This window comes from Lutjanus erythropterus, chromosome 20 (assembly GCF_056507025.1).
Source record: "Lutjanus erythropterus isolate fLutEry1 chromosome 20, fLutEry1.hap2, whole genome shotgun sequence".
Lineage (NCBI taxonomy): Eukaryota > Metazoa > Chordata > Actinopteri > Lutjaniformes > Lutjanidae > Lutjanus > Lutjanus erythropterus.
The window spans coordinates 32,429,317-32,539,229 of record NC_139336.1 but is presented as its reverse complement, the minus strand read 5'-3'; the positions used below and the strand labels follow the sequence as shown (position 1 = coordinate 32,539,229).

The following is a 109,913-nucleotide window of genomic DNA, read 5'->3' as shown; positions in this document are numbered from 1 at the left end:
AGCGCTAGCATGTTACGGGCCAGCTAGTGTGTTAGCCATTAGCTTGCTAGCCACATTTTTATCAACTAGCCATTTCATAGCCACTGCATCACCAAGCTACTATGTCATGGATTAATTTAGCCACATTCTGGTGTTACTGGGCCGAAGCCCTCGACTCAGATAAGGAAAGAACCCCCTCAAAAAGTACTTCAAAGAGATAATTTGTTGTTGTTTTTTAAATGTGGTTGTATGAGGTATTTATCCAAAGAGAGAGGGTGGCAGTCGACACGCCTCCTAGTTTGGAGAAACAGCAGGAGTACCAGTGTAGGAGGTTATGTAAATGTCCTGCTGTGGACAAACATATTTTACACACCTAAAAAATCAGTATCAAGTGTAGGCTATATTTATAATTTAGATAGCCCTTTCCTGCAGGGATCTGCATTATACATACTCTTCAAAGGCACCAGACTCCTTTGACAAAAACAATAATTTTACCGCTGCCTTGATCAGTTAGTTTTTTTATATTTTTGAGTTACTTTGGTGTTTTAAAAAGTTAGGTTGCAGTATTTTGGGGTTCTGGTGTGCAGGAACTGTGCGGTTAATGCTAACTTGTAATAAAATAAGATTTAAGGACCAAATAACAGGTTAAAATGGAAATAATTGCTAGCAGCATTGCTACTGCCCCCTAGTGCTGTTGTTTTCATATTTAGAAGGGATTATCTGCAATGTCCCTGTCAGCCAGCCTGGAGCTCAGGGTTGGCTTTCAAGGGGCCTCCGTGCTTGATATTGTGTGGGGCCCCAAAATTATGACAGCTGGCCCTATAACCACACATGCGCTATACTGTCTTTTATAATCAAAACTGAGGTTAAATCTGTGCTATCAGCCCTCAGAAAGAAGATCATTGCTCAGTGATTCTTCCCCGCAGTTTAAGTCTTTGCAGGTCTTCCCTCAACTTACTTTTTTACATTCAGCAAGTGTCATTAAGTGCTCTGAACAACTCTCACACTAGTTGTAGCCCAGGTCTAAACCAGCACAGTTATGTAGCCTGTTGATTATAGTACTACAGTCAGTGTTGTCACAATCTGTGCACAATTATTATCTGTGATGAGTTTGTGAATAGCAGCCTACAGTATACGGTATAATATGATTTTTGTTTTCAGTTGAGTGTTGAATAAGTTCAATGTGTTTTTCAATCCAATGTATTTCAAGTAATCACAGTCCTTCTTGACTTTTGTATTAGATATCTTGTGCGTGATAATCTGGAATTCATCCTATAGATCTGAGCCCGTTCGGACACGATTTGCATTACAGGGACAGGTGGGGAATTATTAATTATTATAAATATTCACTGTGCTCCTCTGTAATTTAACATAATCAGTCTGGACGCCGTTTTCATCATAGTGAATTTACGGGATGGACATTCAGCGGGACAAAACCAAAAGAGAAAGATAAAGCCTGCCCAGGGGTGGGTATTGGTACTCAATACAGTACCAAGTAGTATTAAAGGCTCCTGCAGTGAAACAATAGCTTTATTCAATCCTTTTTGTACTATTTGTAGGGTTTTCCTTGCAACCAGTCACCTCAAGCATTCTTCAATTTAATGCTACAGCTAGCACCTACTAGCTGGTATGGTGACGTCTAGTGTGGTATATTTAACCAGTAGTTCAGCGTGTCGAAATGACAACAAAATGTTAAAAAGTATGAAGTTAGAAAGAAGAATCAGATGAAACACTATCGTTATTTTTTTAAACAATGAGCTGGAACGTTAAGCCTCATTTGAAGCAATTAAATACCGAAAGTAGTGAGTCAGATGCCGGTAACTGGTTTTCATGTTGCTTTTTGTGAAAGCTTATAATTCAATGCTAACGTTAGCTTTGCGGCTGCACATAAGTTTCCCAAATAGGTCTTTAGGTTGGTGTTAGCATGTTTCTGTCTATCACAGTTCTTCGTGCGGAAACAAAAACTTTAAAATACAAGGATGACGATCCAGACAAGATTTAAATTACAGGAGGAGAAGTGAGTGATTGCAGCTGTAATTTTTACAGGTGTAGGGTGAAAAATTACCCGCGTGAGCGTTAAAATCACCCCACCTCCCAGAGAGATATGAATCCACTCCGAACGGTGCTTTAGACTCAACATCGTGCTCTAAGAAAGCTTTTAAACAACTCCCAGTCTGGTGTATTACGTCAACTTTACAGTGACTGTTAGCTGTCTAGAGTAGTACTCTAAGTGATAATATAATATGCCAGCACAAGAAGCATTTAGAGTAGACAAGCAGTGGGAGACAATACCACAAATGTGCCATTGCAAAAGCTACCAACTGCCCGGATGACAGGACGCCGTGCACCAGTGTGCAGCGTGCACTACGAGTCCTGCAAAGTCCGCTCTTTTGTCTTGGTGTTAAGTGAGGCTTGTGTTCTCATGCTAGTGAAAAACAATAGAAGATCCAATGCTGAAATTTAAACCAGCTTTTCGAGTACCCTTGTGTGTGTTATTAATGATTACCTCAAGTATCAAACATATTTTTTGTGACTTGTGGTCTTTGTCTGTGCTGTTTTAATCCCATTGTGATGAGGTAATGGGGAAAAGAGGTGAGCAACTTTTATCAGCTTGTATTCATAAAAATGTACATAAAAAGGTGATAAGTGGATTTGAACATGCTGTGGAGATTTAGAGGTATAGTTTGATTTTTTGGGAAATATTCCCGTTCGCTTTCCTTCCAAGAGTTAGATGAGAATAATCAATACCATCCCATGTTTGTATGGAGCTGTGCCTGGAAGTGATTAGCTTAGCCTTAGCACGTAACTTGCTTACGGATTAAGCAAACAAGATACAGTCAGGTAATTGACCCTTCTTTAGGGTCTCCAGGGTGAAAGTCCTCTTATACTAATCCATTTATAATTAGGGGCTAGATTGTGGGTCATATAAACTGCTTGTACAGATGACCTATACTCCCACTTTTCTGGTGAAATGACAGTAGCAGGATTTATCAGATGTAGCTAATACAAGCTAATTACTTTAGTGCCGATAAATACACTGTTGAATTCATTCCTACCATTGTTCTTGTGTTTTGGTTTGTGATAAAAAAAGAAAGTAACGTTCTTTTAAAGTTTGGGACGAGCTGGGCTAGCTGTTTCCCCTTGCTCGTGACCTTTATGCTAAGCTAAGTTGCACAGAGGATGGTATAGATCTTCTCAGCTAACTCTCACCGAGAAAGCAAATATTTCCCACAATGCTGACCTATTCCTTTAAAGAGTTTTTTTGTGTTCTGGCCTTGGAAAGCGAGGCAGAGCAGCAAACAATCTATCATGAGTGGAAGAGATAATTTGTCACCATTGTGTGTTAAATTAATACCCACTTGCATCACAGCTGGCTACTTGGGGACCAATAGATGATCCAGAGGGCCACATAAGACCTCGATATCCCCCGCATCACATAAAAGATACTTTCAAGAGATCCAGGATATTTAAAATTGGCTCTTTTTGTATAATATATGGATTGAAATGTCCTGGATCGACCTGTCAAAAATACTCTATTTTTACATTTTGTGTCAGAAACAGAGACTTCCTTTGCTACAAACCTCTGTTAAATACCACGATGTCCTGGTGCAGAAAAATCTGCCTTTTTTCCAGAAGCTTTCCTGAATCCACTCAGTCAAAACAGAGCAAAAACTTTTCAAATAGGGAACTAGCCGTGGATATTTTCCTCTCTAACCATTACGATCTTTACCTTTGCTGTATTGGATCTGTATGTTTTGTATTTGTGGTTTTACTGTGCCGTGATTGGTCGTCGGTCTTCCTGTTTATAATCTCGTAATATCTTTGTTTTCTTACGGAGACCTTTCTATAGGAAAACTTGAATTCTTTTGAATTTATTTTTGTATCACTCTCTTTGAGGTGCACTGGAGGAGAAACTGGCAAAGGAGATGTTGATGCCTTAATCTGTGTACTTCAACTTGGTTTTTAGTTTTTTGTTTCTGTTTTTATTGTGAATAACACTGAACATTGATAACTTTGTTTTGATAAATTCTGTACCTAATCAGGAATTAAAAAAGAAAATCTCTCAGCACCGTTTACTGTATTTTGTGGTAGATTAGATTGGTTTAAAAAAAAATCAACTTATATATATATATGTGTGTATACACACACACACACACACACGAAGGTAGAGTCAGCAGGATTTGTCTGAGCTGTTCCTGAAAGCATCAGGACGTTCAGTACCAGTGTTTTTGTTCGGCGAAACATCCGGAGCACAGCAAACATGATGACTGAAAGGGATTTGTCATACAAATCTGTACCTTGTTTTCTTTAGGAAAACGTTTCAAATTATACCTCTAAGTAACAGATATGAATAGTACTATGACATGAATATGATAATGGATTTTCCCTGAGTTCAGTTAATGCCCATAGCGACCTGTAAATGACAACAGTGCTAATAAATCAAATGAAACCTTATTAAAGGACTTAATTTTGATCCCACTGACAATAATCAAATCGTAGTATTGTCTTTAATTAACAGAAACACTCAAATACAAAGAAATCTACAAGTTGGGTGTTCTTGAATGAGAAGACGTACACAGAGCAGGCTTTCAAGCTGTTTTATTAACATGATCACCATCATTTTATTCAGATTTTGTTAACAAATGTGGTCCCTAAAGGACAAATCAGAAGGTATAAAGTATTACAGAATACAGTATATGTGAGAGGGTTTGTCTCATTATAGTTGACCACAGTCAGTGATAACAACCTTTGCCGTCGGGTCCCCGCTGTCGTCGCCATAGGTCTCCATTTTCGTGACCACGTTCATGCCCTCCACGACACTTCCAAACACCACGTGCTTCCCGTCCAGCCTGGAGACGAGACGTCCTCATTAGTATGTGAGACAAACGTCTGAAACAAGCTGAAACTGTTGATTGAACCTGAACGCAGCGATCTACGAGTAGAGCTCACCACTCAGTTTTAACTGTGCAGATGAAGAACTGGGACCCGTTGGTGTTTGGTCCAGCGTTGGCCATGGACAGTATACCAGATCCTGTGTGCTTCAACTGGAAGTTCTCATCAGCAAACGTCTCCCCATAGATGGATTTTCCTCCAGTTCCATCATGGTTGGTAAAGTCACCGCCCTAAATAAATCAAAAGGCTCAGTTAAGTCAGCATATGTGACAACTGCAGTAAATATCCAGTCATTACAGGTTAAATCTGAATATGCACAAACAACAAAAACAACAAATCCCATATCTTCACTGTACCTGGCACATAAATTCAGGGATGATCCGGTGAAACGTGGAGCCCTTGAAGCCAATACCTTTCTCTCCGGTACATAAAGCACGGAAGTTTTCTGTAAAATAAAGAAACGCAATTAAATACACTTAAACCAACAAAAATACAAAAATAAATCACAGGTTCACGTCACCAGTAATAAGCACCGTTTATCTCAAACTCAAACCCACAAGAGGTCACCAGCTACACAGCATCAGTGTCTTTTTAAATCTCTGCTGTTGTTTTGCATCTCCTTGCACTATTTTATATTCAAAGTTGTTTTTTTACAGCTGTGTTTGTCTCTTTTGGTTGTAAACACCCTGCCTTGTTTGCATTTCTTTAAACCAATCACAAATGTCCTGGGAGGCTCTAAGGGAACTTGTTTTGGTGGAACATTTGCTCGTCAGGAGGCGGGCTGGTATTAAAGTGACTACATCACTAGTAGCAACTGTTAGCATCTTTATATTTGTACCATTAGCGTCCCAGATGCTAACTGGCTGTTTTCAGCATGTAGGTTGCAAGTAGGAGGTTGGTCTTGTGTCCCAGAGACTCTGAAAACACAGTTAGCGGATACTGTGATACTGCTGCCAATGGCAGGACTTATACCTGCAGTGTACATCCGGTGTGTCAGACTGCACACACAGTGATGTGAATGGGCTGCAAATTAATAATTAATTAATGTTTGTGGCAGCTGCTACAAACCTGCCACAGTAAATGCCACTGATGTCAATGAGCTGGGAGACTAACTGACTGAGTTACACTAATATGTGTATTTGTGTGTGTATCAGCATTAATTATTAATTAATCCTGCAGGCCATTCACATCAATATATTTGTATAAACAAATATTTTGGCATCTCAATAGCAGACAAACATGTATTTGCAATGGTAGATCCATGGCAGCTGCCAGACACAGCGGGCATGATTTATTAAATAGGTTGTTAATTATTGCAATTCTCAATATTTTGTGTTTTGATATTAAGATTTGTTGTAATTTATGTTTTTTCAACACTACACTAACTACTACATCAAGGAAAAAGAAAATAATACTCTCCTATGTACATCATGTATCAGTAATATTACCCAAAACAATACACAGCACGTGTCTGTCTGTTTTTCTGGTTTTACTTTATCAGCATTATTGCTCCACTGCTTATAAAAATGGTAAATGACATATGTCTGTGTGTGTGGAAGCATTAATCATTAATTATTCATGCAGCCCCACTATACATGTAAAAAACAATGTCTGGCATGTCAGCAGCAGACACGGTCACAGGATGGACGCTCATGGCTGCAGCTGCCACAGTTTGAGTCCCATACTGCCATCAGCGGAGTAAATCTTCAGAGGAGGATTAATGGCGACTCATAGTTTCCTAAGCTAAACATAAATCAATTGTGTGTGTGTGTGTGTGTGTGTGTGTGGAAAAAGCCTGAGCTGCAGCTCTGCGTGCAGGAAACTTTCCGTGTTGTCAAAGTTTACATACCTGCAGTCTTTGGGACCACATCAGCCCGGAGCTGCAAAACACGGACACTGATCTTCAGAAAATCGTACAAATCAGTCTAAAAAACATTTGATTATGGCTATGGTGGATATAAACTGGAGGTGACAAGGGTTCAAAGCTTGTTATGTCTTACCTCGATTTTAATCCTGCCAGCCGGCGCGCCATCAATACTGATGTCCAGGTAAACTTGAGGGTTTGCCATCTTGATAAATGCGCCTGCGATGTGGATGGAACTGGAAAAAAAAACACTATTTCAATGAATTCCTGCCAGCGTGTCAGTTACCGTGTATCTAACGGTATCTATCAGTCTGTTTTATATAATTCTATTCACTAGTGATGTCGAGGATACTCACAGCCAATCACAGCCAGGGTTTTCTCAAAAGGCTAAAGAATGGACCAATAGGAGTGAAGATGAGTGGGCCTAAGCTGTCACGTGAGACGTCCGCGCGGGTGGAGCGCTGAGCAGAGCAGGGAGACTCATCAGTCTGAAAACAGACACGTACGATTGTGTTTGACTCCAACTCACACAAAGAATAGATGAGGTCCAGTGGCGGGAAAAAATGTCAGACAGTTAACTTATCTCTCATGGAAATGTCTGTCCAAATGTAGTCTGTCACCGGATATACACTCCTGCCATTGACAACGGGTGGTGTTTGTTTTCTGTGTTTTTAGAGTCCCCGGGAAACAGGAACAACCGCCGAGCTGCAGCTTACACGCTGAAAACGACATATTAGCGCCTGAGACGTTAATGGTACGAACGTTAACAAGCTAACAGCTTTTAGCTTTTCTTTTGTCTTGCTGTAGTCAGTTTAATAACAGAGCTCGCCTCCCGACGTGCAGGTGTTCCACCAAAACAAGTTCCCCGTCGGCACTATTTCGCAGCAGCACCGCCGCTGCATCCTGGGGCTGAGCGCCGCCCAAGACGTTTGTGATTGGTTTAAAGAAATGCAAACAAGGCAGGGTGGTTTTTTCCCCTCCAGAATGTGTCTGTTACTGGAACAAGATGTACGATAATTATCGTATGTTTACCGTAAATTTTAACGCCAGTACAATAAATGATCAATAATTACAAAAAGACCGAATGTACGATAATTTTGACATTTCCATAATGTCTACAGTCACATAGCATTTCTTCACTGAAAAAAATAATAATGAACCCAAAATCCATGACTTTGTGTATTTTAATTACATGTAAATTTTCCATGTAATTTTATTACATACGTTTAATGTAAAGGAATGCATTTAATACAATGTTTTTATTGTGTTGAGTCAGTGTGAATAAATTAAATACCTTAAACTAGATTTGATTAAGTTAATGCAAAGTTTTACATAAACTGTGTGCGTGAAGAGACACACATTGTCTCCTTATATGTGTAATAAATAAAGTTCACTTGATTTGTTTACATTCAGTTTATATTAAGCATATTAACATTATATTTACTTTTTTGCATAAATAAACTCAGATTTTATATATTTCAATCACATTTTACTTAAAAATATTGCATCATCTTTACTAGAGTCAAGAATTTTTTTGAGTGTCTTTACAATGATATATAAATATATATTTTTTGTATCAGGATGCACTTTGTGTACATAATTCTGTATCTCTACTTCTGTTCTGTTACCACTGAACTAGCCTGGTCAGCAGCTAACTGTCGAGATTAATTTAGCTGTGTGTTGAAGAAACACAACCCCAAAAGGACGCTTCTTTTTTGTTTTTTGATGTGACTAAGCACAAATTCACGTCTTTACTTTAGTTTCAAAGAATGCATAATTTAAAAAAAAAAAAAGTTAAGAAAATCAGATCTCAAATTTTTTACTGTCTTCAAAAGCCAACAGCAGCCCTTTATTTAAAATCTTAAAGGGATAGTTCACTTAAAAATGAGATTTCAATCATCATCTACTCATCCTCTTGCCAAATGAACAACGGCGCAAAAGATCTGCACTGTGTGGTGACCAGTTCTGCACAGGCCTTGCTCACTTATTGATTCTGTTTAAAGAGATAAACCGTCGCCGTCTTTTGTAAATGACAGAACCTTCCTGTAATACGGTGCACATGGCATGTTTTACCATTCGGTGTCGCATCCTGGTCCCTTCTCAGGTTGTTTCTGTATGTATGATGATTATTTTTGTTTACCTAAAATAATTTTAAAGTCGCAGTACAATAAAAAAAAATATATAATTTAAAAGTCCAGATCTAGGTGTGAATGAGCCCGGAGAATGTTTTTTTTTTCTTTTTTGATTGAGGAATATCTTGTATTTAATATTTTACCCTTTTTTGCTTTTATTGAATGCATTAAAACAGACTTTACCCAAAGTTCTGTTCAGTCTGGAGCTTTCGAACACGTCACAGCTCCAGATGGATCATACCATCCATTCTGTATTTCTGTTAACTATTGTTCTTTATCATTCCAGATCCAGCCACTCCCTCCTGTCTTGCAGCAACCCCTTTCCCGCCGTTTTCACCACCTGATCTTACCCCGCCCACTCACTCACCTGCTTCCCATTTCCTCCAGTCAGCACAGTAGATATATGCTGGTGTATTTCCACTAGTTCTCCTCTGTCTGCTCTGCAGCCACCCTCGCTTTCACCCGCCTGCCGGAACCCGCCCGCCGGAACCCGCCCGCCGGAACCCGCCTGCCGGAACCCTGATGATCTGTTTGACTGATTAGTTTTTTCTGCTCATTGTGTGTGCTTGTTAGTTTTTCTGAAATTATGTCAGTGTTAGTTTTTGACTATTATTATTGTTTTCATTTGTTTGTTTTTTTCCCCTTGTACCCCTCCTGACACATTAATTATGTTTTTATGTATGCAAATAAAAAATATTAAAAGGGTGTCAGTTTGAGTCGTTATAACAACAACTGGAGAAAATAATCAGCAGATTAATTCATAATTAAAATAATAATTTTTAGTTCAAAATGAGCTCCACCTCCACAACTACAGCAGTAAAATCCTGCTTTTACATTACATTTCTTATAATGGTATAACAGGCACAGGGACATTTTTCTGATGACACTTGATGACCTGATTATATGTGGTACTTTAACTTGTAATAGAGTATTTTTACAGTACTGTAGATCTAAATACGTCTTCTACCACTATACATAACTATGACAAACATGACAAATACTATTTTCTCTGAGTTGAGTTAATGCCCATAATGACCTATAAATGACATCAACAACAATAAAAAACATTTTGGTCACACTGACATTAATAAAATTGTAATAAAAATAAACAGGGTGGATGTTCCTCAGTGAGGAGACGGACACAGAACAGGTTTTCAAGTTGTTTTATTAACATGATCACCATTGTTTTATTCAGATTTTGTTAACAAATGTGGTCCTTAAAGGACAGAGTAGAAGGTACAAAGTATTATATGATTATCAACATACATCTGAGAGGTGAACCGGCTGAACCAAGGGAGTTTTGTCTCATGATAGTTGACCACAGTCGGCGATGACAACCTTGGCTGAGGTCTTGCCGTTCTCTGAGCCATAGCTCTCTATTTTCTTGACAATCTCCATGCCCTCCACGACACTGCCAAACACCACGTGCCTCCCGTCCAGCCTGGAGACGAGACAAGATCGTTAGTATGTGAGAAAAACACCTGAAACAAGCTGAAATGGAGCGATGCACAAGTAGAGCTCACCACTCAGTTTTATTTGTGCAGAGGAAGAACTGGGACCCGTTGGTGTTTGGTCCAGCGTTGGCCATGGACAGAATACCAGGTCCTGTGTGCTTCAACTCGAAGTTCTCATCAGCAAACTTCGTCCCATAGATGGATTTTCCTCCAGTTCCATTGTGGTTGGTAAAGTCACCGCCCTAAATAAATCAAAAGACTTGCTTGAATAAATAAATAAAAATTCTGTCTGCGCAGGTTAAATCTGAACATGTGCAAACAAAAGATGTACCTGGCACATGAAATTAGGGATGACTCGGTGAAACGAGGAGCCCTTGTAGCCAAACCCTTTGTCTCCGGTACATAAAGCACGGAAGTTTTCTGTAAAATAAAGAAACTCAATTAAATATACTTAAACCAACAAAAATACAAAAATAAATTACAGGTTCATGTCATGTGTGTGTCTCTTTGTTGCTTTGAGTCTCTTTATGGTTGTTGTGTGTCTCCTTAAAGTTACTTAGTGGTTCTTTATAGTTGCTGTGTGTCTCTTTGTGGTCATTTTGTCTCTTTTCAGTCACTTTGTGTCTCTTTGTAGTTGTTTGATGCTCTGTGTGGTCATTACGTGTCTTTTTCTCATTTCTTTGCATCTCTTTGTAGTTGCTTTGTGTCTCTTTGTTGTAGTTTTGTGTCTCCCTATGGTCATTTACATTTCTTTGCAGTTGCTTTGTGTCTCTTTTGTGGTGTTCTATGTCTTTGCACTCATGTGCACAGACATGTGAAAGGCCGCCCACCCTTCCTGCACAGCACCAGCATAGTTGTTTGGTCTTTGTGGTTGTCTGAATTTCTTTGAGATGCAGCTGAATATTCACATTTCACAATTCATTTGCAGGTTGAATGAAACGATACTCTAAGCTCGTGGAGGGTTTTATATGATTGTGTTGTGTGTCGTATCTGGCTCTTGGCTGGTAGTTTTAGACTCCAGCTTTAAAGAATATGACAGTTAGGTGCAGCAGATGCAGCATGATGCCACAACAGAAACTACTGTAAGCTGAAATGAAGCTTTCATTCCTTTTTTTCTGCACCCACTGAGTATAAATAAGGTCATATAACTAACAATGGCTATGAGGAACAAAACCACAGTCAGTTAGAAATGCACCCAGAAGATTTTTTTGTTCAAAGTTGCATGCACTGTGGGACAGAGCAGCCGATAGATTACTGTCAACCACTGGCAGCTGGTTAAAAGGTGAAAGTGACAAATATCAGGACATTTCAAGCTAACAAGTGTTCTGCTTCTTCTTCTTCTCCTCCTTATTAATCAGAGCAGCCGTGGCACTCCTTGTTGCAGTGTTTGCACTCACATTTGGCTCTGCAACTGGTAATTCCGGTTCTTACTTCCTGCCTCACCCACAGCCTCATCGTCGCAGTAAATTTTCAGCTGAGGATTAATGGCGACGCATAGCTTCCTCAAACCAAACATAAATCAATTGTGGGTGTGGGGGAAAAAGCCTGAGCTGCAGCTCTGTAGCTCTGCAAGCAGTGAACTTATAAAGTTTTCTCCTTGCTGTCAAAGTTTACATACCTGCAGTCTTTGGGACCACATCAGCCCGGAGCTGCAAAACACAGACATTATCATACAAATGGATATATATATATAAAAAAAATACTTGCAATGACTTTAATCCTTAAAAAACAGCCATAGTTGAAATAAACGGAAGTGACAAAGGTTAATAGTCAGATGTTTGTCTTACCATCATTACAATCCTGCCAGCTGGGGCGCCATTAATAGTGATGTCAAAGAAAACTTTGGGGTTTCCCATGTTGGTAAAGGTGCCTGTGATATGATTATAACGGGAAAATGAATAAATTCCTGACAGCGTTTCAGTCACACTGTATCTGACTCTATCTAAGTCTATTTTTATATGATTCTATGTACCAGTGATGTCGAGGATACCCACAGCCAATCACAACCAGACTTTTCTCAAAGTCTCAAGAATGGACCAACAAGAGTGAAGATGGGCGGGGTTAAGCTGTCACGTGAGACGTCTGCACAGGCGGAGCAATGAGCAGACAGACATGTTTCTGTCATGAAAGTCAGCAGTTTGAAAGCTGTCATGTACAGGCGTGTTAGACTCCAGCTCACACAAAAAAAATCCAAAGGAGTGTCAGTCGGGGGTGGGGGGCGGGGCAAAAGTCAGGTAGTTAACTTATCTCATGTGGAAATTTCTGTTCACATGTGAACGTTGCAGTGCATGCATGATGATTCCTACAAAGTGAAACCCTGCTTCTCTTTAAAGTACATTTATAAAAGTCTACAAGTTGTCCATTCTGATAGATATGGTGACAAAAGTACACACAATCTCCATTCAAGTAGAAGTACAAATACTTGTCTAAAAAAAAGACTCTGGTGTAAGTGGAAGTACAGATTCTACTTCTTTACTTAGGTAAAAGTAAAAAGTACAGGCTCTACATAGTGTACAGAGTATGTAGAGTGAGTAAAAAGCAGCCAAAGGACATTTCTACTGAAACTAGCTGTTTCTGTGCAAAGTTAACTGAACCTCACCTTTTATCTGTGGCTGAGTCTCCGTCTCCGCCTGTTTTGTCTTTTTAAGTCTATTATGTTGTTTTATGTCTTTTATGTCTTTTACAGCCTTTTTGTCAATATGTCTTTTATGACTTTCATCTTGTTTTATTTTTACATAATTTTCTTCTTGTTCTGTCTGTTGTATTGTTTTACTCTGATAGGTTTTGCATCTTTTTTCTCTTGTTACGTTTTTTTTTGTCTTATTAACTAATTAATTGTCTTATTAACACACTAAAAGTGTGTGGTGGTGTGTGTATCTGCATTGACCCTGCCCTCTGTCTCATTAGGAGGTACAAACAGCAAATGACAAATTCTGCATAATTTACCTTTAAAGTTCACATTAAACGGCTAGCAGAAGGCTTACAGAGTGCTGTGGAGACGTATTTTTGCTACCAGAAGATTTTTCCATTGGATTTTGGATTAGTGCAAAAAATAAGTCCTGTGGGGAACAAAAGTTTACAACATTTTACACATCTGGAGTAAAAAAGCCACTATAATGCTAAAATCTATTTATTTCTTCAAGATCAGGAAGTGCTAATATGCTAACTCATTTCCAGGTTTTATGACTCATTCCTGCAGCACTCACTCCTACATATCAGATTTTACAGTGGCCAGTAGTGCTGACTGTGCTTTATGCAGCGCCGCTAAAGCGGTCAATGCATGAAGGAGAGCGGTCATATTAGTTAACTCCTCCTGGACTGAGAGCTTCCAGCGAACAAGGCCGAATCAAAACAGCAACAGCAACCACTAACTGTAACTTAGTTGCTGTTAGCTTGTTAGCACAGTTAGCCATGCAACTAGTGGTGCATTTAGTGGTGAACTGTGTTGACTGGGAGCTGGAACAACTCGGGGAGTGTTCACGTTGACACAGTTAGCAGAGGAGCTGGCAGGAGGATGTTTAATGAAGCTAGTAAACCTTTATTCATTTTAGTTCCTATTTAGTCAGAATTGATATCTTGATTAATAACTTTATTCACTGATTCAGGTGAACCTGGATCATATCTTATGGAGAAAATATTTTCTGGTTTCCTCCTGATGTCCTCCAGCTGCTCAGCTTCAACTCTCTGTGATTTAATTACAGTTTCCTGATGGACAGATAGCTTTAGCGGCTTACTTGTTGCTAAAGTAGCTAACCATGACTGTTAGCTGCCATTCGCAGGCAACAGAACCGGGCTCAGCAGCCAGTGAACATGGCCAGTCACACAGTTCTGAGGTTGTTTATGGACTTTCCTAATGGACAAATAGCTTTACTTGTTACTAAACTAAGCTGGCTAATTGCTAACTGCTGCCCCAGGGGTTGCTTGGAGCCAAACCTAGCAAGAAAAGGACCTCAGTACTCTGGCCTGTTCCCTGGCCTCTGAGGCGGTTTTGGCACCTATGTGCCAACAAAATTACAAAAAAGTAATTTTGTAGGTGTTTTGGGATATTTCACAGTTTGTCTTTTCCTGGAAAACCATTAAAAATGATTAATTAAAACTTTTGATGAGTCATCCTGCGCTCGGGGGTATACACTAATAAATCTGCATCCAATGAAATGCTTTCTGGCTCATGACAACACCAGAGCATGGGAAGACAATACATCCATTCACCAGAGTACACTGCTGCTTATGACTATTAGGTTCCATTTCTGACAGTCTTACAGTAAATCCTTTTAAATTTTACACTTTTAGTCTACATTTTTTACTAGCAAGCATGTACACACCCAGAAGAAAAAAAATGCATCTCACAATCACAAGCTTTTCTTTGTCTTATGAGACATGAACAAGATCCTCATTTTGAGCTCAATGAAGTCTCATCTGTTTCTCCTAAACCCCTCATCCTAAAGGAGCTTAAAAATTCTAAATCCTAAATTAGGCTCAAATTAGTCTCGGGCTGAGACAAGACAAAAGCTCTTTCTCAGGAGCTGAATTTAAGAACTATGAGCAAAAGGTTTAAGTCTCACATTTGTCTCAGAGGTTTCTCCTTGACGAGCACGGAGCAACAAGACTAAAACAATTTGACCACTGAGACAAATTTAAGATCTCATTTTAGACAACCATGTTTTCTGTTAGATCTTATTATTAGCCCAAGAGCTGATTATTTAAGACAAATTTAAGATCGGTGCAGTCAGACAAAAAAAGGGAAGATTTTAAGATCTTAAATTGGGCCCAAATTAGTCTCCGGTTGAGACAAGTGAAGGGTATTTCTAAAGAGCCAAATTTAAGAAGTATGAGGAATTAGTCTTATTGGTCTCATTTATGTCTTGGAGACACAGGCTGGACAAAGACGTTTCCCTCCTGTGATCCACATTGATTATTGTCTGACAAAGATCACAGACCAAAGACCACAGTGAATATCAGAATAGAGAAGCGCCCTCTTGTGGCCACTGAGAGTAAATTCCAGTGTTGGAGATGATGCTAGAACATGACATTCCTCTGTTGCAGGTCCACTGCAAGACACAACCAGTGACTCACACTGTATGTAGCCAAAAGGCACCAACCACAATCAGGTGTGACACGCTTCCACATGCATTTCTCAACCTTTTCTTCTTGCCTTTGAGCTATAAATTCAATTACAACATCAAATTACTCCACATAATTAATACATTACAGCAGCGGTGGAATGGAGCCAATTACATTTATTCTGTACTTAAATACAATTTTGACATATATATTTCCCTTTTACGCAGCTTTGTACTTCTACTCCATTACATCTCAGAGGTAAATATTGTACTTACTCCTCTACATTTGTGTGACAACTTTAGTTACTTTTCAGATCACAGCTTTTTATCCTCTTCCTGTCCCATGAAAAATATGTATTTCCATTTTTTTTTTTTTTTATTATTATTAATTCATTAATTAATTTAATTTTTCTTTTTTTCCCTGGTAAACTAAAGGATAAAGTGTTCTTTTCAGGGTTGAGAAAATTCCTGTACTTCTTATGCTGAATAAACTTTAAAAACCCTCTTGGATCAGCTGGAAAGTGCATCGTCACAAAGCTGAAACAGGCAGTTTTTTTTTTTTTTTTTTGGAGCCGTAACTAAATAGTTTATAGATATTTTAACAAAATGTGCACAAAAATACACTGCCACTTTTTTGCATTAACATTTTTATATGTTTTTTAATTTATACCTGTTTTATTCTCACCATTACAAATAATAATTTAAACTGATGTTTGCGTTTATTTTAAATTTTAATTTAAGTAAATTAAGCTGTTAAGACAAAGATGTATGACTCAGAATGTGTAATGAATGAATGTGTCTTCTGGTGCCTAAAGTGGCAAAAAAATATATATATATATATTTGAAAAATTCAACACCAGTGACTTTCTCTCTATGGTGGAATCGACCAGAACTACTTCCTTTTTTATATTTATTTTATTTATGCGTTTATTTATTATTTATTTAATTATTTTTTTTCTCGTTTTATTATTATTATTATTATTATTATTATTATTATTTGAAAAATACACTGGTCTTGAGTATTCCATTTTGTTTATTTATTTATTTCAATTTAATTTAATTTAATTATTTTGTGTGTGTTTTAAGTGCCATTTAGTCCCATTATATTGGAAAAAGGCAGACATCTCTACAGCTGATATCTCCAAAACTCAAAACCTACTCCAAAATTATCCAGATGGATAAATATCACTACAGGCCATCAATAAAATATGTATGTTTGATTTGAGGTTGAACTGTCCCTTTAAACAGCAATTCTACTTGATTTTCATGATTTTACTTTTATCCCATCAACATAAATACACACACTGTATTTAATAATAAAACACTGACAGGGGAACATTGTTCTGCACAAAGACTACTTTTACTTTACAAACTTTAAGCCTATTTTTATTATAATAATTAGATGTTTTTATTTTGAATACAATAAATGCAGAAATTTTACTTGGACAAATTTAAGAGTGAGTACTTTAACTTAAGTAACAGATCTGAATACTCCTTTCTCTGCTGTACAAAGTTATGACCAACATGAAAAACGGTATTTTCCTGGAGTTAAGGCCTATACTGTCCTCTAGTGGTGAAATCTGTCAACTGCATGTTTGAGTGTTTGTTAATCCACTTGTCTTGATCCTGCTGGCATTGATCAAATTATAATGTGATTAATTAACAGAAACACTCAAATGCAAAGACTGAGAAGATGAACAAAAGATGAAAAGCTGCACACAGAAGGCTTTCAAGTTGTTTTATTTACACGATCACAATCATTTTATTCAGATTTTGTTAACAAATGTGGTTCTTAAAGAACGAGTTAAAAGGTACAAAATATTGCACAACAAATATCAACACAGTAGACAAACATCTTTAGAGGGAAAAGCGGGTTCAGGGTGTGTTTTTCTACTGATGCTGCAGATATAAACCATCTCAGAGATTCACTGGGATGTGGGTGATGAAGGACACGTCTGACAGGTGAAGGAGCTCTGTCGCACTATTTTAGTTCAATGAGAAACGATAACTGGAGCTACTCGGATCTATTTTAGCTCCCCACAGTCGGCGATGACAACCTTGGCTTTAGGGGTGCCGCTCTTTGTTCCTTGCTTCTCTATCGCCTTGACAACATCAATGCCCTCGACGACGCTGCCAAACACCACGTGTTTCCCGTTCAGCCTGCAGAGGACAGCAGCTCATTAGTATGTGAGAGGAACATGTGAAACAAGCTGAAACTGCTGATTGAACCTGAATGCAGCGGTACATTCGGTCAGAGCGGGGCTCACCAGTCAGTTGAGGACGTGCAGATGAAGAACTGGGATCCGTTGGTGTTCGGCCCGGCGTTCGCCATCGACAGCGTGCCCATGCCCTTGTGCTTCAACTGGAAGTTCTCATCGGGAAACTTCTCCCCGTAGATGGATGTTCCTCCGGTTCCATTGTGGTTGGTGAAGTCCCCACCCTGAAATAAGAAAAAAAGAAGTGAACTCAGCGAACGTGGTGACAGAAATCAAATCAAATCTGTAACCTCAGGTGATCTGAACCTCTGAAAACAAGGAAACAGGACACATTCCTTGCCTTCACTGTACCTGGCACATAAATTTAGGGATGACTCGGTGAAACGTGGATCCCTTGTAGCCAAAACCTTTCTCTCCGGTGCACAGAGCACGGAAGTTTTCTGTAAAATAAAGACACAGTCGCTCCATTAAACATACCTGAACCAACTAAAATACCAGTACACTATTTATTACTTTGCATTAATAACTTTGATGTACGTCTGACATGTGAAAAGCCTCCTCGTCCCTCTCCTACACACCACCAAGTCCTTCTGATTCTCTGTGGTCATGTGTGTGTCCTTATAGTAGTATTGCATCTATGTGAAGTTGTTTTGCATCTCTATTGTAGTTTTCAGTCTCTTTTTGGTGGTGTGTGTTTGCATCAGTTCTTCTGTGTCTTTGTAGTCATTTTCAGTCAGTTTGCATCTATTCATTCATTCATTCATTCATTCATTTTCTGTAACCGCTTAGTCCGTAAGGGTCGCGGGGCTGCTGGAGCCTATCCCAGCTCACATTGGGCGAAAGGCAGGGTACACCCTGGACAAGTCGCCAGTTCATCGCAGGGCTGACACATAGACAGACAACCACTCACACTCACATTCATACCTACGGGCAATTTAGAGTCACCAATTAACCTAACGTGCATGTCTTTGGACTGTGGGAGGAAGCCGGAGAACCCGGAGAGAACCCACACAGACACGGGGAGAACATGCAAACTCCACACAGAAAGGCCCTGCCCCAGCCGGGGAGCTGGGGGATCGAACTCAGGACCTTCTTGCTGTGAGGCGGCAGTGCTAACCACTGCACCACCGTGCCGCCCTAGTTTGCATCTATTCGTAGTCATTTTGCATATTTTGTGGTCATATTGTGTCTCTTTGTGGTTGTTTTCTCTTTGTGGTTGTTTTGCGTCTCTTTGTGGTTGTTTTCTCTTTGTGGATGTTTTACATCTCTTTGTGGTTGCTCTGTGTCTTTGTGGTCATGTTCTGTCTCTTTGCATCTCTTTGTGGTCATTTTGCATCTCTTTATGGTTATCATGTGTCTTTGTTGTTTTGTGTCTCTTTGTGGTTGTGTGTGTTTGTAGTTGTTCTGCATGTCTTTGTGGACTTTTGCCTCTGTTTTTGTTTATTTTGTGTCTTTGTGCTTGTTTTGTGTCAGTAGTCATTTGGTGTCTCTATGTCTTCACGTGCATCTTGTTGTTTTGTGTTTGTTTGTAGTTTTTTTGAGTCTTTGTGTTATTAAGTTATGTTCTGTTGCAGTCACTTTCTGTCTCTTTGTAGTCATTTTGTGTATCTTTGTGGTTGTTCTGTGTCTTTATTGTTGCTTTGTCTCTTTGTGTCACGGGTGAAGCTGACCTCTCAGGTGCTGCTGCTGGTTGAAAAACAGCTGAACTTTAATTTTTTTGTTCACGGTGGAGAAAATGAAAGACAGTCTGACTGTCGTCCACAGCTCCCTGCTGCATCAGTCCTCTGCACAGATAATTATACTTAATACAACAGCCGACTGTACAAAATGAGACACGTGGCCCTCAGGCTCATAGTTCGAGATTCCTGCTTTGAAGAATACGGCAATTAAAGTGCAGAAACAGTATAGACACTACAGTAAGCACAAAGGAAGCATATAGGCCTTTTCTCTGCACCCACTGAGAATAATAATGAGGTCATATAACTAACAATAGCTATGTGGGGCAGAATCTCAGTCAGCCAGCGCCAGATTCCTGGTTTTCTTGTCGAGAGTTGCATGAAGACTGCGGGAAAGAGCAACAGATACATTACTGTCAGCCGCTGCCAGCTGTAAACAGATGAAAATCACCATTAAACAACTAAATAAGTGTTTTTTTCTTCTTCTCCTGCTTGTTACTAATCCCAGCTGTTGCAGCCCTCCTTATCCCTGTTTACACTGTTTAGCTCTGCAACTGGACATTCAGGCTCTTTGATCGATGCCTTTGAAGCCTCGACCCATATTCAGAATAAACTCTCAGCTGAGGATTAATGGGGACGCATAGTTTCCTCAACCAAACATAAATCCATTTATGGTGTGTGTGTGTGTGTGTGTGTGTGTGTGTGTGTGTGTGTGTGTGTGTGTTTGTGTGGAGAGAGAACGAGCTGCAGCTCTGCATGCACTGAAGGTACGAGCCTCCCTCTTTACCTACCTGCAGTCTTTGGGACCACATCAGCCCGCAGCTGCACACACACACACACACACACACACACACACACACACACACACACACACACACACACACACACACTTCGATTAGTGACAAAGAAACAGCAAAAGTTTGTGTCAGTTTGACACCAAATGCACAGACGGAAAAGTCGAGACAGACCCTACAGTAATAACTAGAACTGTTACGACACCAGAATTTTAAACTTTGATGGAGTACAAGTATAAAAAAGTGATACTCGATCTTTCTTTCAGTACCACGGCATTTAAAATTAACAACCTGCACTCACAGCTGGTGCAGAAAAAATCACTGAACACCATCTGAATTTGCTGCAAACCAAATTTCAGGCAGGACAATAAAGACTGAGCTGATCTTACATCATCACATCGGTCAGTGGTTCCCAAACTGTTTCTGGCACGTCCCCCCTTTCAGAAGCCAAAAAAATGTTTGCGCCCCTGCAGCCCAAAATGTTGATCAATCACAAACAATCACTGGGGATGGAACTGATAACTGATCTCTTACAGACATCATATAATTTCTCTCTTTATTTTTCTCCTGATCTTCTGTTGAGAAACTTTTGTTAGCAAAACACGCTTCCTAGTGACCTAATGATTGATGCAGATTATCTCGCTAGTCAGCTAGTGTTTTTGCTAACATTAGCTAATTTAAGATGCATTTACAGGTCGTCTGGGAACATCATCAAAACTTTTTTTTTTTTTTTTTTTTTTTTAACATTGATGAACCTTAAAAAAAAAAAAAGCAAATCTAAGTACAGGAAACAGGAAAAGAGAAAATTGGTCTGGTCCCCCAAAAGGGGCGGGACCAGAAGGGTCAATTCTAATTTATTTTTTTAATTGTTCATAAGTTGTTTTATAGTTTATATTAATAATCTGAATCTGCAAAGTAACTAATTAAAATTATTAAAATTTTGAGGCTAAGATTTTAATTTTTACTGCAAGTTATATTGGTTCCAAATATCAGAAAAAAGCCACAAAAAACCCTCCAAAGTGCTCCTTTTAAAAAATATAATGTCATGTTGGATGTTAAAACAAAATATTTGAATTGATTTAAAAGAGAATGCAATGGAAGCACTCCTGCCACAACCTTTCATTTATAACTATAATAATTATTATTATTATTTACTAAGAATCAATATCAGCATTTTGACTGTAAAGTGTCAGAAAATAGTAAACATTTCCATTATAATTCCTTAAATGTAAAAAACTTATCCAAATGTCTTGTTATGTCCAAAAACCAAAGATATTAAAGTTTAATATCATTTTCTGACGAGATAAAGCGAGAAATTCTTGCATTTGAGAAGCTGAAACCAGACATTATTTGGGCCTTTTTTTCTGCTTAAATCACGACCTTTAACGTCGAAAAGAAGAGATTCTATGAATTGACTCATTATTATTATTATTATTATTATTATTATTATTATTATTATTATTGATTATTTGAAGAGTAACTGTGTCACAGAGGAGCTGCAGCCTGAACCTGCAGCTCCATCTGTTGTTAGCAGCAGCTGCTGGGCGTTTCCATCACTTCATCATCTGCGCATGATTTAATTACTCTTATCTCCATTTATGTAATTAACCGAACATATGAGGATATTAATAGGTTATATATACATGCACTGTATGAAATGGACACCAAGATGAAACCTAAAAGCTTCATGAGAGAAGTTGACGCACTGCAACATGTCAGTCAGATACAGGCTTTATCTGAATCAGACACATGCATCTAAAAGATTTTATCACAAACGTTTTAAAAAAGAAATAAAGTGAGAAATGTTCAGTGCATAATGATAATATGTGTTAGTTTTACCTCCATTACAATCCTGCCGGCGTTTGCTCCATCCACAGTGATGTCAAAGAAAACTCGAGGGTTTCCCATGTTGATAAAAGATTCTGAGGGTAAAAAGCACCTGAATCAAATCCTGACAGACGGTATAGGAACTGTTTCTATTTAGGTCTCTATTTATGTGCCTCTGTGCACCGCTGATGTAAAGGCCGCCGACAGCCAATCACAGTCAGGCTCTTCTGAAAGGCTCAAGAATTGACCAATAGGACGGGAGGTGGGCGGGGTTAAATGTGAAGATGCGCCAGCTGGTGGGAAGGAGAGAGAGGTGAGGTAGTCAGAAGATTTCATCTGGAAAAATCTGTCAAGATTTCCTTGAAATAAGAAGATTTTTTGATTATCAAAAGCTTGAAGATTAACTGAATAAATTTATAATACTGCTCGTCTACTCTTTCAACATCATGTGTAACATTACTTATCTGGTACATTTGATAAGATGTTTAATTTCATGTGTAATATCACTTTCAATATCATGTGCAATATTACTTATTCTGTTACATTTAATGTTTTGATATGTACAGTTGTATACATGATAATTTCATGTATACTTCTATATTCATTGCCCTTTTTATCTAATGTGTTGTAACAGCTTATTAATAATTTATTCTAAGTGCAGTTTAAGTTATCGTGTTCATAATCTAATGATATCCATTAATAAAGAATTCATAAAGGTAATTATTGTATTATTGTAAAGTGGTACCAGAGCCACGACGAGGTGCTGTTTTTTGTGAAGGATACCAAGTCAAAAAGTTTGGAAATGACTGATTTAATCTTTAAAGACATTATAATTTATATTTTAATAATGCTAATAATAATAATAATAATAGTAATAATAGATATAAAAAAAACACAGTTTACAGCCAGACAGTGACCAGCTTGTGGAGCTTTTAGCAGCTAAAGCTTTTAGGCAGCAGGAAATACAAGAATACAATGAAGTAAGTAAGTTCTCCACATTCAGAGGGAAATATTATACATTTTACTAAACTGAACTGTTCATTGTGAAACCTGTTGCTCCAGATTTCTCTACTGAAATGTGTTTTCACCCAGGTGAGAGTGGTCACAGGAAGGGCTGAGCAGTTCATCAAAATATCATCCAAATCACAGAACGCTGCAGTGTTTTAGAAAGAAAATATATATGAGAAAACTGCAGAGATGCTCTGGCTGACAAAGTTTGTTCTCCAGATGTAAGAAAACATGTTGCAGACCTTAACAAATGTCACATCATGAGTGAGTAGATAATGACTGACTTTTCATTTTTTTGGGTGAAGTATCCCTTTAATCTGTGCCCAGTGCTCTCGCAGCTCTCTCTCCAGTACGACGGCTGAAAAATGACACACCAGAGCCTCCAGAACAAACTGTTTTTGTCAAATAAAGTGATTTTTAATTCTGATTCTGAGATTCAGGAAAGGGACGAGGAAACTGTCGGTACAATGACGATTATGATTAAAAAATAAATAGAAAATAATGGCAATTACAATGTGTTACAAAATATGTGGAATAGTTTACATATTAAAAAACTTTTTTTTTTCCTTCTAGCAAATTTGCAGTTAAATAGTCCATAATTTTCCAAATATAACATTATTGTGTTGCTCAATTGGCAAAGAACATTATTTCTCGTTGCCTCGTCGGGGCAAATGTCGGACCACAGTCGGAAAAATCACTCATAGAAAAAAACGTCAGCGCTAAAAAGTGGTATTAAGAATAATTTCTGCATGTTTGACTGCATGACTCGATGTCAGCTGACTGTTTTCTGTCACACATGCGTTTGTATGACCTCAGATTTTTTACAATTGCTTTATAATTTTCTAACATACAGTATGTATACAGTGCCAACGATGATCCATAATCCAACTAATAACATTAAAATTACCATGATTAACAATTCATTTGATACACACACGTTCTCTAATGAAAACAGCTGATTATACAGTACATAAACCCGTGTCATGATGGGTTATACAAAAACATACTAAGAGCTTTCAAATGGCAGAAAATGCCATGTGACACACAGCTGTACTCATTTACAGTATGCTTGAAAATCCCTCTGAAAGGAGAGTGAAAACCAACAGAGGGAAAAGATGGGAGTTTATTTTATATATTTCACAGTGCTGAAGGACGTCGGAGAGACGGCGAACCTCAGCGCCTCACCTCCCAGCTTCATGTATTTAAAAAAAAGTCTATTGTACATCTTTATTTTTTTTTTCCTTGTTTAAAAAGTGAGGTCACTCTTTTTCTTTTACTTTCTTCATCTGACCACTTTTAACTGCCCGTATCTTACATCATCACGTATAAAAGAAGAAGTCTGGTGAAATGATTTTGCATCTCTTATTGTCAACAAATCAAAAACAGTGACTGTATCTGCTGACTAACAGCTTCACTCTGGTTTAAATAAACTATTAAAACACATTAGTGAGTCACACTGTTTCACTGACTGACGTGTTCCTTCATTACCATAAACTCACACTGTATTTTATTTTGCCTCACTCCCACACACACCGTCCTGCTGGAGGACCAGAATGTGGATTAATCCGCCGCTGAAAATAGTCCCAAACAAATGCACAAGCTTCCTCCCTTTTGACTGATAAAAATTACACTGAGTTGCTGTTTTAGGGAAGAGATTTTTTTTTTTAAGTAAGAGGCAGTATCCACCAAAGCATTTTTTCCTGAGGCCAGTGTATTTTTCAGCAGTTTGTCTTTGCAGTGCCTGATGTTTACACAAATGCGCTGATCGCTGCATGTTTGGCATTTTTTTCTGGTTGCTAAGAGTTGAAAATGTTCAGTTTTGGGTAAAACTCTGCACTCATCACCATTTTAAATCAAAATTGTTGTGCTGCAGAGATTTTCTACACATCATATTCTACAGACTGAAGAAAACATCTCTGTAGTGCTGCAACAAACTATTATTTTTACTTTTTATTTATGTTAATGTTTATATGCATGTTAGTATGTTACCTACACACTACAGGTGCTTTTGTGTCCATGCAAAATATACAATGTATTAGTTTAAGTTTAATTATTTTAGAATAAAGGAACTTCACTTCGAACATCTATTAGATGAGACAGGTGAGCAGAAGAGGAGCGAGCTGCAGGAGTTGCAGACAAACACTGTCTAACTTGCAATATAACATTTATTTGCAACGTTTCAGTGCTTCATCAAACAAACCTGAAAGTACAGAAACGTTGTAAATAAATATTATATTGCAAATTAGACAGTGTGCAGGAGTCTGTCTGCAACTTTTGCAAGTTTAATGTGCATCTTTTTCTACCAACATGAACTAATTAAAAGTTCACCAAAAATGTTTTTCAATGAAAATCAGAGTAGCAATGTAAAAATTATCATTCCCTTTAATATCGCAAATTATATCGCACTTAAAATAATCACAAATAGATACATTTCCAAAACATTCAGCCCTGATTTTAATAGTTTTATTTTGTTTCAGTCAAAATTAAAACTGTGATGCAAAAATTGTTTCCACTAATCGTACCGTATGTTGCAATTTCAGTTGAAATAATCGCAATTTGACTCTTTTACCAAATCGTGCAGCCCTAATTATTACAGTCAGCGTTTGTTGATAAGACAAACTATCTGCACTAAAGAGCTCCAAGCTGGTGGTTTTCAGAAGGACGCCTGATATTTCAGCTGGAAAAAAGCACTTTAGTGGACACGGCCTCTAAAAAAAGAAACTCTGGACCCATTTTTAAGATTCAAGTCTTCAGTAGGAAGCAGTGGGCTTCAGGCTCAGAGCCACAGACACATTTTTTAAAAAGGTTTTTTGTTTATGGGACTCGTTGACAATAAGAAATATACAGAATATCACAAGTCTTAACCTTCAATGCAGTGGTTCCCAAACTATGAGGTTATTGTACACCGGGGGGGCATAATTTGTTAAAGTAAATTTAAATGCTGAATGAACCAACCCTGACTGCTCCACAATGCCAACATATTATATTATAAGATATTCAGTATCATAAGAAATACATCATACAACTCTGGAACATTAACACAATGATAATAAATATATATTGTGTTGTGACGATCATGAGGTAAACAGCAGGGGTGTAAATCACGATTTTCATCATGATACGATGTTACATCGATGCTTTGGACGACAAAAGTCTTCCACATCGATGAATCATCACCCCCCCAGTAAACAGTAGAAATATGGTATTTGTGCTACTAAGTAGTCTACAAGGAATGTGTGTGTGTGTGTGTGTGTGTGTGTGTGTGTGTGTGTGTGCTTGTTAATGCAGGAGTCGGCAAAAAGGGGCCTGGACAGGAAAAGTTTGGGAACCACTGAATTAAAGGGATAGTTTGGGTTTTTTGAAGTGCATGGTTGGTGTATTACCTGCAGCAGATGGCAGTACACGACATGCTCCCAGTTTGGAGAAGCAGCAGGAGTACTGGTGTAAGAGGCTAAACAATGTGCAGATTAAGTGTACACTATATTTAGAATATTTTCACCACTTTACCTTTCTGTCAGACAGACTTTTCTGACAGAAAACTGTTATATAAGCCAAATATCGCTCTGTCCAAAACTCCACTGACAAAAACAGTAATTTTACCTCACAGAACACGCGAGTTGTTCGTCTGCTGCAGCCTCGATTGTTTAGTTTGTTTGTGTTGTTGTGTGACTTCTGTGACTTCAAAGGACAGTTCGGATTCACAGAAGTCACACAACAACACAAACAAACTAACAGATTGAGGCAAAACACCGGAGTAACAGGTGGACAGCAACTCCTGTGTTATACAAAATAAAATCACTGATTTTTCCAGTGGAGTTTGGTTGCTTTACAGACTTCAAAATATTGTGAAGTTACTAGAATTTTAAACTCTGATACAATATTAGTATAAAATATAATAGTCAATACCTTGTTTGATACCATTAGGATATATTTTTCTTTCTTTATATTTACAAAATATAAAACAGGTATATTAGAGGGAGGTCAGAGTACATATGTATTAAACCTGTGTGAAGACTGAGACATTAATTTTGATATAGCTGGAATTACCGCCTGGCAGCAGCATGCCTCTGCCAATCAAGTTGAAGGCTTTGAAGGAATTTATTTAATAAAAGGTATTAAATATAAATTCTGCCTCTTAAATTAACAACCTGAACATCGTGTCGGCGCAAAGAAAGTCACTGGTTTTGCTGCAAGACAGATTTCAGGCAGGACAACAAAGACTGAAATGAGCTGAGATCTTCTCTTTTGAATATCTTTGGTGCTTTCGACAGCATCTAATGTTAGTATTAAACGTGTTGCATTGAAAAGTATTTCAGTATTAAGACTTTTGACAACCTTAAAGCAAAGTAACGAGAGATAAAACTTTGAAAAGTCTGTCTGGGAGCAAGCAAGGCACTGAGAATATTATAAATACAACGTACATTCAAACTGATCGATTTTTTTAGGCGTCTAAAGTACAGTTGCTTCTCCAAACTGTTCTTCTGTAGGTAGAACCTCATAGAACCCCACGTCAAATAACCCAAACTGTCCCTTTAATGTGTCCATTAACTCGTCATAAACACGTCCCAGCTTTCTTTATCCTCCACGTGAACTAAAGAAATGTCTAAATGAAATAATTGTCGGTGTAAATCCTTCAGCCTGTGCTTTGTGCTATAGTTTAAATGCTGGTCTGCAGAGTCAGTGCCTACGGTTTGTTTTCTTCATGTTAGACAGTGTTCACATGTGACAAGTGTTCCCTCCTGTTCCTGTTTACTGCAGTCAAAGTACAGCAGGACACGTCAAACAAACAAAGATACACAATCATGTACACACTCGCTCTCACACACACACACACACACACACACAGGCACACACACACGCACGAGTAGTGGGAGACGGTGCTGTCTTCGACCAATGAGGGCAGGGCTACAGCAGACAGAGAAGCGAGAGGCTGGACCGGGAAGACGACCGCCGCGACGACGACCAGAGTCGTCAGTTGTTCTCGAACAGAGACAGCAGGTCGTCGCTGCTGTTGTTGGGGAGGTCGGGGGGGCCCAGGTAGGACAGCAGCTCGTCGGGGTTGGTCAGCTCAGGAAGAAGCTGAACGACAGAAACAAAGAGAAAGAAAATTAAACACCAAATTCACAGAATCTGGAAATATAAAACAGGTGAAAAGATAACTTTTAAATATCGTGTCTCCGCTGGTGACGCTGAGGATGAAAATGAGTTGAGTTGTAGAAAGACGCTTATTGAGGAAACTTTTTAAATCAGTATTAGACCACGGAGATCTTTTCTAAATGCACAAATATATACAAATATTAATACAAATATTTACTCAGGAGACATCTGGAGCTCTCTTATGAATTAAAATCTTTTGTTTTAAGAAGTTGGATGAAGTGAAAGATTTTTACTTTTATCTTTTAAATTTCAACTTTAAGTCCATAAGTACAGTCCTGTAAATGTTGTGTGCTTGAATGCAGCTGAACACGTGATCAAGAGGTTTCCACTCACATCGAGTGCGTGATCGGCTCCCTCTCCTCCAGGTGCTCCGGGGCCTCCCAGCCCAAAGGAGCCTTCGCTCTGCAGCCGGGGATTCTGGGTATTGGCGTTCCGCTGTGGCAGAGGACTGCCGGCGTCACCGAGACTCTGATTACCGTGAACGCCCGAACTGTGCTGCTGCTGCTGCTGGAGGATGCTGTGGGCGTGTTCGATTCGTCCAGAGTGAGAAGTCTGACGGAGCAGGAAGAGACACAGAGAGGAGAATCTTTATTTTATGGTCATAAAATCAAAAATTCACGGTGGATAAACACTATGAACCAGGTTTAATCTCTGTGGTTTTTCTTGAGAGGCAGATCACCAGAAGTGTGTGACAGTGGAGGAGAAACACTTTAATCTTTCTCGAAAAACAGCCAAGCAGCTGCCTGCGACAGGTGGAATGAGGTTTAGTGGCCAAACGTGTGACTGAATTCATCCTCAGTCTACTTCAGGTTCAGTTAAAGGCTCTTAACTGAACTCACAAGCCAGAAGGAAACGACAGTCAGTGTCGGGCTGAACCAAAAGATCTGAAGCTGCTACCACTCTGAAAACACACACACAGTTTGAGCTCACGGTCATTTTATGATATATTACAGTAAATACATTACAGATTTCTCCTTAATGTTATTCGGCTAACATTAGTTCCAGATACACAGTTTTAGACATCAAGTATGCATGTGCGAGCGCGAGTGCGAGTGTGGGAAAAGGGAATTGCAGGGACTTGATTAGTGCAGTGGACCTTGAGACAGGTCACCCTGCCAGACCAGCCGGACCGCGATCATGGAGGAGAGCCGGGACGAGAGCGAAGCTAACCTGGTTTAGACCTGAGAGAGATGCAGAGAGTTTGTCTGGAGGTAAAGTTACTGCAGTTAGTGTTAGTTAGCCAGTCATGCTAACGTTTGCCTTCACCACACGTGTGTCTCTCGTGTTTCACGTTTTTGAGAGACGTCAAAAAAGACGCCACCGTCCAGAATATTTCTCTTCTCAGAGCCTCCTGCACAACTTCAACATGGAGAGAAATGCAAAGCTTGACAGGCCTAGTTACGGTTGCTAAGCTATGATTAGACAGTTGTGGTTTGGAGGCGGGGCTTAGCAATAAGTCAATCAGAGCAATAAATATCCTATACTGACCAAGAAAACTATACTGATGAAAAAGACAAAAAACACCTCAAGCGAGCATGAAAACCTTTTTCAAACTTAAGAATTTCCATCAACCTTTTCTAACACTTAAAAATGTGCATGAGAATTCAGTAATGGAGACACGGCTGCTTTCAGGGAAATGTGTGCCTCAGAGTTGCATAACAGACACCTCAGACTCTGGGTCTGTATGTGAAGTAAACTCTATTCATACTCCGGTTTGTCATTGATGCTTACTCAACCATTAAGAAAAACGTCCTGAATGAGCCGAACAGAAAAACACAGATCCTCGTCACCGAGGCCCGAGGCTACGTCAACAAAAGGACACGGATATACGCTCCTGTTATGTAACAGCTGGGGTGGTCTGCGGCTGCCTAACCTGCTCGGACTGGTAGGGGAGCGGAGGAGGAGGAGGCGGCGGTCCAGAGGAGGTGTACTCTCCGAGTGTCGGGGTGCCGGGAGTGTTGGGGAAGTCTGTGAATCCCGGTTGGCTGGAGAATCCCTGGCTCCCTGCGAGACCGAAAAAACAAAACAAATATTACTTCCAGTCAGCAAACAAAAACAGGTCGGTGTAGACGTTTGTTTTTGTGTTGCGTAACGCCAAGCGGTGCGGCGAGGAGAGAAAGAGCTTCCAGCTGTGGAGTGTAAGAGGACAGAAGAGGCGGGGGGGATGGGGACACTCAAGACTGCACTCTGCTGTTCTGGGTCACCTCCCATCTAAGACGAGATCATCTGTTTGACTTCAGAGCTACACAGTGTGTTTATGTACAGTATATGTGCACATCATACACATTACATACAGTACTCCACCAGTCAAAAGTAATTTGTACGAAATTACTTAGTTATTACCATGAAATTATGGCATTTATGTCAATATCACTGTGAGTAGATTCACATAACTTTCTGCACAGTTAAAAGAGAAATTTTCAGTTGCTCTGACAACCCTTCTACACCCCGGTGGTTTTCAGAAGCTTTTATAACATCAGCTTTAATTATTTACAGCTGAACAAGGGAAGCTGTCACCTCAGAAACTACTGAGGGTTGACAGGAGGAGAAGAGTGAGCTTTTAGATGCAATAAAATAATAAAAATCACATTATATTCTCACTTGTTTATTCTATCAAGTCAGCTAAAGTCTTATACTTTTAAAACTCCCTAAAAGTTTGGTTTTAAGTCCAATATTTTCGCCCCTTATGTTAAATATCCACAACTGAATAAACAATCATCTGTAACACTTCACATAAACATTTAATTATTTTCTAATTTCAGGCTTTGTAATGAGACTTTTCACACAGATTATTTTTTGTCTGCGGTTTCTGAACAGCAGGACTTGAATCTCTGCAGTGTGAAGTTCTTGTTTTCACCCTAAAGTGACATTTTTGTGGATGAAACTTTTCTAAACACAGAGACGAGGAGGAGGGTCGCCTTATTTGGTGATTTTAAGTTTTCCTCTGTCACACCTTTTTGTTTTCAGAACAGATCAAGAAGTAACAGTGAGTGAGTGAATCTTCACTGATAAATTATTACTACTGATAAAAAATATATAAATGTTCGCATCGTTTTTGAATGAAACTGAAATCAGGTGGAGAAACGGCTCATAAATCTCCAGTATCCGTGTTCCCTCCTCTGTCTCCTGCACAGTTTCCTGTCTGTACCTGGCCTGTTGTAGTCGGGGGTGTTCCTGCCCCCTGCAGTCAGACCCTGGTAGGGGGACGACGCCGGGCCCAGGGCGGCGATCATTTCCATCACGTTAGGCAGGACCATGTGACTCGGGCTGACCGTTCGGCAGCGCTTCAGGACCGGACCGTCGGGCTCCTCCTTTATGTGCAGGTCCGGTTTGACGGGCACCGGCCTCCAGCCGCACACCGGGTCTATGGTGATCTCCTCGTAGTCCGAACTGAGAGGAAGGAGGACGCAGACGGGGTCAAAGTACTGAACGTAAGAAAGTTACTGGACATCAAACAGAACGGAGGAACATTTCTACCAATGTGACGAAAGAAAAAACATCCAGTCAGTCATTATAATTATAACTTTCTTTACATAATGACTAAATATCTTAAGATAATAACTTAATATCCCTAACACAAAAGGGAATATTAATAACTATACATTTCTTCAAGAATAAAATTACAACAATAAAATGTTTTAAAAAATCTAAAAATAATTCCTTAGAATCTCAGAACAATTTAACTTTCTCAAAATAATTATTTTTTACCTCAAAATACAAGAAACTTTCTCAAAATAATCACTTAGATATGCAAAATAATTAGAAATTTTCTCAAAATATTGACTTTGTATCTCAAATAATGGGAAACTTTTTAAAAATAATGTCTTAATATTTGAAAAGTTTCTCATTATTTTGACTTACAGGCTTTGATAAAAACAGAATAAAAAGTGCCACCATACATTATTTTATTTACATGGTATCCAGATATTAAGACTTACTTCTGGATGTAGACCAGGATCCCGAGCATGTACTGGTCGACCTCGAGCCCCTCCAGCAGAGCTGTTTTACTGTGAACGACAGGAACAAACTGCTGGTTACGTGTCACGCTGAGAACATTCGGTTCTAAAAGGTTAAATGAGACCTGGATACAGAACGTACTTGCACACAGGACATCTCCACGTCCCCCGTTCACAGTTCAGTTGCAGGTAGGACTCCAGGTCGAAACACTGCAAAGATAAAGACATCAGTGTGAGAGAAATCATTTATATTTACAGATCTCTGTGTGTGTGTGTGTGTGTGTGTGTGTGTGAGATCCCACCTGTATGTGTCTGCAGTCGTGACCTCTGGCCGGCAGCTGGATTCGTCTGAACGTGATCGGGCATTTGAGAGAAACTTTGATCGCCGTCTGCTCGACGCCGTCCTCTCCGTTCAGACCGGGGGTCCCGGGGATGGTCCCGCTACTGAAATTTCTCTTTACTGAAACAAAGACGTGACGACAGAATTACTTCACCACTTTTACAGCTTCTGTTTTCCACCACGACGCTTTCAGATTAAAAGATTTTAAGCTCACTCTTAGTGATGCAGTGTTCGGCCGGCAGGAGCCTCTTCTTCATCAGACCCTGCAGCACCGACCTGACAGACGGTCGGTGGACCAACTGCAACACGAACAGGTGGGACTACGGAGAGAGAGGAGGGGAAAAAAACAGGTTTAAAATGGGGTTCAATGAAAGATTTATACAGTAAACGTGTTGGGATTGTGGCGACTTACACAACAGCAGGCTGTGACTGTGATCTGGACGGTGTTACGTCCTGGTTGACACACGTGCTTCAGGTACAAGGGCTTGTGGGAGGTTTTGTTGTCGCCTCGTTCAATGCACAAAGGAGTGGCATTGACACTGACCTGACAGAGAAGAAAAAAAGGGACAGAATTAAATCAAGCCACAATCATGTTTAATTTTCTGTTTTGTTCATTTTGTCTTCTCAGTAACTTTTAAGCTTATTTAGGTGGACGTTTCAAATACGCCCCCTGGGTTTTCTGTCTCTCCCTGCTCATTTGTTACCTTTGCAATTTTTGTGCGTTTTTAAAATCGTGCAAAATAAAACTAAACTAACTGTGTCATTTTGGCTTCCCCTTTAGTTTGCCTTGCAAAAACAACTGTCTAGTTGTAATCTGAGAAAGACCAGGCTGACATTTATTTTCCTGCTTGAAAACCGACCGACCACTCATCGCTATGTCGCATGTTTCACCGCTCTGTGACGCTGTAGATCTGTTTTGCTGCGTCCAGAGGACTCTACTGCTCGATACTGAACTTTAAAAATCAAAAATAAACTGTGAGATTTCAGTCTGACGATGCCTGGCTAACAAGTTTGTGCAGTTAAGAGTTTGTTGAATCTGAGTGTCTTGAACAAAAAAAGGTCTAGTGTGAGAACCAATATGTTTTAAATTGTGCAAACTAAACTAAGATAGTTGCGATTAATTACTGTATTGTCTTTTTTTCTAACATTCGCCTGGTTTCAGTCCTCATGTAGCACAACTTTTATCAGAATTTACAAAACAAAAAATCTGCAAAAGAAAAATGCAGCCAGCAAATGCAGAGGAAAAGAGCATCAGTCAAACCTCAAAAAATATGAAATTTGTTTGTTTTGTTCTTACTTATGTTTAAAATTCCCTTGATTGTGGAATGTGACGAAATAATCACTGTAAACTCAAATGATCTCGATCATGTTACACTTGCAGAAGGCCTAATTTATTTTATGCATTATAATCTTTGAGATTTTCATCCAGTTTGCAACATTAACAGGTGAATAAAAAAAGTACAAAATTAACTTATTGATTCTCTTGAGCAGATGTGACTAAAAAAGGTGATGATATTTTCAACACAAGAAAAAAAAATAAAGGTCAAAAAAAGCACAAATTAATCATAATAATAACCATTCATTAAAGAAGTCTCAACAACAAACTTACCTGTACAGATGCAGGCCAGTTAGTGTTCATCTGTCTGTCCTCGTGGTGGTAACACTTAAACTGCAGCTCCAGATCAGGCCTGCAGGGGGCGACACAACACAAACATCAGGGACAGACTGGGTGGGGTTATCAAACATTCCTCATTTGTTTTTCCTCATCTGGTGTTTTTAGAAAAAAAAAAAAATCACTCAGGAACAGAAACGGGGAGAGGAGAGGTGTACTGGAGTTCACACTGAAGCTGCAGAGGGAGAGTCATCCTCACTCAACTTTTTCAAACAATGACACACAATTTTTATGGTAATCACCAAATAATTTATCATTATTCTGGAGGTATGATATCAGTGAATAATATCAGCTGAAGTGACTTAAGTAATGTTTGGTTTGCAGCAGTGATTTTATGCTTTAACACCGATGTGTTTCATCAGTTTGTCTACTAATTAGTTCTGACACTTGTAATGGAGCAAACGTGCTTTTACATCCTCGCTGTTACAACAACTGCACCCCCGCTAGGCGCCCATGGACACACGAGAGGAAAACAGTCCACGCTTCTGTATGCTTTTCTCTCTTTTTAAACATGTTCTGTACAGAACTGGAACCACAGGAGATCAGTGTGTGTGACTGTAAAGTCTTCTAACCTCAACATGAGTGTTTTGTACACAGAGTCTCTCAGCTGGAAGGCGTGGTTACTGACGGCCAGGTTGTGCTCCAGTCTGAACGGCTCCAACACCACGCCGTCTCGTACTGGAAACGTCAGACGCAGGTCGTCGCTGGGGTTACCTGGAAGGGGAAAAAGACATGGCGTTTAAGAAGGTTCCAGTGCAGGGAGACAAGAACCTTTTTGAGGAACTTTACCTGCATTTCAAACAAAAGAACCAGAAACTACACTCTTGGAAATAAAGGTGCTAACCTCAACTATAAAGCGTTCTTCAGCTTGCCCCCATAGGAGAACACATTTTATAAATTTTCCGCTTGGAACCCTTACAGAGAATTCTACCTAGAACCATCCATGAAAGCTTCCACCCAGAACCCCCTATGGGAGGTTCTACAGAGAACCCTTTTATGGTGTAATGTTTGCACCCAGGAGTGTTTTATGAGGTTCTATCAAGCACCTTTCCACCTTCTAAGGGTGCCAACAAGAACCCACCCAGGAGGTTCTATCAAGAACCTTTTCCAAGGGTTTTATCTAGAACACGCTCAGGGGGGTTCTACACAGAACTTTTTTATTCCAAAGGTTTTATCTAGAAGACACTGAGGGAGTTCTACCAAGTCTCACCTGTAGAGGGCTGCTGGGTGTTGATGTTGGGTTTGATGTCCGGTGGAAGGTAGGGAGGTTTTGTGTCCTGGCCCGGGGACAGGTAGGGAGGCACGGACGTCCCCGGCGTCATCGGAGGCGTGGGATTCCCTCCCATCGGAGAGCTGGGGTATCCGGGCATCACTCCACCCCGACCTGGCTGCGAGACGACGATGAAGACGAGTGTTAAGAACCTCAACAACCCCATCAAATGTTTTAAAAAAGAGAAAATGATCATCATACAGTCTGTTTCTGTGTTATTACTGAATTTAATAAGAGGCTGAGTGAATATGAGACTTACCCCGCTGACTGCAGCCTGTGTGAAGGCATTGTATCCTCCTGTTCCTGCAGACGGCAGGCTGCCCTGACCGTTGAACGGTTCTGACTGGAGAACACAGACAGGAAACTCGATACTCAGTTCATCATCCATCAAACAGGAGTTCAACAGTGTTGAAGAAATTAAATCTGTGTGCCTGGACGTTCTCAACAACTTTAATTAGAAACAAATACAAGATTAAATCATCGTGTTTGATGACTTGATTTTGTCACTGTCACAATTTTGCTTTTTAGTTTGCTGTTAAAGGGACAGTTCACCCCAAAATCAAACATTTCTCCACATTTTTCCTCTGGCCTGTAGTGCTATTTATCTTTTTTAATAGTTTTGGTGCGAGTTATCGGTCACTGACAAGTCTTCCTTCACTCCAATATCACAGGCCTAAATGTCACTCGGCTTGTGGTGCTCAAAGCTAAAAAAAATACGTTTGAAAAATTCAAAACCAGTGTCACTTTCCAAAAATTATGAGCTGGTTACTCAAGATGATTCACAGACCTTATTGCAAACAGTTTCATGTAGGAACTACTTCCTTTACAGGAGAAAGAAAGTAGTTCTGGTAGATTCTACCGCAGAAAGAAAGTAGTTCCTACATGACACTGTTCCCACTTTGGGGTTTCTTTAATAATCTGATCAAACATCAGATTGAAATAGGGCTGAAACAAACAATTATTTTCTTTATGGAATAACTCATATTTATTGACATTATTATTGGCAGCTGAGGCTGCAGTCTGAGGTTAACGGACACCAACAGACTCAATAAACTGATCCACTTGGCCAGGGAAACTACTTTCCCCCGGGGCCACTTCTGCAAAATGACAAGAGACCAGGAGCGAGTTAATAAATAAACACATGGCACCTGATGCTGCAAACAGCAAACGTCATTTAGCAGATTAAACATGGTGGTTTAGGACTGATATGAGGTGACGAAACAAAGTCAAACTCATCTGTCCACTTTTCACTGTATTGTCTCTTTTCACTGTTGACCTTCACATGTTTACTGTCTTCACTCATCTTTACTGAGCAGTCAGTTTGACAGCAGCAGGTCAGCTATATGCAGGGGGTGGATTTGGCCCGCGGGCCTCAAGTTGAGTATCCCTGCACGAGGCCACCCACTCCATGACGCATGTGCATTCAGTGTGAGACTCATCCCACTGAGATGCACCACAGAGCGTCACAGGAGGTCACTCCTGCCTGTGGCCGTCAAACTTTTCAACTCCTCCCTCACAGTGTCAGACAGTCTGAGTCAATAGTCTGCCCTTGGACTTATTTCACCCAGGTCTGCAGCTATAACCCGTTATTTATTTATTATTTAGATTTTCAACTGTCTACTACTGACCGCACAGTACAATCATTTTCTATACAGCATTTATACTGTACATTTCAACTAATATTCTTATTTATGTCATTCTTGCTGTAGGAGCACAGTTTGACCTTTAAAGACCCAATCATCATGTGTTTGTCGTCAATAGAAACAGTCACAGGTGTGTGAGGACGCTGCAAAGAAATTTTTTAATCGCTTGCATGCAAGACTAAGTTTGTTTCTCTTTATTTTTGATAATAAACAAAAATCTAAGCTTTTTTGAAGACTTTGGATCTGCTAACTGCAGGATTTAACATATGCACTGAAAAAAATATGCATATATTTACTTTTTTATTTTGTTTCAAGTGTTGATGCACTTCACACACACTCCACTCATTCACCCTGCTGCGACTCACACCTAGACCTTCAATCATGCCGAGTGATGCACTCTATATTGTGGATATTATGCAAAAGCATTTAGACGTCCATCAAGCTTAAAAACATGACTGAAAGTAATTGATAACCTTATAGTACTGTGGAGGATTGGGCTGGCCGGCTCCAGGAGGGAACTGTGCTGGGTTGTGTGATCCAGAAGAGTACTGCCCCATCAAGGGCATCCGACTGGAGGGGTAAGAGGGTGAGGGGGCACATCGCTGCTGTGGACCGGCAGGGTATTGCAGAGGCTGGTTAGGGTACCCCGACATCCCACCAGAACCGTACTGCTGCACTGGAAAACCCTGGAGAAGAAAAAAACAAAAAAAACAAAAAACAAGACAGGAAGAGTTAGTCTCACTGTTTGGACATGTGAGAGTTTGTGAAAAACAAGCCATAGAAACCAGCTGAAGGAGCAGGTAAAAATAGAAGAAAAGCTGTTGCAACACTGCAAAACACTGACTCACCTAATCTCTCTGTTGACAAATACAGACTGTTGCTGTGTGTTGAACCTCTTGTCTGTTTGATTCTCATTTCTTTTCCTTCCATTCAACAAAAACGCTCCACATTCAGCCCCAAAAACCCGGACGTGAATTTATAATGTGGACAAATAATGAGCAGTGAGCAGAGCAGATCACAAACTACAAACCGTCTGCGAGAGCAACGCTACAGTTTATAGTCTCAAAATAATAATAATAATAATAAGAATTTCGAGCCCTAGAATATTTGCTTTAAAAGTGGCATAAATGATGGATGAATTGTCAAAATAGATGTATTCTTTGTCATTGATTAACTGTTTTGTGGCTCTAATCAATTTATAAAACCACGTCCATGAGTTCTTGAGGCTGCAAACTTGTAAAATCAAGAACAATAGTTTTTGCGCTCAAAAACATTAAATGTATTTTTTTATTTTCATAAATATGAGCAGCATGTTTGGAGTTTGTCTGAGAAAGTAACAGCAGTGCAGAGGAACAATCTGATGTTAAGATATAAAGAAACTTGCACTGGGGACCCCTCCTCACTGACCTCTGAATGAAAAGGCCGTTTGAGCCCCTGCTGTCCACCTGGATACCCTCCGTGCTGGGGCATCTTCTGAGTCTGGGCGGGGTGGGAAGGATACAGGCCTCCGGTGGTGGGCGGAGGTCCGGGCCTGGAAGAGACCATCCCTGGGGGAGGGCCGCGGGGGCCCGAATGAGACAGGAACTGGGTGCTGTAGGAGGATGCTCCACCCATCTGGGAGGGAAGGGGAAGTACGACAGCAGGAGTAAAAACAGAGAGTAGAGAGCACAGAGAGTGAACAGTGTGACAGACAGGGAAAAGTTACAACAACACACGCTTTTTATCAAGCTTCTACAGAGACTCTCGAGCTGTGAGTAACTAGTCTGGCAACTGAGAGTGTCAAATGATGTGATGTCTCTGCTGTTAATAAGAGACATGTGTCATGAGTCTGTGTGAGCAGCAGAAAATCAGCTTCTGCTCTGCATCCCTCCTACAGTCCTGAAACATCACGACTCCAACCAGCCAGAGTGAATAAAAACTGTAAGAAAAGGTCTGAAAACTTTGACCTAAACTTTGACTCACAAGTCAATAAACAGTCAGACTGAGAGGCTTTCTGTAAATAAGCAAAAAGTAACTTTTAGCAAAGTTTAAATGTGATTTTTCTGTGTGTATTTGCAATATTATTCACCAGAGGTGACAGTGTGACAATACAAATCTTTAGGTTAATTTTTTATCTCCTTTTTACACTCTTTCCACGCAGCGTCATAACCTACTGTCTTTAGTGTATTCTGTGTCTTGCTAGCTTCCCCGTTCAGCAAGGACATTCATCTTCTGTGTTTACGAGTTTTAATCACTGAGACATGTTGAAATATTTAACTAAAAACTACAGATATGTGCGACCATGTAGCTCACCTGGTAGATCATGTGCACACCTGCGCACTTCACTTATAAAAAACATAATGTTTACTTGAGTCACTTGATTCATATAATCATGTTATATGAGAAAGACACTTAAAATACATATAAAACAAACATTTACTGTTGGAGGCAACAGGAAGCTTTTTCTATTTCTTTCCCATACGAGACATGATAAACTTTTTCATGTTGTGTGTCGAGTTTATGCAGCGGGACAAACTTTATCTTTTAATTAACTCATCAGACACTTCCAGAATATGGAAAGTGTGCAGCTGGTACCTCTGCAGGTCACTCCCAGCTGATTTTGGAGACTTCTGGCATCAGTCATCTGCCAGCAGTAACTACATTTTTGGTCAAAATTCAGTTATAACTACAAATGAACTTCTGGATATCTGTCTTATCTTGTTCAGCTTTGCTTTGTTTTAGAGAAAAATCACCTTAAAACTTGCAGTGACCAGTGACCAGGCCAGTGAAAAAAACTTAAAAGCTCTTTTTTTCAGTTTCTGACTCTTTGGTTACTGCAGTTCATCTTTTTCATTCTATTTTATTCTTTATTCCGATGCATGTAAGAACAGAATTTAGCTCTGAGTGGCTTCATACACACTGTGACTGGGAGGTAAACTGAAGACATCCTGGTCTCAGGATGTTAACTAAATAATAAAACAGTGCTCTAATAGGTTTCTAACATTTTAATCTGCTAGAAAACTGACTTGGATCAAGTTTTCAGCCAAAAGAAATGAATGATGAATGAAGTTACTCTGGTTAAAAGATGCTGCTGCTGTTTCCAGTACAGATGGACACATTTACCTGGCAGAGACTTTACCTGTCCATAGTTCAGCTCCTGGTTCTGTTTCTCCTGTATTGCTGCGACAGTTGCCGTAGCAGTGGCAGTTGCTGTGGCAGCGGCGGCGGCAACAGCAGCGGCGGCAGCCTGAGTGAAGTCTGAGGGAGGACGAACGCCCAGACCGGCACCTCCACTGTTACCAGAGTAACTGCAGGGGGAAGACGGGGAGATGAGTGGGCAGCGAACGGAGCGTGTGTGAGTGTGTGTGTGTGTGTGTGTGTGTGAGGTTTTCGTCATGAGCATGAATCAGAGCAGTGGGTGAGAGCAGCCACGCTGACATATGGTGATGTAAAACCAGGCAGAAATAGCATAAAAAAACCACAACGCTGTTAAATTATCAGAGTCATTTGTGAAGCATCAACACCAGGAAGAGAAATATCGTTCCTGATACAAACGACTCAGTGTTAAAAGAACAGGAAACTCAAGATTGTGATTTGTTTTTTGCTAAATAGGTGTTAATTATTTTTGTCAGCTCTAAGAAATGACATCAACTGGTGTAAAAAGCTCCCATGTTGCTTCTTGATTTGAAGTGTATTATCTTTATTAAAACAATCTGACTGTGTTTTGTTGCTGCTCACCTCCTCTGTCATCATCACAGATTTTAAATGTCAATTTAATTGATCTGACAGCACAGCTGTTGACTGATGTTCAATATACTGTGAGCTGTGATCAAATTTCACAAACAGGAAACAGATTTGTTTTGTCAATTAAAAAATTATTTCGTGACAAAAATTGTGACGACAAGGCAAATGAAAAAAAGACAGACAACAAAGATTAAGAGGAAAACTGTTCGTTCTGTCCCAACGAGAAAAGATGAGACGCAATATTTGATTCTGTTCAGGCTGACGACCAAAGTTAGATCACAGTGATCAGACATCTGACGGCACCGAGGAGTTCGTTAAGTACAACAACTACCTGACAGGTGGGAAAAAGGAAAGCAAAGAGAAGAAAGGAAAGGAAAGTGTAATTGCAGCATAGACGTGTTACATCTGTCTCTATGGAGGCCCGTTTCCATCAATATGATGGAAAAAAGAAAAAACTTTATTGAAATAATGTCTCGGAAACTAAATCTAAATTTAACTAAGTCATTATTTTAACATATTAGGTCATTTTTTGATGCATTAAGTTGTTTTCACTAAGTTTCTCATTATTTTGAGATACTAACTCAGTATTTTAATATAGGGGAGACTGGGGTCAATTGTAACATTTTAAATATAATTTTCCATCATAAATCACAGATTACTTGAAATATACAAGAGAATGAGAAACATAGATATGTGCACTAATTAGTAATAAGATTTTATATTTTTACCAATGAGAATAAGACTAATATTAAATTTCATGCAAGAAGTCAGAGTGGTATTGCCCCCTTGTTGGGGGCCATTGTTACAGTGGATGGGGGCAGTTGAAACACTGGTAACCCCACACTTCAAAATAATCATATTACTGCTGTAGTGTCTAATAATATTACTTAGATTTTATTAACTGGAATTGAGTTAAAAGTAATTTTACATTCCTGAAATTAAATAAATACAAAAAACATTTTAGTTTAATGTCAATATAAGTTCTATTTCAAATTAAATTTAAAGGAATGAATGTTAACTGGTTCATTTTTGGGACTGTAAACTTAGTTCAGAATTAAAAAAAGTGAATTATGAACCTGAACCTGTTCACTTTAATCTCTGTGAACTGAACTCTGAGCTCTTTTTAAGTGTGAACAGCTCTGATTACAGATGACCTCCACGTTTCTTGTAACTTTCAAACATGATGAGTTGGATTCCTGTTCAGTCATACTGAAAGTAAAATTCAGAATTGGATTCAGTTTCACTGCAGCTGACATTTAGCGACACAGGAAAGCCATTTACCTTCCACCGTAGGCCGACGCCGGGTTGTAAGCAGCGCTGGGACGTCCGTACATGACCGGCTGGCCGTAACCTTTGGAGACCGCCTCGCCGTACGACTGCTGGCCCATGAACTGGGAGCCCATGCCGGGACCCATACCGGGGCTGCCGCCAGGCATCATGTGACCGCCAGAGCTCTCGCCCGGTCCCATGGGCGCACCGAACACCTGCGTGGGAAAACAGAGAGATGTGTCATCATAGCAAACCGTCATACGGCCCATAATGTGGTGAAATAAAGTGAATCAGAGGGAGGATGGTGGGGGAGGGACAGACGACACACTCAGACTGAGTCCTGAGAGTCACAATGAAAATGAAACTGTGGCTGAACATGAAGCTAAAAGTAGATGGAGAAGTTTTCATTTAACTTAACTTCTCTGGAATAGAATAAATGATTGTGTTTGAAATCAACAGAATTCAAAAGACTGAAAGACTTTTACTCTTCATGACTGAATGAAGGAAATTTATTTCAATCGTGCACATTTGACTTATTCCTAAAAACTTTCCAGGAATGTTCTTTTTTCTTCTTCTCTTTCATTATTGATGAAGCTGCAGATTTAGTCCACGGGTCTGCTACCTTTACTCTCAATTTAACTCTGTGACTTCTCTTTTTTTAAGGTTTGGCAACTCCAGACCTGCTGCCGGCAAACGTTAGAGGAAAAGGCTTCGAGCCGTAGACGTCGGCCATGATGCACATTTTAGTTGATGAAATATTCAAGCACTTTTTTTTAACGTGCTGAACAGACGACGGATTTTTACAACTGGAGAATGTGCAAAACACTTTAAGTCTACAACAGTGATGAATATGATTTTATCATTAAAGCAACAGGAAGTTTAGTCTGTGAAATGAAGGGCTGTTGGTTTCTGAAGGAAGTTTTAGATCCATCTATCGCTTGAAACCATTTATCCTTGACGGGTTGTGGAGGGGTGGAGCCTATCCCAGAAGCAGGGTACACCCCGGACAAGTCGCCAGTTCATCTCAGAGCCCCCCAACCAGCTGTGAGGCGACATGGTTAACCACGGCACCACCGCGCAGTTAGATTTGAGTTTTTAAAGCATAAACCAGTTACTGTTTTTTTTATTACTATTTCATCAATTAATAAAAAGTCTGCCCGGCTTTAGATGGAGTTTTTATTAATTGATGAAACAGTAATAAAAAAGTAACTGGATTATGCTCCAGACTTCAGAACATGACTGTTATCTGAGGTACAGTGTGTCAGAAGAGACGTCATTCAGCTGCATTATTCCATACATTATAACATCTGCATAGCATTGCCAGATGATCGTCCAGATGAAACGGTCGACCGACTGATCGGTCCGTCACTAATAGAAGCTTTAGGTCCTCCGTTCTCAAACTCTGGTGCGTGAACCCCTGATGGTCCATGAAATCTCTCTAGTGGTACTTGGAGAAATGTCAGAAATATTTGAAAATACTATCAAAATACTACAATATTTCTTGAGGTGGTACACGGTCTAAAAAGTTTCATAAAACCCTACTTTGGAGTATTCAGGTCAGACTTAATAAAACGCACCTCAAAACTGTGGAAAATGCTTTTGGATATTTAGTTGATTAGGTCCCCGTGTGCCCTATTCATATATTTTCTAACTTACTTTCTTGCAATCCTAAAGATATCCAGTAAACAAATTTGTTACCAACTCAAAATATTTTTCCAGGGTTCTGTTGGGTGTCTGGGGTCTGTTCATGTTTTTGACAAATACGAAAAATAAAAATATCTCTCTGCATTTACCAAACTATACAACCCACGTGAACACTGGAACACACTTAAATTGACAGATATTAAAGGGAAAAATAACAAAATACGAGTTAAATAAGTCAGTAACAAGAAACGTTCCACTACTAATGAATCATTTCAGTATTTGAAGCTATTTGAAGGCATTTTAAATCAAATGTTTGACGACTCTCCTCCATCCTGACGAAGATATTTCCAAGGATAACAGAGTCGATAAAATGCTTTTACTCCCACGCTTTATCAGCAGGAACAAATATGCATCACTCTGAGAGATTTGGGACCGTATTTAATAAGATGTGAGGAAAACAAAATGTTCTGAAGATCCAACTGAGGAGTAAAAGTGTTTTTTTTTCTTTAAGTGAAGAATGAGACACATTTATCAAGCAGCTCACTCCTACTCTCGGTGAAGTGTAGGCGCGACCTTTCAGAGCAGATCTCAAGTGTTTATTTTTGACTTCAGAGGAACAGTCACATCAGCTAATGCGTGGATTTAGCCTACGTCCGCTCCATTGATAACATTTTTCATTCCTCCTTTTTATTATTATAACTATTTATATGGATTCTTAAACATCTCAAATAAGAAGTGATGCACATTTTATTAATAATGTAAGACCAAACTAAATATTGGAGATTCTGCAGGTGATGGAGGAGGTGTTATACATCAAAGAAAACATAATTATGGGCCACTTTATTCTAACATTGTTTAATGCAAACAAAAAAAAAGGATTTAAAAAAAGATTGTTAAGAAAGCTGGCTTTACATTTGTTGTCAAAAAATGTGAGAAAAGTGGTGCGAGCTTACAAGAACGCAGCAGCTGCAACCGGTCGGCTTCAAACTCCCCCCAGTCTGAACTATGGAGATTTATTTAAATAACACATTGTTTATAACAGTAATTTTAATAAAGCTGTAGAGCTTTGGGCGATAATTCTAGTTTTGTCTCAGTTTTGTTTAAACTTGCAGGTCTAAAATATTTCTAAATATCATATAATATCATGACTTCTAAAGCATCTCGACTCCACTTAGTTTAGTTATATGTAACATTATAAGGCTAAATCATAAAGTTTACACAGATCTGCAGTGGAGAGCAAAAACTCCAGCATGACTAGAACTGCAACTTCATCATCAATCGAAAGAAATCACTGATCAGTTTCCCAAATCTCACACTGACGTCCTCAAATGCTCAAAAGATATTAAGCTTACTGTCTTAGAGGACTAAAGAAACCAGAGAATATTCACATTTGAGAAGCTGAAGTCAGAGAATTTGAATGTTAATAATGAATTAATAATCAAGTCACTGATTAACCGTCGCATGATAACGCTGTTCTCTCCAGTCTTATTGTCTCAGAGGGTCTGAATACAACCAGTCCTACAAAAGAAAACTTTTATATTTTATATTTCACTTAAACTTGAAATTAAACTGATTAATTTTACCACTGGGGGGCAGCACAAACAAGTTGTGAACACAACACTGACATTGTTTATGTTGTAGACATCAGGTATGAGGGTGATACTGTGTGTTGAACTTAACAGCAAACAGTCTGTTAACACGTCCAACAGTTACAGAGCGACATGATCGTTCATTTATTTACTCTCTTTTATCTCTGTGTTTGGTCTCCACCACCTCCCGAGAGAAATATCTGGTTCTTTAGCTGCTAAATGTTCCACTACGTTCACCAGCTCGTCTCTAACTGTGTGTGTCTGCTGTTTACCGCAGAGCAGGTATTCTGCACATTTTAGGTTTAGTTGCATCTAGTGGTGAGCCTGCAGACAGCAAACGTCTCGTAGGAGAACCTACCAAACTTCTTGGTCATGTTGGTCGTGTTGGTTTGCCTCAAATTCACTTGAGAATTAGACAGAAACTAGGACTTACAGATATGGTAAAAAAAAAAGTCATATTGCAATTATTTTGACTAAAATTGCAATGTACAATATGATTAGCAGGAATAATCATTTTTGCAGTATAATATTTGATTTTTACTGAAAAAAACAATTAAAATCATGCTGATGTGATATTTGTAATCTGTAGAACGAGATTTTTAGGCCAGGTCACCTCTGCAGCACCATGGTACCTCACTGTAAAGCAGTTTTCTCACACATTTTTCCTTTTTTAAAAAAAATTATTTGATTCCACAATTTGGATATTGCACTTGGCCGTACTGCAGTAATGATAATATTGCGATTAACTGTGCAGCTCTACTAGAAACGTGACTTATTACAGCTGTGACAATAAAAAAACAGTGAAGTAATGACTGGATGGTTAAACAGTGGGCTTTAGAATAAATCTCCATACAGCTGAGAGAAGCTGCAGTCTGTCACACTGTCATATGACATATTCTCATTATAAAGACTATTGATTATAGCTGCTTTAAGTCATCAGAAATGTGATTTCTTTCATTTTTTACTAAAATCCAAACTGTACTTTCACTGCAGCAAATAAATATGATATTGATTTTATACACAACAAAATAAATAAATAAAAGCTTTTTTTTTATGTGCAGTAACTGGTTTTGTTTCAGTGCAGCACATAAAACAGGAGGGAAAAAAAAAAAAAAAGAAGAAGATGTCCCCAGGGTGCTGAGACATGTGTTACCTGGCTGTGTGTGGGATTGGTCACGCCCCACACTGTGGTTACTACAGAGAGAGATCCCGCGTGCTGATTGGTGCCTGGTTGCCAGGAGACTGGGTCATTTAGGAAGGGGCCGTCACTGCTGCAGGAGGACATGAAGCCGAGTTACTGGGATGGTCGGGGAGGTTCAGGAGAGCAGCATTCATTCACATATTAATTACATCACAGTGTCTCACTCACACGCTGTTTTGCTGTTTCCTCTTTAATAACAATCGTGTGTTGATTAACACCTCGTCAGGGCTTATTTGCGCTGGAAGCAGCACGGAGACGGGATTCAATAAAAGGTCGTCAATATATCATTTACACCTTGGTGAGCTAACGATTAACCCGTCCATGGTTTATTCATCTAACAGCTGAGGTTACCCTCTGCTTCCTCCTTTCAAACCATTTCCTCGACAGGAAACTACCACAACAGCTTAGTATCATACCACATTTGCACACATAATGATGCAGGAGCATCTCTACAAGCAGAACTGGTGTGTTCTTAACACTTTTTAACATCTAATTTACACAATTATTTTTTCGCAAAGAAATGCAAAGATGTCATTATCTAAAATATACAAGATCAAACTGAGCTACTTGTTTGTTCTTTCTCTTTCTTTTCTACAATCAGCCACATTTTCTGAGGCTGCTTGTCGTGTCAGTAAGTTGGCAACACGTCTCCTGCTTTCATTGCTTTCTGGAGAGAAACAGAGCAGTCAACAGGCTCTGTGGCTGCACTCAATTAAGTGTTTTGGCTTGAGTAAGACTAATCAAGATGCTTCCAAAAAGCCTGAACAGAGCTGAACACTCAACAGTCGATCGCCTTAACAGTTTGTAATTAAGGACTTGAGGCTGACTGAACCCTGGTTGATGGAATTCATTAGCTTTTTCTTTATTCAAAGGGTAATTCCAGGACATACAGACTTAATTTGTTGTTCTAAGTGTCTGACAACATTATGGACAGTATCCTGACAGAGACAGACCTTTTTTCTTTGAGCAGAGACCCCCAGCTGCATCGCTCTTATCAAAGCTACAAGGCTCCACTGACAAAAACAGTAATTTTACCTCACAGAACAGATGAGTTGCTGGTCGACCGCTGCCTTGATTGGTTAGTTTATTTGTGCTATCGTGTGACTTTGGTCTTTTACAAGAGAAAAAAGCACAAGTCACACACATTTAAACAATGTACGGGGCCAATTCCAGAACTTTTAATACCTATTAGTCATTTAGACCCCAAGATATGTAAAACTGAAAAATAAATACTGGAATTTTCCTCTGCAGGGGAACCGTTTCTTTCTTTCTCTTGTTTCTTTACAACCACAAGTTTTTTGCAGTGACACCACCCATGTCTGCACTCTTGAATTAACGCCATTTTGAATTTATGGTTTCATTAATTTCTTTTCCTCAGGCCTGTCTTTTGCACAGACTTTTAGTTTTCTTCTCCCTTTAGGAAGGAGAAACAAGCAGACTTCACTTTGCATCACATTCTAGATCATGTTGTCTATATTTTACCTCTCTGAATATCACTTTTTCCCTGCTGGGATCATCTCATGTCATATTAACTTCAGTGATATTCATCTATTTTCCCAAGTGATTAATAGGGATGACAATTTTTGGCAGCTGCAGCCACAAAACAGGCTGCAGTGTAACCCTTATGGGCAATTACACAACGTCAAAGTACGCCCACAAAAAGTACTGGGTTTTTTTTTTCCACTGACAGGATCAGATAGTTATTCTAAGTGTCTGACAACATTATGGAACAGATTGACCATTTTGTTTAACCGGAGACAGCTGTCAGATCGCTCTCTTCAAAGCCACCAGACGTCTTTGACAAATTTTACTTTGCAGAACACAGGAGTTGCTGGTCTACTGCTGCCTCCATCGGTTAGTTTATTTGTGTTATTGTGTGGTTTTGGTGTTTTAGTAGTGAAAAAAGCACAAGTCACACACATCAACACAATCTACTGGGCCAGTTCCAAAAGTTTTAGAACATATTAGTCACTTAGACTCCAAAATATGTAAAAGAAAAAAGGCCCAGGTTTGAAAACACCAGAATTTCCCTCAGCAGAGGAACCATTTCTTCTTTCTCTTGTTTCTTTACAACCACATGTTTACCAGTGACACCATGTCTGCACTCTTGAATTAACGCCACTTGTACAGGGGCAAGTTAAAGTTGACTTTTGGCAAGTAGATTTCTGACCCACTTTGCCTGCATGGCTGGACAAATGAAAACAAACATAAATGTTGAACTTGGAACCGTCACCGGACAGAAGTGAGCAGCGGTTCTGAGCTCACGGTCAGTCTGAACTCCATGCTGAGGCTGATCAACTGAACTGTGCAATGTGAGCAATTTGGATGTTGCACTTGGCAATATTGCACTTTTGATAACACTGTGATAATTGTGCAGCCCTACTTAGAATTATTGCTGACAAAAAACTTCTACAAGCCTCAGAGCTTCCAAACTAATTTTTATTAACAATCGTCAGTAGTCAGAACGGTCTGAATTAAATTTTATTCTCTAGTTTACAGGTGCAGAATGTGAGAATGTTTACTCACACCGTAGCAGTTGGAATTAAACAATAACATTTCTAGAATTGTACAGTGCACGCCGAGCTTTAGTTATTTATACCCATGACAGCAGTGGATGGAAACAGAAGTTTAATCCTAAGATCAGAGTCCTGCACAGGGTCGGGTCCCTGCAGGTAAAAAATACATTTATATAAATTCAAAGACACGGGTGAACATAAACTAGCTGCAGGCGGGCAGCAGGTAAGAACAATAATATAACACAGATAATACGATATTATTTTTTTTCCCTGGAGAAATCCGAAATGAAAACAATTGTATAGCATTTCTAACATTTATGTCATTTATATTATTTATTGTGAAAGTCTACGACACAACCTTCGACCCCACAACCTGCCCGAACAGCGTCACGGTTTGATCCGACTGTAACAGAGACTCTAACTGCTGAATAAAAACATCCAGCGGAGGACACTAAACTGTGGAAAACGTATCGTCAGAAGCCGAGTAGGATGTTTGGGAGGATTTTTGTGCACTCAGTCAGTGGCTTAGCCGCTTGTAAAAAAGTCCAGGACTCTGATTTGGATGTAGGGATTTTGTAGAAATATCTAGATGGAATTATTTTGACTGATATTGAAGTGGCTATATGATCATTTTTACATCATTATTCTAATTTTCATTGAAAAACACCTGAAAATGTTTATGGTGTGTTAATTGCAGCAGAAAGCATCAATAACAACAACAATAACACACCATGATCGTTTTCATGAGTTTTTCAATGCAAATGAGAATAATGATGTAAAAATGATCCTTTCCTTTAATATTGCAAGTCGTATCGTAATTACAATAGCAGAAAATAACTGAAATTAAGATATTTCTTCAAAATCATTCAGCCGTAATCTTCAGAAGAACTCTGGGAGGATTGTGATGCACTCTGAGACTGTGAGAATAACGTTGTCTGTGGCTTTGCTGCTTACAAAAAAGTGCAGGATTCTGATTTGTGTGGAAACATGAAGCTTCAGTTCAGTGAAACCAGGTAACCCAAAGAGAGCCTGACTCTGTGATACAGGCCCTCGGGGGGGGCGGGACAACAAAACATAACAAATACGCCACTGGGCAGAGCAGGTGAGGTGTCACGAGGTTCACCTGAGGACACCGAGCTTAATGCCACCACAGCGTGTGTGTGTTTGTGTGTGTGTACCTTTGTGGATTGGGAGGCAGGGAGGGTTTCATGGAGTTGAGGGGGTTCATCGGATGAACGGGGGGATCATTAGAGAGCCCCCACTGTCCTCAAGAGGCAGCCCTGAGAGGGATAAAGACACACACACGCACACATAAAAAAGACGGTTCCTCCTCAGAGCTCATTTGCTGCACAGCAACAATTTATCATCACTAAAGCCCACACTGTGTGCACAAAGACACAGTGCCCTCCCACTCAGAGCCACTCACTTTAATCTGTGTGTGCATGTGTGTGTGCGTGTGTGTGTGGACTGTGCACATCAAAACGTTAGCCTATCACTGACTGCTGTAGCTCTGATACCTCTCAAAGGAGGGGGAGGGGTGCTGGAAGCTAAATTTAGCTTGCTGATTTCAAAAGGAATTTAAGAGAACAGAGATGTGAGGAGGCAGACTCTTCTCTCAGCAGCACACCGACGTACAATCAGCCGCTCGCTAACACTTGTTCGCCGCTGAGAGGAATCATCTTTTTGTTCAATTTGGTTCATTTAATAACACCCCTGCATGTTTATCTGCCACTTTCCCTCCTTCGACACCAGATGTTTTCACTATTTTCTGCACATTCCTCATCCCCACTGCTGCACCACCGCCGCCGCCGCTCTCCTCCCACCTCCCGCTAATGATTTTCTTTATCTGACGGTTTCCAACTGACATGCTAATTTTCCAACATCAGAGCCTTGAACACCCCCCACCCCCCAATCATCATCATTTCTTCTCTTTGGTTTCCTTTTTGCACTTAGCAGATTTGGGTCAGACACCCCACATCTTGTGAAGAAGGAGGCGAGGAAGGGGGGTTTGCTCAGATCACATGACCGTTGTACCTGATTTCCCTCCTATCAAAAGGCACCGGCAGCCTCCAGACGGCACCTTGTAACTTCCATCACAGCGCAGCACACAGCAGCTAAACCACACAAAGAGGAGGGGGGGGGGCATGTAAGATGTCTGTCTCTATCAGATGTTGAAATTGAACACAGGCAGCACAGAGTGTACCTGCTGTGGAATGATTGAGACACGCTGTTCTCTCACACTCTCGTTGCCTCTTTTGACCCCAACTTCCTGACCTTTTTCTTTACCAGCGACTCCACCTCGCTGTCTTTTCTCTTCCTCGTCCTTTCCCTCTGACCTCTCTGCTCCTGCCATCGGCCAGAAACGCCACAGGCACTCGATCAACCCTCAGCTGACCCTACAAACCGCCGTGTTGTTTTGTTTGGACCGATTTGTGCAAAAGCTGATGAAAAAGAGCTGTGCTCCAAGTTTATCGAGATGGTTTGATGTTTTAAAGCAGGGGTCTGCAACTATTACTCCCATAAGAGCTGATTTTGGCCAAATAAAGAATCGCTTAGGCCATGATGCACATTTTATCTGACAAAATATTAAACCATAAAGGAGATGCATATTGCTCCAGAATCTGCAGATCTCTGTTTTAAAGGGACAGTTTGGGGTTTTTTTTGATTGGGATTACATGAGGTGCACATCCCGAGTTTGGAGAAGCAGCAGGAGCACCAGTATAGGAAGCTAAGCAATGAGCTGCTCCAGACAGGGTCAGCAGCAAAACGTATTTTAGCCACTTAATTAAACGTCCACCTTAATAAATTACCATCAGTTTAAGTGTACACTATATTTAGAATATTTTCACAGCTTTATCTTGCTGTCAAACAGGCTTTTCTGACAGGAAATTGCTGTTATTTAAGCCAAAAATCAATCTCTCCAAAGCAACCAAACTCCATTGGCAAAAACATTCATTTTTACCTTGCAGAAAACTGGAGTTGCTGGTCTACCGCTGCCTCGACCAGTTTCTATGTTTTTGTTATTGTGGGACTTTGGTGTTTCAGTGGGTTTGTTCGGATTCACCAAAGTCACACAATAACACAAATAAAATCACAGATCAAGGCAGTGGTTGCCAGGTAACAGCCATTTTCTGTGAGGTAAAATAGCCGTTTTTGCCAATGGAGTCTGGTGGCTTTGGAGAGAGTGATATTTGGCTTATATAAGAGCAATTTCTCATCAGATGAGGCTGTCTAATGCAAAGGTAAAATATTTTAATTATTGCATACACTTAGACTGATGCAGATTCTTTAGGTGGGCCTTTTTTATTAAGTGGCTAAAACACGTTTGGCTGCCGATCCTGTCTGCAGCAGTACATCGATTAATCTCCTTGCTTGCACGATACGTGGGTTTAGCCTATATGACGGTGGGTTCTCGTTTGAAAGGGCTGCCTGACAGGAAGGTAGAGCAGTGAAAATATTCAAAATATAGTTTACACTTAAACTTCCTGCATCAGTCACCCTTTTCGAAGAATTCAGAGGATTATTTTCACTAGTGTTTAAACTGCTGATTATTTTCTCAATTAATCAATTAGACCTACATGTCTGGTCTATAAACAAGGATTAACAATAAAGCTTTCCTGTGGCAAGTAAAATGTCATGTTGGGCAAGTAAATCTAACAGCTCACTTTCCTGGAAAAAAAAAAGTTAAACTATTTTGATAATCGATTAATTTATCATGCAAAAATTGCAGAACATATTGTTTTCAGCTTCTCAAATCGGGCAATTTCCTTTTTTTGTTTATTTTCATGGATATCTCTGGATTTTAAACTGACAAAACAAGACATTTAAAGACGTCACTGTGGAACAGAACTCAGATGGACATTTTTCACTGTTTTCTGATATTTTATAAAGTCAACATGACAAATTAACTTAAGTACTTTTTATAAACTTTGGCCAAGTAGATTTCTGCAAAAATATTGATGCTAAACCCTGATAAACCATCAGAGAACCATTTTAAAGATGTCAGACACGACTTTGAGGTCGAGGTGATTCCATCAACGTCTTGTTTTGTGCGACTTACAGTCCAAAATCCCAAGTCAAACAATTTATTATAATGTACTGCAAGAGAAGCAGCAACCTGAAACCGTCATAAATGTTCAGCAAAAATGACAAATGACTAATCAGTTATTAACAGTAGGCAGTAAAATCCTGTCAAATCAGTCTAATCAGTGGCCAGCTTTGTTGCAGCTCTAAATAATACCAACAAATAATTGTTTGCACATTATGTGTACAAACTTTATTTATTAATCTGCAAAATCTTATTTCCTTGAAATGTCAAAACACTAGAAAAAACACATTTCTCACTGTGACATCTGTAACTGTTTTTGTTAATTATCAATAATTGAATGAAACTGTTTACACATTATGTTTCAGACTGTTTCAGACTTCTGAGAGGTTGTAGTCAAAATACTGATATGCAACCAAAGATTATTTTCATTGCTGATTAATCAGTCGCCCAGTTTCTCCAGTCAAAGTTGACGTCTATATGTCTTATTCTGTTTGATGAACTTCCCCCAAAACCCAAACAGTAATTGAGTCTTTTTAATCAAAAAAGTAAAAAAAAAAAAAAAAAGACAGCCTCTATGATATTATAATGGGCATCTTGATATTTGATGGACTAAACAATTAGTAAAGACAGTAATCAACAGATTAATTGACTGGCTGTGTAACAAACCTTTGTCCTCTCATAATCTTCTCATCAGTTGCTGATTTAAATCATATTTTGGACATTTTTGTCATATTTTTTCTTCTTTGTTTCTTTGTTGATGCCGTGATAAAGTTTACCATTTCTCCTGTAAGTTATATTCAATCAGTCACTGCAGTTTTTAATGTCATACGGTGGATAATACTGCTGTATCACGATTACAATGAATTAAAGTTTGGTAGCTCTGGCGCCTTTACAGCTAAATAATGATTGAACGACAATGAGAACTCAGATGTAATAATTAAAACACTGATCCAAACACGCTGCGGTCTCCACAGATTAGTTCAAAGCTGCTGATCACATCTGGAGCCAAAAAGCTCCAATCAAATTCCATTAACCTGATGATCAGTTTAAGTCTGGACTAACAGCCACTGATGTTGAAGTAGGTATGAATTGCTTGAGGGGAGGAGAAGTTGGCAGCTCGTCAGTGAAGATGATTAAATGCTCCCTCTGCTCCAAAATAAACACACTTTACATCATTTATGAGCTGCCAGTCTTTTTCTCTTCTACAGCCTGAGCCGGACGCAGACGATCACGTAAATGAAGCAGAAACTCACATTACTTCAGTGGCCCTTTTGTTATGAAAGTATTAGTATTTCCATTTTATGCTACTGTATACTTTTACTCCACTACAACTCAGAGGCAAATATTACACTTTTTACTTGTTACATTAAATCCACAACAATTAATTTAATAATCAATTATTAAATTAACCACCAGCTATATGTTTTGAGAATCAATTAATTGTTTTGAGTCATATTTCAAGAAAATATCCTGATTTTTTTTTTATTTCTGCTTCTCTCTCCTCATCTTGGATTTTGGGCAACACTGATCGACAGTTTTTCACAATTTTCTGACATTTTATGGACCAAACAACTAATCAATTAATCAAGAAAATAATTAACTGATTAATCAATAATGAAAATCACTAGTTAGAGCCAGAGTTACTTTACCAATGATGATTTTGCATAAAAAACATGTGAAGAGCGTATGATGGTTTGTTGTTAATTAAACTATTTGATTTGTCAATTAGTCAATCGATAGGAAATTTGAACTATTTTAATATCCGATTAACCATTTAAGTTCCAGCTTCTCAAACTTGAGGACTTGCTGCTTTTTCTTGTCTTTATTAGAGTAAACAGGGTGATTAGTTTCATAGCCACGTAATCTGTTGATCACTTATTGATTTATCAATGATTGTTTTGTCCAGAAAATGTCAGGAAATGGTGCAAACTGTCACTCAGTGTTTCCCAAAGTCCAAGATGACGTCCTCAAATGTCTTATTTTGTAATTTTTTAAGAAAAAGTTCAAATTCTCTGATTTCAGACTCTTAAATGTGAATATTTCCTGGTTTCTTTACTCCTCTCTGACAGTAAACTGAATATCTTTTGAGTTGTGGAAAAAACAAGACATTTGAGGACGTCATCTTGAGCTTCGGGAAACAAACAACGATCGACATTTTGTACCATTTTCTCACATTTTATAGATCAAACAACTAACCGATTGTTCGAGAAAATAATCAACGCATTAATGGACAATGAAAATAATCATTAGTTCCTGCCCTAATCTAACATTTATCAATTAATAGAGGAGAATAATCCTGACATGAACAAATAATGACAATAATCCATCAGCTGCAGCCTTCATCAGACTCTCAGTTTGGTCTTTTGTGCCATAATTCACAAAAAGCATTCGGGTCCCATTCAGACGTCAAAACAATGAAAATATCATCTCCGTCATCGGCCACCTGAGCTAAAAATAACACGGCTGAATGTCACCAGAGTTTCTTCTTCACACGTTCTCCCTCACAGTCACAGCTGTTTTGAATTAGAACGTTTCTCCGACACTAAACTCCACGAAATGTTTTTGACAAAATTATGCGCGGGAGTCTGGGTGGTCCGATCAGCCTGTCAGCAAAGAGAACAGCGTCACGCCGCTCATCGCAACAATAAATTCAAAATGTTTCAGCGTTAATTCTTTCCTTTCAGATGCTCCGTCAGGCGAGTCAGAAATCTACACCTGCCCCTGAACAAAACCGCTTATTTATTAGTGGTTATCAAATAATTACAAACATAAATTAACATTCATGTTTAATCTAGAGCTGCAACGTCTCTAAATGTCAGGAAAAAGTCCAAGGTGATGTCTTCAGTGTCATGTTTTGTCAGTCCAAATCACAAAGATATTCAGTTTAATATGATAATATTGCTAGATTGCTAGATTTACTTGCCCGACACGGCATTTTACTTCTCCAGTTCTTAATGTTGAAGTTTGTTCAAACAGGAAAACAAGATCGACAAAAAGAGAGAAATACAGGGTTGATAATATTAATATAATAACAAAGATAATCTAAATATTTCTATGTTATGTATCAGTCTGAAACCCAAAGATATTCAGTTTATTACAGTAATACCTGAGAAAAACTGAAAAAATCTCCATATTCTTCATCTTCATTCAGAGCTGGTGATTGTTTTTATCAGTGAAAAGACAAACCAAGAGAGTTTTGGTGAGTTTTATTTTGTTTTCTGTCAGGTTTGTTGTGTTGATGACAAAATTACTGTTTTTGTAAATGGAATCTGGAGGGTTTGTCAAGAGCAATAAAATGACTATTTCTAATTAAAGAAAATGTACGTTGCTCTTTATTAAAAAGGTTTCTCTCTGTCAGGATTCTTTTAATAAGGCTGTCGGACACTAAGAAGCACACTCATCCTTTCATTTTATCAACTGAAATAAAACATTTTATTTTGAGAAAATCTTCAGCTATATTGCCCAGCTCTAATTAGACTGCATTAGTTTTGGTCATGTGTACTTAAGAAATCAAATACATTATTGTTTAATTGTTAATTTCATTATGAATTAATCTACCAGTTAATGTTTACATTGATCTATTAATAAATGTTTAAGAAACAGTGTAAAATGTTAACCGTAAATTCCTAAAAGCCCTCTGGCGTCTTAAATTGCTCAGCCAACGCTCAAAAACCCAAAGATATTAATATAACTATCACAATAAAGCAGACAAAAACAACAAACCTGCACAACTGAGAAACTAAAACTAAGAAATGTTTGATATTCTTGCTTGAAAAATTACTTTAAAAATCAGATTATTTGCCAGTAGATTTTCTGTAAATCAACTAATTGACCAGACGATTAATCAGCTACTCTTTCAACTGTAATTTACTGTTTAATATTGCGGCAGACACATAATAGTTGTGTGTAAATAATGTGGTTAAATTCACGTTAAGGCAGTTAAATTAAAAAATTAAGCAGTTAAATTCAAAGTAAGGTGAATAACACTATCACATTAAAATCAGATGGTTAAATTCAACCTTTTTTCACCAGGTATTTATGACAAATGGGTAACTATAAAGCATCAATAACTAATCAAATTAAACTTTTTATCATGAGAAATATTTCAGCTATATCACATTTTTATCTCCATTGACTGATTCATCATTTAATCTATAAAATGCCAGAAAATAGCGTAACATTTCTCAAATTCCCAAAAACTCAAGGTGGCGTCTAAAACCAACACTCAAAAACCCAGATATTAATTTTATTATCACAATAAGATACAGAAAAGCAGAAAACCTCCAGACTCTGAGACATGTTTGGCATTTCTGCTTAAAAAATTACTTTAAAAACCAAAATATTTGCCAATAAATTTCCCGTCAATCAAAAACCGACTAGACGTTTAACCAGCTACTTGTTCAGCTTTAATTTACTATTTAATATTGTGGCACATTATTATTATCAGCATGTAAATTGGTTTGACACAGAAGAGAGGAAAACACTTATTGCCTGTTATTAAACACCACAATACACCTTTTAACGAACCTGACTAATTGAAATGATTAGGTTAAGTGCTTGACTGCTGATATCTATTAACAATAATGTCTGGAAATTGAAAGCATTTTGTTTTTTTTAATGAATACACAAACCGGTGATGACGAAGGCCACCGATGGATGAAAAGATACTGTAGAAAATGCAGGCTTTAACTGGTTGATCTGCGGCGCACCTGCCTTTAATAAAACGCTAATTAAGAGTCTCAAAAGGGATCTGAGAGATTACCAATTAATAGGCTCTTAAATACAGAAGAGCAGCAGTCATCATGGAGACAAATGTCAGCGCACAACAATGAAAAGATGAGATATTATTAGTCTGAGGAGTGAAAGACTGTCTGAGACAAACAAAAGACACAGAGAGACTGTGAGGACAAGATGAATAAAGGTCTGGAGGACCCATTACATGCTGCAGTGTGTACAGTAAGGTGTGCGCGACAGGTGCCTGATCAGAATTATCAGGATAAATGGGTCAATGAATAGTTTTTTATACAGCGATAATGTCCTTATTTACATGACTTTATCTGTAGAGCGCAGGGATGTAACAGTGTTAGAGCTAAAACGATCAATTAGTTATCGATTATGAAAGTAATCGCCAACTACTTCATGATCGATAAGATTGTTTTGAGTCATTTTTTTAAAGAAAAAAAGTCAAAATACTGTGATTTTAGCTTCTCGAATGTGAATATTTTAGAGCTGCAATGATCGATCGATTGGTTTTCAACTGTTAAATGAATTGCCAACTAGTTTGACGACGTTTAACGACTAAGGAAACTTAAATTTGAAATGACAGGGGGAAAAAAGGATACATTTAGTATCTTCTTAATTATTGATGATCAATCAGTTATTAAATTGTTAATTTTTTCGACTATCGGTTAAAGAAAGCACACAAAATTTGGATCCCTAAAACAGTGATTGACATTTTTCACCATTTTATGACATTTTATGGAGCAAACAATTACTCAATTTTCAATATTTCCTCTTGTTTATATTGCTGGTTTACATATTTATTATTTATTGATGTTTATTTCTATTTAACTGTCCACTTCGCTGCTGTAACACTACACATCTCCTCAGTGTGTTACTAATGAAGGATTATCTTATTTTAATCGAGACAGTGATTGACAGATAATGGATATAATTGTTAATTATAGCCTTAAACAATACATCAAATATTGCCGTATATTGATTAAAAAATATCTCGATACTGTCCTGAACTGTGACGATATCTACTGAGACATTACATGGTAAATTATTTTATTACTCTTAATTTATTTTGTAAAAGAACTGAATGCTGCATTGTTTTGATTTGCAGTTGTACATAAATCAAACATTTATTGCAAAACAGTCAAAAAAGTCTTGCTGACTTTTCTGCACATGCTTAGATCATGGCTGCTGCTTTTATTAAATTATTATTATTAATATTATTATCTTTTATTGAAGAAGAAAAGCAGAAGCACTTTATGTAAAAAGGAAATTTTAAATGAACAATAGAAAAAAGGCTTTTTTTAAAGTCATAATTTTTTTTCTTTGTTCTTGTTAATATTACGATGTCATAATGTGGACTGTTTATTGTAGTATTATCATACCTCAGACAGTGCATTATTGATCCCAAATTGGGAAATTCTTACCTCCACATCCCCATAAAGCACTAATTAAGAGTCTCAAAGAAATTAACAATTAATAGGCTCTTAAATACAGAAGAGCAGCGATGAAAAGATGAGATATTATTAGTCTGAGGAGTGAAAGACTGTCTGAGACAAACAAAAGACACATGGAGAGAATCTGGAGGAACGATTATATGTTGTGTGATGTACTGTACAGTTTGTCCTACAGGTGCCTGATCAGTTATCAGGTTAAAGATTTGGATCAATTATATTCATAGTACCCTCATTTACATCACTTTATTTTGTATATCTGAAGAGTAAGGCAACTAAAGATTCTTTTCATTATCAAATAATCTGTTGATCATTTTATTGCTTAATTGATTAGTTATTTGGTCCATAAAATGTCAGAAAATGTTGACGTTTCCTAAAACCCAAGGCGATGTCCTCAATTTTTTGTTTTATCCACCACTAGAGCTGCAACCAACAGTCAGATAATTGATTAGTTGATTGAAAGAAAATTAGTTTTGATGATTGATTAATTGTCTCAATCATTTTTCAGGCATTAATATCAAACATTTGACTTTTACAGCTTCTTAACTGTAAGGATATGCTGCTTGTCTTTGTCATTTATGACAGTAAATGAAGAGTTTTGGACTGCTGGTTGGACAAAAGATGCAATTTGAAGACACCACTTCGGTGCCTGAATAACTGATTAATCGCAAAAATAATCAGAAGATCAATCGATAATTAAAATAAGCTTTAGTTGCAACCCTGTGCAGGAAAAAAAATCACATTTGAGAGACTGAAATCAGAGAATTTGGACATTTTTTTCTTAAAAAATGACTCAAAATGATTAATCTATAATCAAAATAGCTGGCCTCATCACTGACAACTAATTGATTAATCAACTATTCGTGCAGCTCTACTGTAGAGTGACAGATGCAATGCAAGGTGCACAAGAAACCACAAACATCTGGATGCTTCAAACACAACCGGCCTTAAAACAAACCTGCTAATTCACTTCAGCCTTTTTCACCACCTTCTTTATCTCTGCCTTTTCATGTAAACACTCACCCAAACTAACTCAGCCTGGCTCCAAGCCAAGGGAGCATGTTATTGTACCCATGATACATCCAGGAAGTCATGGTCAAAGACGAAAAACAGGCACTGGCTACCTCATAAAAACACACTGGAATATAACAACAACCCCTGCATATATATATATGTAAAAAAAAGAAAAAACTGTTGTTGAGCATACAGAGAAATAAACCAGCCTGAGAACAATAATGCTTTTCTTTCTCCTTTTATGATGTAGTTATTCATATGTTGGTGAGATGATGGTCAGAGCCATGCAAATCATGCAAATCTTCTACCTGCAACCTACTCCTGCAACAATACCAAACACAAAACATGCTGCTCAAATTTGCAGCAGAACAGAACAAAGCATTTCAGCAGTGTGTGCTCGCTGTGGAGGAGTGCAGCCCCTCTCCCTGTGTGTCTCTGCATGTGTATGTGTGTGTGTTACCCATCACTAAAAATGAGAAAAGCAGATGTTTTCTTTCACCTACCTGGCTGAGCTGCTGAAATAAACGCAGATATGTTGAGGCTGCAGTTCACCGCAAAAAAACAAAAAACAAAAACAAACAGCAGGTATAATTAGGAAGTGATAATAAGAAAATCAATGTCCAGGTTTTGGTAAAGCTGCAGTGTTGGAATCGGAGCCTTAAATTTGAATTATCTGGTTGTCTTGTTAGTGGCAGCGGAGGTCTGGAGACAGAGCTGTGTGTGGAGGGTCTTTAACACGCTGCTGCTGCTGCTGCTGCTGGCTGCGCCGCTGGCACCGTTAGCCACTGACGGCTACTTAGCTCACGTTAACTTTGTGTAACGGTATCCTCTCTCACGTTACACTAAGTAGTTAGCTACAAGGCAACGAAAGCGGCTAGCTAAGGAGCTAACCGCGCCAGCTCGATAAGCCATTACTGTGACAGGAGCTTACCTTTTGCCCGCTCCAGCTGCCAGACGATGAAGCCGCTTGATTGGAGACAGTTAAGTTAGCTAGCATTAGCCAGTTATGCTAGCCAGTGTCGCAGTCGGGGTCGTGTCTAGAAGGGAACCCTTGATTTGCGGAACCCTCGCGAGATTTGTTCGAGCTGTCTTTTTTTCTTTGTGCGCCTTGTACAAGCTAATTGTATTTTATAATATGCTATGGATAAATCTAGATAGGTTTAGGGACAGAAAACACTCGGCTACGGATAGGAAAAGCTCGAGGTTTGGGTTTAGGTGAGTACTCTCGCGAGATCTACCGTGCGTCTGGGGTTCCCTTCTAGACGCGAGCTCACAGTCGAGCTAACAAGACGGGGCTGCTTGACAACAGTAGCTAGGAACCCCATATATGCAAAACTATCGCGAGATTTGCGACTTGTCTCTTTACTGTTTCTTCTAGTTGTATTTTATATTGCGGCAAATCGGTGGTTAAGATCAACGTATGGTTTAGGGACTAAAACAGTTAGTTGCGTTTTGGAAAATATCACAGTTTGGGCTTAAATGATCACTCTCGCGAGATCTTTCGCAGGTCTGGCGTTCCCATCTTGACACGACCCTTGATAACCGTGTTGTCGAGCGTTGTTAGGCTATTAATAATATATTTTTACGTTGGCTTCTTTTTGTTTTCACATCCCAGACTGTTAAACAGTAAGTACACCATAATTCAACACTTTAAATGTTATTATGCTGCTTTTATTTACTGCCAAATTCACCTATATATAATATTATAATCTAATAACTGTGAGGGTAATTTACTAACCTGAGTTAATTAGAATAAGCTTGTTGGCTTGGGCAGGCCATAACCTGGCAGCTCAGTGTACCTTCCTCATTGCACAATGACCCTCCATAATATATTCATGAGATCACAGGCTAATGTCTCCCACAGAGAAAGGCATTTTCCTGTCCCTCCTCCTCCTGACTGACTGACTGACTGACTGACTGCAGACCAGAGCAGCAGATCATTTTAGAGAAGAGAGGGTGGGTGGTGGTGGGGGGAGATCATGGAGAATGACGTCAGCCATAAATGATCACGTATGTATGATACATGCATGCAACATGGTGGGTGATTTCCTCTCATGCACCTGCAGCACCTACATTATATATGTCACATATTAGCTGTCTCTCTCTCTCTCTCTCTCACACACACACACACAGACAAGAGAGGTGGTGTCTGTGTCACTTGAAGCCAGGCGGTGTGTTTCAGCAGCAGCAGCAGGGCCAGCAGCGAGTGTTTTGGAGTCATTAGAGGTGTCTGCAGTATCTTGCCAGAGGGCAGTGCAGCGTGGAGAATAAAAAAGTCCAACCTGCCTGTGTTTTTCAGACCTCTGTTGCCCTGGTAACAGGTGCCGAGATTTCCCATTTCTTCATTTTTTCTCTACACTATCCATATCACTGACTCCCCACCACCGCCGCCACCACCTCTACACTCCACACACCGCCGCTGCTGCTGCTGCTGCTGCTGCTGCTTCCTCCCCCACGACCTGCCGCATAGTACAATCACACACACACATACACACTTTACACACAATTTCCAATCTACTGCAGTCATTTCACAATGTCACAGGACAGAGTAACTGACTCCTCCGCGACATAACTGCACACACACACACAACCTGAGAGAGGGAGGGTTTGCACGGCGCCGAAGCCTTGACCCTGCTTTGACTCTGAGGCTGAACAACCATCACTGCTGCAACAATCTGACCTCCAGGAGGGAGGGAAAAAAAGAGGGGAGATGAGGAGGGTTGAGGAGACAAAGAGGGAGCAACTGAAATCAAGGACTAGTGGGAGTAAAAACAGAGCTGGCTGCACTCTGAGATTTAAGAATGTGCTTCACCGCGCTCCTGTATTTTATGTGTAGGCAAGGATAAAGTAGTCGAGTCAATTTATAAAAGCCAAATATCACAAATTTTGCTTTCCTTTACAATCCATCCAACATCCTCTGTCCTTAGACCCTCACTTTGGATGGAAATCCTTAAAGGGACATGTAAGACTCTGGCAAGGGTGTCAGTCTCTTCAAAGCAACCAAACTCCTTTGACAAAAACAGGAATTTTACCTCGCAGAACACAGGAGTTGCTGGTCTTCTGCTGCCTCGATGGGTAAGATTTTTGGTGTTTTTGTGTGACTTTGGTGAATCCAAACAAACCCTTTAAAACACTGAAGTCACACAATAACACAAACTAACTAACTGATCGAGGCAGCAGTAGACCAACAACCCATGTGCTCTGCGAGAAAAAATGACTGAGTTTGCCAATGGAGTTTGGTCGGTGTGGCGGGTGCGATATTTGGCTTGTATAACTGTGGTTTCCCATTGGAAAAGGCTCTCTGACGGCAAGGTAAAACAGGTAAAAGTCCTGCAAATATTTCCACTACTTTACCACTTTACAACAGAATGTATTTTAGCCACCTTAAAAAACATTTTCATCTCTGTACCTTTCTGTCAGAGAGCCTTTTCTTTCCAGAGCAACCAAACTCCTTTGACAGAATCACTAATTTTAACTCAAAGAACACAAGAGTTGCTAGTCTGCCGCTGCCTCGATTAGTTCGTTTATTTGTGTTATTATATGACTTCTGTGAATCTGAACTAACCCTTTAAAACTCTGAAGTCTTCTGCTTTTGCAACCAGAAGCAGGCCCGTGTCAGACAAATGTATGGATCTGTTTTCGATGATATAACGATCACATAAAGTTCAAGAGTTTCCTGGGAGAAACACCGAAACTGGAGGACGCTGTCAGGTATGCTGTCCGCAGCGATACACTGCTCAGCTTCCTACACCAGTACTCCTGCTGCTTCTCCAAACTGGAGTTCTCTATCAGGAAAGACAGACAGAAAGTAGATGTCATGTTTAAACTAATGTAAAATCCCAAAAAAATCAGTTAGATTGTGAACTTGAAGATTATGGAAGAGGACAGGAAAAGTGCCATCTTGCTTTCCCTTCTCTAAAAGGTGATTTTGCTCCTGGGAGTCTTCTGTAGAGTTCGGGCAGATGGTTCACCATATTGCACACACACACACACACACACACACACACACACACACACACACACACACACACACACACCTAGCCTATTTCATAACTGTAGGTGTTATTTTGAATATTCATGCATAATAGTGCAGATGAGAGGAGCCATAATGTGTTGCAGAGAGAGAGAAACACCGGTCACACAGGAGAGACACATTAGCACCGGCCCTGTCTCCTCACTTTCAGGCCTTTTTAAGTCATCCTTGTGTTTCTGCAGTGTTATGTGTGCATACCATTGTAGTGACTTTCTCTTTGGCAGGAGGCAGAACATTCCAGGGAAATGGCTGACCCAGAATAACACGCTCACACAGACGCAGGATGACTGAGTGAGCGAGGTCCTCCACCCTTTCGTTGCCCAAGCGCACTTTAAACCGCCGTTTCCTAACAGACACATGACATTTCACGTAGGAGGGGGAGAAAAAAAAAACACACACAACCACAGCTGCACATATTGTATGATATATGCAGCTGAGATAGCAACGCACATGACTGTCATCACAAGAACTCATGATGGCGTTTGCCCACCAGCTACTCTTTAACTCCACTGTCATGTCTTCAAAGCATACGAAATCCTAATTTTCACCCTTTTCTCATAATGACCTCCCCAAGGCTCAGTGCAGCTACATTTACTCCAGTATAAAGTCATGTGAAAAAAGTGAGTACACCCCAGGAAACGTGTGACTTTTCAACAAATTTAGATATTCAGGATGGCTACAGGTTCTTAAAAAGCCCAACTAGATTCGCCAGATGTCCTGAATTACAAGCGAATCCTGTCTTTTTTTTTTGTCCTGAAAATTGACGATTATAGTAATAGATGATGAAAACCGTGAATATTCGTGAAATATTTGGAACAAATCAGTTATGAAGGCTTCAATTCCTTTTTGCTTTTGTAAAATATCTAAGGCTGAGTTGTACCAACAAGGTGAAGCTAAACTAGCTTAAAATGAAGAAAGATGGCATTTAAACCTCTCTTTAAACCTCAGTTTAGTTTTTACTCTAAACATAGATTAAATTTTTGCACCAAAACTTAAAAGCCACTGAAAACTTGACTTGAAATAGTAAAAATACATGTATGACATCAAAGTTTAGTTTCTCACTGAGCATCCGCAAAGATCTGAAAGAAAACAAATGTTCATTTTTAGATAACTGGGTTCAAAAACAGCTAAAACAGCAGGGAGAATGTTCTAAATAGACCGTACACTTAAACCAATATTGATTTTGGCCGCGTTAAATCACTGTTTGTGTTAGAGGAGTGATATAACATTGTGGAGTCGCCTCAGACTCAGAGAGCTGCTGCTGCTGCTGCTGCAGGAGAAGAGAAGTTCTGTTGCACCCATTTTTATGATTGGTTTGTGGAATTAAATGTGTAATTTTCATAATAGATCTTGAGCACAAACATGACCAATTCAAAACCAAAATAGCAAAGTGTACAAAAACTTGGATGACAATAAATTTGGATTAAGTCTGATTTCTAATACTTTTTATGCTTTTTATAATTTAAAATGTGATCCAGTATTAAATTTAACACTTGAAGAGGTTTAACTTCTAAAATGACAGCTTTTTTTTTTTTTTAGATGGATTGGGCAAAAATAATCAAGTTGTTCTCTGCTGAGTCATCATGAGTCGGCTAAATAGGCTAACTAACTTGCAGCTCTACTTACAGTCATTAGTTCTTTATCTGACAACTTTAGTTACTAGTTAATTAAAGGACCAGCATGTGAGATTTATGGGGATTTACTGAATGGAATATAATATTCATAAGTCAAAATAAGAATCGTTGTTTTCGTTACATTAGAATGAGCTGTTTATATCTACAGAGGGAGCAGCTCCTCTTCCATGGAGGCAGCCATGTTCCTACAGTAGCCCAGAGAGGACAAACTGAACACTGGCTCTAGATGCATCGTCACTAAATTCTACACACTGGCCCTTTAATGCATCAGTTATAATAACACAATGTAAGACAACAGGAGAAAACCCACAGGGATAATTTTCCTGCAGCGTGAATACTTTTATTTTCTGTACTTTGTGCAAATAATAATAATAATAATTTTATTTAACGTGTTGAACAGAGTGTTCTCTCAGTCTGGTTTTTGCCACTTGATCATAAATGTTTTGAATACTTCCTCCACTGCTGCTCTGGCAGACGATTCCTTTCCCATAAAATCCTCCTGATGTAGATCTCTCCATCCAGCTCGGCCATCTGCGTGACCCTCCGTTTGGCCGATGTGGCGGTGCAGTGGAATATTTTCGCTCCTGTTTCGCTGTTCGAGGGCAGTTTGTCGCAATTAGCATGAACTCCAGCCGTCCTTCTGTCCTTCGACCTCTTGATTTTCATCTTTTTTACATGCTACTCCTACGACCATCTGCCGCCACGCGCTCAGATTTCACTTCTATTCTGATCTCGGCCGAAATTACACGGACGTGTAGATGAAATGTTGGAGGCTCCTCAGCTGAAACTTTGTGCAGGTGCATCGATCCAAACATCTGCAGCAGCTGGATTAGAGCTGAGCTACTCTGCTGCAGGGGTGGAAAGTAAAATATTGTATTTTTTACTGCAGAACATTTATGTGGAGCTGTAGTTACTTTTTACATTAACATTTTATATTAAAGACATATGATATACCTATAAAATACAATGAATTATTTAAGATTAAATCAGTCGTTTCCAACCAACATTTTTTTGCCGTCATGTTCCAGATGCAAAGAAAATCAAAAAGAAAAGCAAAAAGAAATCAGCTAATATTCTGCCCAGAAATCAAAGATTAGAAAAAGGTCAGGAAAACAAATTACTCAGATGTTTTACCACTTTAATGTAAAAATACTCCATTACAAGTTCAAGTCCAGCATTTAGTATGAACTTAACTGAAAACTTAAAGAAGTATTATCAGAAAATGTACTTAAAGTATTATAGTTTTCGGCCTGTTCTTGTGTTCCAGATGAGTTTGTAGAAGTTACTGTAGCAGCACATCGATGCATCAATAAGAACAATCTGATAATGTCACAGTTATTTATTGTGTTATTCACCTCGGCACTGCTGCACTTTGAACACAGTCTGTTTTATACCATTCTGTGATTTTATTACAGTGGAACCTGAGAACCTCATTTTGTTCTGTCATGTTTAACACGTTCTGGAACGATAATAAAGCATCTTTATCCTCACAGAGTCAGATATCAGTCACACCAGGAGACAATTTACTGCACAACCAATATTTTTACCACTGATACTTGAAGTTATGCTGATAAAACTTATGTGCTTTTACTTAGTTTGGATTTATAAAGATGACCTGATGCATCAGATTGTGTTTTTTTTTCTTTTAGAACAATACTAACCTTAATGAGACGATCAGATACTGGCCAAGCGCAGCTGATTATATTGTATTTTATGAGCTGATCATGTTTTTTTATGCAACATATTAATCTGAAAAGTGAGCAGTAAACATGGTTGTTAAATAAAGAAATGCAGAGGAGTAGAAAGAACAATATTTCTCTCTGAGATGTAGTCATGTATGTTATATTATTATTGATGGTTTTTGGGAAACTCTGTTGCAAATGAATCACAGCTCGGCTCACTGCTGCCACCTTGTGTTCAAAAATCAAACTCCACTGAATGCAGGATTGTACTGGTACAAATATCTGTACAGCAGTGAGTTAAATACAGTGTTAGTGTGTATTGGTATATATTAGTATACTTTTTTAGTAAGACAATAAGACTAAAGACCTTTTTCTGCAACAGGTGTAGATTTAAAGTCTCTGATTTCAGCTTCTTAAATGTCAATGTTAATTTATCATTGTTGCAGGTCTAAAGTGATTCTTACATTCCCCAATTGCAAATATGTGTAAATCAAAAAATGTTGAGTTAAGTTAAAAGCCATTTTTTTGAGAAACACTGGTGTTCTCAAAAATCACAAAAACTCCAATGAACTCTCTGTTAAATCACTTTAAATGTTTTTAGTGTCACAGTGCAGACCATGCCTTGACAATTCAGACAATTTAATTAAAGAGAGTGCCTTGGAGTTTTTTGTTTGTTTGTTTGTTTGTTTTTTGTGATTTTTGAGTAAAAATGTGTAGGCTATAAAACCAAATGTAAACTAAAATGTGAAAAAAGAGAAGTTTCTAATATTATTTAAAAAAAAGTTAAATAATTGTGTCTCCAGACAGATTTTTCTTTCCTCTTTGACCAAAAATGTCTCTTTTGAGAGTTACTTTTTTGAGTAAACACACTTAGGTACTTTCCACCACTGTCGGTGTCATAAAGAAACTGACCTGATGACACACTTTGAATACACAAATTAATTTTTCATTTTAATGATACGCTCTTATGTTTAGTTAGTTTTTCAGATGATTGTGAATTAATGTAATTAAGAGAACTTAAATTAACCCGTTTTTTTTTAAGTACTCATATAATAAAGGCTGGAAAATGTTCATAAAGTCGCTCAATTGCGTAATTTTACGGTCGCTGATGCGTAATTAACGCGCCCGCAGTTGGAGACTGCGACCTGCTCCAGGTCTCATGTTTATGACCAACAGTTGTTGTCGTTTAGTTGTGATTCTTCTATTTTTCCTCACAGAAACTTTTCGTCGTTTAGAAGAAAACGCAGTCTCACGCTGCACGGTTGTCACCGCTGAAGCTGCGCCCCTCAGCTGACTTTACTTTCGTTTTCGCTCAAAGTGAAAGTAAAAAAAACTTGACTCTGTGTGCGCGTGATTCAGGGCGTCTTGTCTTAGTTTTCATCGATGATCGCTGTAATTAATAATAGTTTCGTGAAATCTGACATATTTGGCGCAGTCTTTGGTGAGATGTGAGTATTTTGTTCAAGTGTTTTTATTAATTAAGTGTATTTCGTGCGTAAAGACAGATTTCACTGGTCGTAAAGATTCTCAGAGTTCAGACTGTATTTACTCTGCTGATTTTAAATATTGTCATATTTCTGTAAACACTGGTGAGACATTAACCTGGCAGTGATGGAAGAAGGACTCTAATGATTTAGTAAAAGTAGGGATACTCCACTGAAAATACTTAACTTGAGTAAAAGTACACGAGTATTATCGGTCCCCCTACAGTCAAAAATGTGTTTCTGTACTGGTTCGTCTTTACTTAATTTAGTTTGAGTTTCACTGAGCAGAATCGCTCATGTTCGTTTGTTTTCACTTTCATTTGCTGAATCTTTCTCTGAGCTCAACTTAAAGGACCAGTCTGTAAGACACAGGAATTCAAAAGCAGAAATGGAATATTAATATTTTTTAGCATGCTGAAGTTTTGCATATGTTAATGTTGTTTTTTCACTTTACTTGCTCCAGTAAATATTTATATTTAATATTTGAGCCCTTCTTACCCTCAGGTTTGTATAAACTACAGCTTCTTTGAACTTCTTTTTAAAATAATACCCAAAAAATGTGAAATTATTGGTTATTTTATCAGTATCAGCCATGAGAAGCAGTTAATTATTAAAAATACATATCAGGTATTCCCTAATAGGCATGTGAGTATGCTAACGTTAGCATTTAGCATGTAGCAACACTTTAGAATGACTGCTGATCACATGATCACATTTTTGTTCATGTGTTTTTTTTAAATCCTGTTTTTTTTCAGTCTCCAGATTGGCCTGTTTTTTCTGCTTCTCCTAATGTCGAAATCCCGAGAGATGGACAACAAACGCCACCGCAACGACAGCTCAGCGTTCAAATCGATTTTTCAGTCTGATGCTGATGACCGATCAGGGGAGGGGGGGGACAAGAAACCTGAGCGAGAAACAGAACGAGACAGCAAAGAGCAGGCGAGTCAGGGCAAACGCTGCCGCGGGACCTGCAACTGCCCCAACTGCCCCTCTAAACAATCCTGCAGCGGGGATGAAAGTGGGATGAGTGCAGAAGAAGCCGATCTGATATCGTTCTCCACCCCTGAATCCTCCAGTACCGGGGCTGAAAGTCAGAGACATGCAAAGGTGGACAAGTCCAGGGGTTCCTCCCCGTCTAAACCATTCAGCTGCGGGGCTGAGAGCCGGAGACCTAAAGAAGAGGACTGTCCAAAGTCTGGGTCCACTTCTGCATCCTCCAGTCGTGGAGCTGAGAGTTGGGGACATGCAGAGGAGGACAGGTCCGACGGTTCCTCCTGGTCTAAACAATTAAGCTGCGGGGCTGAGAGCCGGAGACCTAAAGAAGAGGACTGTCCAAAGTCTGGGTCGACTTCTGCATCCTCTAGTCGCGGAGCTGAGAGTTGGGGACATAAAGCGGAGGACGAGCCGGAGTTGGAGGACCTTGCATCATTGTGTTGTCAGCTGGACGATCTGAAGCGACTTCCACAATGTCACCAAAACCTGGGACCTCTGGACTTCAGCCAGACGCACACTGTCCTCATAGATGTAAGAACTTGTCCTTTCCGACTTGTCTTTGTCTCCAGTCGTCAAAAGTAACTAAGCTGAGAATTTACTTAAGTAATTCTATTTTATGCCACTTCACTACACTCTTAGGAAAAAGAAGGTGCTAACTAGAACCATAAAGGCTTCTATAGCTAACAACCACTAATGTTAGCCAACAGACCCATCATAGGTTTGCTACGCAGACCAACCACTAACATTAGCTACATGGATCAGTCTTAATGTTAGCTACGCAGACCAACTGCTAACATTAGCTAACAAACCAATCTTAACATTAGCTCCGCAGGCCAACTGCTAGTAGCAGGGCTGGGAGTCAGAGACAGAGGAGGACAATTCCTCCACTGCTACACTTTCAGAAATACAGGTTCCAACTAGAACTATAAAGGGTTCTGTAGCTTTGCCCTGTTGGGGTTCCTGGTAGAACCTTTTATAATTGTTCCACTTGGAACCCTTTCAGAGAGTTCTACATAGAACCCACTATAAAGTTACATCTGTGACTTTTTGCAAAAAATATTCCCAGAATCGCCCATGAGGGGTTCTAAAGGGGAACCTACTTTGGTGCAGTGGTTCTACCAGAACCCTCACAGAGGGTTCCATCCAGAATCTTTTGACCTTCTAAGGGAAAGAAAAGACCCCATCAACAGGGTTTTACTGAAACCTATTAGGGTCTATACTCCAAGGGTTTATTAGAACCCACTTAAGAGGTTCTACTGAGAACCCTTTTACATTCCAAAGAGTTGTATCTAGAACCCACCCAGGTAGTTCTACAGCCCCTCAGGAAGAACCCTGCTGGAACCCTTATTTCTGAGAGAGTACATGTGGTGTTAGAAGAAGGACTTTGATCCTTCACTGAAAGCTGTAAAAAAAATACTTCACAAGTAAAAGTCCTGCCTTCAAAATCCTACTTGTGAAGAAATACAGAAGTATCATCAACAAAATGTACTTTAATTAAAATTAATTAAAGTATTCAGTCTGCAGTAAAATGTCTCCTGCGACTGATATATGATTTCAGTCTATACAATACTGTAATTTGATACTTTAAGTACACGTTTCAGATAATACTGAAGATTACTTGACTAGGATTATTGATGCTGTGTTGTTTAACATGACCGTGTTGTTTTTTTTCCTACAGGTGGTTGCTTTCAGAAAACAAATAGTTACCTCTCATGAGGGCAGAGACCAGTGGCGCAGCAACTTTGTGAAAATGCCGTGCTCACCAGAAAGTTTCATTCAAAAGGGTGGAATGACAAAGGTGTGTCTGTCTGAGTCAGTTCACCTGACTCTTGTTGATCTAGATAAGAATCATGTCCATGTGATCAGGGAGCTACATGCACTCCAGAAGGAACAAAGAGATCAATTCTAACTTGAGGAAATGACGGATGATGTTCCACATTTGCTTTCGTGTTGTCCCGCCCATAGAACAAGTACACCAGAGGCTTCAGCCAAGAATGAATGGAGATAAACTTATATAATCATGTGGCTCCTGTAGACTTCGTAATGAAACAAGTCATTTTGCAGGTACTGGGACGCTCAAATAAATGTATTCACGGCAAACGTAAATAAAAAAACATGGCTGAAAAAATACTGGGTGCACAGAGAAAACAGAGAGAAGCTCAGAAAACTGTTGATGCTGATTAGCACTAGCATGTTCTCAGCTTGCTAGCATGGTAGCATGTTCACCAACTAGCCTAGTGAGTAGTCACTATGGCTGCCATATGAACACATTCATGAACTTCACTGTGCAACTTTGTTGTAACATGCCCTTTAAATATCTGCTTAAAATTAGCTAACATAAGCTAATGGTTTGTACTGAACTGAGTCAGGCTGTAGCAGCAAAACCTCCTGAGTGTGTTGAACTTAGAGAGGGAGTGTTTTCTAGTTTATGCATTATTTTTTTCATTTGCAAAATAAGACTTTTAGCACATAAAGTCTGACTGTGAAGTCCTGATGAGACAGCATTTAGAGAGCGTTTAGCTTAGCTTAGATTTAGCTTCAATATCAGAATATTTGTAAGTGGAACAGGACAGGCAGACGGGACATAAAGTTTGAAGAGTCTGATTTGAATTTTTTAAAATATGAGCGTGTCCTAACCTGATGTAGCATGATGTTGCTAGCTAGCTAACTGATAAATTTTAGCTCTTTGCTGCCATGGGTGGTGCTTGATGGGTGGATGTCACGCCACATTATAGGAAGAAAATGAGCAGATTTTGGTATAAAAATACTAAGAATTTGATTTTTGGGGGCATATATTGTTAGGTAGGTGCACAATACATATTAGAATGAATCTTTTTCATCCACAGCAGTGGGTGAAGAGGTGGGATGTGATCTCCAAGCACCTCGGCAGTCTGGCCAAGAAGACAGAAGTGAGCGTTAAGGATGTGGAGGTCTGTTTGCAGCCATGGATGATGAGAATTTGTACCATTTTTTTATACTATCATTGTCTAATCTGGTTCCGAGGAATGTTAAATATTTTTCAAACTCTGTCTCTCAACAGGAAGTGATCATCAAGTGTAACCCCAAGTATAAAGGAGAATGGAAGTTCGATGCCCTCTCCACCTTTGATAAGGTCAGTGTCCACGTGTTTATCAACAAATGATTTTATGATTTCTTCCTGTTTTGTTTGTGCCCATTGATTTGTTTTCATAGACCACCAATTGTTTGTCCAATGCAAGGAAACACAATTTAAAAACTATTTCACATTTAATATCATTATTTTGACAATTTTATTATGTATATATAATTATTTGCTCTAATTAAAATTAATTAATAAACATCTATAGTTATATAATAATAGAAAATATAGTAAATAAAAAATGCTGCTGTTGCTGCTTTTATCTATTTTATATCATCTGAAATTCAGTGTTTAGACTGTTGGTTTGACAAAAGAAGTCGTTTGAAGACGTCTATGGAGCCCACACTGCAAAGCAAAATCTATTTAGAGCTCAAACTCAGTCAAAAGAAAAAGCAGAAAATGTGTGCAGAGCGTTGATAACTGTCAGTAACAATGACAAACCACGTGTTCTTGAAACAGCAGAATGGGCTCAATGCAGATTTACAACAACAGTAGGTGCAGTTTAGAAAGTTTAATGAAAACTCAGAAACTTACTGAGCTGCCAAGGAAAATCAATCCAAATAAAGAGCAAACAAAGTGATGAAGATGAACTAAAAAGGGAACAGACACAGAACTACTACACAGAACTAATACTCGGGGAGGTTGATGAGGGACAGGTGTGAACAATCAAGGACAGGTGAGGACAATCAGAACTCAAATGGGCGGGAAAACAGACAAAGACAGGAAGTAAAGACAAAAAACAAGACGGAAGACAGCTGCAAAATAAAACAAGAAATACTGATCTGAAAACCAAAACCAGCAGAGTTCTTTTCAGTACCTGTGACAAATTAAAAAGAGAATTACAATACAAAACAAAGTAAATAATAAAACATTGAGCTGAAGACAGTAGACAGGGGACTGTTATGATCCGTGGAAGTCATGGGAAGCTATGACGTTTGGATTTATGTAAAAGTTGTTGTGATTGGACAAAATTGCAAGGTGGTACAGAAATTAATTGTTGTAATCACAACATCACAACCTCCTGGAGACACTGATATGTAAATGTCTAGTTACGTCTTTTCATCTTGTAACGTCATCTTGGTGTTGTGTCTTTTTGTCTTGTTATGTCTTTTCCAGCTCGTTCATATCTTTTTCAACTTGCTACATTGTCTTCGTCTTGTTACATTGTTTTTGTCAGAAAGTTGTCTTTGTCTTAATACTCCATTTTCATCTTGTCATGAACAGTCTTGGTACATATAGTCTTGGAATGTCTTTTCGTCCTGTTGCGTGGTCTTTGTCTTGATGTTGGAAAGGTGGTGCACAAATAGTTATCATGCATATTTTTAAATGTACGTGTCGTTGCTTTGGACAGTCAAATTGTCAAAAAACTGCATGATGCACATTATAAATAATCATATTTCCTTTCTAGTGTGTCCCAAAATCTGAAAATGGCCACGCCCTGTTTCCAAAGATCGCTAAGTTGGCCCTGAAGCTGCCTGAGGAAGTGAGGACGGTATGAAACTTACTGGAACCAGTGACTCCACAGTTCTGTCATACTGGTGCTGATGATGGTGACCGAGTTTGTGTCCATGTTTCCAGGCCATCCCGCTGCTCCGGAGTGGACATTCTGCAGCCATCACTCTGTCGCGAGCTCAGATAGCCTGCCTGCTCGCCAACGCGTTTTTCTGCACGTTCCCCCACCGCAACACCACGTCCCCAAAGGCCGAGTACCACAGATACCCCAGCATCAACTTCAGCAGGTCAGGAAACACTCCTTCACACGTCCTGTCTGCGTTCTGTCTGTCTGTAAGTTCACTCTCACTTCTCGTCCTGCATGCAGCCTGTATGGAAACTCGTCCTTCCGGAAGGTCGAGAAGCTGAGGGCCATCATGCATTACTTCAGAGAGGTGACAGATGACAGTGAGTCGGTTCTTCCTCCTCCTCTTCCTCCTGTTTGTCAGACGAATCGGTGAAGATCTGTGACTGACTGTTGTTGTTTCTGCAGAAACTGATCTGAGTGGACTGGTGATGTTTGAGAGGCGCTGCGGCAGTGACGGACACCACTGGGAGAAGTAATAATAAACTTCTCTGGATTTCTACTCTTCAATTATGCTGGAAAAATAAATATGTTAGATCATTATACTCTTGACCATTACACCCTGCAACGGAAGTTTTTATTTTATGAAATCTGGCAGACATACATACATACATTGTCTTATTATGTCTTGTTCATCATGTTACGTCGTCTTTGTCTTGTTACGTCTTTTTCATCTTGTTACGTCATCTTCGTGGTGTTACGTCTTTTTGTCTCGTTGCGTCCTTTTGGCAGTCCATCCAATAGTTGTTGAGACATTTCAGGGGTTTTGTTTCGAGTTTTTAAATACTCAAAGATTAAAGTTTATTCAAAGAAGAAAAGTAAATTATTATAACAAAAAATATTTTTTAATTATTTGAAAACTTGTTACATCTTTTTCTCTCGTTGTGTCTTTTTGTTAATCCGTCCAGTAGATTTTTTTGAAATATCTGGGGTTTTTGCTTATAAACTCAAAGATTCTAGTTTATATAAAGAAGACAAGTAAATTTTCTCAACTATAGATTACTAAGAGTTGGCAAAAGTTTTTAGTTTATTTCAAAGCTTAAACAGTTTGAGCGTTGGGCTCAAAATTCAAAACTCTGTTACACTAAGTTTCCTTGAAATGTTGAGTTTTGTCAACTTTTTCATTTCTACAGTGTGTCCTTGTTGATGTAAATTGGTCTAATTTTTTTTTGTGTGTCTTTTTTCTCTGGTAGCTGTAAGGAGCCGATGCCTAAACTGCACGTCACATCAACCGGCACCATCGAGACTGAAGGCACAGGCATGCTGCAGGTACGACCGGAGCCAGAGCAGAGGCCATACACAGCTGTTGTAGTCTAGAATTGATCTTAAGATTCTTCTTGTGTGTGTGTGTGTGTGTGTGTGTGTGTGTGTGTGTGTGTGTGTGCAGGTGGATTTCGCCTGCAGCTGGATCGGTGGAGGTGTTCTGAGCTCTGGTCTGGTGCAGGAAGAGATCCTGTTCATCATTAATCCAGAGCTGATTGTTTCCCGCCTCTTCACTGAGAAACTCAACGACACCGAGTGTCTGATCATCACAGGTAATAATGAAATGATTAGTCGATTGATTGATTAGTTACTGATCAGTCAAACAGGCCAACTGCACATATTTTTTCCATGGTGGTCCGAGACAAGACGTTCACGTCTCACAGGATGTTTTTAACTCGTATGTTTCTCAGGCACTCAGCAGTTCAGCAATTACTCCGGTTTCGCCGACTCCTTTGAGTGGGCAGGTCGTCATGACGACAGGCTCCAAAAGTACGAGCTCTCACTTTATCTATCTTAAAAGGACAGTTCACCCAAAAATGAAACTTCAGTCATTATCTTCTCACCCTCATGCCGATCAGGTTTATTTTTTTTAGTCCACAAAACACTTCTGGAGTTTCACAGGAGCTGCAGAATCTTCATTTTTGGGTGAACTATCCCTTTAAATTTCTACATATTCTCTGTTTTTCCCTCACATTTGTGATGTGATCTTTGCAGAGACGGCTGGGGTCGGATGCAGAGGCAGATCTTAGCCATCGACGCTCTGAACTTTAAATCCAGGATGGAGCAGTACAACATGTACAAGGTGAAACGAGAACTTAACAAGGTGAGCAGCTTTTCCTGTGAGTTTTCTCAACATGTCATCATTTTCACAGCAACACATGATCTAAAGTAATACAAAGGAAAATAACATATGCTAATATCCCCCCAAAAATGAATCAGATGATCAGTTTCCTGCAATTAATCATATTAATTTGTCTTCGTCACTGTTTTTACACCCGTCCACAAATCCTTACATGTAGTTACAGTTTATAAGTGAAAGATTTACTGTGATTTATGGGTAAAATATGACAAAAATGGACTATAATATTCCTGAGTATGTTTTCATTCGTGTATAATATGAATCGTTATGTTTTTGTTACCTTAAAATGAGTTGTTTACAGATAAAAAGCAGGTTATCTTCCACAGAATCCGCCATGTTTCTACAGTAGCCCAGAAGGGTCCAACGTACACGCGGTGTAAAGTGTTCGCGCTGCTGTTCATTTTCACGCCAACGTTACTTCATCAGAACTTTATACACACTGACTTCTCAAAGCAGATGCAAACTGTGTTTCCTAAAAAGAGAAGTGAGTTAAAAAGCTTCTGTCGTCTCCTGTTTCTTTGTGTGTTTGATGTGTGGTTTGTTTTTATTTTATTGTGTCCTTGAAGGCGTACTGTGGGTTTAAAGGTCACGGTGACGAGCCAGACATCGCCACGGGCAAGTGGGGCTGTGGAGCTTTCAACGGAGACCCACAACTCAAAGGTAACAATTATTTTCATTTCATTTTTCATCAATTAATCAGCCAATTATTTTCACAATGAGTCCCACGTTTAAAAAATCTCCCTTACGTTCCCGTCCAGCTCTGATCCAGCTGATGGCAGCGGCGAAGGCGAGGAGGGGACTCGCCTTCTTCACCTTCGGAGATGACAAACTGAAGAAAGGTCTGGAGCAGATTTACTCCCTCCTGGTTATAAAGGAGATCACAGTCGGTGAGAGTTTACAGGACACAAAGCAGCTCACATGTTGCTCGTTTCTCACGTCGGTTTGTTAACTTTTCGATCTGCTCCTTCACAGACAAACTGTACAGGTTCCTGGAGGAGTTCTGCGCTGAGCAGCACCACGGCTCACGTCTGGAACTGTTTGACTTCATCAGGAGGAAAATCAGCCATTCGCGGAGTCGGATGTGAGGGTTCACGTCCACGTCCGCATCTGAATTTGCACCAAAGTCGAGCGGAAATGAAGACTAACCGACTCCATTTGTTGAAGTTGATTTGATATTTGGCAGCGTAGCAGCAGAGACGGAGGAGAACAGCTGGAATCAAACCAGGCACGTTGTGGCGACATGATCTGTGCCTTAAGAGGTGGAGGAGGCAGCGAAGGGTTGAGGGTGTTACATTAAAATTAACTGTGATTTGCGGTAGAGAAACTTTCCTATCTTGAGTCTTAAAGGGACAGTTTGCTTTATTTGACGTGTATTTGTGTGAGGCACTTATCTGTAGTCAGTGTGTTTCCTCCAGTAGTTATAACAAGTTAAATTCAAGAGTCTTTTAAGATCTTTATGAATGCGATTTAATACATAAAATATGTTGCAATACCGTTAGCAAGGTGATGTTTGTTATTTTTTAATCTAATTTAAGGAAAATCACCATAGTATTAAGAACACGCCACCATAAGCATAAAATCTTTTTTTTTTAATGCAAAATGCAAATGTATTTTCTTTTTTGGTGTTTTTTTTTTTTTAACACCAGCTGATAACTGCAAATCTCAACAACTCAAACCAAAACTACTATTTTGGGGTGAACTGTCCCTTTAAGTACATACATTTTCAACACATGACTTTTGCTTGAGACAGTGTTTTTACAGTGTGGTATTAGTACTTTTATTTAAAGGAGTTTAGGTTAAAAGTTCTGGACTCCCTCCACCACCTTCTCAGACCAGTTTTAGGTCTAAAATCATTTGAATTACCGTTAAAACACAAACTTCTGAATGTACGACTGGCTGTAACTGGCTGTAGTTCTTTAAGCCTGAGGAGGCTCTGACACGTGATGATGGATAACATTGTGTTTACATCTTCTGCAAAACGCCACCTCCTTTCTATTGATTGTTGTGATACCTCAGATGTGTGCGATGCACCTGAGAGGCGAGCCGCAGGGCAACACTTGCTTCTACACGTAAAGCTTCCTGCTGTGAGTGAACTGTAATAATCAAAGGGTTCATTCAGCTTATTTGACTTGTGGTTGTATGAGGTATTTATTCAGAGTCAGTGTATTAACGACAGTCAACACGTCCTCAGTCAGGTGTTTTTTATTTTAGACACCTTAAAAAAAGCCTTGCTGTCAGACAAACTTTTCCGATGACAGATACAGAAGTGAAATATCTCTCCAAAGTCACCAGACTCTTTTGGCAAAAACAGTAATTTTACATCACAGAAAACAGGAGCTGCTGATCTGCTGCTGCGTCGACCTGTTTGTTTGTTTGTTTGTTTTTTTGTTTGTGTTACTGTGTGACTTCTGTATTTTAAAGCATTGGTTTCCAGCCTGGGTGTCCCGAACCCCACCAGTGGGCGCCAGAGCTCAAGGTTAATTTTTCAGTTCATTAGTTTTTCTGTTATTGATATGAATTAAATATTTTATGAAATACTCTTTACTTTAGTTTACTTTAGTTCACTGATTTTTGTCAGTGGAGTTGATTTGAGTGATATTTGGTTTATATAACAGCGGTTTCCCAACAGAAAAGTCTGTCTGACGGCGATGTAAAGTAGTAAAAATATTCTAAAAATAGTGTACATTTAAACTGATATTGATTTAATTTTATTTAATCTAAAATACATTTTACTCCTGACTTTGTCCACAGCAGTACATTGTTTAGCTTCCTACTCCGGTACTCCTGCTGCTTCTCCAAACTGTGGGCATTTGTCAAACTGCATCAGAAAGTACACAAATACATCAGAAAGTATCTTTCTAGTACTTGATAATCAAAGTAAATACAAAATACTGACATTAGAAAAAGCATTCAATTAAAATACAAGTAATCTGTAACTTGAAAATACAAAAATACATTTTATACAAACTGATATTGTGGTATTTTAGGTATTTATTTGCACATGTAGTTACTAATTGCTCTTTTAATCTGTTGTACTTTAGTTACCTCAGCAAACAATATCTGATCAATACCTTTACTTTTGGGTAAACAAACATCAAAGAACCTTCTTTCCTCGAGCTACAGGTCACAAGGAACATAAATATAGTTCATAACGAGCGCGTAGCTGGACCTGACAGGACACAGGACTTACATTCAGCTAAAAACTGGGAAAACACTCATTATTGCAGTTTTATTTTCATTTCGGATAAAAATGTGTAATTTGAGAATAAAATAGAATATATAACTTTTTTCACCATTTCAAATACACAAATTCAAACTCTTTAAGTATTTTGTTATTAAGTTTCTTTGCCCAGCAAAACACAAATGACGAAATACTCAAAAGTAATTAAATACACATTTTAAACAAATTTAAATAAATTAATATTAATTATTTCTGTTATTACAGTGACAATGAATAAGAACCACACACAACCCAACTTCAGAAATTCTGAACTATCCCTTTAAAGTCGAATCTGTTTTTGTTGTGTGAAGTGAAAACTGTGACTGTTTGAAATCAGTTGAGATAAATTCTGTGTGAATGACGACACAGCTGATTAAAATTGATCGTCTCTGATTGATTGATTGATTGATTTAATCCACTCAAACAAAGAGAAGTTTTCAACAGGAACTTTAATCTTCATTTATTGAAAACAATAAAACATACAATATGAAAATAAATACATTCTTCAAATCTGAGGAGGAATCTCATTGTGTTTTTACATGAGTTTTTTTTTTCCTTCTTTTCCATCGCTGGCGTGATTTTCTTTTATTAAAATGAAACGATGTGATTTCAAGTCGTCTGTTAACATTTTGGCACAAACAGAGACGTTTACAGTGACGTGGCAGGACGGCGGGTGGAAATAAATACGGCTGTGGGGAGAACGGAAGCAGAAACAGATGAAAAATAAAGCATTAAAAAATGAAGTGAGAAAGTGGAGGTGTGTTTGTGTGAGTCTCTCCGTCTGTGTGCAGGAGATAAACGAGCTCCGGCTCATTTTAACGTCGCTGCTGAACTCAGATAAAAGTGCAGAAATTCAACTGAGAAATATTTTATACAGAAGGCAGACATTAGTGTTTTTAAAAAGTATTTCCTTTTCATGAGTGAGGGCTAACGCAAACACACTAGAAAGGCGCTTAAAAATAGCCCAAAAATCAGCTTAAACATTTCACATTATCACCAAGCAACACCTTTGTGTCGTCAGCATCGCCACGTCTCATCACGTCTTCACTGCAGCTGCAGGACGTGTCTGTTCAAATCCGGTTTAAAAGGAAGACATTTTGGGAAAATGCGCTTGTTTGCTTTCTTGCTGAGAGTTGGATGAGAAGATCGATACCACACGTTAAAAACGAAGCTACAACCAGCAGCTCTTAGTGCTGGGAACTGAACTTCAGTACTTTTATGGCGCCGACCGAAGAACTTTAAATACAATCTAGAACAAATCTTAAAGTTGTGCTTCATTTCTTATGTTGTAAAACTGCTCTGAGTGGAAAAATGCTGATGCTCTGTTATGAAACTGTTTTGATTTGAAATGTAATTTTCATTTTGTTAAAATGGATTTTATGAAATTGGAATTGAAAAGTCAAGGTGACACTACCAGCACCAATATTGAATTTTTCTGAATGATACCCAGCCCTAGCAACTGGGTAGCTTAGCTTAGCATAAAGACTGGAAACAGTGGGAAACAGCTAGCCTAACACATAGCAGTGGGACTGAAGAATATTATCTAAATCGCAGGATGGCCAAGTGCAATATGCAAATGGCAGGAGCTACACGTCATGTTATCTAGATGTAAGGAAAAAGAAAAAGGAAAAACTCATGATTCAGATCATGGGTTTGAGTCACGGATCGGATCATTTTTTGGATCAGCCGGCTCTGATGAAGCGGTTTCTCTCCGTCTGCAGTCGGCACCACAGTAATGATAATTATAATCAGGACCAGACAAGATTGCAAAGATTTCAGATAAATGTGCAAAGTCAGCATAAATGTGCATTAATATCTCTACATCCACTCTGCCTTTTATTTACCCGTTGCCATGGTGAATCATAGTTACGGAGCTCCGTTCATAAAGTACTTCCTGCATCAAACTGCTCATAAGAAGGTCTGTGGATTATCTTGTGAAACTGGGTCATGGTTTTTCAAAGAGATGCTGGTTTTGAGCTCTTTAAATGTATTTTTTGGTGCCATTTAGTTCCATTATATTGGAGAGAAGGTGGACATATCTACAGCTGATATCTCCAAAACTCTGCAACTCACACAAACAAACAAACAAACAAAGAAAAAAAAAAAAATCAAGATTGATAAACAGAACTACAGGACAGGGCCAAAATATGTATTTTTGATTTTGGGGTGTACTGTCCCTTTAAGTTACAAAAGGTTGAGAACTCAGCAAAAAAATTAATAAGCTTACTTCCCAAAATGTCGCACTATTTCTTTACACATCTCTGTGTGAATGAAAACTTTTCCCACTTTATAAATGGATCTGCCACAGATCAATAAATGAGCTCAGATTTGTTCAGCAGGTGATCGGATGCAGTTTTTCAGCAGGATGACACTGATTTGTTTATAATTAATAAAATAAAAGCAGATGAAACTGTCTTATAAATTATTTCTGTATAAATTCATACATTCAATGCAGCTTTACATACTTGCGTGTTATTTTATGATGGTGTCCATCACTGTGAACACGAGGTTGTCATGGTAACAGTGTCAGAAGTCATCAAGTCATTGTGCGTTTAGTGTGAAGGTTACTCTTGATAACAGGTCTGATATGTTGATATATTGAGGAAAAAAACACATCAATGCAAAACGTTAGAGGTGAAAAGGTAAAGCCGGCGCCGACGGGCAGGTTAGATCCGTGGGTGGAGGTCGAGGTGTAAACAACATGTTACTGTTTCCCTGAGAAAGCTTCCAGATCGAATGCCGTGTCCAGTAAACGCTGCAGCTCTGTCAGGTGGGTGTGTTTGTTCCCGGTGGCCGGAGCTGCTGCAGGCTCGCGACCAGCGTACCTGCAGACATGAATGCACAGAAATGAGCAAACAACAATCGTCAGCAGCAGCAGAGACGCTGAAATGGTTTTTGTGGTAGCGAGACGCTCACCAGACGGGGCGGGTGCGGTTGATGGTGGTGCGGATGCGGGGTTTGACGTAGTCGTAGTAGCCCTGGTTCTTGTGCTCCTCCTGACACCACACCAGGTCAGCATCCGGGTAACGATCAGCCTCCGCTTTCACCAGGTCGAAGGGGAACGGTGAGAGCTGGAAACACAGAAAATCTGATGTTGAGAGAACTTTGATTTGTGGAATAATCATGCTTTTTTGGAACTACATCTCCCAGAATTCTGGGGCTACTGGGGATATAGTAATGTATAGGTTTGTTGCCTTCTTTGGCAACAAGTACCAGCGAGTTCCTTTCCGCTGGGGATATCTGGTCTCATCTCGATATAATATCTTTATATTTCCCCGCCCTCGCCTCTAACATGCTCTCAAACGGTACCAGCATGGTGTTTTCAGCTGTGGACACCGTCTCTTAAGGAGAAAACATAGTTGTAAAACTGACCATGCTCTGTGTGTGTTCACCTGCAGACCTTCCTTCTCCGCAGGTAATTTTTTACCCTCTGTTCATCCACAGCACCAACACTCCGACCTCACCTGTTCGATGCGAACAACAGCCACGGCGTCGTCCATCTGTCTGTTGTTGCGTTCACGGGTCAGTTCGTAGTAGATCTTGCCGGTGCAGAAAATGATTCTCTTCACCTTCTCTGGCCCGGCAGCTGCAGGCCCGTCGTCTGAGATTAAACGCTTGAAGTGGCTGCCTGCAGGATGAAAAATACAAAATCTCAATCACACAAAGAGAAACTATTTCAGAAGAGTTGAATTTCCTGCCTTTCGTTTACTCACCTGGCAGCATGTCATCAAAGCTGGACTTGGCCTCAGGATGGCGCAAAAGCGACTTGGGAGTAAACACTATGAGCTACAGAGAGAGGATAAAGAGAGAGAACAGAGCAGTTCAGTGACCTGAAACCTGTGTTAAGTCCTGTTTCACGACGCGTCGTCACTTACAGGCTTCCTGAAGGGCTGCAGGATCTGTCTGCGCAGGACGTGGAAGTAGTTTGCAGGAGTGGAGCAGTTGACGACGATCCAGTTACAGTCGTACAGCTGACGCATGGCAAAGTCCTCTGACAGTTTCTGACAGGAAAAGAAGGGATGAAAATTAGAATATGCACCTCTGCAGACATGCAGCATTAGAAGACAACCATTTAATCACAACTATTATTCTTATCCATCCATTTTCTTCCGCTTTCATCTGGATATTATTCTTAGTCTTAGATAATCACGTTCAAACTTCTGGAACTTAAGCTTACGTTTTTCTAGCCTACATTTTGCCATGTTTCCACTCCATGACACAGCTGGATTGGCTTGACTCTATGTGACCCTCTTTTCTGGTTTTCTCTTGTCAAAGGTGGTGGATAGTACCTGGTATTTATTTTCTGAATCAGCTCAGTCGAGGTTCAAAGCAAACTGAGCCGATACTTAGAGTGAAAAACACTGTAGACCACTGACTGATCAGCAAAATCAGAACTTATAAGGAACAACGTGATGTTTAAAGGAAACTGTCATGTCTGGATAATGTATTTGTTTTCCTTCACGACTGTTTCTCACTCAAACTCACAGGGAAAACATCTGGATCATCGTTGCACATCTGGAGAAACCTTTCAGGGCGGGCAGACGAGTGCTCTGGACCCTGAGAGAAGGAGGAAAAAAAAGGAAAACCAGTCAGAGTTTAGTTAAGTACTGGTTAGAAGGTGGCGGTGCAGCTTCATGAGATGATTCACAGATACATGCAGAATGCGGCGGATCAGGTTTCTCAGTTTCTTACCATCCCCTCCATGCCATGAGGAAGCAGCAGCACGATGCCGTTCTGTCGGACCCACTTGGCCTGACCGGAGCTGATGAACTGGTCGATGATGCACTGGGCCGTGTTATGAAAGTCTCCGAACTGGGCCTCCCACAGAACCAACGCGTTGGGACTGGCCATGGCAAAGCCCAATTCAAAACCTGCACACAGACGAGGAGAAACCAGAGCAGGTTCAGTGACATCAGAGAACGTTTTTGAAGCATTTCTTTAGTTTGACTCAGACATCATTCGACTGTCTCATGAAAGAGACATCTGTGGAATCAACATTTTACCTGCAAAGGACGAGAAGAATCACTATTTATATTAATTTATAATTCTCACTTGGTTGCAACTGAGGCTTTCCTACAATTTTAAATTTTAAAAGCCTCTCATCCTTCATTCAGGGATCTTTTATTACCTGCTGTCAGGTGTATTGGCCGTATATCTGCACATGCAGGTTTATGAAGTCTCTGTCCGGGTGAACATCCTCACTTATTCTGTCCTTTAACCCTCTCCTCTCGCTGCAGTCATCGATTGCCCCTCACTGTGGCGAGCTGTTTTTTTTTTCTTTGAAGTCATTTTCATATCGAGACATTTCTTCTTTATTTCAGTGACAGTCCGACCCGCAGGTAACACTTCACTGACAGCACTAGTTTTTCCAGTTTCTTTGCTTCAGCAGGTCTTTTAAATTCCACTGCTGATGCTGTTAAAATGACAGATTTTCCTTCATGGATCTCTGAAAGCAGAACGTCAAACTCTGAACTCATAAAGTTCTTCTTTTTTCTCTTTGATTCCATTTTCATGAATGAACTCTTCCTGACATACGGGACAGGAATTTATTAATTATGCTAATTTACAGGTCTCATGCATGTGCACTCAAATAAACACAGGTTACAGTGTTCAGTGTTTGCTGAATCTGACATGGCGTGTTCATACGAGCCCTTCGTAGGAAAAAAAAAGTGTGAGAAATTTAAGATAAGTATACGAAAATGATCTTGCATGAGGCTCAAAGTGACCATCTTTGTGTGTATGTTTCTCACCTAGTACTCCATATTCAGACAGAGAGCTGTTGCAGACGGTGTAAGGAGCCTGATCAGGAGAGATGTGGTTCATCGGGATGCAGATCCTCTTATCAACGTTCTGGTCGTGAAGAACGTGATGTCGATGGCTGTGAAGAAAAGCAAAGAAAAGAAAATTAGAAAAAAAAAACTGTGTGAGAATCATCATGGAAGACATTTCCTTTATTAAAAATCATTTTGTGGCACGCAGTGTGCTGGAAATAATCCTCAGATGTTCTGGTCCATGTTGCTGCAGATTTGTTTGTTTTTTTCAGTATTTCAAAGATTGAAAATCTGAGGAGATCAGCTGATCAACAACCAAAACAAAAACAAAACATAAAATGCCTCCATGCAGCTCGTCTGGTGTAATCCAAGTCTCCTAAAATCCCGATGTGCCGTTCACCTGGGCACGCATACTGTCACACCACACACACACAGTTCAGACGGTGTGCATGTGCACGTGACCGTGGCTCCAAGCTAAAGATCTAAAAGAAGATTCAGGCTAAAAACATGGTCTTTCAAATCAACTTGGCATATCGGGGCTTTGGGAGACTTGGATTACACCAGACGAGCAGCATGGAGACATTTTATGTTTTCTTTCAATTATTGTTTGAAAACTGGTCACCATTCATCTCCACTGTTTTGGGAGATTCTGCAACACTGTGTTTTGCAAACTAAAAAATTTAAACCTGACCTTCAACCGCCTGAGGGTAAGAGGTAAGAGATTTTCAAGAGGAAAATGTCACTTTTAGACAAACCTTTGGACACGTTAACAAAATGGTAAATAAGTGAATTTCCCCGTCATGTTACCTGAACGTTCCCCTCTCAACATCCTGTCCACTGAGGCGTACGTGGATCCCGTCTTTGAGCAGAGAGCCGAAGGCCATGTACTCCCCGAGAGCCCAGTCACACACTCGCTGACTCACCATGTTCACACGGCCCTTCAGGATACGACTCAAACCTAAAACGTGGACACGGCAGAAACGCAGGTTTGAAGTGACAGAAGTGTTCAGAGGATATTGATTAAAACAAGAGGAGAGCGGACAGTACCTCCGTGTATGGTGAAGTCCTCCAAAGGGACAGAGGCAGCGATGTTTCCGATGTGGCTGAGATCTGCTTCACTGATACCAGTCGAGGGGCAGCTCATAGTTTTGGGCTGTCCCTCCAGCGTGAAGAAGCCTGCAGACAAACACACAGACATTACGCTGCCATGTATGCAAGAAATGAATAGATATGATTTATTTAACACTCATGGGTCAGAAAATCAGGCTCCTACCAGGCCACGGTGAGTCCAGCCAGTGTTTGATGTGAAGGATCTTCTCATCTTTGGAGCGAGCGTACGCCTCCTCACAGATTTTGTCATACTGAGCTATTTCCTCCTGAAAGACAAACATGGATGGGAGTTTAGCACCTAAATAATGATAAAGAAGAGTCAAGAGTCATGCTAACAGCTCTGTGAGCCACGGGTCTGCAAACTTTACTATCAAAAGAAAAAGAGAAAATCGCTCTGGAGCTGCAATTATTAAAGCTAGGGTAGGCAACATTGTTTTGGTCACTGAGAAATAATTTCACAATAACCTTTCAGCATATAGTAAATCAAGTGGTCTGAGACAGAACTAGACTTCTGCGCTGGCTCATTTTCAGCATTTAGAGAATCTAGCCTGTGACGGTAGACTTAAACCAATCGCAGGTCTTCTCAGACCGGGCGTTCCTATTGGCTGTTCTACTAGTGCTGTTGTGTGTGCACGTTCCTTCGGTGAGACCCTGAGGAAACTGCTGCAGGAAAAAATGCTATAAAACTGAATTGTCATAAAGAGAAATCTAAAGAGTCCAGCTAATGAGCAACATGCTCAGCCCAGGAGTTTCTCAGCTCACTCGGTTACTTCTTGACTTCCCCTTCAATTGCGTTCATTCACGTCTATCGCAGGGCTACTGCAAAGTAGCCACTGTCAGTCTCGTGTATAACTTATTACTTGGCCACCAACAGTGACCAGACAGGGTTTGACAGCCTTTAAATTTTGACCACTTTTCAGCACAGGCAGGAGGTGTTTTGCACATGGCACCTCATTCATCTGCCTTCAAAATGTCTCATCTTCAGTGTACAGGCAAACTACATTTCTGAGGCCAAAAGTCATCAATTATTCTGTCTCGCTCCTGCTGAAGACAACAAAAGAGTTTCCTGCTGACAGAAAAGTGAGCAGTTTTTCCATTTGCACCTCACTCTTTAAAAAGCACTTTTGTTTTCTTTGTGTCTTTGTGTTCTATCACCATTTCTTTCAGATTGTTGAGACGCTCCATTATGTCTCACAGAGCAGAGACGTCCGTCAGCAACAGCTTCTCCCTCGCTGACAATTAAACCTGTGTTTTTCTTCACTTATCTTTCAGAATCAATAAAGTTTTCTTCCTTTTGCATAAAATACTGTCTCTAAACAGAAATCGGTGATCTCAGGGTAAAAAAAAAAGCTTCTTTGTGATGCTACATGCAGAATTTTGCAGACATCCTCATTCATGTTAAGGTCAGATCACAGACTGAGACATAATAAATCCAGTCTTGAATTTTAAATATGACTTTTACATATTTTGCCACAACTTGCATGTTTGATGTGCAGAATCTACAGCAGTGCAGACTGCTTTACCTCGTACTCTTGCGGCGTGATGACTCCCTCAGCGATGACTTTTTCTGCAAACTTTGTCAGGACGCCCTTCTGCTTCTTGATCTGCTTGTACATCAGCGGCTGAGTGAACATGGGCTCATCCATCTCATTGTGGCCGTTACGTCTGTAACACACCTGAATGTCAAGAGTAAAAGAGTGAAAGTTGAGTATCTCTGTTTTCTGCAACTCCAGTACAGTTCAGAAGCAGAGACTGTATGTTTTATTCTACATTTATTTGATTTTATTTGATTAATAAGCACTGTCGTTGGTAAGAGAAGTAGAGATGTAGAGAAGTAGAGAAACTACAAAATCGAAATAAATTTGGCCATTTTTCTTAAGAAATTACTCAAGCCGATGAATTGATTATCAAAATAGTTGCCGATTAATTTAACAATCAATTAATCATTGCAGCTCTACATAAAATGCATTTAGATAAAAAATAAAAAGGTTCCTCCATACTTACCAGGTCTACGACCACGTCTTTATGGAAAGTGTTCCTCCACTCAGCTGCGACCTTACACACATACATCACGGCCTCGGGGTCGTCCGCGTTGACGTGGAAGATGGGAGCGTTGACGACCCGGGCGACGTCCGTGGGATAAGGAGACGAACGAGCCATCCTGGGATCAGTGGTGAAACCGATCTGTGTTGACGAGAGCATTACATTATTTATCATTAATTTAACAGCTGTTTTCAGTAAACGACACAGATTCTCCATCACTGTGATAAATGTTCCAGCATATTAAAACTGAAGTGTGTCATCGTTCAGAGTTTTGAAACAAAGGAGACGACGAACTGACACAGCAACAGAGAAACTAAATACACAAGAATGAATGATATTCCAATCACAGCCTCATGCGTACCTGGTTGTTGACCACCACATGTATGGTGCCATGTGTGGTGTAGGACGGCAGGTCAGACAGGTGGAACGTCTCGTACACGATACCCTGGCCTGCGAACGCAGCATCGCCGTGAAGCAGAATAGACATCACCTGTGAAATCATTCATCAGGTTACAAACACGTTTGGAACACAAGAAAAGTTTTTTTTTTCCCACATGCTGACTGAGCGTACCCTCTTGCCCTCCGTGTCTCCACAGTAGAACTGCTCAGCTTTGGTCTTTCCCTGAACCACCGGGTCCACTGCCTCCAGGTGGGACGGGTTCGCCATGAGTGACATGGTGATGTAGCGGTCGCTGACGCGGTTCATCCTCCTGTGATACATCCCCAGGTGATATTTCACATCACCAGAACCCTGAGAACAGAGCATCAGGCGGTAAAGATGTGTGTAACTTAACTCTCTTTCATTATTTTAAATGGAGTATCTTTACGTTTTGGCCTGTTGGTCAAAACATACAACTTAAATGACATGTCTCAAGTCTTTATGGTAAATATGAAGCTACCTTCAGGACAGTTAGCAATTAGCTTAGCTTAGAGACTGGGAATGGAAACAACTAGCCTGGCTCTGTTAAAAAAAAAAATTCTGACATTTTATACAAGTAATCAACAATCTAAAAAAAATAATCAACCGATTGCTGCTTGCAGCCTTAAAACCTCTGAAAGCGACTAAAACCAAAATTTATTTAAACCTCGTCTGCAGCCTCCAGTTTAGAGTCAAACTGGCAGAAGATCTGGTCCAGCTCCTTCCGGATCACGTTAGCCAGCACATTCAACCTGCCTCTGAAGACGGAGGAAAACACAGGCAGGAACATTCAGGTGTAAAAGAAGAAGAACAAACACAACATAAAAATGATTACAAGAATAAATAAATGAAATAACATTTTAAAAAAGGGTGATCAAAACTAAACTTAAATTCTGCCAAGTTTGCAAGCAAGTTTAATAATAAATTCAGAAAATAATTCAGAAAATAGTCTTTATTTTCTTTTGTTATTCACCCGTCCTCCCGGTGTGCACTTTATCCCCAAACTGAACTGAACTTCCTGTTCGTGTTAGAATCAGGCTGAACTTCTCTCTGATCTGAGGTCGTCTGACGTGAAGTTTTCCTGATTTATTGGCTGAACAATCAGCGATCTGGATGTCGGACAGTCGGTTTGATTTCTGGCATGTTTTGATCTGAAGTTTGAGCAGTTTTAATGGTTCGATTTCCCTGCTGCTGTCAGAAGATCTGTTATGAACTGAGGCAGCTTGTTTTAATATTACTGCAGTTATATTTTACATCCCTGTAATATCAGTACAAGTTAAATTTTCACTATAAAACTTCAGGGATTTTTTTTTAATTAAAATCTTTAGCTGACTTAAAGAAATGCTGCACTTTTTGTTTTAAGATAAAGTTTAAAAATTATATTTTAATTTAACCAGGCATTTCAAGTTTCGTGGATAGATGGAAAGTTGTGGACCCGAACAGGCAAGTAGTAAAAAAGAATTAAACTACTAAAATATTTTGACAAACAAAAGTAATTCTTCATGCAAAATGGTATGATGTTGTTTTCAGCCCCTCAAATAAGAAGATTTCCTACTTTTCTTCATTTATTATCATATTACACCAAATTAAATTTAACTTATCATCACCCTGGACTTGGAAAAAAATGAAAAGAACAGTTTTTGATCCACCAAGTGAATAAAAACATTGAACTCTGTCACACCTGTTTGACATCTTATGGTCAAAGATGTAATGACGGTGTTTACCTGTGAGGCATCCCCATGATCACGCTCTCCACGCCGCTCTGACTCGACATGTCGATGATGGTCTTGAGGGCCGGGATGAGCGACTCGCAGCCTTCCAGTCCGAATCTCTTCTCTGAGGACCACTTCCTCTGGAGGAACTCCTCGAACCTGTGAACAGGTGGTGGTGCTGCTGCGTCACACTGTGGCTCAGAGCATCTATCAAAACCCCACCAGACTGACAGAAACCGCCGCCGCCCCCACCCTCCGGCGGCTTCTTTACATGCTTTTCCAGTAAATGACTGAGGCCTGTTGAGGAATGTGAAGGAACTCAGACAGACCTTGTGGATCGGATCATCCTGCCCAACAGAGTCCTCTTCTCCTCCAGACTGAACTGCATGATTCCTGGTGTCTCAAACTTCTGTCTGATCCACTGGCACTGCTCCACGTCGTTAATGAACATAAACTCCACGCCGATGTGCTGACAGTACGCCATCTAGAGGAGCGAGCCAAAAATCAGGATGTGCTGAATGTCCGAACAAAGTTTAAAGAGTCTAAACTCCTGTTAAATCAGTATTTAGTTGTCCATCCAAACATTTTAAGAGAAAAGTCACAGATCCAGGACTTATTTTAGATTCATCATTAGCCTCCTTACACTCACAGAATGGTTTGGACTTGATTTTAAGATATTATTGATAACTTTCAAGGCTCTTCATGGCTGCGCTCCTTGTAACTTGACATCCTTGGGCAGAAATCCTTCATCTTTTTCCAGATTTTAACTTCTTTATAAACCTCTACATGACCCCGGCACATTCATTTATCCGTGTAAGAAGAAACCTCAGCTCTCTTTGTTCCTGTTTTTACGCCCCTGAACTGTGGAACACCTTGCATTTTAATCTTAGAGCATCAAACTCAAAGTTAAAGACATCTTTTCAGTCTGGCCTGTAATTTGGGGGAATCCCCCATCATCAGGTCTAAAGGTTTTTAATTATATTCCAGTTTTCATCTCCTGCCAGGTGTAAGGCTGGAGGGGACCACGTGTTTAGTCGTGTTTGTGTGTTGGACTGAACTGATGCTGTGTGAGTGTTGGACTATGAAACTAGAAGACCTCAGGCATCCATTAGTGAGAATCACGTCATGTGAGCTTGTTGGGAAAGGAGCTAAATAATGCTGCAAACCTCGGCTAAATTTCAGCGAGGGAAAAACTGGCATGACCATTTTCACCGGAGTGTCCCTTTTACAGACTTTGTGCTTATCTCATGCAGTTCGGGACAAAAACATGTACGTGCAGTAAATGTGTTATTTTTTGGCTATTTTAAAATGTTATGCGGTATTGGAATACATAAATTGGGTATGATTGGAAAGCTGAGACCACAGCCACAACTTCCACCGCGACATGCAAACTCCGCTGTCTGAATAGGCAACATTAAATTCAAAACACTTCAGGCTGCATCTCTAGATGAAATGTGCTACACAAATAGTCGTTTTTATTAAAGGATTGTGGGTTTCTTTTGACCCATTTTAAAGTATTATACCTCAAGGCGGCGAATAATCTCTCTGAGAGGCAGAACGCTCTCATTGCCTCCGATGAAAGTGGTGGTGGGGAGCCGGAACACTTTGTCCAAGTCAGACTCAGCCAGCCCGTAGAAACCTGTTGTGAGGACACGGACACGAAGAAAAGCCCGCCAGACAAGCACAGGCAAGACAAGCCAGGTTAATGTGGGCGTCGGGGGTGGGGGGGCGGGGGGGGACAGAAGAGGACAGGAGAGATAAAAGAAGGGTAAAGGAGACACCACTAAATTCAAGATTTCCTGGAATTTGTGATCCCTGCTGCTGTATTTTCATCTTCATCGTTTTAACTCCCTGAGCAGCTGTCTAATCTGGCAGATCAGATTTAGTCCAAAATGCTGCATCCAGACACTTGGAACCCTTTCAAAAAGTCTGACTTAGAACCCAACATAAGGGGTTATACCAAGAAGCATCTGTGAAAGGTTTCACCTAGAACCTCCTGTGAGAGGTTCTACAGAGAACCCATATGTGGTGCAATGGTTACACCTAGAACCCTCTCTGGAGGTTCTACCCAGAACTTTTCTACCTTTTTAAGGGTGCCAACAAGAATTCAAGGAGGAGGTTCTATTGAGAACTGAGAAGGGTTTTATCTGGAATCCAGCCAGGGTTTTCAACTGAGAACAACACAGGGAGTTCTAATGAGAACCATTTTATATTATGGTACAAAGAACCTTTGACAAAGCCTTTATCAAAGAGTTCTTCAAGGATTTCAACAATCTTTGAAGAACTCTTTCTTCTATAAAAGGTTCTTCTGAGTCTTACAAAGAACCCTTGACAAACGCTTTCATCCAAATAGGGTTCTTCAGAAGCAAATTGTTCTGAGTAGAACCTGAACCCTTCAGAAAGAACCTTCATTTCTAAGAGTGCAGCCTATGAAACATATAAAGAGCTACATAACTCAGATGCTTACTTTATAGTAGATCGATTAAATTTTACATGATTAATCAAATTCTTATTGACCGATTAATTGATCATTGATTAACTGTTATCATGCCTAGTCGGAGGCATTATCCAATCAGCAGCAACGTGTAAATAAACCCTTCTGCATTAAAAAGACTTGACAACGCTCCTTCAGACAGACATTATGTAATTGTTTTCACAGACTGACTAATCCTCCTCTTTACAAGTAAAATGAACTTTGTGTATAAAATTAGTCACGTAGCCCCTTTAAGGGACCTTTTGGCATTGAATTTTAGCTCTAATTATATCTTTTAATCTCCTTAATGAGACCAAAACTCTCTTGTGGTCACTACAGAACCAGAACTGAACTGATTACAGTCTGAAAATAGTTGAGCTGTCTTCATCAGGACCCCGAGGCTCTGGACTAACCTGCCAAACAAGATCATACAAGTTCTTTGTCCTCCTTTAAAACACGCTGTCATCGTCTTTTTGTTTTATTGCTCTACTTTGATTATTTGTTGTGGTTTTCCTTTTCCAGGTGTCTTTGTTACCGTCCCATTTAGCTTACAATACATTTCACCACTTATATAAGTAATCAGTGAATACAAATCATTATTATTACATCATTAAAAAATGTAGTAATGCTTTATTTTACAGGCCTGTAATTTACTAAGAAATTTCTGGGTTGTTTCCTGGAAAGAATCAGGTAATTTGGTATTAATTACACAGAAAATAGATTAGTTTAATGTCTTATCTTTGCATGCTCGGCTGACCTGCAATGCACTCTGTAGATTATGACAGAAATTAACTGATTGCAAGTATACAATTTAAACACATCTCTATTTTTCTTGTAACTAGTAACAAATTACATTCTCCTTTCCAAGATACTTCACAGAAAATAAATGGGAATTTCTCAGGAGATTTTAATCCTTTTCTCAATTTATTACAAGTAAGATTGTGAGCTATGAACTGACAGAAAATAGTGCAAAATGTATGCTATAAATTCCTTAAAGGGATAGATGGATGTTTTTAAGTGCACATTTAAAATGCTATTTATTTTTTTAGATAAAGGTGTAAATACAGTTTCTCTGCTGGTACTCCAAACACGCTTCAAATAATGCAAACTAATCAATTCAGTGCCTTTAAATTGCTCTTTTTTGTTGGCAAACAGTCTAAAACCATCATTTACTATCACAGAGATAAAGAGAAGCTAAACCCAATGAACATTTTGCAGGTTTATTGTTAAAAAAAAAAAAAAAGAAAACATCAAGGACTACTTGATTATTTTACTGGCCAACTCATTATTTAAAATATCCAAAGCTTCTTTTGAGGTGTACAAATGAAGCTTTGAATCTTACTAAATCAACTTTCAGTTTTGAAATATAAATGTAATTGATGGTGCTGTCACACTGATACCAGACCACCCTGTTAAAACAGGCGCGTGCCTCCATTTGTGTGCAGGAAGAAAGAGAGTAAAATATGAAAATGTAGTTTTTGGTTGCTGTATTTTATTAGATAAAATCTTGTGGTGAATTTTGCAATAATTTTTGGCTTTTGGACTTTACAGCACACTCTGGACTTATTGGAAATGTTTGGATCAATCGAGTCGGAAAAAATAACAACAACATTACCCTATTTTTTTTCCACTAAATATTTGACTTTCTGTGGCTTTGTGAGTTTATGTTAGCAAATGTTGTCTGGACTGTTCTAACACCAAGAATTCTTAAATTGTGCAGATTTTCCTTCATAATAAACCAAACAGTGTGTTAGAAAAGGACAGAATGAGAAGCAGCTGATGTGTTTGTGGCTGAAAGCGAACAGGACTGATGGGTTAGATTAGCTGGTCAAACGTTGAGTCTGTACTTTGTTTATTTATTTAATATTTGAGTTAACTGTATAAGAAAAGCTGCTGGGAGCTCTCTGCAATTTTTAATGCCTTTAAATGAATCTTTAAAATTCTGTGTTGGTTTCATAATAATCGCTCAAAACCAGCTCTAAATGAGGGTAAAGTAAATTTAAGTTACCTGGAAAACAAAGAGAAATGCAAGGTTTTGTTTTTGGAACTATGAGCACATTTTTAGTAAAACTATCAAAAATATCATGCCATAAAATCGCTCATCAACTATATAAAATTGTCTGACTCTCTTTGGCTTCGTGAGTTTATTTTTTATAAATTTTGCCTGGACTTTTCTAAAACCAGGAGTTCTTAAATTGTGTAGATTTTCTGCTCATAACAAACCACACTTTATGTTAGAAAAGACACAGTGAGAAGCAGCTGATGTGTTTGCAGCTGAAAGCAAACTACAAAAAACAAACAGGGCAGGACTGATGGGTTAGATTAGCTGGTCAAATGTTGGGTCTGTACTCTGAGGAGGAGCGGTCGGAGACATCATGTGTTTATCTAAAGCACGTGATGTTCTGGTTGCACCAAACAGAGATAAGACAATATGGGGAAACAGTAGAGGGGAGGAGGGGGAGGGTTGTATCTATGACTGTGTTTGTACGTCTCTGTCAGCAAATTAGTGCAGGGTGCTGAGGACGGGGCGCTTTCAATCCAATATGGCTGAGTCAGCTCTCTGCTACGTAACATTAGGGATCTTTAGACTTTCCTCCCCCTCTGCAAGCCGCCTCGGCAATGCAAAAAAAAACACAATTTGTTTTCTTTGATGGTTCAAAGTAGAATCACAATGCAGTGCTAATCAAGTAATGTCTGCTTGCTATCTAATCACAGTAACATTTTAATGAAGCGGGCGCCGATAAGCCTTGATAAGTCCTCTTTGACCCCACTGGCTGCTGGGCAAAGGTAAGCCAACACACACACACACCTCCTTTGCAAGCAGTACCACCCAATACACTGTGTAAGCCCTGAGAGGAGGCGAAAGCCAAACACAGAGGAGACCAGTGAACACAACATCACACCTCAGAAAATGGTTTTAAATTTAACCTCAGCAGGAACACCACGCACAGAAAGCAGCCTATTACAGCTTTTAATGATTAAGGGATAGTCCGGATCATTTGAGGTACTTATCAACAGTCGGTGTTTTACCTACTGGTCAGCACACGCCCCAGTTTGGAGAAGCAGAGAGGAGAACCAGGATGGAAGCAGAGTAATCTACTGCTGTGAACGGGGTCAGCCACAAAAGATGTTTTAGCCACTTAAATAAAGAATATTAAGGGCTTCACCTAAAATGTCTAACACTCTTTCACAACAGTCAGAGGTGCAAAAACAGAGGATTGGTCGCTTAGCAACGTAAGTAAAACTTTCCTTTAAAGGGACAGTTCACCCAAAAATGAAAATTCAGTCATTATCTGCTCAACCTCATGCTGATTGAGGGTCAGGTTTATTTTCTTAGTCTGTAAAACACTGCTGGAGTCTAAAAATGCCTGCATACTGCTCATCTGGTGTAATCAAGTCTCCTAAAGTCCCGACATGCTATTTGCACACTGTCACACCACACACACACAGTTCACACAGTGTGCATCTGCACCTGAATGTGGCTCCAAGCTAAGCAGCTACACTGACGATTCAGGCTAAAAACATGGTGTAAATAACACTTTTTTTTAGGCAGCTTAGCATGTCAGGGCTTTAGGAGACTTGGATTACGCCAGACGAGCAGCATTTTATGTTTTTATTCTGTTGCTTTTTTACATTTGAAAACTGGTCCTTCTGTAATGCTGTTTTCCTGTGAAACTCCAGCAGTGTTTTGCAGACTAACAAAATAAACCCAACCTCCCATCAGCATGAAGGTGAGCAGATAATGACTGAATTTTCATTTTTGGATGAACTATCACTTTTTCTCAAAACTGGAGGCACATCAAAGCCTTCTATAGAGGCTAAAACACTGACTACTGATAAGCATCTAACGCAACCCTTTAAATAATCCAAACTATCCCTTTAATTCACAGAACAACATTGGATGTAGGTCAAAGGAGTTATTTCCCACTAAAAGAGCAAAGAGCAGGGTTGGAGGTTTGAGGTTGGAGGTTTGGGGTTGGAGGTTTGGGGTTCTCGTCCTACCTCCGGCGGTCAGATCGCACAGACGTTCTTTATAATGAGAGAACTCTGGAGGCATGGAGAGACACAAACACACACACACTGCAGGTTAAGAATCACACAGAGCTTCTCATTTATTCTTTTAGGGCTGATTTGGACCCCGACACCGACCTATTGTTCAACCTCCTGTGAACCTCAGCGCCACCGGGACAAAGCAGAACACGGTGAAACTGAACAATACCGCTATTAACTGTGGAAACATCCTATTACAGCTCATAACAATCACCTGCTTTTGAGCTCAGAGGCCCAACCTTTTCATTAGGCACAATGACAGTTTGCTGCGGGCGTGCACAACGCACCACAGCAAACACACACAAACACACACACACTTTCCAATTTGTTCTAACTTTGCATTATTGTGACAAAACTAACAGGTCCATGTTTAGGTAACACACTAATGGACCAGAGTAAACAGTTTCCAAAACAGACAACTGAAGTCAAACAAACAAGATATTAATTATAAAATACATAAAATATACAGATTAATTATACTAAAAGTTGTGTGTTAATAACCATAAAGCATGCTGTCTTATCTTGTTTGCTCAGCAGCTTTAACTTGCTGGACAGTACGTGCTGATAAGAACAAGAGGATGCACATGTCACAGACCATGCCTGAAGCATGAATAAAAATTAAACAGAGTCTGCAGTCATACTTGTGGCTCTGTGAAGCTGCACAACAGCACTTTCAGCTAAATGCTAACATCGGCATGCTAACATGCTCACAAACTCTCCGTCAATCTCAAACTAACAACCATAAATCACGTTGTCTTATCTTATGTCCACACATATGGACTTAAGTTCTGTTAAGGACAACAGGAGTGAAATGAGACATTAAATGGATAGTTTGTTTTTTTTTAAGTGGGGTTGTATGAGGTTACTTATTACCTACAGTCACATATTCCAGTTCTGCTCCATTACGTCGCAGCAGTGAAGCTTGTGGTTTCTCCCTCTACAGATTAATAAGTTAAGTGTAGCGCTGCAACTAATGATTATTTTCATGGTCAATTAATCTGTCAATTATTTTCTGGTGTATAAAATGTCAGAAAATGGTGTAAAAGGTCAATCAGTGTTTCCCAAAACTGAAGGTGAGGTCTTGAAAACAAAACGAAGCGACTTGCTCACTTTACTTTGATTTAGGAAGGTCAACTATTACAATAAGTAGTCCATGGGGGCTGGGGTATATCCAATTTGATTTTCATCCTGTTTGTGTCAAGCCAGAGACCATATAGAAGCATGACAGTGCATTTCAGTTTAAGTGTACACTATATTTATAATATTTTCACTGCTTTACCTCGCTGTCAGACAGACTTTTCAGATGGAAAACCACTGTTATAAAAACCAAATGTCACTCTCTCCAAACCAACCAGACTGGTTTTGCAAAAACTGTAATTTTACTTTGTATCTTTGTGTGACTTCGGGCAATCTAAACTAAACTTTCAAAGCGCAGAAGTCACAAACAAATTAACCATTTGGGGCAGCAACTCCTGTGTTCTTGTGAGGTAAAATTACTTATTTTGTCAGAGGAGTTTGGTTGGTTTGGAGAGAGGGAAATCTGGCTTATATAACTGCATTTTCCAATTGTAAAAGGCAGTCTCAGAGCTCTGTAAACTGCTGAAAATATTCTTAGTATTGCTATAAACATTGCTTAACTTACTACACCAGAACTCCTGCTGCTTCTCCAAGCTGGAGGCGTGTCAACCGCCATCTACTGTAGGTAACACACTGACTGTGGATAAGTACCTCATACAACCACACTTAAAATAATCTGAACTATCCCTTTAAGGTGGGATGCAAGTGCTTTGCAAGATTATCTCCTGCTTGCTTGAGGTCAGCTCCAGCTGAGCCACGTGGTGACAGTAAGGGTGAGTCGATGGAGGTAAACAAAAGAGGTGAGAGGCCGGGTGTGGACTCAAGGTAAGGATGCAGGAGTTGATGGGTGTGTCACATGAACAAAGAAAATAAAAGAAGGGGTAAAAAGAAACCAAAGAGATCAAGATTCAAAAACAAAATGACAGGGAGATGGAAGAACAGGACCAGAGAGAAAAACGAGCAGGTTTATGTTTCTCACCAACGTTCTGGAAACCGACGGTGCACGGAGCATCGTCAAAGTCCACACAGCTGATGTCCAGAGGGTCCAACTTCGCTATGTGATGTCCCCGAACCTACGAACACGACAACACAGGTCAGTTAATGTGAATTTAACAACTGATTAATCGTTGCAGCTCTAAAATCAACCAGGACGGAATTGTTTGAGATTGCCACCTTAAAACAAATTTCATCATCAGCCCGTTAATTAAATAAGTACATTTTTGATACCCTATAATGTCAGTTATTAATTTAATGGATTATTTGTCAAATAAACCAAACCAGAAATACCCTCCATAAACACAAACAGACCGAAAACACTAGGTTGCACATCTGTAACTTGACAGTCTCTACACCATTGTCCTTTTAATCAATCATACTCAATTTTTCCCTCCAGTAAACTACACAGACAGTCTGTTGTCGGCTTGCTGTTTGTTCTTCATTATCACGTCACTGTAGGATATCTTGTGAGATAACAGAGGCCTGAAGATAAATGTGGTCACACTATCATACAATTTGTTCAGGATCATTATGTCCTCAAACTCAGTCAATGTTGGTATTTTACCTGATATGCTCGTATGAGTGACTGCACAGCTAGATGATCCTCCACCAGCTTCTCCACATTGGGTTGAGCCCCCACGAGTGCCTGGACGCCAGCCAATCCCTGAGAAGTCCCACTGAAGGGCGGCGGGCTCTGGTAGGCCGCACCAGGCGGCGCCCCGGCATTAGCGTTGCGGAAAAATATATCCCAGGACTGTGAAGAGAGAGAATGACATAAGAAAAATTAATCAGCATGTTCAAACATTTTTGTATTTACTATATACTACTACACATGTCATACTTGTTATATTCTTCTTCAGTGTGTCCTCACAGCTCCTGCTAAAGTAATGCAGGGTCATAACAGGTCAAATGTTCTGTTACTTAAAGGGCAATTCCATCCATGTTCTTTTACAGGTTTTTTCAAGTGAAAACAAGCAAAAAGCAGTGATGGACTTCAGCACCGATGCCCTCATACCTCCTCCCTAAAAATCTATATCAGGTCAGTTGTTCACAAGCATGGATAGGGTGAGGTTCACCACTTTGTGAAAAACTGCAAATAGTCCAACAGTTTAAGAACAACATTTGTCAACACAAAACTGCAAGAATTCAGAGGTTTCACCATCTACAATCCATAATATCATTAAAAATTCAGAGAATCCAGAGAAATCTCTGAAAACCAACACTGAATGTCTGTGACCTTTGACCCCTCAGGCAGCACTGCATTAAAACCCCACATCATTGTATAACGGATACTTGTCAGTAAACACAGTTTGTTGCTGCATCTACAAATGCAAGTTAAGACCCTACCATGCAAAGAGAAAGACATATATCAACAACATCCACAAACACCGCAGACTTCTCTGGACCGGAGCTCATCTGAGATGGACTGACGAATGAGAAGGAATTTCACTTTCAAAACTTCAACAATTAAATGTCCTCAATTCCTAAATGCATGCTCCTGTCCCAACCTTTGTTTTTTGGGAAAGATTTTGCAGGCATCATATTCAGAATGACTGTATATTTACAAAAAACAATAAAGTTAATCAGTTTGAACATTTAACAGCTTGTCTTTAGTTTAAAAGGTTTTGCAAATCATTGCATTCTGTTTTTATTTTTGTTTACACAACTTTTTGGAGTTGGGGTTTGTAATAGCTGCTGAGAAATTCCTGTCTGGACCAAAGTGGTGGACTGACTGACACCTCAACTTGGCCATGGCTTAACACACACACACACACACACACACACACACACACACACACACACACACACACACACACACACACACACACACACACACACACACGTGTTTGACCTTGCATCTACGTTACTAACCAGAGAGCAGAGTAATTGGTTTACTGCTACTGTGAGAGGATTTACAGGAAGCTTCTTCACATCCGCCTCTGTAGTGGGATATCAGCTTACAGGTGAAGTGTGACATAACGTAGTAACCACGACACCGTAACACTTGAGGATATTAACACGCCAGCAGAGCACAAAAACAGACCAGCAGACAATGACTGCAGGATGTCTGTTACTACAAACAGTCCATACAGACCTGATCAAACCCTTATAAGCTGGCATTAGAGTCACATTAATTCAGTCTGGCATCTATAACAACATGCCAACCCTCAAACTGTCCAACACAATGTCTGTCTGAACATTTTTTATGAATGCGAACGCCTGTGTCCAAGGGTCCAGGTTAATCCACTTAATGGTGTTTACCAGCTTATTGATTGTAAATCTGAGGTTGCTCTACTTGGCCCTCGAAAAGCAAAGTTTAACGTTCTAGATAAGCCTGGCATCCTGGCATTTACTCAGCATTTTTGGACGTCATTTGGACGCTTTGTTTGTAAATGCTGGTTGAATTCAAAAGACCTATTCAGTGTTTTAGAAATAGGTCATTTCTGACTTGGAGAAACTGAAGTCATTCAAGTCATCTTCTGGCTGTGGCTAATCGTGGGTAGAAACTTGATTTGTTCCTTTTAACATAGTCACAGTTGTAACTTTGTGCTATGAAGTCTTACAGACTTAGCAGAGCAATCGTGGCGCTGGGTCAGAGCTCGGGGTGTCATGATGCTCCAAATGCGCAATTTCACATGACTTTCCATTTTTGGTTTAAACGTTCTTTTATTCTACACTGAGAGCAAATCAAATTCTTCTTTAATAGTAGGTGGGGTGGAGAGTAGGGTTAGGCAGCATCTATTTTTTACATACCTTCATACATTCCTGACATTTCAATGAGGTATGACAGTATTTGCATGAAAAAAAGTCATTGTAGCATATGTGACATTGTCTAGCTTACAATGCTTTGTGCCTAACATGCAACTTGCTTATTTCAGTCAGACAACTCATGTTTAAGAATGTTTACTGCAGAACATAGTTAGAGTTTGGCGTCTAGGCTCAGACCTCATCACTCCTCACAGATTATGTTTATGTAGAGATATGGAGGCGTGATGAACACAGATCTTGGACCCCCCGTTGGAGCCTGCAGGTGGACGCTGGGTTGGTGGTGGGACTGAATGAACAGGCAGTCTCGCTGTTGCAAGGCAGCGATGGCACTGACAGGCAGAGGTGCAGAAGGGTGCGTTTGGTTTGTACTACAGAGAGTGAGGCGTGTCACGTGTGACTGCAGTGCAGCTCGAGTTGACTGCGTGAACCAGCTTGCAGGCATCACTACATTAAGGTAAGTACTATTCAAGTGTACTTAAATACTTAAAGCCCATAGAATAATGAATATAGAAAATAAACAAACATATTTGACTGAATATAAGTGATTTACAGATGTATAACATCCTATTGGATTCTGCAGACTTAAAAAAAATCTTCATTTGGTACAGATTCCTGCAAAAAAAAGTCACACCATAGTCATTTTAACATTTTCCAATCAAAATAAAAACAGTGATGTGATATTATGTTCCTTTAACATTTTTTTTTCTTGATGCTTTTTGATGAATGGGCCTGCTTGTATCTTTTGCCTTTCCTTGTGAAATATTTAATTCGCCGGAAACAGTTCCACTCGGGCTGCACAATATGGTACAGAAAAAAGTCATACTGCAATTATTTTGACTGAAACTGCATTTGCCATGATCCGTAACAAACAAAACATGTTTTCTTTCATCTGATTTTTTTGGGAAGAGCATCTCTGTACCACTACAGAACTTCATTCATGCTGTATTCTCACATTTTTTTTATTCTGGTTCTGCACTTGGCCATACTGCAATTTCAGTAATATTGCAATTAATCGCACAGCCCTAATTTCCACTCATCATTTTTTGCGATTTGAGAAGTTTAAAGCACAAAAACAGCTTTCCATTTTGATGACCCCATAAGCTCACAGTTACTTTGGTTTGTTTTCCAACCCCCACATGCGCGGATCTCACAAAGACGTTGCTTGGAAACACATCTCTATCACAAGTATTACAAACAGTAGTTGAGGATAAGCTGGTATTTGTTGTCTGGATCTCTCAGCTGTTGAACTCTCAAACTCAGAATCCTCTTTTAAATCCCTCCACAAAACTCATCTTTATCTCAGGGCTTAGTCTCCACCGATTTTAATGATTGTTATTTTGTTTTGATGATCTCGTTTTACTCACATCGTTGTTTTCCTGTGACACACTCTGTAAAACTGTGGGAAAAGTGCTATATAAATATTTTTCTTATCACGGTACAAGTCACAGATGTTCCAGTGCGAGAACAAGTTGCAGCAGTGAGTATTTCTAGCAGATGTACTGGTTGTTATGTTTGTACTATTTACATGCTGTGATCATTATTTCTGTTCATACTGGCTGCAAAGCGACCCCTTCCTAACAGGTCTGCAGTGGTAGAGATGGGGGACAAAATCCACAGTCCTTGTCATGTGTAAAAATACCTTGGTCCTAAGTTCAGTTAAAGCTAATATGATACTTCAGGGACCAGTTGTACCAACAGGACTTTCACCTGGTCTTAAGCTGAGTTGGTCTTATTAACTTGGCATTCTAAGTCCAACCTAATAGTTATACCGGTTGCAACATCCAGGCTTCAGCCTTCTTCTTGCTAAGACTGGGACTAAATCTTACACCTAGTTAGTTATTATCTGAACAGTCTTTTGTTATTTCTCTCAAAGTCGACTGTTCCTTCTTGACTGTGTTTTCCTGTGCTGACTGCACAGCTCTCATCATTTTCTTACCTCAATACAAGATGAAACTGCCTTTTCTTTATCTTTGTTCCTCTGTGACGTTTGCGAAAATTAGAAATGATCAACCACAAATCAGCAAGACAGTTGAATATTATTAACAGTGTCCTGGCAATGCCCGCTGCTAGGACACAGCCTTGTGCAGCAGTTTTGTGGGCACTGACATTACTGTGCATCGCTAAGACCAGGCGTAGTTAAGACTAGGTTTAAGTCTAGTTGATACAAACAATGTAAACTCCATTCTAGTGACTGGTTTTAACTAAGGTTGACTTAGCAGTTAAGACCAGGCTTAGTAAAGACCAGCTGATGCAGCCCACTCAATCAACAGTATATCTTCCAAAGTTACAGTCTTCTTAGTACAATTTTTCCTTTGTTTCCATGGACACTGTAGCAGGGATACTGGGCCTCATGCAAGAACTTAGGGATGGGAAATATACATATATATTATATCGGATCGCAATACTTGGATATCATTATATCGTGATATGGCCTGAATTTTGTCTTTTCCTGATTTTTAAGGCTGCACTACAATAAAATGATGTAGTTTCTGAACATGACTGTTTTAGCTGTTCAGTTAATTTTTTTTTACCCACTGAATACTTATATTTGTGATTATTTATCAAAAAAAAATCTAATTGGGTTAATATTTTGTGCGGGTTTATGTTTTATGTTTCATCAATCCTACACAAATAAACTTCCTCCACTGTATTGTGTTTGTGATGGATATTTGTAACCTGATACATCAGATGGTTTGTTACACAAAACCATGTGGGAAGTCGTCTTCCGTAACTGTTTGGAAAAGGGCAGGCACTTCTCTATTAAAACTGCTTAATGATTCCTTTGGAAACATAATTCCGTTTCTCAATACCCAACCCTAATCAGCTGAGAGTTGTGGTTTAGCACAGAACGTGTTTTGCATATGGTTGGGAGCACGCGCCTGAAGGCATTTTCAGCACGCACCGCAGGACCGACATCAAACGCAAACACAAGCACGTATGTTACCTTGTGCACATTCCTGGGATTCTCCAGCCATGCATAGTACATCTCCTCCACATAGTTAGAGCTCGTGCCATTAAGAAAAGGCTCAGCAGCCACAGAAGTGTTCTGGCGCCTCACGGGCTGAAACGTCCTTAAGCCCCCTTCGATGGCCAACAGTCTGGGCTGTGATAGGCTCTGGGCTGTCTGTGCAGCCGTTAAAGGCCGAAGCCTTGCCACTGTAGTCCTTAAGCGGTGCATGGCTGCAGATCAGCCACAGTTAGCTCCTCTCTGCTGTCACTTCCTGCTGGTCTCCCTTCAGACTCCTCAGCAGCTGTCCAGTCTCACTCCTCCTGTCTGGGTGAACCGGTGAGGCTGGCTCCTCCGCACCTCCAGCTCCTCTGGATCCTGTTGAGTGGAAATGTCAAAACTGTCCATCAGCATAACAAATCTTTGTTACTGTCAGCAAACCCCACAGTAAAACCAAAACCAACAATGTGTTAGTCTGTCATTCAATACCGTCAGACTTCCCAATCCAGTCTGTGGCACCCAAGCCCATTGGTTCCAACTGAAGATGTCTGATTTATTATCATTCTTTTTTGAAAGGCTCAGTAATTTCCTTTAACAGCTGGGTTTTGTAATTTTTAGTAAATATTATGTTTCTTAGAGGTGGGTTAATGCACATTTTGGTGCTTTAATAATATTCCCAGCAGCAGGATGGTTTATTTGATTTGATAAGTTGTGAAAATAATCACCAGATTAATTGATAATGAAAATAATTGTTAGCTGCAAACCCGTATTGAAAAAGAATTAATACTTTAACAACAACAAACTTAAATGAATTTTACTTTCATTTTTTAAAATGGCTCATTAACTTCCTTAAACAGCTGGGCATTGTAGTTTTTAGCAAACACGAGGTCAGTGTGGACCTATCTTACAGCTAGTGATCAATCTGGCAATAATATCTTCACTAACTTTTAATCATATTGCAATTTCAGTATCAGTAAATAAAATAGATGTTACAGTAGATATTTCTCAAAATTGTTCAGCCCTAGTTTTAAGTAAAGTTCTGGTGTCATGACAGCTCTAGTTTATTGTAATGAAGCAACATGTGACCCATGTCACAATACTTGTTAGAAGCAGAATCAATTCACTGCTGGCTTTGGTGTTTTCAGTGGATTTATTGACAAAGAAAAATATAGAATATCACCAGCTGTATTCTTTACTGATGACAAATGGCCCTCAGTGCTGTAACTTTATCTTAGAACTTCTCAGTACGTCCAGATCAGATGATAAACCACAGTACAGTTCAGTACAGCAGGCACTGTACATCCTAAATATAGCTAGACTGCCACCATAAAAGTTCATAACCATAAAATATGGGTACAGTGCACCCTAAAACCCACCCCCCAATATAACCACACACACAGTTATTTCCATCACTTAAAGGGTAAAGTTCACCCAAAATCCAAAAACACAAATTGTCCCTCTTATATGTTGCTATTTATCAATCTATTTATGATTGTTGTGTGTTTTTTTAATGATTTTATACATACATTTGGATTGGAAAGGTTAGATTAACAGGGTTTGGGTTAGACGTGTTGTGATTAAAGGGACAGTTCACCCAAAAATTAAAATTCAGTCATTACCTACTCACCCTGATGCCAACTGAGTGTCGGGTTTATTTTGTTAGTCCACAAAACACTGCTGGATTTTTTACAGGGAAAAAAAACATAAAATGCCCCCATACTGCTTGTCTGGTGTAATCCAAGTCTCCTAAAGTCCTGACATGCCATTTGCACACCGTCATAACACACACACAGTTCAGACAGTGTGCACGTAAACATGGCTCCAAGCTAAATCTACAGTGAAGAGTCAGGCTAAAAACATGGTGTAAATAACATTCTTTAGTCAATTTGGCATGTCTGGGCTTGAGGAGACGTGGATAACACCAGACGAGCAGTATGGAGGCATTTTATGATTTTATTCTGTGGTTTTTGTACAGCTGAATTCTGGTCACCATTCACTTCCATTGTTTGGGAGTTTCTGCAGCACTGTTTTCCTGTGAAAACAAACTAAACTCAACTTTTTTCATTTTGGGGGGAACTATACCTTAAAGGTTAAGTTGGTCTCCAGAGAATGAATCCAAGTCAATGAAATGTCCATTTAAAGGGACATCCCAAAATCAAAAATAGATGTTATTACACACAGTATAGTGCTCCCTCTAAGATAGCAAATCATATCATAATTGCAATATCAGCCAGAATAATCACACTTAGATATATTTTCAAAAACATTCAGCCCTTACTTGAATAGTTTTTTGTTTGTTTCAGTGAAAATAAAAATTGCAGGGCTGTAACTAACGATTATTTTCATAGTCATTTAATCTGTTGATTATTTTTTCGATTTCATCTATTAGTTGCTTGTTTTAAAATGTCAGAAAATTGTGAAAAATGTTCACAAATGTCTATTTTTACTCACAAACCAAAGATAATGATTACTGTCAGTGAGGAGTAAAGAAACCAGAAAATATTCACATTTAAGAAACTGAAATCTGAGAATTTTGACTTTTTTCTCTTAAAAATGTACTCAAACCAATAAATGATAAATACATAGAATATAATGATAAATATATAAAATGATAAAAACCGATAAACATTGGTGACTAATTTAATAATCGATTAAACATTGCAGCTCTAGAAAACTGTAACACAAAAATGATTACCCCCACTACTTGTATTGCATATTGCAATTGTCAGTCAAAATAATCACAATATGACTTAACATATTGTGCAGCCAAACTCTTAACCTAACCTTTCCAATCCAAATGTAACACATTTACAGACAAAAACAGCTGACCAAAGTGCTTTAAAATAAAAATACAACAAAAACTTTACGAACAGCACGGTAAAAACGACATAAACAGGTAAACATACAAGCAACGTTTACCTTAACCCAAGCTTTAAGTCGTTAAATTTAATGATTAACGTTTAAGAGATTTAGATTGTGTCCTTTTGTGTCCGGTTTGAACAGATTTACGTCCTCGCAACATTTACAGTATATTCATTTACGCCAACCTTTCCGCGCTCGAGCGCACACAAATTCACGTGCAGGGCTCCCACACAAGCTTTCTGTCAGTTCAGATAAACTCACTTCTTCTCTACGCAGTTAAACACTTTACATAAAACTTTAGCTTTAGTTAACGTTTTGTTTTTTGAAGTTCGTTACCTTTCCCGTCGTCTTGAGTGCGCTCGTGCTGCTTTCTCCACAGCCTCTCGTGCAGTAAGTGAGGAGCACCGTCCTGTCCTGAGCGCGAGCTGCTGGATGCGGTCTCTGTGTGTGTGTGTGTGTGTGTGTGTGTGTGTGCGCGTGTGTGTACACTGGAGAGAGAGAGAGAGCGAGCAGCAGCTGGGTCGCGCGCTCGGGTACTGTCTAATCACTCTGGTGCTGATCTGCGTCACGCCGGTGGTGACGTCGGCACAAAAACAGTGCGGTTGCATCAGAAAAAAGTGAAAGTACTAAAAACTAGCAGAGTGAAACAGTACTTTAAAGAGGTTTCACGTTATTTTAATCCCTCCCGTCTTTTTGGCATTTATGACCGGCATATAAATAAATTAGTTAAAAAAAATTAGGTGAAGGCCAAATTGTTACATAATTGTAAGCAGGGCTAATTTTTAGCTGTTTCTTAAAGTAACTTGTATCGACCTAATGGGATGATTGACAGTTGTTAAAAAGCACTAAATATTTTACATTGTTATTTTATGTAAATATTATTAAAAAGTTCTTAGTTCTTAATGACTATAAAAATAAATAAATAAAATTATATATTATTAATAAATAACAAAATAATGATGATCATCATTGTGAAAACATGCCTCACTGGGTGAAAATCTGTCTTTAAAGAAAAAGAGTGGAACATTACAGTACAGTGACAGGTTTTCCTTTAGCTACACAGACCAACTGCTAACATTAGCTACCCAGACGCTAGCTATATAGCCCGACCGCTAACGTCAGCTACACAGACCAACTGCTAACATTAGCTACACAGTCCTACTGCTAACATTAGCTACCCAGACGCTAGCTATATAGCCCGACGGCTAACGTCAGCTACACAGAGCGGCTGCTAACATTAGCTACACAGACCAACTGCTAGCATTAGCTACCCAGACGCTAGCTATATAGCCCAACCGCTAGCGTTAGCTACACAGACCAACTGCTAACATTAGCTACACAGTCCTACTGCTAACATTAGCTACCCAGATGCTAGCTATATAGCCCGACCGCTAACGTTAGCTACACAGACCGGCTGCTATTGTTAGTTCACAGAGAGTGTTAATGACACCTAACAGTTGCTACATGGACCAACCACTAATGTTAACTTCATAGACCAAAAGCTAACATTACCTACACAGAGCAGTGCTAATGTTAGCTACACAGAATAACCGCTTACATTAGAGACACAGAACAACTGCTAACATATAAGCCGTAGAGATCAACTGGCGTGACAAGAGAGGGAGACTCAGCCATGGAGAAAAAATGAGCTACAGTTAGCTTTGCACAGAAACAACCAGTAGAAATG

The 109,913-nt window shown here is 39.4% G+C and overlaps 6 protein-coding genes across 10 annotated transcripts; 1 reads left to right on the top strand and 5 right to left on the bottom strand.

The window, feature by feature from the left end:
- Positions 1 to 4,561: 4,561 nt before the first annotated feature.
- LOC146308773 (peptidyl-prolyl cis-trans isomerase F, mitochondrial-like) lies at positions 4,562 to 7,068 on the bottom strand. Its single transcript, XM_084745390.1, has 5 exons — positions 6,873 to 7,068; positions 6,722 to 6,752; positions 5,229 to 5,317; positions 4,930 to 5,102; positions 4,562 to 4,829 (listed from the first exon to the last, which is right to left on the bottom strand). The coding sequence occupies exons 1-5, from the start codon at positions 6,939 to 6,941 to the stop codon at positions 4,697 to 4,699; spliced, it is 495 nt and encodes a 164-aa protein (XP_084601516.1). The 5' UTR covers positions 6,942 to 7,068; the 3' UTR covers positions 4,562 to 4,696.
- A 2,947-nt stretch (positions 7,069 to 10,015) lies between these two features.
- Positions 10,016 to 12,270, bottom strand: LOC146308772 (peptidyl-prolyl cis-trans isomerase-like). Its single transcript, XM_084745391.1, has 5 exons — positions 12,110 to 12,270; positions 11,941 to 11,971; positions 10,654 to 10,742; positions 10,392 to 10,564; positions 10,016 to 10,309 (listed from the first exon to the last, which is right to left on the bottom strand). The coding sequence occupies exons 1-5, from the start codon at positions 12,176 to 12,178 to the stop codon at positions 10,174 to 10,176; spliced, it is 498 nt and encodes a 165-aa protein (XP_084601517.1). The 5' UTR covers positions 12,179 to 12,270; the 3' UTR covers positions 10,016 to 10,173.
- Positions 12,271 to 17,165: 4,895 nt separating this feature from the next.
- LOC146308771 (peptidyl-prolyl cis-trans isomerase F, mitochondrial-like) lies at positions 17,166 to 21,987 on the bottom strand. The gene is made up of 5 exons (XM_084745389.1): positions 21,908 to 21,987; positions 20,066 to 20,096; positions 17,950 to 18,038; positions 17,650 to 17,822; positions 17,166 to 17,542 (listed from the first exon to the last, which is right to left on the bottom strand). The coding sequence occupies exons 1-5, from the start codon at positions 21,974 to 21,976 to the stop codon at positions 17,407 to 17,409; spliced, it is 498 nt and encodes a 165-aa protein (XP_084601515.1). The 5' UTR covers positions 21,977 to 21,987; the 3' UTR covers positions 17,166 to 17,406.
- A 4,995-nt stretch (positions 21,988 to 26,982) lies between these two features.
- Positions 26,983 to 61,753, bottom strand: zmiz2 (zinc finger, MIZ-type containing 2). 4 transcript variants are annotated; one of them, XM_084745772.1, is made up of 20 exons: positions 61,068 to 61,753; positions 50,062 to 50,163; positions 46,320 to 46,437; positions 41,946 to 42,148; positions 40,060 to 40,228; positions 38,349 to 38,555; positions 37,415 to 37,627; positions 35,558 to 35,641; positions 35,239 to 35,416; positions 34,601 to 34,742; positions 33,966 to 34,044; positions 32,769 to 32,900; positions 32,571 to 32,676; positions 32,319 to 32,476; positions 32,159 to 32,226; positions 31,999 to 32,067; positions 31,209 to 31,450; positions 29,934 to 30,064; positions 28,394 to 28,612; positions 26,983 to 27,982 (listed from the first exon to the last, which is right to left on the bottom strand). In XM_084745772.1, the coding sequence occupies exons 2-20, from the start codon at positions 50,109 to 50,111 to the stop codon at positions 27,875 to 27,877; spliced, it is 2,676 nt and encodes an 891-aa protein (XP_084601898.1). In that variant the 5' UTR covers positions 50,112 to 50,163; positions 61,068 to 61,753; the 3' UTR covers positions 26,983 to 27,874. The 4 variants fall into 4 exon arrangements, with proteins under 4 accessions (XP_084601898.1, XP_084601900.1, XP_084601899.1 ...); XM_084745774.1 differs by having other exon boundaries at positions 46,320 to 46,434; XM_084745773.1 differs by lacking the exon at positions 61,068 to 61,753 and adding an exon at positions 60,640 to 60,708.
- A 6,725-nt stretch (positions 61,754 to 68,478) lies between these two features.
- On the top strand, positions 68,479 to 78,028 carry pargl (poly (ADP-ribose) glycohydrolase, like). Its single transcript, XM_084746250.1, has 16 exons — positions 68,479 to 68,933; positions 69,725 to 70,493; positions 71,641 to 71,760; positions 72,809 to 72,892; positions 73,003 to 73,074; positions 74,489 to 74,572; positions 74,659 to 74,819; positions 74,900 to 74,979; positions 75,065 to 75,131; positions 75,850 to 75,925; positions 76,044 to 76,191; positions 76,330 to 76,408; positions 76,634 to 76,742; positions 77,345 to 77,438; positions 77,537 to 77,665; positions 77,751 to 78,028. The coding sequence occupies exons 1-16, from the start codon at positions 68,869 to 68,871 to the stop codon at positions 77,861 to 77,863; spliced, it is 2,250 nt and encodes a 749-aa protein (XP_084602376.1). The 5' UTR covers positions 68,479 to 68,868; the 3' UTR covers positions 77,864 to 78,028.
- Positions 78,029 to 82,351: 4,323 nt separating this feature from the next.
- On the bottom strand, positions 82,352 to 108,710 carry ogdhb (oxoglutarate dehydrogenase b). 2 transcript variants are annotated; one of them, XM_084745397.1, is made up of 24 exons: positions 108,563 to 108,710; positions 105,362 to 105,742; positions 100,214 to 100,402; positions 99,632 to 99,725; positions 97,528 to 97,572; positions 92,576 to 92,691; positions 91,382 to 91,536; positions 91,065 to 91,211; positions 90,008 to 90,098; positions 89,494 to 89,673; positions 89,284 to 89,412; positions 88,884 to 89,063; positions 88,403 to 88,555; positions 87,043 to 87,145; positions 86,817 to 86,945; positions 86,577 to 86,727; positions 85,749 to 85,876; positions 84,691 to 84,869; positions 84,484 to 84,555; positions 83,874 to 83,999; positions 83,712 to 83,784; positions 83,463 to 83,626; positions 82,915 to 83,069; positions 82,352 to 82,823 (listed from the first exon to the last, which is right to left on the bottom strand). In XM_084745397.1, the coding sequence occupies exons 2-24, from the start codon at positions 105,593 to 105,595 to the stop codon at positions 82,703 to 82,705; spliced, it is 3,114 nt and encodes a 1,037-aa protein (XP_084601523.1). In that variant the 5' UTR covers positions 105,596 to 105,742; positions 108,563 to 108,710; the 3' UTR covers positions 82,352 to 82,702. The 2 variants fall into 2 exon arrangements, with proteins under 2 accessions (XP_084601523.1, XP_084601524.1); XM_084745398.1 differs by lacking the exon at positions 97,528 to 97,572.
- Positions 108,711 to 109,913: the final 1,203 nt, after the last annotated feature.

Coding starts and splice junctions, on each gene's coding strand:
- pargl (XM_084746250.1), top strand. CDS start 68,869: ATGATCGCTGTAATTAATAATAGTTTCGTGAAATCTGACATATTTGGC. Junction 74,573..74,658: donor TGCCTGAGGAAGTGAGGACG/GTATGAAACTTA, acceptor CCATGTTTCCAG/GCCATCCCGCTGCTCCGGAG. Junction 77,439..77,536: donor CGGAGACCCACAACTCAAAG/GTAACAATTATT, acceptor GTTCCCGTCCAG/CTCTGATCCAGCTGATGGCA.
- LOC146308773 (XM_084745390.1), bottom strand. CDS start 6,941: ATGGCAAACCCTCAAGTTTACCTGGACATCAGTATTGATGGCGCGCCG. Junction 6,753..6,872: donor CTGGCAGGATTAAAATCGAG/GTAAGACATAAC, acceptor CGTGTTTTGCAG/CTCCGGGCTGATGTGGTCCC. Junction 5,103..5,228: donor TCCCTGAATTTATGTGCCAG/GTACAGTGAAGA, acceptor TGATTTATTTAG/GGCGGTGACTTTACCAACCA.
- ogdhb (XM_084745397.1), bottom strand. CDS start 105,595: ATGCACCGCTTAAGGACTACAGTGGCAAGGCTTCGGCCTTTAACGGCT. Junction 89,674..90,007: donor AACTGGAGGCTGCAGACGAG/GTTTAAATAAAT, acceptor CTCTGTTCTCAG/GGTTCTGGTGATGTGAAATA. Junction 85,877..86,576: donor GTTGAGAGGGGAACGTTCAG/GTAACATGACGG, acceptor TTTTCTTCACAG/CCATCGACATCACGTTCTTC.
- LOC146308772 (XM_084745391.1), bottom strand. CDS start 12,178: ATGGGAAACCCCAAAGTTTTCTTTGACATCACTATTAATGGCGCCCCA. Junction 11,972..12,109: donor CTGGCAGGATTGTAATGATG/GTAAGACAAACA, acceptor TGTGTTTTGCAG/CTCCGGGCTGATGTGGTCCC. Junction 10,565..10,653: donor TCCCTAATTTCATGTGCCAG/GTACATCTTTTG, acceptor TGATTTATTTAG/GGCGGTGACTTTACCAACCA.
- LOC146308771 (XM_084745389.1), bottom strand. CDS start 21,976: ATGGGAAACCCTCGAGTTTTCTTTGACATCACTGTGGATGGAGCAAAC. Junction 17,823..17,949: donor TCCCTAAATTTATGTGCCAG/GTACAGTGAAGG, acceptor TTCTTATTTCAG/GGTGGGGACTTCACCAACCA. Junction 17,543..17,649: donor TGCACGTCCTCAACTGACTG/GTGAGCCCCGCT, acceptor TGTCCTCTGCAG/GCTGAACGGGAAACACGTGG.
- zmiz2 (XM_084745772.1), bottom strand. CDS start 50,111: ATGAACCCCCTCAACTCCATGAAACCCTCCCTGCCTCCCAATCCACAA. Junction 46,438..50,061: donor CTGCCTCCCAATCCACAAAG/GTACACACACAC, acceptor GTCCTCCTGCAG/CAGTGACGGCCCCTTCCTAA. Junction 31,451..31,998: donor ATCCTGGTCTACATCCAGAA/GTAAGTCTTAAT, acceptor CCTTCCTCTCAG/TTCGGACTACGAGGAGATCA.